The sequence below is a fragment of the Balaenoptera physalus genome (assembly GCF_965194825.1).
Source record: "Balaenoptera physalus genome assembly, chromosome: 21".
NCBI lineage: Eukaryota > Metazoa > Chordata > Mammalia > Artiodactyla > Balaenopteridae > Balaenoptera > Balaenoptera physalus.
The window spans coordinates 21,603,731-21,747,909 of NC_138902.1; the positions used below are offsets into that span (position 1 = coordinate 21,603,731).

Below are 144,179 nucleotides of genomic sequence, written 5' to 3' on the forward strand. Positions count from 1 at the left end.
TCCTGGTTGTTGCCTTGAGAATGCTTCTTGAGCCTGTGAAGCAACTAAAACAGAGGGGCTTACATCAGGGGCAACCTGGGATTTGCTTTGACCAAATGAAAAGCTCCCAGAACTGGAAGGAACCTGATAATTCACCAATTCAAGTTCTTCCCCCATTTTTTAACATGGAAAAACTCAGACCTAGTGAAGGAACATTTTCAAGTTCACAAAGCAGGTCATTAGAAAGTTAAGAAAACCAAGGCCCTCTGATCCTCAGGGCGGTTTTCATAGCACCCCAAATGCAAACAAGGACTTAGCCAGGTAATTAGGGTTTATTTTTACTTTTTTGGGGGGGCGCATGCTGTGTGGCTTGCAGGACCTCAGTCCCCTGACCAGGGATTGAACCCAGGCCACGGCTGTGAAAGCCTGGAATCCTAACCACTAGGCCACCAGGGAACTCCCATAGGGTTTATTTTTAAAAGAAGCAAACATATGGTCATCTGTATTGAAACTGAAACAAAAGGGTAGAAATTCACTTACACACATAAGGGAACTACTTCCCTTAAAGGATTATGATCTCAAACACTGACTGGCTCTATGCAAACCCTATAGCTTTGAAGCCAGGTTGTACTGGACCAGGGTCTTGAGCAATGGGATATGGTGAACGGGATCTGGAAGGACAGTAGGTTTGCTTTCATTAGAATGACGAATTGTGTGGGCTGAGGTGAGCGTGCGTGCACACGCAGACACAGACACACACACACACGCAAATGGTTCATTGGTAAACTGTGGAGGTCCCTTTATGTCTAGGCCAATGAGAGCATTAGACATGAGAGCATAGTAGTTAAAGAGAGAGGTAAATGTGTATATGGGAGGCTGAGTACTAGTAATGAAAAGGGTTTTAATCTTATAAACCCAGAGACCAAAAGGAAGCCACTTACGGTGGCCTAGGGATTGAAGCTGGTTAGAAACAAGTGCATGGTGAGTGTGTAGGGGGAGCTACAAGAAGGTGTGCTGAGGAGAACAAGTGTCTCAGCGAGCTGGGGAAGAAAGCATTTTTGAATCAGTCAGGCGGGGTAAGCTTGGACGGGACATTGGTTGGACTTTTTCCCTAGGATGGAAGAATCCAAACTATAAAATCTCAGTTGGCTTTTTCCTCAAAGCTGGATAAAATGGGATTCTCTCTTCCTCTGTAGAGACATGTACTTGATAGTCAATACATAGTGTGTATCTCAGTCTGTATATATTGATCACCTGTGATAAACTGGGTTGGTTACACACAGGCCACGTCTGGAAGTCTGCTGCTGTTATGATGGCTTTTTAAAACAGATGTATTATTGTGGTAAAATAAACGTATCATAAGGTTTAACCATTTTTAAGTGTACAATTCAGTGGCATTAAGTACATTCACAGTGTTGTGCAACTGTCACCATAATCTCTTTCCAGAGCTTCTTTATCATCCCAAATAGAAATTCTGTACTCATTAAACAAAACACCCCATTTCCTCCTCTCTCCAGCCCCTGGTAAAATGTAATCTACTTCGTGTCTTTATGAGTTTGTCTATTCTAGATATTTCTCATAAGTGGGATCATATGATATTTGTCATTTCGTGGCTGGCTTATCTCACATAGCATAACGTTTTAAAGGTTCACCCATATTGTAGGATGTATCAGAACGGCTTTCCTTTTTATGACTGAATAATATTCCATTGTGTGTATATACAACATTTTGTTTGTCCATTCATCTATGATGGACATCTGAGTTGTTTCCACTTTTTGGCCATTGTGGATAATGCTGCAGTGAACATCAGTGTACAAGTGTCTGTTTTCAGTTCTTTGTGGTATACATCTAGAAGCAGAGTTCCTGGATCATATGGTAATTCTTTGTTTAACTTTTTGAGGAACTGCCAAACCATTTTTCACAGTAGTGGCACCATTTTACATTCCCACCAGCAATGCACGAGGGTATGATGGCTTATTTTTATTATATACATATATGTACCAGACAGGAGTTAGTTAGAAAAACAGAAGCAGCTCTATATGTTCTGGAGATAAAGGGTTTAAAATAGATTTGGAATCTTGCTCATAAATTGGAAGATTTAGGTGGTGGAGGTCAGAGAAATTGGTGCCAAAGATTTGGGAGAGCTGTCCCGGAAAGTTAAAGGAGTTGACCGAGGATGTCAGCCTGAGGCTCCAAGCTGGCTCTTAAAGGCTTCCCTGGAATTCGTGAGACTCTCCAAGAAGCTCCCACCAGGTGTCTCAGTCTGCATTGGTGAAGAATTTACCAGGAACCTGTGGGAAATCTCTTATCTCTCCACACGTCTGGCTGTAACTATTTCTGCAGAGAGATGGCTCCCAAATCTCATGAGAGTTCCTCTCGATGGAAAGTGAACCCAGAACCGTCCAGAGAGAGGGATCTTGGAGAGTACTGTTGCCATTCTCAGGAGGAAGAGATGGTGTGCCGGCTGACGACAGATAGCACAGCTCAATTGACAGTCTTTTTAATGCAGAAAGGAATACAGGTAATTTATAAAGATGCATGAAATTTGACCAGTTGACATACATTCAGATTTGAGCAAATGAAGGCAGGTGGCAGGAGTGAAAATGGAGGCAGAAACAGGACTAAGCATGTCTGCCACAATCATCTCACACTCAGCATGGGTGAGCCTCGTCCTGAGCTTTCCACCGCAGAATTCACACTCCCCACAGGATAAACGCTGCTCTGGAGACTGAAAAATGTGCTTACGTGTTAAAGTCAGACGAAAACCTCTCTCAAGGGTTGGGAAGTCTTACCCTGAGAAGATCAGGTGGAGGCCATGGGGTGGCTCTTGGGTAGTAGCAATTGGCTGAGCCTAGAAGTTCATCACAGGAGTTGTGAAGCGCTGCTAATTTGCCTCCTGTTATGGACTGAATTGTGTCCCCCTTGCTCCCAAATACATATGTTGAAGTCCTAACACCCAGTGCCTCAGAATGGGACTGTATTTGGAGACAGGGTCTTTACCGAGGTAATTAAGTCAAAATGAGGTCATTGGGATGGGCCCTAATCCAAGATGACTCGTGTCCTTATTATGACATAGATTAATACAAAGGAAGACCATGTGAAGACACAGGGAGAAGATGGCTGTCTACAAGCTAAGGAGAGAGGCCTCAGAAGAAACCAACCCTGCAGGTACCTTGATCTCAAACTTCCAACCTCTAGAATTGTGAGAAAATAAATTTCTGTTGTTCAAATCACCAATTCTATGATACTTTGTTTTGGCAGCCCTAGCAAACTCATACACCCCCATATCTTAAATTGGCATCATTTATCCAGGGGGGTTATATCCAGGATTCCTTGGGGAGACATTGTCTCTAGTTTCTAACTAGACAAACGTTTACTGTGTGTAGAATTATGCAGGTCTCTCTGCAAGGCCCGCAAGGGATGTAAGCGTGAAAAAGACAGAAGTCTCAGGGCTCAGGGAGTTTACAAACCAGGCCAGATAACTCTAGGCAGCAAGTGTAGGTGTAAAGGAAGTGCTGTGGGAGCAGAGATGAGAAAGAGACTCACTGCAGCCTGGGGACAGGAGAGGGAGGGCTTCTGAGGGGCGCTGGTCATGTGACTGGGATCTCAAAGGAGAATGAGAAGAAGGGCTTTCCTAAGTGTGTGTGTGTGTGTGTGTGTGTGTGTGTGTGTGTGTGTGTAGTCTGTACATGTGGTATATGTGTGTGGTGTATTTCTGTGTGTGTGTGTGTGTGTGTGTGTGTGTGCAGGCACGAATAGTATGTATGTGTGGAATATGTGTGTGGCATGTTTATGTGTGTGGTGTGTATGTGGGGTGTGTGTGTATGTGGGGGGTATGTGTGTGTGTGGTGTGTGTAGTCTGTACATGTGGTATATGTGTGTGTTGTATTTCTGTGTGGGGTTTGTGTGTGGGGTGTGCATGTGTGTTGTGAAGCAGCGAGTATCCCTGGGGATAAACCTCTACGTCTCTTGGGGCTCACACTCCAGAGGGGCTGGGGGCAGGCAGTGTGGAAGGTTGGCTGGCCTGTAAATGGTGGGAGTGGCTTGAGGATCAGAAACGTGTACTTGTTTCAAGCTTAATGTGAAATTTCTGTCTTGCTTTGGGTGACAGGATTATGTCCTCTGTGTCCTGAAACAGGAATGGAGGTGGAAACGGGGGAAGTGGCAGGTGGGGAAAGCATTTAGTCACGTCCCTCATTCAGGAACCCTCCCTCTGCTCCTCAGTGACTGTGGGAATTCCTCTGGCCTCTCTTGCCAAAACGCAGCGATGAACAAAAGCGTCTGTCTGGGAGTTTATGGGCTGAGCTGAAATAGACTGTCGTGCACAGCAGCTAAGAACCTCTTTGAGCAGTTCAAGTGACTGTGTGGACACCGGGCTGTGTGGACACCGGGCTCTGTGGGCCCCGGGCTGAGTGGGCCCCGGGCTGAGTGGGCCCCGGGCTGTGTGGACACCGGGCTGAGTGGGCCCCGGGCTGAGTGGGCCCCGGGCTGTGTGGACACCGGGCTGAGTGGGCCCCGGGCTGAGTGGGCCCCGGGCTGTGTGGACACCGGGCTGAGTGGGCCCCGGGCTGTGTGGACACCGGGCTGTGTGGACACCGGGCTGTGTGGGCCCCGGGCTGTGTGGACACCGGGCTGTGTGGACACCGGGCTGGGGCTGGCCTGAGACTAAGCCAGCCTCTCTACTTCACGATTCCAGGTCAGAGCAAGGCAGCAGGCTAGCACAGGCATTTGGGGTCCGGGTGTCCAGCCCAGCCCCAGCCCCTGGCTTCTGGCAGCCCCTCAGGGCCTCCTCCCTGAGTCTCACCCCTCCTGGTACTGCCACCAACTCTCCCTTTGATCAGGCGCCTCTCGTGAACAGACACCACTTTAGAAACCAGCGAGTGGGAGGTGGCCGAGGACACGGTCGGGGTGGGTTTGGGTTGGCTGTAGTCCCTTTGGAAAAAAAGAAAGCAAAGACCAGTTCCCCTACATCCAAAAGCATCTCTGTGGTGCTGGTCCTTGTCACATCCCCTGTCGGATGAAGGACTCAATCCAGAACATTCCGATGGAGCGTCTTGAGCACCAGGAAGGGCAGAGCTAAGGGGTTACTGATGCAGCGGGGACGGGGGGTGATTTCTGGCTCTCATCGCCGTGCCCCAGAGAAGAGGGGCCAGGCGGTCATCCCACCTCCACTCCCGACACCTGGCAGCAGGACAGGTGGCTTCAGCTCCATGGGAGAGTGGAAATGAGACCTTCCAGCAGAAGAGCCTCTGAGGCCCCTCCCAGCCCTGAGGAATCTGAGTCCGTGAATTACACTCACTTTTCTTTTGAGCAACTGACTCTTGGTTCACTCTGATTGGTCTCCTGAGGGATGATCGGGATTATTCAGAACTATAAAGGCACTATCCTTCTGTTAGGGGAAATGGAAGGGGGTCTAAGGGTATGCCAAAGAGAGGGGAAGGGGAAGGGAGGGGAGGGGAGCGGGAGGAAAAAAGAGAGGAAGAAGAGCATCCAGTGTCCCTGATGGGGTTTGTCTGGGGTGGGCTGTTTGATTGATGAAGCCCTGGGCTGATCAATATGAGGTGCTTTGTGCAATCTCTATCAATTGCTGATTTTCTCTGATCTGAGAAACTTTGCACATAGCACCATGGATCCCAGGGAGACCCCAAGGAGAGAGCTCAGATGGCTCTCTATAAATTTATTCCCAGCACTGGAGAAGCAGCTGCAAGTACATTCCTGCATAGTCCTGAGTCCGTGGCACTATCTTAGTAGGAGTGAGCGTTTCTATTTATTGAACAGTCACAATGAGCAAGACCCTGTCTTCAGCTCTTTCACAGGTATTACCTCATTTAATCCTCACAACAACCCTATAAGGTAGGTACAGTTGTGACCCCCGTTGTAGACCTGGCTTGGGCAAGTTAACTTATCTGAAGTCACTTAGCTAGTAAGTAGTGACACCTGGATCCAGAGCCCACGCTAGTATCTATTATACAATACTCGGTGGGCTCCCTAAACAAGAATCATTGTCTTCCCAGGGCCAAGCCCAAGCCTGACACAGCCTAAGTGCTTATTGAATGAATGAATGAATGAATGATGGAAGGGCAGTGAAGTCAGTGATTACAGGGCTGGTAAGAAAATTTATATCCTGTCCCAAGAATCGAATTTCCCTAATAGATTTCCAAGGCAAGCCTTAAAAACAGAGAGGGTCTGTTTTCAGCAATGCCCATGAATCAGTGCAATTTTTTATTTTTATTTTTGTAACCACAAAGGGCCCTGGCTGACGCAAGGTTCCCTGGTGACTGAGTTCAGCATCCTGAAGTTTCCAAGAGCAACCAACCCTGAGACGCCTTGGATGACCGTGGTCCTCTTCCCAGCCCACACTTGTTGTGCCCTGCCCCCCCTGAGGTGTCCTCAATTACTCTCTAGGGAAACACATTTTGGAAGGAGGGATGTGACAGAGCCCAGGGCCCAATTCTGCACTTGGTGGGGCCCCAAGGATGCTATATATAGTCAGAAATATGATTTCCAGCTGACTCCATGGGATCCTGGTTTCAAAAGAGTTGTCATTCTTGTCTGTTTACCATGTATCTCTGAAATAGCCTCTTCTTTTCTAGAGTTTTTGTATTTCCCCAGCATTTTGTCTTTTGGTAATTGGCTTAGAAGGATAGTTCTATAACATAAATCAACCATGAAAAACAAATTACCCCTGCCCACATCCTCCCATTTCTCTTTTCTCTCTAATGATATTTTCTGTATGGTGACTAACCCAGCCTGACGTAATTTATCAACTGATCTCCATGATGTACATTAGAAAATGCGTTCCACAGGCCCCAGTATGCAGCCTTCCATGCATGCCAACTCGCGTTAGAAAACCGAAAACCTCTCAGTGCAACAGAAATAGCTAAAGCTTGGCCTTTTTGCTGAGGATATTAGAACCGATGCTAATTACTTTATTAATCATCAGGTGAAACAGCAGTGCTTATGTCACGGCAGCTGTAAAATAAGTGCTTTTGTGGCAAATGTAGTTAAAAAGAAATGACAGATTGGATTTATGGTACCCAGCAGTTACAAAAAAAAGAAATCATGCGTACCAGCAATTTTCTTTCTTTGGTTAAATGTTCATTAAATGTGTACCACTAAGAGCCATTTGTAACTAATTCCCTAGTGGTCCATGTCCTAGGAGAACTTATTTTAAAATACAAATTAAAGCTTAAATTTGCCTTTATTAAAAACATATATAGTGAGTCAACATTTCACCTCCTGAGAGAGGAGAGAGAGATGCAAATGCGCTGAAGGGAGGGATCTGGTGGTTGGAGCCCAGCGATGTTTGCATGGGGGATTCCGGTGAGCCTGTTGGCACTGCTGTTGGTGAGGGCAGCAGGGCTTGGAGGCTATGGTCCAGACTGAAGCGCTCCACCCCCCGCCAGCCGGTGCAGCCACTGTCCGAAGGCAGGGAAACCACAATGACCAAGATCATCATTTAAGGAGATGTTTGCATATCCATTGTTAAAGTGAGTCTTTGACTTTTATGTTTGCTATTTTTGTTTCCTTAAGTCACTTTTGTCTGTGAGCACGAAAAATAATCTTGAGTTTCCACAAGTATGTTTGGCTTTCATATCCTAGCAATTGAAAAAAAAAAAAAGAATTAGGATTAGTCAACATTTCACTTTCCATTTCTGATTAAAGCCGTGTGTGTGTGTGTGTGTGTGTGTGTGTGTGTGTGTGTGTGTGTGTGTGTGTGTGTGTGTTATGGAAGGAAGTTAACATTTGTTGGGTTACTGACTACATTCCACACACTTTATAAAGTCTCTCTCTCTCAATACTTGAAACAGTTCTGGGTTTTAGGATAGTATCAGCCTGCATTTGCATGACAAAACCTAGGCTCTCTTTGAACATATTACCTCTCTGAAAGTAACACTGTGAGTGGCAGGTCTGGAATTCTGATGCAGAACTGCTAGATTCCAAAATCCACACTTTTGGCCTTACACCAGGATGTTTGCAATTGAAATATGACACGAAATTATTGAGTACTGTGTGCTGGATAATTTCAGAAAGGTGAGGTATGTACAGTTATTCCCATTTTACAGGTGGACACTCAAAGAAAAGGCAACTTGTTAATAAAGTAAGTTAGCCCAAGGTCACACAGCTAGTGTCTTTCTCTATTATGCCGGTTTTTTAATCTGCCATTTAATATAGCACTCCCTTGGGCATGAGGGTACTTGCTTGCAAGGTCAGTATAAACTCTCCCGAGTGCCTGGGGACCCTGTTACTCAGCTGTGTGGCCAACCAGTGTTACTCAGCTGTTACTCAGCAGTGTGGCCAGTCTTCTCCCACCGGCCGCCGCAGGGTCATGGGAGCCAATCTCCTCTTCCTTTCAGGCGCAAAGCCCCAGCTCACTGAGGACTGGTGTCCCCAAAGCGATTGCAACCTCCATGCTGCGAAGTGTTTGGTACCTGGAGCGGAGGTAGGCGTGGACGCCTGCCAGGTTGTCTGCGGCCAGGATGGGGACAGCTGCCACCATGCTCTGCCTTACGACACAGCCCTGAGCCTCCCAGTGTCCCCGCTTGTGCACCCTGCCCCCATCCCGCGAGCAGAGAGAGACGACACCGCTGTCCGCCAGCCTAAGTGACGTGGTTGCTAAGCCTAGGCAGACGGCGGGGGGAGGGGGGTAAGGGTGGGTGGAGTCAGGGCACCAGGACCTGGAAGCAGCTGAGACCCACCCTGGGAGCTGGTGGGAGGACGGACCAGTGTGTCAGGCTCCAAGGTGCCCACGCGTGCTCCACTCTCCCATCGAACTTCAATTACGCAGCAGGAATTAAAGACAAAATTAAGAATTTCAAGACGGTGACCTTCGAGCCTTAAGCCACAAGCCCAGGGACTTGGACAACTGCACCAGTCACATGCCCGTGAAGCCCTGATGTAAGGTGTGGTCTCAGGGGTCCCAGCACAGGTTTTAGAAAATGACAGGGCAGGAACGCCAGACAGGTCATAGCAGTTCGAATTTTAATTAAACATTTCTAATGATATGTACCTTTCATAAGTGTTCCATGGCCTTTTACGAATTCGGTGTGTCATACTTCTCCAAGTTTTCTTTCTCTATTAATACTGGTTTGTCACTATTTAGTTATCTGGCTCCGGAAAGGTATTAATATCTCTGGTTCTTAGTTTCCTCTTCCCTTCAGAGTTTTTTAAAACCTCATATTGGATATTGAGGCAAATGGCATCAGTTTGGGTAGTTCTCCCCTTCTGTCGGTCTGTCTGTCCTCCTTCTGTGTTTAAACAAAAGGGGTTGCCAGTGTTGCCAAGCCTTTCACTCACCATCTGGGAAACTGCTTTTTAGATGACATTTCAGGAAAGTGAGACCCATTTCCTCGTGTTTATGTTTAACCTTCTAACCAATGGTAGAAGGTTATTTGTAGTGGGTTTTGCTCTTTCCTGAATGACTATTAAGAAAACATAAACATGTTTATGTTTCCTCCTTTATTGATTAATAAAGGAGGAAAACAGTGGGCTCGACCCATCTCTTGTTAGGAATTAGCTTATCTTTCTGGTGAGCAGCAGGGTACTTCAAGGGGCTGTGAGATATTCAACACCCTGGGCACATAAAGCCCAGGCCTGAGGGGTGTGAGGGTGTGTGTGTGTGTTCAGGGAGCAACAGAGAACAGAGCATCCAATGGGTCTGCCACCCCCAGGCTGTGTGACCACAGGCCAGTCACTTTCTGTCTCTGGGCCCCAGTTTCCTCATCTTTAAAATAAAGAGATTGGAGTAGGTCATCTCCAGGGCTCCTGATGGCTCAAAAGCGTAAGGTTCTGTGACTGTGAATCTTCCATCTCCTCCGTGGCCTCCAGTTAAGTCGTTCTGGGGATCACAGGCGTCCAAAGTGTCCCGAGCTTCTTTCCTCAAAGCAGCTGAGAGCACTTTTATAGGCTGGTTAGGAAGAGGATCGGTGTTGAGGCGCGCTTCAGGTTCTGAGCGTCTTTCCTCTGCTGTAAGGTCTGGGCACGTGGGACACCCAAGGGCTGCGTGCTCAGCATCTCTGCCTAAACTGACGACTGCCTGTGGTAAGAAGTCACCGGTTAGGTCTCATCATCATAAAGGCGTGCGAGTGAGGAACGTCCCGGCTGACTCAGAGTCGGCCTGGAACCCCACCGTGAGCAATCCTCCCAGGAGACTGGCACCGCTTTTCTTGCCCCTGCGGGCAAGGTTGTCCTGCAGATCGCCGCTGAGTGTATTACTGGAACAATACAAAGAAGCCGGCAGTTAATTACATACTGAAGAAGCGCCTTCACATCGGCCTCTACTCAGCTCTCTTTTTCATACCCTCTGAAAAGACGTAATCATCCATTATAGTCATCACCAGCTTTGTTACTTTTTGTGCTTCTAATTGGCACTTTTCTTTTAGACAATGAGGTATGGCAGAAAATGTGCTCATTGAGGAGCCAGCATCCTGGTGCTATAGTTCTGGGTCTATTAATACTTCAATGTGTAACCCTGAGTGAGTGCCTTTACCTCTCTGGGTCTCAGCTGTCCAATCAACCAAGGGAGTTGGGGTAGACCTAGTTAAGCCCTGCTCCTGTTGGATATCCTGGTGTGGTCTCCCATGATGGGTCCAGCAGTATGCTGGTTACCATGGGAGATCTGGAAAAGTAAGCATGTGCTCTAGTCTTGGCTCTGAGAAAGCTCTCAGACCTGGGGAGGCCAGATGGAAACAGAGGAGTACCTCATTGGAAACAGTGGCACTCCAAGGGAGATGGCAGTGGGGGGAAAGTTGGTTTGTGAGTTGGGGCAAGAGGGCAGAGGCCATCCTGATGAGAGCACAGGGTCTCATACTGGGCACAGAAGGCTGAAAGGAAGGGAGAAGTCAGACTAACAAGGATCTCAAATAAGACTAACAAGGATCTCAAATAACAAGGATCTCAAGGGAGTTTGGATTTCATTAGCGATAAGGGATTGATGCACACGTTGATTAGTGGAATTACAGCACAAGATAGATGCCTTTGAAGATGTATCAGTTAGGAATGCATTTGGCTGAACTAGCCACAGTGGTCTAAACACATCGGGTGGATTTTTCTATTCAACAAGACATCAGGAGGTGGCAGGTGCTGGTGTTGGTTTAGCCATTAGGTGATGTCAGAGTTATTTCTGCGATTCTCTTGGCCTTTCCCTCATGGTTGCAAAATAGCTGCTGCAGCTCATGTCTCCATATATGACAAAAAAAGAGCGAATGTAGGAAGGGTTGTAGCAGTTGAGTCTTTTCCTTTATATGACAAAATACTTTCCAATATGCCCCCAAGCTCACCACTCCCCCTCAAATAAAACTAGACTCCTGTTTCTGTCTTAAGGGGTATAGTTTGATCACATGACTATCCTAACTGCAAGGAAGCTTTCCAACCTCTGTAGAAGTCATTCCCAGCCCCACTTTCCCTTGCAGCCTCTTACTATACATTCATCCTGCCTGGATATTTTGGGGGGATTTTTTGTAGTTAACTGTGAGCAACTTAAGAAACTTCTCACCTTTGTATCTTGAGTATTTGGCACTGTGCTGGGTTCACAGTGGTGCTTCCTTCATGACTGTGAGAGTGGATTGGGCTCGGATGGCTGTGCAGGTGGGCCTCCTGCCTCTGTGAGTTTTCTCAACCAACCAGATGTCTGATGATGTGTTGGCCAGAATTTGTTTTATTATTCTGGCCCTATTCCAGCATATTTCACAGACACCATTAAGAGATATATTCTTAGGTTTGTACTTATAAAACTTTATAGTCTTAATCCATTTATTATCACCCATCTGAAGCTTAAGCCCTGAAGTGCATTCTCAGCTGCAGTGCTGCATCTCCCTGCTCTTGGCGAGCCCCGAAGGACAGATTCAATGATTTTACCGGCCCGTACAGCCTCTGCCAATGGTAGAAGGTTATTTGTAGTGGGTTTTGCTCTTTCCTGAATGACTATAACAAAAGTCTTAGTTTGAGCGAATAACTTATTTTGCTTCATCCATAAATTTGCTTTATCTTATCTGAGCTTATGCTGTTAAAGAGCAGGAAGCCTTGGATTTCTGCTTCTGGACAAGTTTATTTATGAGCCTCGCCCCACCCCTGCTGCTTTGTTCCCCTTTATGTTTACAAGTTTCTGTGGTGTAAATCTGGTCATTTTTACTGACCATTACTGCAGGCTGAATACTTCCCTATAAACCCAGAATTTTGTGACCTGGGGGCAAAACACATTGCTGGTGTAATTCTTACTCCTTCTTCCCTTCTTGGTCTATAAGAATAGTCTTTCTTGTTGTGGAGTTATGATGAGTTCTTGCATTCAACACATTATTGCAGATGCTTTTTCTAAGGCTTTAACGGACCATTTGCAGCCTTGATGTTTTACCTGTTTCCCAGTAAATTGAATAGTTTCTTCATGTGTGAACTGAATCTTTACTTCCGATTTTTCCCATTGATCTAGTACTAAAATACATATTTCCTTATGCCTAGGGCCTTATGGATGGTTACTGCAGTATGCAAAGATCATTCACACATTTTAATATGCATATTAATCTCATTGTGATACAGAACTGGTCCCTGCAGAGTTGTGCCTCATTAAGGAACATTTTAACCTCATATGCTTTCTAAATTGATGGCTCAAATGTGGCAACTGCCCTGCCACTGCTGACTGTCTCCATGCTGGAAGTGTCAGCAAATATTGTACAGTTGTGGATTTCTGAGTGGGGGGCATGTAAAAAAATAAAACTCACCCTTGTGAGATTGGGTTGTTTACAGAACAGATTTCATGGTCTAAGCCTCTAGATGCCCTGGAGAGGAGGGGCTGTCATGGAAGCCTGCTGTGTCGCTGACTGTGGTGCTTAGAGATGGCAGGCGAAGAAGGGAGAGGTCCGGGGAGAAACACACCTCCCCACTCATTCATGTATATCCTCTCTCAATGGAGGCTGGGTATCTTTCTGCCTAGCAACGGAGCCGTTCCGACACACGACCCCAGCACCGGATTCCAAGTTCCTCTGTGCTCAGAGAACAAAGATTTGGGTTAGCTGGGATGTATCCACCGCTGCACTGTGGCCACCGCAGCTCCGTGTCTCTCAATGAATGGAGGGAACACTTACAGTTTCATGAATGGGAGTCATTTGCCTGATGCGCGGAGCTGTGCTGTCAGGCGGCGTGGAAGGGCAGGCGGGAGAATCCCGGTGTCTGGCGTCCCCGGTGTGCTTTCTTGGTGTTGGCACTCTGCAGGGGCCGTGGGTGGAGACTGGACAGGGACCCCTCCTCTTCCCATCCTGCTCACAGACCACACAGGCAGAGACACCCCTTGGTGGCTGGCCCTCCAGATGGAACCATCTTAATTTCACAGTGTCCTTACGCAAAGAGCCCAGAACCTGCATGTTTTAATCCCTGAGTGGCAGTCTAGTTTTGCAAGTTGGAGCCGGACGTTCACATCTGTAAAAAATAGTATCTGCTGGACTTAGGGGAATATGCATAAAATCATTAAGATAGGTTGTAAAGATTTTGATACACTCCATCTAGAAATGTTACGCTTTAAATTTTTTCTTTTTTTTTTGCGGGAAGGGGGGAAGGGGGGAGAATGGAGAACCATGCATCTAAAACAATTAGTCCTTTTTTTTGGAAATTTGTAAGTGGGCAACTCTGGGTCCAAATAGGTCTCATTTAGTGTGCGCGCCTCTCATTTCTCAGACTGTAACACTTTAGTCTCCCAGGTTGGCCCCCACTACACTAGCCAAGCTGAATAGCGCTTAGTAGGTTTTTGTTATTCTTTGTGTCTCTTCACTGTTCTTAGGGCTGCAAGAGTGTGGATGCCCATATAACAAGTTCAGGGGGGAAAGGAGGTAAGGAGGAGAGGAGTAATGTTTAGTGAACGCCTGTGATGTGCTAGGCTTCACACGTCATCTTACTTAATCTGCCCACAGTTAAGATGTGGTGGTATCATGCCCACTTTAGAGCTGAAGACACGGCAGTTCAGACAGATCCAGCAATGGTCCCCATTAGAGACACAAACCCTACACACTACACAGAACCCCCATGTTGCCTGAAAAAAATAAAGCATTTGATTCAGAGATTTAGTTCATTTGTATATATCAACTTGTATATGTCTATTGCTTAAACCTTAGATAATGACATTTTATTGGGATTGTTTCTAAACTGCATCCCACCAATACTAAAAAAGAAATCCAAATACTCAAACTTGGACAGTTTATTCAGAGTCCTTAGATTCTAGGACCTTTCTGGGACTTCTAGCCCATTCCCTTTCTTAATGTAACAGGGAGCTTCTACCAGATACAGGGACATCCCAGGCCCTATTGGTTTCAGGACATACAACCTGTCCCTGATTCCTCAGAGGAATAGGCTTAAGAACAAGAAAACTCCCTGGATTTACCTAATGGTGGCACTCAGGGTACAGGAAAGGGGGTGGGAGTAAGATCCCTGGGCTCTTTGTAGGGACAAAGCTAAGGTGTGAGAATGGGGAAGGATTGGGTGGCACCTGTGTTCACCTTTGGCTCCCTCCCCAGACTTTGTTCTCTCTCTCCTCTGTCTCTGTCTGGTGCATGTACCCATTTGCCGAGGCTTACCCTCTCCCATGCTGCAGCACGTAAGGAGAGTGTATCTAGATCAAATTACATCACTGACTCTGCCGCCACTGTGGGTTGATGCAATCAGCAATTAATTAGGCATCCACAGTCTGGTTAATGATAACATGAGGTTCACATTTAGAAGAGACCTTTCTCCTGTACTATTTTAGTCCTCAATTATCCGTCTGGGCCAATCTGTAGAGGGGCCGACCCCAGCCGTTAAGCTGTAGTTCCTCCTCCATCCGTATGTGTACTCTCCATGGAGTACCCTTGGAGGCACAGGCCAATGGAAGGAGTGCTCTTGGTGCAGAGTTTGACTGCCGGAGTGTGGGGTAAATACTATTAGCATGAGCTTGATGCTGCCTGATGGAGCTGAGCGAGTGGTGCCATATGGCAAGGCTGCCATCCTTCATAACAGCAGCTGTGTTAGGAATAAAAAGGTATCTCTATGTGCAGCGATATGGGGGTGGGGAATCGGAACGACGTCATGGAACCCACTGGGGAAAAGAACATCAGAAAAGGAGTCACAATGTGGCTTAACCGTTTCTTCCTGACACTTGGCTCTGCTGAGGGCAGAAGTGGACTCCTGGCGGTCATAACATGGCTGGCTTTCCCTCTTCTTTATGATTGTTGCCACTCTGCTTTGTCGGAAAATAGATATGGCCCCCATGCTTTTTGCGTCGACTTTGGTGGGTGACACAGGTTGGAGGGTAGGTTGTCAGGCCCGTGTTTGGAGGAAGAGCAACAAAGGTCTGAAGACGTGACTCTGAATGAGGGCATGGAAGCAGAGGAGAGGCTGCGGTCCACGCCTTGAAGTGTCAGCATCTCGGAGTTTCTGAGGACCTAGGCTTGAGGCAGGTTCATCTCCAAGGGGAGGTCAGGGCTCAGGGCAGCTCGTACTGTGGGCCCTTCCACATTCCTCTGAATATTTTCGCCTGGCTGGAATCTGGCTAAAATGAGTTGCCTTATACGGGAAAAGAAGTAGCTGAAGTTGAGCTGTCGTGAAACCCCACGCGCAGCCAGGAAAATGTCTGTGGAGGGAGGAGGTGGGGTTTTCTTGCCTGAGAGCCTGCTCCAGGCCCACCTGCATTGCCTTGGCAACGGTGATGGGGGTAGAATTTATAGGCTCATTCTTATGCGAGCACCGTAGGTCTTTTTGAATACCTGCTGGCTCCTCTGCCCACCCACTGCTTCCCTGAATCACTGCATGGGGCTCCGGGGCTCCAGGAGATTCTCCCCACAGCCTGAGCCTTGACACAGGCTCGGGGAATTCGGAGTGGGGTGTAGGGGATGGAGAACAGCTTTCTCCATGTTTCGCTTTGGTCCCTAGAACGTCACATCAAGGGTCTAGATGGAAAAGTAATACTTTGAAATGTTGCTGTTCGAATCCCCTTTATTCCCCTAAAGCATGGCCGTCTGAAGGGGTTTTCTAAATAGCTCAGGGAGGCATCATGGAATCAGGAAGTCACACTGACAACCGTCCACTCTGCCCTGTTCATGGTGCCACTTTGGGTGAGTTTCCTGTAAGTGGTCAGCTCCCCTCTACGTGCAGGCATTGGGCTGCCTGTCCACAGAGGGCCCTTCCAGCTCCCGCGTTTTGTGGCCCCATCGGGCTTCTCCTTGGCTAACCACAGCCAGTTTAAAAGCACAGCAGCTGTCCCACCCTCCACTGCCAAGAACTTGGGGAACCAAGCTAAGCAAGCTGCCTTGTCAGCGCCAGCCAGGACTCAAACCAAATTGGGCGCCAAAACCCAGAATAAACTGAACCCAGAGCTCAGCTCCCAAATTACATGAAAAAAAACTGAACTTAGAAACCAAGAACCAAATGTGTATTTTTAAAAATAAAGCAAGCCGCTTTTTGAACTACTAGTTAGAACTAGACCGGTTCTTTATATTTTTGAAAAGTATTTAATTTGAACACCAAAATATCCTCTGGAGTGAATCAAACAGATATTTCCATCAGTTTTGGTCTCTGGTTAAAAACAGACAAGCGAGCGAGCAAGCGTATAGATCGAAAAAAGCTCTCTGACATTTAGAAAGAGATTGTGCTTGGAAAAAAATCAGAAAAAGGAGTTGCTAGTACATTTTCATCGAGCCAACCTTCTATAAGCAATTGGGAAAATATTGGCGACCTCCACTACCCAAATTACCATGGATCTACCATGGATTACCTCTGTTACTGGACCACAGTTTCCAGTTGCTTCTATAGCTCTTCCTTCTCTGCTCAGACTGTTATTTTTAGAGGATTTAGATAACCACCAACTACACAATGAATGCACTCATGGGGAATAACCAAGGTTTTCTGAGGAACTTGGTTTGTCCAAAGCTCAGATGACCTTTTCTTGGGAAGCTGGTCCCTGCGACTTGCAGCGCAGTAGGGGGGCTGTAGTGCATGTGGGCTGGATGCTCACATCTGATGCACTGGGGTATTTTACCAGCGAGATGGATTTATGCATTGACCTTTTCCTAAATGATGACATGAGGGCCATTTTGCTGGAAGTGGGCAAATCCCTGGAGAAATAAGTCACGTCAATTCAGTGCTGAATGGGCTGATTGGTTTGTGTGGTGCTTCTGAATGTCAGGGAAACTTTCGTGTCCAGAGTCTCCTTGTTTGAACGTTTCTTCTGGTCAGGGAACCTTTTGTGTCCAGAGTTTCCTTGTTTGAACGTTGGTTTTATTGGACTTTCATCTCCAGTCTGTCCCTGGTAAGGGCATTTGATCTTGGAACTTGGTAAACTCCTTAAGTGGGGGAGACGTTCTTTGAGGATAAAATCACCTTCTGTTTTACACCTTGTCACAGTGCCTGCCTAAGAGGTGGGCGTGTAGCCTTGATGAAAAGAAAAGTGGATGTAATTGCTGGGCTTGGTCTCCAAAGTGACCTCCTTTCCCTGGGAAGCCTTCTTTGACCGACCCCAAGTCTAAGTAGGGACCTTTCCTCTTTTACGCCTGGTCCTTTCCCCAGCGTAGCATCAAATGTAGGTAACTCTTAACTCCTCCATCTTCTCCACTAGCCTGAACCCCGTGAAGAAAAGAGCTGGGTCTGGCTTGTTAGCTGCTGTGTTTTCAGGGCCTCCTGTGGGGCGTGGCAGAGAGAAGGTTCTCTCAGAAGAGTTGGGCTCTTTCGAGAGCTTTCTCATGAGGTTGTCACAGTTGAAGTCATGGAGTCTCTTGTTATTGGTTCCATTTTAAAGCTGTTTAACATTCCCCTGGGTAAGAAGAATAGTTCACACGTATTGAGCTCTAAATTGTGTATAGCACCATCATGTATGAATGATTTTTTTAAGTTAGTTTCTTCTTCCATCAAAGTTATAAGTGCACATAGTTTAAAAAGTCAAATTATTCTCCAAGGTTTGTTAGGAAAAACATCATACCGCATTCTTCTCAGATATTCCATTCTCCAGAGGCAGCCATTTTCAACTCTCTTAGTGAATGTTTTTGGGTATTAGCTTCCATATCTTATCTCGTATGCTTATCTTATATCTTATATATCTTATATGCTTATCTTGCTGCATAATTTATCAGGACTTCTTACTTTGCAAAGTGATTTGCCCTCAAGACACACACACACAGAAACATAGACACAAGATACACACTTTCCTGGACCTCCCATACTTTCAATATGGTTATATTGTAATTTTGACTGGTATAATAGTTGTTGTCTTCACTTTATGAATATGTTAATGCTCTGAGCAACTCAGCCACGTAGTAAACTATGATTACTTCCCTTTGCTGCACAATTTTTCTGCTTTCCTGGAGTTAATAATTAGCTTGGGTTCTGTGTGTGTGTGTGTGTGCACTTGACGTTCTGTGACATATTGCTTAGTCAACCTCAGACTCCCCTCCAGCTGCAAATCTCTCAGAACTTTCAAACACGTTATTTATTCCATTAATTTCACCTTAAAAAAACTTAAATCTCTTTCCTTGGTCTTCTTTTGTAAGCTGGGGGATAAGAAGAATTTTAGCTTTTTTCTGAGCGTTCCATGAGGCCAAACCAGTTTGTAAGACACGCAGACCTATATTTCTAAGGGAGAATCGGCCTAAGTTCAGATATTATTCTTTCAGTGGTGAAATACGTTTTTTTGGTTCACCAGCCTCTAACAGCTGCTAGAACTTTCCCAGTGTAAGATCCATCTGCAAAAACAGAAAAATAAGTCTTACAAGCTATAAGGATAAAAACAGATGCATCCTGCCCGCCAGCCTCGTATCAGCCCACATACACCTCATCTTTTCATTCTATATAAGTCAGAGCTAAACTGAGAATTAAAATCCTTTGATATACATATCATATTTGAGGTATCTGCTGCTATTGTCCAGGACTGATATTCTATGGCTTGTGCCTTAGTGCTATTTTCTATCTAAAATGTAAAAGATCACTCTGGGAACCATAGTGTTCAGTACCTTTCCTGCAGTCCTCTCCAAAGTGAGGATTAAATGGACTTCAGCTTAGAATTTCAGGAGGCAAAGTGGCATCCCTGGTGAGCCTTAACCCAATGGGATCCTAAAGGCTAGGATAGGAGATCTGGGTCTGTAAGGCCTGTCTTTGATACCCAGGTTTTTATTTTTCATTTCCAAACCACCCATGCCAATAAGGAGCCAGATACCTCCTCCTTGCTTCTGAATTAGCCAGATCATTGTCTCACTAAGATAAATAATTTAGATTTCAAGATGGCATCTGGCCCCAATTCCATCCTACCCTTATTTTTCCATCTATCCCTCCTTTTATTTACTTATTTATTTATTTATTTATTTATTTATTTATGGCCACACCACGCGGCATGTGGGATCTTAGTTCACCGAACAGGGATCGAACCCGAGCCCTGTGCAGTGGAAGCTTGGAGTCTTAACTGCTGGACCTCCAGGGAAGGTCCCCCTCCTTCCTTTTAATCCCTCTTCCTTCCTCTTCTTCCCCTTCCCCTCTCCCCTCCTCCTCTTCCTCCTTCTCCTTGTCTCTCTGTCTCTCTCTTCCTTTCACCTAAGAGGGGATGGGTATAAGGGTAAAATGATAATCATGGGTTCACATCCCTGCCTGGCTGGCTATAGGACCTGGAGAAATCAACATAGGCTCTCCAACCATTTCTCATCTATAATATGGAGATACTCAAGCTACCTAGTTGGTTATGAGGGTTAAACAAAATTATGCATGAGAAATGCTTAGTGCAGGGCCTGGGACATACTCATTGCAGAATAAATACAGTTATAATAATGACAATAATGTCTTAACATTTTCACATCCCCCATCCCCCAATTCAATGCTGCTGACAAGAGGCTCTGCCACTCTAGGAAATTTTGGCAGTATTTATACTATGGGTCCATCTTTCAGGTCTTTGGAATATTTGAACGGAATAAACTATTAGTTTGGTTCAGAGAATATTTTCATCCAGTTTATTCTGGCTTCATTATTGTAGTAAATACACAGGTTTTATTTGGGTTCATCTTGTGGATTTCTAAGAAATGTAAGATTGGGGTTTGGTCTAGGCTTTTTATCCTAGTGTTTTAGTTGTAATCTTGGATTCAAAGCTTGGGGTGTACAGGTGGCTCTGATGGGAGTCTTCGCCTTCTGTCTTGGACTAGAACAGAACATCCAAGACTTGTGATATAACAGCTCTCTGCCTAGTCTGGCAAGATACTGCCCAGGTGAGGTGGCACAGAAATCACACAATGTCTTCTAATCAGATAATCACACAATGTCTTCATTACCTGGAAAAAAACAGTCCCTGGGCCCATTGGAAAAGAGCCTCTTAATGTGGTTTCTCTTTGCGGGACTGCATCTCATGCGTACTGGCCAGTGTGAGGGGCTACAGGAGCTGGAACGCAGGGTGATGGGGAGGAAGCATTTCATAGCCTTTTATTCTGCTGCGGCACAGCTCAGGTTAGCCTCTCAGCTACTGTGCATTGTCTGAGGTCATGAATCCTGGTGCTCTGGAGGCTTTTATCTCAAGGAAGCATTGGAGGCTGTTCAGGGTGCTTAATTAGAGAGAGGTGAGTGTTGTCAAGGCAACCTCCTTTTGATTCATTCATGGAATGGTTGGAGAATATAAGAAAGAACCAGAAATAATGGTTGAACTGGAACTACCCACATCTAGCTACTTCAGAAAATCTGGGCCCTTATTTAAAAAAAGGAAACCAGGAAGAGAATATATACAACCAGGCGTAGCTGGTGTCTGCATTTTCTTCTGTGAGTTTGATCTGAAGAAACAGTTTGGCTAAGAGAATATTTTAATATTCCCAGTTCACTCAACAATGTCACAAATTGCCACTGTTGCTATGACAGTTTGCAGAAAGCACTCCATCTAAATCTCTTCTATGTAAAATCCTGAACATGTGATAGGTGACTTTCCCCAGAAGATTTTCATGGCCTCTGCTGGGTGCAGTACCCAATGTGGTCTGTACCTACATTTTTAAAAGTCGAAGTATAATTGACATACAATGTTATAGTAGTTTCAGCTGTACAACATAGTGACATTCATATACACTATGAGATTATCACCACGATAAGTTTAATTACCATCCGTCACCATTTAAAGTTTTTACTATCTGTGCCTACATATTGCTGACTTATTCATTTATTTATTCAGCCATTTATTCAACAGATACTTACTGAGCATTTACTGTGTGCCAGGCTCTGTGTCCACATGAAGCTCCTGTTTAACAAATATTTGTTGTTGGACATAGTTTCGGCATCATGTGCTCAAAGTACAAGCAGAAAGGGTGAATGGGTACCTGAGGAGCCCCACACAGCACATGTGAGGGAGGCCACCTCCCAAGAGAGAAGCTTCTGAGGCATCTGGGACTCTTCCCTGCACAGCCCACCAGAGACCAAGCCCTCTGATTCTCCCGTGAAACCCCTCTCACACGACCCCTTCTCTGTAGGCAGAGCTTCTGCCTCGGGCAGATCTTTTACCAGCTTATGGACAGATTGTTGAAAGAGCCTCCTAATGGGTCTCCTTGGCTCCCAACTCTAACCCGCCTAATTCATCCTGTGTGGTCCTGACCAGCAAGTTGTCCTTAAACACTATTTCCCTGAGAACCTACAGGAGCTCCAATCCAAACCCCTCTGCTTGACTTTCAAAGTCCATTGTCTCTCTGACTGCATTGAACATATCTGATTTTCTCTTCCTACTTCACTTGCCATTCCCGACAGGTTCATTTCCTCCTTGCGTCCAGAATGCACCTCTCAGATCTGCCTGCTCAGGATGCCCTGTTTCTCCCGTTGACCCACCTGCACTGTTGGCCCTGTACCACCATCCCCATGCCTACCCATTCCCCAAGCCCCAGGGGCTCCTCTGCTCACGGTGGAGACTGCTAGTTGTTCTCCAGCCTTCATTCTCTCCCCCTCCGCGGTAACAGGAGTTTAACTGGGGACATGGCTGCCCACGTCAAAGACCACATGTTCCAGTCTCGCTTGTAGCGGCACTGAGTCAAATGGGCAAGGTCATTCACGAGCAAGTTTGTGTGAGCTGTGGGTCATTTTCTTAAAGGGAGGGGGCGTGCTCTTCCCTTGCTCTTTCTGTGGCTGGGATGTGGACAGGGTGTGAGCTTTCTGGAGGATGGATGTACACTAAGATGGCAGAGCCACAAGGAGGGAAGGAGTCTCCATCCCCAACAGCTTGGAGCTGTCCTACGGGCTCTGTGACCTGTCAGCCCCGGATGCTGACACTTAGACCCATGGGGGAGAAATAACTTCTGGCTTGCTTAAGCTTTTTGAAATTGGGGTTTCTGTTTCAGGAGCAGAACCTCCTCCAAGAAGCCTTCCTGGCTCCTCCCTTCTTAAACTCTCACCATAACCACAAAGTCTGGTGCATATTTGTTTTCACTTTATTTCCTTATTCATTTTCTCTTACCAGCCAGGCTGCTTGAGGACAAGGACCATAAATTAGACCTGCACGCAGTTTGGCACAGGTGAAAGAACTCTGAGCTAGAATTTAGAAGACCTAGGTTCTAGCCTTTCATAATTAACAGTGTATATTTGGGTGCACCTCTTAATCAATCTGAGCCTCAGTGTTCTTGACTGCTTAAGGGGAATAAAAATTGTATCTCTCATGAGACAGGAGATGTGAAAATATGCTTTTAAGCCACAAAGTAATGTACAATACTAAGGTGGTAGCATTGTTCTTTTTCAACATCGATTACTATGCTGCACACACAAGGGTGATTCAAGGTGATGATGGAATTTAGTGTCAGTTCCACCAATGATGTCAATATTCAGCTGTCTGCTAATCCCCAGTGGTCAATGGTAAAAATGACCTATTGATAAATTACCAATTGTTCAAACAATAATGGAATACTTCATAATAGGAATACATTTTAAACAATTCATGGGAAACCTTGGCAATACAGAACAAGTTGAGTTATCTCAGCACCTGCTGTATGGATTGGGGGTCAAATTAGAGACCCATCATTTTCTGTGTAGATTCCTTTTGGCGAGTCCCATACATGGATACATGGATTCCGGGTGGGAGAGGGGTGTGATTTACAGAGAACAAATGTGCGTGTGTACTCAAACATTTCTCCTCATGGAGAGGACTCAGTACCTCCAACATTTCTCCTCCATGGAAAAGCAAACATCCCCCTGAGTTGCAGCTACCCAAGGGTTATATTCTTTCAAGCCCCTCCAGAGCAGTTATCCCTAGTGAACTAGGCTTTTTTAATGGCCTTTCACAATAATTAGAAATTTAATTAACCTCTCTGCTTTGATCAGAGCCCGTGCTTCTCATTACCTTTCCCTATGCCTGTTTCTCAGTCCAGAGCTATTTCGGGGCCTTCCCTTTCCAATTATACAGCACTGTTTATGCTTAATTTAGCCTGGCACAGCTGTAAGGAAAGCAACTCTCCTGCTCAACAGCCTCCAATGACTCCCTGCTGACCACTGAATTAAGCACGAGCTCCGTGGCCTGGCATTTGGGCTTTCCACAGCCTGGCCCCAGAACACCCTCCTAATCGCATCTCTGCCCTGCCCGTACTTGAACTTTATGACTTGATGTTTCTCAGCAGGCCTTCGTCTTCCTGCCTTGGGCCTCTTGCTGCCGCCGCTCCTTGTGCCTGAACACTCGGCCACGTACATCAGACACCTGCCCCTTCTGAATCCTCCCTCTTCCGGAAAGCCTTTCCTGCTCAATCCCTCCCCACCCCAGTCACCAAGGGTTGTGATCTTTCCCCTTCTGGATTTGCACAGAAATTTACACCTTTCTCATAAACCTGTCTTGTGTGATAGTTGTTGTGCATCCATCTTACTCTTTCTCTTTGGATTTTAGATTTTATTTATTTATTTTTTAAATTGCAGTATAGTTGATGTACCATATTATATAAGTTTCAGGTGTACAACACAGTGATTCACAATCTTTAAAGGTTATATTCCATTGATAATTATTGTAAAATGTTGGCTATATTCCCCATGTTGTACAATATATCCTTGTAGCTTATTTATTTTATACTTCGCATTATAGATTTTAAAAGAAGGAAATATCTTACCCATATTTGTACCCTTAAGCACTTAAAACAGCACCTTAATGACAACAACAGCCATTTCTGAGTTTCTATTTTGTGCTAGACGCCTTAAATAAACTCTAATTCTCAGATTTACCAGATGAGATTACGAAGCGAATCTCAGACAGATTAAGTGACTCTCCCAAATCCACAGCCAGGAAGCTCATGTTGGATTGTGCTATGTGGGGAGCTGGGCACACCAACACCACACTTGTCAAGGACAGATGTCTGCTGTTACCACTGATCATCATTTTGAGAATGTGGGCCACCATTTACAGTGGAGAACGACGGCAAATGTGTTTCTGAACCTCTGGTTGAGTGTCAGGTCCGATCCTCAGTAATAACCGTGACCTGTGATGTTTTGACCAGGTCTCCCCTGTTGGTGATGGTTTGCCAAGCAGTGCCCAGTGAGGAGTTGGGACCCGCTCACCTAATAGAGTGTCCCGGGGTCTTTGAGCTCTCTCACGTCATTGGTCATCTTGCCCCAGTTCTTTGGCAGATTTTGAAACTCTTTCAGCAGCTTATGCTTGGAAATTGAGGCCTCTCCCTTGAGCTCTCTTAAATCTCTGGGGTGACTTCTTTACCCTCTATCCCGGGAAAGAGAGAAGATGCTTACCGTCCCAAGTCAGAATCCCATGGTCCTAACCCCCTGAAAAGCTGCTGGAAGGGAGTAGGAAGAGTGTTGAGCTCGACTCGGGGTTTCCTGCTCAGGGAATGTCCACACGTGTTGGGGGAACTGGGGAAGAGAACTGTGAAGCACATGCAGGCCGGGCTTGGTCACCTAGCAGCCAGAGGAGGGGTGGCGGCCATGGGCGCCTGTGGAGGTGTTGAGGCAGGAAATGATGCAGCACGCCTGCTTGACCGACAGCCGCATTTCTTTGCTCCACGCCACACCCTCGTTCTGGGTAAAAATGTGCCTTCTTTGCACCAAGGGGAACAGAGAAGTTGAGATTGCCCTTTGGGGTGACCTACTTTTGCAACTTCTTATGCCCCTACTTTATCATTTATAGTCTCTCACCACCCATTTATCTACTCCCCCTACCTTTCTTAACCAGAGTGGGACCATAATGGGCCTTGGATGCTGCAAGTGAGCGCAAGTAAGCCTTTGGTGTCTCTGTGTTTTTCCAAATTATCCGGTGGCTGGTGAGTCACTCAGTGCTGGGTGTGATCCAGCTGCCGAGCAGACTTGGCTGCAAGGTCAAGGACTCCCGCAGTGGCTGGTTGTGATCTTCTCAGGAATCATCTGGGGCTGATGCAAAACCAGTGAGAACTTCCCCTTTGGGGTCAACTCTAGATTGCATTAGCCCAGAGCCTTCCTAGAGGATGGGCTAGAATGCGGTCATCACAGAGCATCGTGTCGGCACTTGTCTTCACCCCACTCCTCACCTGATCTTCTCTCCCTCCATTCTCTTAGGCCCCTTCTTCCTTTGTATTATATCTTCTATTTCTATTTCTCTGTGGCCTGACTCCCATCTTTCTGTATGTTCCATGCCTCCAATTTGCTGACCCCCAGTAGAGTTTCTCTGTTTCCTCGCCTGCATTTCAGTCCCCTTCTGTGTTCCTCATGCAGTGTGCCAAGCCTAGGTTGGATCTGCAGGGCACTAAAAGAGAAAGTATGTCTCTGTCTTGAAGGAACTACAAACTAGTGCTGTATGAAACATATGAAAATGGAAGCCAACAGAGACTTTATCTCTTCTTCTCTCTCCATCTTCTTCCCTTGCACCATCTTTGGATTCAAATATTTTCCTTCCCAAATATGGGCAAGAAAGGCTCTGGCATTCTGCAGCATCATTTCCTGATGCTGTGGGTGTACTTTCTGTTACCAGAGAGGTTGGTCTCAAATTTGCATCTCATTTCCTTTTATGTTAAAAGAAATATATTTGTAATAGCAGTATGTGATCATCCTAGAAAGTCTTGAAAATGCAGGAAAGTATGTAAAAAAGTAAAAAATCATTCATAATTCCATGTCATAGAGATTACCACTATTGACATTTTCATGTACTGATTTCCTTCTAGACTTTCCACTTTCACATATATTTTTACGTAATTGGGATATACTATGTATGCAATTTTGTGTTCTGCCTTTTTTACTTAATATAATGTGTGAGCAATTTCTCATATCATTAAATAATATTTGCAAACGTCGTAAACTATGAACATACTATGATTCATTTAACTGTTCTCCCATTGTGGATTGCTTAAGTTGTTTCTAAATTTGTATCACTACAAATAATGCTATAAGGAATTTTTTGGTATGTAATTCCTTGCCTCAAGCACTAATTTCTTCTTTGGGAAATATTCCTAGATGGGAAATTACTGAACCACAAATGTGAACTTTAAAGATATTTGGTTGCTTTCCCCAAAAGATGAATCCCTACATATTTCCACCTTCAGTGTAAGAGAATACCTGGGCCAGCAAAAGAGAATTCTTGCCAACAAGAATATTACAATTCTTTAAGACATTTGCTTATTTGAAAGGAGAAAGAGTAGTTTTCTGTAATATTAATTCTTAATCCTTTAATTTCAAATGAGGGTCATCCGTATTTCTTTTCCTAATCATCTAGACTTCTTCTTTCATTAAATATCATCTATACATTTTTATTTATATAATGAAAATTTAATATTTATTTTACTAAGTAATAATATTTTATTTGTGTATTTTTATTTTGAGATTTTAATACATTAATTTATCTGTTTGTTCATTTATGAATAATTATGAAATGCCTACTATGTGTCAGACAGTGCTCTAGCTAGACTCTGGGAGTGCTACAGTGCATAAAACAGAGAGGTGGCAGGAAGAGGACAGATAGATGATGATAAGTGCTACGTAGAAAAGTAAAGCAAGGAAGGGGTGAAGGAGTACTGGGGAATGCAGTTTAAAATCAGAAATCAGATGGTCAGATAAGTCTGCCTGGAGATGAATTTCTTACAGATCTGAGGGAAATTAACAAATGAGCCAGGCAGGAATTTGGAGAAAGAGTTCCAGGCAGGAGGAACAGCAGGCACAAAGTCCTAACAGAGAAACAAGTCTGGCATGTTAGAGGAAAAACAGAGAGTCTGGCGTATCTGGAGCAGAGTAAGAAAGGAGGTAAGTAGTTGAAGATGAAGTCAGAAATGTAAAAGGGTCCAGAATATGAGGATTCTTTTAAATCACTTGGATGACTTTGACATTTTACTCAGAGTGAGCTGGAAAGCCATTGGAAGTGTATTGGTCAGCTATCACTGCCTATTGCTGCATAACAAGCAATCCCAACTTTTCAATGGTTTATAAGAATAAATTTTAGTTTTCACTCGTGTATCTGTGGGTCTGTTGTGGAGGCTCTGCTTCAAGCTGCAGATTGGATTCTTGACTGCTTCAACTGCTTCTTCATTTTGAGACAGTAGCCGCCAGAGCATGGTCTTATGACAGACAGCAGGAAGGCAAGAGGAAAAGCCAAACCAGCAAGCATGCTGAAAACCTCTGCTTGTATCATATCTGCTCACATCCCACTGGCCAAAGCAAGGCATTTGACCCAGCCCAATATCAATGGGCAAGGAAGTAATACAACCAACCACAGGAGGGTTTTTTTATTATTATTATTAATTTTTATTGGAATATGGTTGCTTTACAATGTTGTGTTAGCCTCCACTGCACAACAAAATGAATCAGCCATACACATACAGATATCCCCTCCCTTTTGGACTTCCCTCCCATTTAGGTTACCACAGTGCATTAAGTAGAGTTCCCTGTGCTGTACAGATGTTCCCATCAGTTGTCTATTTTATACATAGTATCAATAATGTATATGTGTAAATCCCAGTCTCCCAATTCCTCCCACCCCACCCCCTTCCCCCTTAGTATCCATACATTTGTTCTCTACGTCTGTGTCTCTATTTCTGCTTTGCAAATAAGATCATCTATACCATTTTTCTAGATTCCACATATATGCATTATTATACGATATTTGCTTTTCTCTTTCTGACTTCACTCTGTATGACACTCTCTAGGTCCATCCACATCTCTACAAATGACCCAATTCCATTCCTTTTTATGGCTGAGTAATATTCCATTGTATATATGTACCACATCTTCTTTATCCACTCCTCTGTTGATGGACATTTAGGTTGTTTCCATGTCCTGGCTATTGTAAATAGTGCTGCTATGGACATTGGGGTGCATGTGTTTTTTGGAATTATGGTTTTCTCTGGGTATATGACCAGTAGTGGGATTGTTAGGGCATATGGTAGTTCTAATTTTAGTTTTTTAAGGAACCTCCATACTGTTTTCCATAGTGGCTGTATCAATTTACATTCCCACCCGCAGTGTATGAGGGTTCCCTTTTTTCCACACCCTCTCCAGCATTTATTGTTGGTAGATTTTTTGATGTTGGCCATACTGACCAGTGTGAAGTAATACCTCATTGTAGTTTTGATTTGCATTTCTCAAATAACTAGTGATGTTGAGCATCTTTTCATGAGTTTGTTGGCCATCTGTATGTCTTCTTTGGAGAAATGTCTGTTTAGGTCTTCCGCCCATTTTTTGATCGGGTTGTTTGTTTTTTTGACACAGGAGGTTTTTGAGTAGAGGAGTGAACTGGTTTATATGTTAAAAAGATCACTTTTAGAATAGACAGATCATCACTAGTCTAAACTATGGTTACTTAATAGTCTTTATTTAGATGCAATATCTTGCATTCTTTGTTCTTAAATATTTTAAAATCAATTTTTAATGGCTTAGAAATTGCATAATAAATCCTACCACAATTAACACCCTTTCCTACTACTCCCTGTCTATAAGGTAGAACCCTGGGGAGGAGGAAGAGGAGAGAATCATTGCAGTCATGAGTTCTGACTTAGTGGGAAGTGCTGTGTAGAGAGAAAATGCTTTTACACTTAAAAATCATATTAAAAAATTAGAGGCCCCTGCATCCCAGTTGGACATTTGTTTATGGAGTAGGATGGCCGATCTATCTCTTGTGCCTGTTTGGGGAGTAGAGAAGTTTATCAATCGACATTATGTTTGGCTGGAAGTAACAACCCAACTATCAGGGGCTTACGCAAATAAGGGATTTATTTGTTTCAGGCAAAACACATTTGGAGACAGGCAATCTAGGGTCCACAATGACATCAATATCCCAACCTCGTTCTCTCTTTTCACTCTGCTATCCTTGGCTTATGGCTTTCATCCTCAGAGTCACAAGACAGCTGCATTAGACGTATGTCCACATTCCAGGCATGCTGAATGGAAAAAGGGGAATAGGCTGAAGGTGGTGTACCAGCTCAGTCTGCTGCCTTTAAAAGCATTCCCAGAATCCCCTCCCTACAGCTTCTTAATACAGCAAGTGGGAGGGGGTTGTGAGTGGTTCTTGGGTACAATCCACAGTGTCCACACAAGAACAGAGGAGAAGTAAAGAGAGATGATAGGACAGAGGGGACCTGCATGGAACAGCCGACACTCCCATTGTTTGGCATGGCAAAGATGACCGAGTCTCCCAGGGATCAACTGGGTGCCATAGCTGGTAACCTAACTGTAAACTTCTTGCCTATGAAGGGCCCAGGAATGGTCCTGCTGCCTGTGACATAAGGAGTTATTCAATTTCACATTTCCTTTTTAATTAAAAATTTTTAAGAGACTTTATTTTTTGAACAGTTTTTGATTCCCAGCAGAACTGAGCAGAAAGTACAGCTAGTTCCCATATACTCTCTGTTCCCACACATGCACAAAATTCCGCACTATCACCATCCCACACCACGGTGGTACATTTGTTACAGTTGATGAATTCACATTGACACATCATTATCACCCAAAGTCCATAGTTTACATCAGGGTTCACTCTTGGTGTTGCACTGACAGAGACTCTCTCCTTGACCAAACTTTAGTTTAGCTCAGAGGAGCCCCCTTCTTGACGAGGCTTTGACCTTGGCCCTTGTCCTGTCCTTGCCGAGCCTCTGTCACTCAGTCTTAGTAAGAATCCTGATAAATTAGTTTAGCAAGAATCCCCCACTCTTGATATCTGATTGCCCTTGATATTTAATCAGATTCCTCATATCCTACCCTAGATGTCCATCTGATCACCTTGGCCTGCCTTCATCAAGAATCTTGTTAAGCCAGATCAATAAGAATCTCTACCTTTGATGTCTCCTCTTAGTAATTTTCCATCCACTGACCCCCTCCCTCTGCTCATTGACTATAAATCCCCAGCTGTCTTTTTTGTATTTGGAGTTGAGCCTGATCTCTCTCCCCTGTTGTGGTAGTCTTGACACTTGTTGTAATAATCCTGAATAAAGTCTTCCTTACCATTTTAACAAGTGCTAGAATAATTTTTTCTTTAACAGTACATTCTATGGGTTTTGACAAATGTATGGCATGTATCCACCATTATAGCATCATACAGAATAGTTTCACTGCCCTAAAAATCCCTGTTCATCCCTCTCTCCCCTGTCAACCACTGAAGATTTCTTTATTATTAACTTCAAATCTTTAAACATGTCCTGGTCCTGGATGTGCTGTGGGAGTTAAGGAGCGCTGTGATCAGACTTTGGCCTAAGAAGTGAATGGGAGGGGGGAGTGGTCCTCACCCCTGTGAGTGGAACCAGGAGTGGAGGATATTGATGCCCATTGGAACTGTGATCTCAGGGAGGTCACATGCAGCAGAGACAATAGTGGGAGACTGGGATGAGAGGACCAGAATGGAAGAAAGCAAGATGACAGTCCCCAAGCCCTGGTGACATAATCCTGGAAACTCAGAACTGGGGAGATTTGAGGAAAGAAGACTTAGAGCAAGTTTTTATGAAAACTTAACCAGTTGCATCAAAACCATGTGTTGAGCAATCCTACCTTTCCCTACAGATTTTTGATACCATGTTTTAAATTAATTAAATTTTATACATTAAAATTTACATCTAGTGTGTCTCTTCTCTTCAACTGACTTGTCAGTTCTAGAGTCAGTGCCACACTGTTTTACATCTTATAACTTTAAAATATATCTTAATGTCTGATAGGACTAGCGTCCCCTCATTGCTTTTATTTTGTCAAAATTTTCTTCAGTATACTTACACATTTATTTTATTTATTTTTAAAATATTTATTTATTTTGGCTGCACTGGGTCTTAGTTGCGGCACGCAGGATCTTCGCTGCGGCACGCGGACTTCATAGTTGTGGCATGCGAACTCTTAGTTGCGGCATGCAAACTCTTAGTTGCGGCATGCAAACTCTTAGTTGTGGCATGCATGTGGGATGTAGTTCCCCGACCAGGGATCGAACCCGGGACCCCTGCATTTGGAGCATGGAGTCCTACCCCCTGGACCACCAGGAAAGTCCCTTACACATTTATTTTTGCAGATGAACTTTAGAACTGCTTTGTTAAGTTCTAAAAGAATGCCACTTGATATTTTAATTATAATTGGGGATGAATTGGTGTCTTTAAAATATTTAGTTTTCCTTTTTACAAACCACTGGACCAGTTTGTCAATTGAATATGAGCAGTTTTGAAACTAAGGTTCTAACTGGAGGATTTTGAAACTAAGGTTCTAACTCTTGGAAGTCTACGTGACAAGGAAGGGTAAGCAAATGGAAAAATTTAGAAGAAACAGTTTTCTCTCTACCATATTTTTCTTGTATAGCACTGAATTCTCAGATAGCATGCCCTCCTCTGCTTAATGCTTTTCCCACAGCCATCCTCTCCTCCCTCCCTATCAGATCCCCCAACACACATGATGGGGAAATGAAAGGAAACCTAAATAAAGATAGCTCTTGTTAATTACAAAAAACATCACTGAGTTCAATGAGGCAAGTAAAGGCTAAACACTTCGTTCTTCATGGTATGCAGCATTATGTCCCCCAGACTGATGCCTTTCTCTGAAGGCAGAAGCTTGTCATGAAGCTGTCAGGTCTCTTGGGTCTGTCATGGTCATGATCACAGATGTTGAGAATCATCCTATTGTTGGTGGGAGTCTGGAATGTAGCCCTGCCTGTATCTGCTATGGCTATCGTTCTGCCATGGAGAATGGAAGCTCCACTCCAGAGTTGGAGGATGAGAATTATTGCTGGTACAACTGTTAGCATCCAGACTTAGATTTCTTCTTTCCTTTGAGATAGATGGTGACAAACGGTGTTCTGTGAGATAGTGTAGCTTTGTGGGTTACTCCATTATCGTGAAACACGTGCCTTCTTTATACCTGTCTTCTCTCCATTTTTCCTTATCTTTTCTCCGTAGGATTCTAATGAATATTAATGGTTCCTAGTTACATTTTTTTTTTTTTTTGATCATAGACTTCCTGGCTCTTAAGGAACGCTAGATTGCCCAGTGTTACTAAGGAACCTCTAGCCTCTTTGCTAGCAGTTGATGAGACTTTGGTTATTGTATGAAGTTTCAGTTGCCTTGATCAAGGACACAGACAGAGGGATACACACTCCCTCTGTAGAAGAGGTAGGGTGGTACCCTAACAAGGAAGAGACTTCTGGAAAAGGGGCATAAACCTGATTCTGCCCACCCAGGAAAGGAGACAAGTACATAAGTTATCTCGGTGTTGGGCATGAGACATAGAACGTGAAAGAAGAGTCCAGTGAAGCTCGAATCAAGGTGGCATGTGGTACCTGCCACACCATGAGAGGAGGACAGAGAATAGCTAGGAAGAGCTAGTCAGCTCCAGCTCCTGTAACTTGAGCCCGGCTAGCTTAGATGCAGCTTTGTTTCCATCACTTAGGGAAACTGACAAGGAAAAAGCACACTCCACCATCTCTGATTTGAAAATCATTGACCCTTTCTGCCTGCCAAGAAACTTTGTTCTTGGAGGGGCATTACAGGTAGAAGTCAGGAAGCAGCTTGGGAGAGGGTTTCAGGCTAATATTCACATGACTCTGCCTAGAAAGTTATAAGCAAATCGTATACATAGACACAATATACGCTTATGCATACACAATATACCCCCAAAGCAATCTTTTCTTCTGTTTGCTCAGTACTGTGACTCTTAGTTATAGCTTTGGATTTTTACTGTGTTCTTTGATAATAATAGTTGACATCAATTAATACTTCAAAATCTTCACAGCCATCCAGTAAGTTAGGTTCTGTAGTAGGATATTCTCTGTCCATATAGAGAAAGAAATGCACAATGAGGTGAGTCAGCTTGTGGTCTCATGGGGTGTGAGTGGTAGAGAGTGAGGATTTGCAGCCAGTTTCTTTGACCCCAGAGCCCTCACTCTTAACCTCCCCAGTCCTACCTTTCTTAATCTGTCCCATTTGAACCTGCGTGTTTTGTAGATCTCTCTTGGGGCAAGGCAGAGGGAAACGGCCATTATTGAAGTTCTTAGTGGTCACATTCTTGCTTCTCTCCCTGAACTGTCTGTCCACCCCCCCAGCTCCAAAAGAATGTCCTTTAGACTGAACAGGCTGCAGATTCCAGCCTTATTCAACGCATTGCATCCATTCTCTGCTTTGCTGTTTGATGTGCAGATCTGGACGATGACTGCAGGCTGAGGTGACATCTCATTCACCTGGAGATGTGAGGGTGCTGAGGCTTGACGTCTTTTTTGCCACCCTGAAAAGTATTTGAAAGGGGGGAAGAAGAAGGCTGACTGATTGCTGAGAACCTTAGATTGATGAGTGTGAGCGAGGGCTGCAGGGGGCACAGGGAAATTCAGGCGCGGGCGCTTTTCCATCAATTTTGCCTTCTCCTCCTGGGTTTTAAGACCCTTAGGTAAATAGAACATACCCACTATCTATAAAAAATGACAGAAGAACAATTTTCCATGATGTCAGGGACCTCCATTCCATTTTTTTTCTAGTTGTGGTAAAATATACATAATATTTACCATTTTAAACATTTTTTAAGTGTACAATTTGGTGGTATTAAGTGCATTCGCAATGTTCTGCAGCCATCACCAATATCCATCTCTAGAGCTTTTCATCATCCCAAACAAGCGCTGCACCCAGAAACAATAAGTTCCCATTCCCTCCTCCCACCCAGACACTGATAATCTCTGTTCTACTTTATGTCTTTTTGAATTTGCCCATTCTAGGTTCTGAGATAAGTGGATTTACCTAATATTTGTCCTTCTGTACCTGACGTTTAACTTAATGTCTTCAGTGTTCACCCGTGTTGTAGCATGTGTCACAATGTCATTCCTTTTTAAGGCTGAATAACATTCCATTGTATATATCACATTTTGTTTATCCATTCATCTGTTGATGGACATTTGGGTTGTTTCTACCTTTTGGCTGTGGTGAATAATGCTGCTGTGAACACTGCTGTCTGTTTGAGTCCCTTCTTTCAATTCTTTTAGGTACATACCTGCAAGTGGAATTGCTGGATCACGTAGTAATTCTGTGTTTAATTTTCCGAGTAACAGCCAAAGTGTTTTCCATAGTGCCTGCACCATTTTATACTCCTATCAGCAATGTGTAAGGGGTCCAATTTCTCCACATCCTCACCAACACTTGTTATTTCCACTTTTTACTTTATTTTTATTAATTTTAATTAATTTATTTTGGTTTGTTAAATTTTTTTACTGAAGTATCATTGATTTACAATGTTTGTTTTGTTTTGTTTTTATAATGGCCATCCTAATAGGTGTGAAGTGGTATCTCATTGCGGTTTTGATTTGCATTTCCCTAATGGCTGGTGATGTTGAGCACATGTTCATGTCCTTTTCATTGGCCCTTTGTATACCTTTCTGAAGAAATGTCTAGTCAAGTCCTTTGTTCATTTTTAAATTGGGGTTTTTTGTTTTTGTTTTTGAGCTGCAGGAATTCTTTGTATATTCTGGATATTAATTACGTATCTGATATATGATTTGCAAATATTTTTCCCATTCTGTGGGTTTCCTTTTCACTTTCTTGATAGTGATACACAAAAGTTTTTAATTTTGATGAAGTCTAATTCATCTATTTTTGTTTTCTTATTTTGCTTCCTGTGCTTCCGGTATCATATCCAATAAATCATTGCCAAATGCAATGTCGAGAAACTTTTATCCCATGTTTGCTTCTAAGAGTTTTATTGTTTTAGTTCTTTGTTCCATTTTGAGTTAATTTTTGTATATGGTTTAGGGTAAGAACCCAAATTCATTCTTTTACATGTGGATATCCAGTTTTCCTAGCACTATTTGTTGAAAAGGCTGATCTTTCCCCATTGAATGGTCTTGACACCTTGGTGGAAAATCAGCTAACCACATATACAAGGCTTTCCATTCTATTTTTGAGCATCAGTTGGCTTGGAAGAATTAGTCTCTGATAGTGCTGAAAAAATTATTACCTGGAGCAGCAAGCATATTTTCTTGGGTAAATATTATTTTTTCAGTCTATTTACTCTGAATGAGAATATCTCTAACATACTTTTATCCATTTGTTATTGATATTTATTTGTTGATGGTATTATCATTTTCCGTTTAAATCCTTCATCACCCGGCAAGGTGAACTGTGACTTCTTCGCTAAATAATCCTGAAATTTTCAGATGAGCACTTGGGAAGGTCTAGGATTTTTGGAAGGCTGTGACCTTGGACTGTGGCAGAGAAGGAGGCATTAAGCAGCTAACATCTTGGTCTGTTGGGAGTTGGTAGCAAGTGGCGCTGCTGGAAGTGTAATATCTATGACATTACACCAATATATGCCTTTATTCCTTGGGGGCATATTTTGGGCATCTGAAAACCGATGTTTATTGTACTTTAAAGTTTTCAAATTGTTTACACAACCGATGTCTTATATGGTTTTCATGGTCAGCCTGTGAAGTAAGCCAGTTAGATCTATCTATCCATTTATAGCTCTACATGTATGTATGTATGTATGCATGTATCTATCTATCTATCTATTAAATCACGCCCAAAGCTCACAGCCAGTCAGTGGAGGACCTGGAACATGAGTTCTGACCTCTGACCCTGAGGTGCACGGCCAGAATATGGCACCTGCTCTTCTAAATTAAATTGTTTCTAGAAATGAATTAGACAGTCTTCTCCCTCCTGGTTATGGAAAAATGAGTGTCAGGCAGAATGATAAAGATGTACCCTAAGTGTGATATTTCTCAGTACATTCCCTTTACAAGTGGCAGGTCAAGAGCTACCTGAAAAAAACTTTAGCCAGAGAGAAGGAAAGACCTCTGGCTCTGACCTCCTCCTCACGAGGAGAATTCTGGTTTTACAGGGAGATGGCAGGAAGTGGGACGATCATTCTCATGAATCATATCACATGCTGAAGGCAGAAGGTTCCCCACTGAGAACAACTCTCTCATCTCCCAGATGAATAAACCAGGGTCCAGGGAAGAAAATGACTTCCTCCTGGGCAAGCTGCTGGATAAAGGCAGAGCTGGCACTAGTGCCTGCCCTCCTGGTCCTAATCCAGAGCCCTCCCTGGGGTACACTCCTGTTTCATAGTTACCTTCTCTGGCTCCTCATTTCTGCCAATGGGCTGTCACTATTTTTAGATACAAGTATGACTCCCCAGTCATCTTGAATAAAAAATATGAACCTGGACTAGTTCACAAAATTGTCCTGAATCTTATTTTCCATAAAGGGAAATGATTTAAATCTTGGGCAGAGTAAGTTTAACGCAAATAGAAGAAAGAAACTGCCTTATATGACAGGTTATCTACTGAGATTAATACAATAATTAATTATTAAATAAATAACTAATAAAATAATATAATATGAAAATCAGAAGGAACCCAAGAAAACATAATTTACTGACTAATCACCTAATTGATACATTTATTTTTATTATTCCTTGGACAATTTTTTGAGTGTTAGTATGTGCCAAGCATGGTGATTGGTGCTGTGGATACACAGTGACGAGCAAAACTTTGTCCATGTCCTCTGCTTCCACCAAAAGCCCTTTAAAATGCAGACATCCACACGAGGCCAATGGAATGAGCTGCTGCTTCATGAGTGAAGCCAGAACCAACATGGGTATTGAGCATACGGGTCAAGTTTCCTCAGGATTCTGAGACCTGAGGTTGATTTATCTATTGGTCAACTGGCTCTACTGGTCAGACGTTTCCTACTCCCTATGGTGGGAGGGACTGCTTTTCTGGAAGCTTCTGTTTGCTGTTCATCTGAGGGCACCTTTAAGGATGGTTCACACAGTTAGGGAGGGTGGGTGATATAGACACCTTGAATGAGGAACCAGGGCCACGGAGCCTCAGTTACCAGACAGCAGTCAGTTCAGCCTCTGGAAGAGATTCAGCCACATTTGTTCATAGCATCCGGACTCTTCCCGTTAAGCCTCACCTACCCTTAATGAGGGTAGGGGTTGGTAGTGAAGTGGGATGGTAGTGAGGACTGGATGGGAAAGAGCCAAGTTACAGTTGGCTAAACTGTGGGCCTCTTCAGGCAATTATAGGGGCAGAGGGATCGTGTCATCAGTCTGGGCCTGGAAGGGACACTGAGATTTCATCAAATCTATTCCAAGGCCTCTAAACAGGATCGCATTACCAACCATACACCCATCCCCAGGAGGAAGCTGTCTGCTCTTTCTAAAAGTATCTTGAGATTTCATTAACACATTGTCCCTTTTAATATACACCACTGTCTTACTACCACCCGAGGGAAGGTTGTTGTTTTTGTTTTTGTTTTCCTTTTGTCTAATCTAATTCCTTACAGCTGCAGTTTATTCTGTTTTTCCGTGTAGTTCAGCGGCTCTAAAGAGACACTCCCCGGCCACCCATGCAGCATTCCTTTGTGGCAGACAGTGGCACCTGTGAAATGCCACGTGCGTTAGAAGCAGGCGCGGATTGTCTGAGGATCCTGTGCAGTGGAAACTCCAACTGAAATCGCACATAATCACTAACATCCTATCTACTCCAAGGGCCTGGAAGAGGGGGGAGTAAGAAAAAGCCTGAGCGTCATTTTCCGACAGGCACAGGGAGCTATAAACACGCGCGCGGCCACAGTGACAGCGCACGTGGACGGGAGCAGCGTGGCTGCAGGCGAGCTCGGCCTGGGCCAGCCCCCGGCTCATCGTCGGCAGAACTGGGTGTTGGAGTGTTGACTTTGTACCAGAGGAGTCTGAGGTCCCTGTTTCCATTCTGCACCCTCAGTTCCTGGAAGGGACAGTAGTCTCCGCCAAGACAACAGCGACTGGGGCTGATCACGTGGCTGTTCATGTGGCCGATGTGGCTTGGTTCTGGGCTTGGATCTGGCTAGTTGGGGGAAGTCAGAGGGGTCTCCGTGACTTGATCCTGCTTTGCTTTGCAGCAGCCTTTCCTATAATCAGAGGGCTGGGAAAGGAACTTTGAAATACATGTGCTGGCTGCGACATTTTACAGACGAGGAAACAGAGGCATCAAGAGATAGAGTAACACAAAGTCACCGAGAGATAAGGGTTATCAAGGATTATTTGATTGTTCGAAAGAGAAACCCACTGGGACAAGGTTAGCGTTAAGGCAAGGCCAAGGCCTCAGGGCAGGAAGTGCAAAAGTGCTTCAGAAGAGACTGGAGCCTGGATCTTAAAACCTTTAGAAACTGAGATTTCCCATTCTTATTCTCTCTCTTTCTCTGCCCAGCCTGGGCCAGCCTTCCTCCCTCATCCAATTAACTGTTACTAGCGGAGCAGATATACAACCAGGGTCAGATCTGGGCTTTGTGGGCCTGAGGTTTGTGTTATTTGGGGAACCTAATTTAAGAATTGATATTAAACCACCAATACAAAATGAGGTACAAAAGTGATTATTTATTGAAAGTGAGAAACCCCCCAAAGTTACTGGAATCTTGAAAATGTCCATCCCTTTCTTCTGAGATATGCTTCAGCAGTGGAAGAGAAATGCTTGCACAGAAATGCATTTCACCTTGAACTCTACAATCTCCAGCACTTGTAGGGGCACAGACAAGTGAGGGGCTCTGAAGTTTAAGCTTCTCCAGCTCCCTGGAAAGTTCACTTCATTTAGTGGTGATCGTGGAGCCAATGTCTGAGAAGTGAGAGTGGGTAGGACAGGGATATTGGCGAATGTGTCAGTTACTGTAAGACAGCTGGGCCTGGAACAGGTTTCGACTCCTTTTCCGGTGCTTTTTCACTACACTGGGCTGTGCACTGAGCACTCACGTGCAAACTGAAATAGAAATTTGGGTGTGGGTTTGGGACGAGAGATGATAATTCTGTCTCCTCTCATCTGATGCTCCTGTTTGTTTCTCAAATTGTTTCAAGGGGTGAGGGACCTGTTTATTGAGCTCACCTGAGATTCCAGTGGTTGGATTGGCATTATTCTAGAAGCCTGGCTTCATGAAATAAATAATAATGAAAATGATTTTGCTGTGGATGGCAATTCAGCCATCCTCTCAAACCAATCTGTTTCATAGAATCAAAAGATTTAGAGCTGAAATGGAAAAGACATATTTGTCTAACCTTCCCCTCCCCCATTTTATACATGGGGAAACTGAGACCCAACCCCCCGCCCCAAGAGGTGAAAAGACTAGTCCAAGCTATCCTAAAAGCTGGTGGCAGCCAGGGGCTAATGGAGACCATTCCTGATCCACTGCTGCCTTTAATGACTGTTCACAGCAGCTTTTTCCGTGGGTCTGGACCAGCTGTGAGGACATCTGGGGAATGAGAATCCACTTGAAATGCCAACAAGTGGCCAGGCCTTCACTGCATGTTTCTAAGGGGCTCAGAGAGTCGCGGCCTTCCTCAGAGGCAGTCAAAGGAGTTGGCCCAGCTCACAGAGCTGCCTGCGGAAGCTAGGTCTCTCAGGCTTTCGTCCCTGGCTCAGCTCACCCACCCCAGATGGGAGCAGCTGAGAAATCTTCCTCTGGCCCTCGTACGCGTCCTTGGGGCAGGAGCACGCAGCCATCCTCGCTGCTCGCAGTCAGGCCCTGCCAGCAGAAGAGCAGCGCTCGTGGCTCCCTCGTGAGACACAAATCCCAGCATGCACCGATTTCATTTTCCTAATGACAGCATTTCCGGTCTTCCCACAGCACTGATCAGTTGCCTCTCGAGTATCACGTGCTTCAAAATAGTGCCCCTCTCCTTTGTTTCTGGGGGGAGCAGGCAGTTCAGGAATCTTATCCAAGTTGATGCTAACCCTCTCCTTTGGCTTCTCTGGGGTAGACCAGATTTTTGTTTGTTTGTTGCTTTTTTGTTTTTGTCTTTTCTTTTTTTTTGAGGAAGCCTTCTTATCTGTCCTTACTTCTTCGCAGAATCCTGTGTACGTGTTTGAGTTATTTACCAGCTGTTAGCGGAGCCTGTAGTGCAGGAGCCTGTAGCGTAGGACCCGGGGCAGAATCAATTGCAGTGGGTTTTCCAGAGGGTAGAGGTGTCCTTTGTAGGTCAGTCCTGACTCTTCTCCACAACCAGTGGCCTTGGGGTCACTTTGTCTCTCCACCAGTTTAGGGGTCTCACTTGTAAAAGTGGAATAGAAATGGCAGGGCCAGAGTATACAGTTGGCAGTCTGTCTACTGTGCGGTTTCTTGAGTGGGAGCGGCAGTGACCTAAACTGTGATGTGTACAAAGTTGTGTAATGCACACCTGCACACTCATACAAAATGGCCCTGGCAGTGGCCCACTTGGTATCAGAATTCTTTCTTTTTTTAAACATCTTTTTTTTTTAACATCTTTATTGGAGTATAATTGCTTTACAATGGTGTGTTAGTTTCTGCTTTATAACAAAGTGAATCAGCTATTCATGTACATATATCCGCATATCTCTTCCCTCTTACGTCTCTCTCCCACCCTCCCTATCCCACCCCTCTAGGTGGTCACAAAGCACCAAGCTGATCTCCCTGTGCTATGCGGTTGCTTAGTGGTTGCTTCCCACTACCTATCTGTTTTACATTTGGTAGTATATATAAGTCCATGCCGGTATTAGAATTCTAAATGCAAAATTTTGCCAAGAGCTCTCACTCCAGCCAAGGAAACCCAGGATCCCACTCTCCAGGCCAGTGGAGTAAAGGTTAAGAGCCAGGGATCTGGATCAGAGACTCCAGGTTTGAATTGAAGCTCTGCCATTTCTCAGCAATGGGTCTTCGGACAAATAAGATATAGTAGATGTTCAATAAATGTTAGCTAGTTCATCATTACTGCTCTTACCGCTCTAGTAATCTCGTCTTCATCAGGAGCTGACCCCACCTTTGTGGCTCTGGTTCTCCCTCTGGATGCAGTTGCACGTTTCTGGCTCTGAGATGCATCTCCTGACTTTAGTCCCCTTCCACCTCAGCTTGTCCTTAGTTATCTGACACGGGACATCTGAATTCCTTTTCATAAAACTCATCACCAACCTTCTCTATAGCTGCCTACTGTCTTTTCATGGAAAAGTCTTTTAACAGCATTTTGAACGATAAATCCAGACATGAACCAGCCATTGAGTCTTCATGAAGAAATGGACCAAATCCAAAATATCTCACAAGGAATCCACTCATTGGTACAACCAGCCAAGGTGTCTGAGGGGTGAAACTCAGCCAAAGGTCCACTGGGAATTTTTTGCTTGTCTTTTGGTGAGGTTGGCAGATAGGGCCTCCTCCAAATATTTCTGAGTCTGTTGTTTGATGCTATTTTGAGTTCTGTCACATGTGGGAATTTATACCTATTCTTAGCTCTTGCATGAGCACCCAGGGGTATTTGAAAATGTTTTCACTGGACCAACTGTAGTGTATTAACAAATCCTTGCACGTGCTTTCCAAAGTACTTAGATCCGGCTGACTCTCCAGCTCAGTTCCCATTCCCTGCATAACCTCCAGCCTAGGCTGTGCCGACCACACCTTTTTGGAAAACTTTGACCGAAGAACAAATCCCGTTCAGCATCACCAGATCCCACAGACAGCAGCAGGCCTCTATTCGTGGGTAAACCTCACAAATAAAAGGTGGATGCCAGAAAGGGGGCTCTCAGAAAAGTTTTAACTGGAGGAATAGAGCAGAAATGGACATGATTAAAAACATTGCCTAGAGTTTCTGAGCAATGTAGAATTTTTTTTTACCCAAAACCTTGTCCTTCTGTGCTGATTAAAGGATATCTCTTATCAAGCAGCACAGTGGCAGTGGGTCTGACAGCCTTATGCCTGGGCACGAACAAAAAAACCTGAGGCTCAGACCCCACTCGCTCTTCTTTTCCAACTGATCAAACAAAACCTTCTGACTCAGCATGATCCCAGGTTCAGGAAGGGAGAAACAGTTGCCCACCCGGGGGACAGGGAGGGTGGGCACTGTCTTGCAGTTATGCTGTCCTTGCTACAAGAATGCTCTCTGGCGCTCCAGAACCCTAGAAGTTTCAGCCCAAATTAAGGGCTTTGTCAGCAACAGGTTGCCAAAGCTTTCCCTCCTTTTATTTCTTCTGTCGACTTGCAGCAAGCTACACAAAAGGAAACTTTTTCTCCTTCTGCCCACAGATTCCTGTCTCAAAAAGCCTTTCCAAGAAATAATCCAATTCTGTCTCAAGTGTAAGGGCTTTCATTCTCAGTCCTTTGTATTGTTTATCTTGGTAATTTCTTTCCATTTTTAGGGTTTTTGGGTTTTTTTCTACCCAAAGTTAAGCACATGGTTGCAACGAGAGGAAGGTTTTACCGTCTCGGTACTGTGACCAAGCTAAATGGGTTCTGGGTTGCGCTCTTTGTAAGCATACTCAACAGAGGAAAAGGTGTTTATTTTAGGTTAAGGGCAAATTGTCCATAGTTGGAGTGATTAATCACCTCTCAGTTGTGAAAAAATAATGGGGCTAGGATGCAGACTTTGTAGGGAGCTAAAAGGTTGAATTATATATGGTAGCAGGTAAAGTGGGAGCCTGTGAAACACGAATACATCTCCATGGTGAGTCTGTGTGTGGCCCTTTAGAGTCTGTGTCTAAAGACACAGCTACCTCTGCAAAAACACATCAGGAAAGCCTTATCCTATCTGTGGCTACATTAAGTTCTCTGATATTAGTTTCTTTAACGAAGAGTCCAGGCAAATTAAGGTTTTCTTAGTTTCTCTTAAAATGTTTTATATACTTGAAATGTCACCCAATAGTATTTTGCTAACGAATCATAGAAACAAATGGTGAAATTCTTAAACAGGGCTCCAAAAAAGTAAGTTCCATTGATGCAACACATACAGAATAATAGCTCTACCTGTGACTACTTCCCAACTGAAGGTGGTGGCTTGTTATACAGATAAAGTCAGTTTTGAGTTGGTTCTACTGAAAACAACAAACAGGCCAATAGTAAGCTTTGCACACCTTCAAGCTGGCTCAGATACATTTTGTCAGAATGGAGGCTATCTTGGCATGGCTGATCACACAGAGGCCAGTGGTCCTGAAGTGTAGAGAAGGAAAGTGGAGAGAGATTTCAAATCCGTCTGTTCTGGTCTATGAAAGGAGCATCCACCTACGAATTTGATCAAAAACCAACATCCTGGAGCGAACTGTTCCTCTTCCTTTTCCCTTCCTAGGGAGCCATTCTGGATACTTCCATAAGTCTCTGTCTTTACATCTAATTGGCCCTCAGAGCCTGTAGAACCCACTTCTCAGTAGCCCTGGACTTTGCCCCCTCCCCTGCCGTGGCCTTTGACCTGGCTTATGGCCTCTGTGTCTTAGCTTGCTCTGCCAGCTCTCACCTCCTCTCTGCAGTCCCTGCTCTAACATTGCTGCATTTACCTCTTCTCCTTGCCCCAGCCAAACAAAGCTTTCTGGAATAGAAAGCTATGTGCCGTTTGCTTAAAAACCTTCAGTGGGTTCCAATTCTTGCAAAGATGGATTAAGTACACACCACCTCCATGTCTCCCACTGATGGCAGTTTAAAAAACTCCCTGGAGAAAATGCATTGAGTAGCTCCTGGAGGACACGGAAAAGTAAAATGATAGCAAGCAGATTGGGGGGAAAAAATAACAGAATTGCAAGTACCATAGAACTGGTAACATAGGCAGTCACAGGAAGAATATGACAGAACAGGGAGATGAAAACTCTGGATTTCTAGCCAGTGGACCAGAAAGGGTGGTGCCTGGGATCTGGAAAGTTCCAGGGAGATCAAGGTAGCAAGCCTATAAAGTTGTGGATGAACTCCTGGCTCAGCCCCGAGCTGCACACACATAGATTTGACCCCGACCGCTGGACGTGAGAACTTAACAAGAATTTGGGGGCTGAAGAGATTAGAAGGACCTGCCATGAAAGTTGCCCAGTAAGAAATTCTTGGACAGACAAAGGATTGTTAAGAATATATCAAGGGCTTTCCTGGTGGCGCAGTGGTTGAGAATCCGCCTGCCAATGCAGGGGACACGGGTTCGAGCCCTGGTCTGGGAAGATCCCCCATGCCGCGGAGCAACTGGGCCCGTGAGCCACAACTACTGAGCCTGCGCGTCTGGAGCCTGTGCTCCGCAACAAGAGAGGCCGTGACAGTGAGAGGCCCACGCACAGCGATGAAGAGTGGCCCCCGCTTGCCACAACTAGAGAAAGCCCTCGCACAGAAACAAAGACCCAACACAGCCATAAATAAATAAATAAATAAATTTATAAAAAAAAAAAAAAAGAATATATCAAAAATTTAATTTGAAGCTGTTTTGCCATTTTTAATGGGACACATTCAAAATAGGTTTTATCTGCATAACTAACCACCACCCTCTTTAACATCCGCTAACCTTGTGTAAAAGCTTCTGTCACTCGCCATCCTTCTGTGACGGGGGAAATCAAGGAAAAGTCGTGATGTTTTTGTGGCAAAGATGGCAAACTGCCCAATACAACTCCTGCTCACCCTTCCACAGCACAGAGCTATTGCTGGGAATCAGTTGCTCGACCAAGAGTCCATTTCTCAGCTCCTGTTGCTTCTAGGTGGGACCATATGGTTGACTGGTTGTCACCAAGGGAAGCTGAGCAAAAGTGATGCGTGTCAGTTCCCAGAAGGCAGCTAAAAAGCAGGTGTACTTTCTCTGTTCCACTCCCCCATCTGCCAACTGGATGTAGAAGTCTCCTTGAACCTGGGAGAGGGGAAGAGTCCTTGGCTTATCACAGGGAGGAAAGCTGCCTGCCAGCTGGGAACATTCACATTTGACTATTACTTGAGAGAAAAATAAATCCTAATCTATAGACTTTTTTCCATAGCAGCTAGTGTGACCCTGACCATAACACTTGTGTACTTGGGTGGGTCGGTGCCACTGCTGGCAGAGAAGAGCTTGAGGGTGGGGAAGTGGAAAGCATGTGAGGCTAAGGGTTCCATTTAAGCCAGAAGGAGCCTTTAAGACAGAGAGCCTCAGAAACACGCAGAAACTTTGATGTGGGTGTAGGGCTGCCTACTAGACATGGCCTAGGGAGTTGCAGCTAATTTTGTGTAAATCTCCATGGACAGGGTCACCTCAGCTGATATCTGGCTTTCCTCTGCTGCTTTTTGACAGCAGGATGCACTACTTTGCATTCCAAAGCTGGCTTAATACCTGGGGTACAGAAGGACTCACTCAGGCCATGTTTGGTGTCAAAGATATTTTGCTGTAAATGCTTGTGCAGAATAAAAGATCCTTTCAGAAGGTGAATAAGTATTGCCTAATGTGTCCATTTTGCTAAGCTTAGATTTCTATGTGCCACTTTCTTAAAGTGGACTCACCAAAAATGGGCAAAAGTCCCATTTTAAGAGCATGCTTTCCTCTCAAACTTCTATCCTAAGAACTCAGGACAGGGATGGATCCAGGGAGATCCACGGTCTTCTCTTTTGCAGCTTGCTTTTTTGATGGGCTCTTTCAAGAATTCCTTCTCTTTGCCCTTGTCGACTGATTCGCACTTAGGAAATTAATTTTACAGTGGGAGCGGTAGCCCAGCCCACTCTCCCACGATCACCCGAGAAGGCACTAAATGTCGGTTCTAGGGGTTTAGAGAGAAAACGGACGTCACGTGCCTTGGAGCTAGAGAACAGGCACTGACCTGGGAGCAGAGAAGGGTAGCAGGGCCAGGCTGGGATCTGAGCCTGTGTCAGAATCTCCCCAACGCAGGGGGGACGCACGCTGGCCGCCCAGGAGCGGGGCTGATGCAGCCTCACGGCCGGCCGCAGGGCTCCTGGCTCCCTCAGGGGCCTGTGCTCCGACTGGGTGACACCTGGTGGTGGGACATACCCAGGGACAGTATAACCTCTGAGTTCTTCCTTCAGCTTCTGGATGTGTTCTCCATGTTAATGGGAGAGTCTCTGTTTCCGTAGCTGACCTCTAACTGCCCCCAGACAGCATCACCTGAGTAATCACCTCACATCTCTGCACCCGAGAACCCGTGGCCCTCCATTTCTAAAGAGGCTCTTGGGCATCAGAGAGGCACATTTCTTGCCACGTGTTGGAACAGGGCGTTCCTCTCTCCCCTCCTCCTCCTCCACCTTCTCTTCCTTCTCCTCCTCTTCCTCCGTGAACCTTTACGTGAGCCTGTTCCTTCAGCCTCTCATTTTCTTTTCTACCTTGTTTTCCCATCTGGAGCGTCTGCCTGGCCCCTCGAGCCCCCTCAGGCCCTGGTGTCCTTCTTGTTTATGCTGCTCCCCTGCCCACCCCATCCCAACTTGACGCTCCTAATTTTTCCAGTGTTTAGTGGATGACCATCTCACGTGGTCCACAAACTAAGATGAGAGCCTTGATGAGCAGGGCTTACTACTGATAAATATATATTTGTAATGATAGGAACTAATGGATTTTCAGAATTGTTTTTGTGCATATTATGTTTTATCGTAAGTGGCTCAAAACCTGCGGCGCTGATAAGTTTCCCTTTCCCAGCCGGCCATACGTGTGTGGTGTCAGAAGGTCCTGGAAGGGCAGGAGTTATGCTTCCTGCTCCCCAGTGGTGTGGAAGGCAGGGGCTCGCCTCTGGTCTCCCCCTCCCACTGGCCTCCCGCCTGCAGCGCGCGGGCCCCAGCCCTCTGCTCTGACCTTGGGAGTGGCGGCTGCATGTTCCCTCGTGAGCCACGCTGAGCCCCGGGCCCTGGGGGTACTGTGTCCGACTCAGTCCATTGGCTAGGAGAGCCAACGACTCTACTCAGGAGCCTGGGACACCTGTGTGTGCCTGTCCCGCTCCGAGGGCAGCCTGTGAATCATAAGGCAGCTTCCGGAGGCTGTGGCTTCGGCATCCAATAGACTAGGGTTTGAACCCCTGTTCTGCTGCTTTCTCTCCTGTCTCGTGGTGTAACCTTGGAGAGCCGGTCACCTTCTCTGGGCTCCGGTTTCTATAACCTTTGCAAACCACCCACCCCAGTGCTTTGTGCACTGCTGGTGGAGAAGGTGTTTTTTTGTGTGCTGTCTCTTTGCCTCTACTGTAACCAGAGCCCCTTCTCCTGCCAAAACCCCCGCCCTGCCCTAGATGCTCAGCCTGGCCACAAACATTCCTTTCCCTTTCCTCTCTGGGGCTGGAGTGGGTTGACTGTTATGATCACACAGTTTGTTAGCAGACAAATGGACAGGTGATACTTCCCTCTGGAGAAATAAGCAGCTCGGGGGCAGGCAAATGTAAGGGCTTAATGCCAGGGTGAGGCAGCCAAGGGGCCTGGGGGGAGGAAACTGCAGTTAATATAACCTAAAGCAAAGAGATGTGCTTGACATAACCGCCGTCTGACAGCTTTCCCAGCACTGAGACCAAGGGAGGTTTGATGGGGATGCGGGTGAAGGAGAAGGCATTTTGCAACATGGGGACCTTCCAGACAGTGCACGCCTGGGCTCGGGAGGGAACTTAGGGACTGGGTGTGAACAGGCACAAGGTGGTATAAAAAGGGAGCGTGGATCCCAGAAAGCAGATTTAAGGAGGGATGTTGCACAACCTTCTCTTGACTTGCTTGTGGCTTTTTCACCCGCCCTCCTCTCAAAAGCAAGAGTGACTCCGCCCCACCCCTGCAGGGGTGATAAGCCAACCCAGGGTGCCAGTTCTGCCCACTGTGACGTTGGTGAGACCAGGTCCAGCTGGGAGCCCCTCTCCTCTGGAGCTGAGACCCAGATCCCGCTCCCTCTCTCTGCCCCGGGCCCCATCTTCCTGGACCCACATCACTGGCTCTGCATATCTGGCCACCTGCTCCCTGACTGCCCACCACGGAGGTGGCCTTGTTCTGTTTCGCGAGACAAACAGAGGAACAGATGGATGGGGCCCGCCAACAGGCCAGGGACAGCTGTCCCAGCTACCTTTTCCCGTGTGTGTCGCACCACCTGACACTCGTCTGTGAGCTTTAAGCGGGGTGGGGGCGGAAGACCCCGCAGTAGCAGTGACCAGACTGAATGTCTTGCCAACTCCCTCTCTTGGATTCAGCTGTGGAGACTGACTTCCTCATCTGCTGAACCAGGAAGTGGGAGTTCAAGGCCATGGGACAAGGCATGAGATAAGGGACAATCTTAGACAAACAGAAAGTCTACTGTCCCGACGCGTCAACAGCTTGGCTTGGCCATTTGTTTTCCTCGCCGTGATGCTGTCAGGAATGTCCCAGGTTATCTGGATGTGTGGATATCACACAGGACACCCAAACCCCCAGAGTTCAGTAACTGCAGCTTTATGGGCAGTGCAGGCGTCGGGGAGCCAGGGACTGTGGAAATAAATCATTGGCTCTGCCCAGCTCTGTCTCCCCTAAATCCTCCCAGGCTCAGGCAGTTCCTTGCTGGTCACGGTCACCGTTGTCCACAAGTGCTTCCTCAAGCACCACTGACCTAGGGCAGCCATCAGGGAATCCAAGTAGAATGCACAGAAACACTGCACTGGAGTCTGGCTTAGCTCCCAGCAGCAAAATCTCTGGAGTTTCACTGTGGTTGGAGAGGCCCTGAGTGGTGTCTTGGGGCCTCATGGTTACAGTGGCAGTTTTCCTGGGCCACAAAATCGAATGCCTGGGAGGTAGTGCTCTCTCATTAGAGCTCTTTCTGGCCTTTATCCCACCTCTCCTCTCCTCCTTCCTTCTTTCTGCAGAGGTTTCTAGCACCAGCCTCTGAGTAGATGGCCCAAGGAGGACTTATGTGACCCTGGGCTTTGTTCCCTCACCATTTGCCCTCCCTCAGACTCACGGCAGTGTCCCAGGACCAACCTCAGGCTCCTTGACTCTCACTGCCTGCAGGTCAAGTGTCCTTTTGTTGGTCCTTTACCCCAGAGGTTGAGGGACAGCTATAGCTTCCTGGCAACCAGAGGTTATTTAAATCCTGTGGAAATAAACCCATGACTGATCGATTCCAGTGGACCAAGTTCTCAATGCCTATAGAAAGAAACCTGTCTGTACAGGCAGACCTTGTTTTATTATGCTTTGCTTCCCTGTGCTTCGCAGATACTGTGTTTTTTTTACAAATTGAAGGTTTGTGGCACCCTTGCCTCGAGCAAGTCTATTGGTGCCATTTTTCCAACGGCATTGGCTCGCTTTTTGTCTCTGTGTTACATTTTGGTAATTCTCGTGATATTTCAAACTTTTTCATTATTATTTTGTTTGTTATGTGATCTGTGATCAGTGATCTTTGATGTTACTGCTGTGACTTTCTGAAGGCTCAGACGATGGTTAATATTTTTTAGCACTATTTTAAAATGAAGATATGTACATTTTTTAGACATAATGCTATTGCACACTTAATAGACTACAGTATAGTGTAAACATAAGTTTTATATGAAATGGGAAACCAAAAAATTCATGTGACTTGCTTTACTGCGATATTCTTTTTCTTGTGTTGGTCTGGAACCAAACCTGAAATATCTCCAAGGTATGCCGGTAGATTCTTCTTGTTTAGAGAGGTTTCTTGATTCCTTTAGACAGTGAAAAATGTTTCCCATCTGAATGAAAAAAGTCATTACTAAATTTAGGGTTGTGTTTTTGTACAACTTTTCTTCTTTCTCTCTGCCTCTGTTATGTGAAGAGGGTAGCAGGTAGGATAAGCAAAACAAGCAGAAGAAGATGCCCCTTTATTAGCGCTATCAGTCGACAGGACATGCAGGACCGCAGTGTACATAAACCATGTTTCCAAAAGATGGAGGGCAGCGGGCTGGATATTCGAGTCATCCTTGAAACCTTGGATGCCATAAGTGTTCAGGTGAGTTAGAAAGGGACAAACTAATCAGATCAGATGAAAGATAAGATTAAAGAGACTAAGTGTAAGGGTTGGTAAGATAGGTACAAAATTGTTCTTGTGTGCTTATTTTTAAAATCTTATTCTACTTATGTTGTTTCGATATTCTTTAGTGGATCTATTAATTCCACTGTTCTTATGATCTGTTGTTTAAATATCTTAATTTTGTCTATAAAAGGATAATTGGATAGAGAAACGAGTGATTATTTTCTTCTCTTCACTACGCCAAAGCTCCATGATCATCAGCAAGACACCACTTACGTAGTGCAGGCAGGTCTGAAACGCAGACAAAATACCTGAGAGGAAATTGCCAGTTTTGCCAACAGATGCAAGCTACATGACTCATCTCCAGTTAACAGCGTCAGTGTTATTTGATTTTGCATTATCAGTATAATTGGTGAAATGAAAATGATTTTCCTCTCCTGCTTGGCTGGCTCTATCTCCAAGCAATTAATATCTTATGAGAACAAAATAAGCCCAATGATAGCTAGCATTTGTTGACTACCTGGAACTGTATTAGTCATTTTTGTGTAGAATCTCATTTAACTGATCACTTGGCACTGTGAAGCAGGCATTATCATCTCTATTTTGCAAGAGAAGAAAGTGAGTTTAAGAAAACATGAAATCATTGCTCAAGGTCACAGAGCAGGCAAGTGGTGGGCTGGGATTCTGTCCAGACTCAAGAACCCGGACACTCCTACAGGTGAAGGGGTTTTTCAGGTTGTGCTTACATCAAAAGTTGTCCCTTGTCTGCCAGAGTTTCTAATCGCTCTGTCTTAATCGACAATGTACTGTTTCCCACCATTTGATAAGGTGATTACATTTCCTCCACATTTAAAAGGTTATTGAAATAAGTTGGACCCATTTCTGTCCCGGGAATATTCACGATGTTAAACAGTTTGGTCGTCTTCCCAGTGATTTCCTGCTCCTATAAGAAATGTTTTACCTGATGCCATCCTTTTGGTGGGGATTACTGTTAAGCCTATTACCATCTTGGAGCGTAAACAGTGTCATTCCAAAGTAGCATCTCAAAGTACAACAATAAGAGTTCTAAACCTCCCAGGTTAGTGGGAGACCCATCTTACCCCACCCCATTCTTAGAACTCCCTCCAATGGCATATTCTAGAATTCTTAGATTATGCACCATGTCCAAAGATGAGTTCGAACTGTTCTCACTTCTTGGCTGGCGCCAGAACTCTATTTTGCCTTTAGAAAGTGCTGCTGCCCTGTTACTGGAAGAGGTGTGGCTTGTTCTGCTCTCTCCCCTCTGGCAGCCATCCTGAGCAGGCTCCAGATGTGTGTAATGCTGCCGCCAGCGTTATACACACCTATACGTGCTACAGCGTCCTGGGTGAAGCTCAGCCCAGGGTGAGCCTCACAAGGGTTAGGGCTCTCAGGGTTACACCTCTTACGGTTGCAGCTCTTGCCTTTCACTCACTTGGCCAACTCCTTGGGGTGCAAGCCTGTCTCCATGATGACTGCACCAGTGGGGACGGATTCTGGTGCTGGGGCTCTTAAACCCCAGAACCACTCTTCCCCCTCAATGCTTGGCCCTCACTGTTCATAGATCCTGTCTGGCATTTATTTATTGCTCTTAAGTCTGCAGATCGACTGTGGTTTGACTGATGCAGGCTGGATCAGCTGAGCTTGGCTTCAGGCTGCAGGTTGGTTTCAGGTCTGCTCCATGTGTCTGTCATTCTCTTGGGGTCAGTAATCATCTAGGGCATGGTAATCTCATGCAGAGGTCAAGAAGCAAGCCCAGGAGGGCAAGCATACCTCCAGCCTCTGCTAAACATTCCACTGACTGAAGAGAGTCACCTGGCCATGCCCAGCACTTTATGGTGTGAGGGGTAACTAGTGAATCCTTGCTGAACAAAATTCAAACCAGCTCATCATCTAAGTGACTTCACGCAGCCCTTTCCGAATTTCTACCTTGGTGAATGTTACCCCAGGGTATCTGGCAGTCTCGGTAATTTTGAATCCCAAAAGAAAGTGTTGGGGATCTCAGAAAGAGTCTGCTCTTCTCCTAGGAATGACTGTCTAACCACTCTTCAGCAAATTCTAAGCTCCTTAATACCAACACCCCTGTTGGATACCAGCTGTGAATCACCAGCTGTCTGCCACGTTAAAACTCAGGCTTGGTTCAGGCAAAAAGCCATCACAAAGGAGTATAGCTCAAAAGAAGTGTTATTGTGATGGGTCTGAGCTCTTTAGTCCTCTTTATTTGAGCAGAATCTCAAAATATCTGTGATTATTCTGCCACTTTGCTGCTCACCCACCCAAAGTATCTTTATTTGTTTGCCAGTTAATTAATATGGAGTTGAGTTAATTACAGAGGAATAAAAATGATGGCAACTTAACCATGTTCATTATCTGACTATTCGCCAGCCACGATGTTTGGAGAGTTGACCAATGTAATAGATGATATTTAAACTGTATAACATGATTGTATTTAATTATCTGTGATCAAGTTAGAGATTAACGAGTATATGTTTATTCCCTTTGGTTGTCAAGAGTCTATCATTGATTTAATTTAAATTTGGAAAGACTGAGCAGAGTAGGACATTACTTAGATGCATGACTACAACAATTCATTTGGTTTAGCTAATTTTGAAGATAGATATTTGCTAGTAAATAATTAGATCATTTATACAAGTCTGGTTTTTTCATATGGTAAGTTTGATAAGTAACTTGTCAGGTCATCAGCCAGTAGTTAATCATGTGTGCTACATTACCAATTCCAATCCTTTACAATTTGAGATGATTTCTCCCCATAACTGTGGGTGGTTCTACCGAGAAAAGCCAAAGAAGATTGAAGAGCAGGAAGTGGTTGGGAGAGGGGGGCATCCCTAACCTATTTCTCTCCTAACTGTCAAATCAAGATTCGAGTGCTCAGGTTTTTGGGCTTTCACCCCGACACAGGGCAGGTGGCACATGACACAGTTGTAAAATCATAGCCCTGGTGTCAGAGACTAAGATGTCTGTCCTCACAACACTATTTCTTATTTCTGTGCCTTAAGCGAGTCACATGACCTAGCCAATCCTTGATTTTGTCTCTATAATATATTTGAAATGAGGTAATACATCTGAAAGTATTTCCAAAAAGGTAAGGTGCTATACAAATATTTATTTTTGTCATTCTCAAGATTATTAACATCCACGGCAAGTTTTTCATCAATTACAGTTTTCAAAGGAATGAATGCACTTACCTTATTTTGTTTCTTTTGTATTCGATTGCAATATTAAAATGGGAAACATAGGAAATTTATGGTAGTTTATTCATATCAAAGCTTTTTTTCCCCCACACTCCCTGCCTGTTTGTGTTAAATATATTTCAGTCATGGTTTATTCTTACTTTAGTCTTGGATGACATAATTTAGTTTCTTTGATGCTACGAACATAAACAATTTCACGTCTTAATGGAAGGGTGCTATGGGTTGGCCCCACTCACTTCTTCCATCTTGGTTTCTCCAGCTCCCACGATGGGTGGCCCATTGTCAGGCTCAAGTTCCCAGACCAGCCCTGACTCAACTTGAGCAGGGGCTGGCCTCAGTGCCATGTCACCCTTGGTTCATCTGGCCAGAACAAGGCTTTTATACTGACCATGGACCTCTCATGTGGTTTGACAGTTGCATCTTCCATTCTCCCCCAGCAATACTTTGCAGGAATTGGGCCTCACCTATGCCTTGGTTTTCCAATGTAAGCCTGTGATTAGGCTTCTGCTTTGGTCTGAGACCTAAGTTAATAGCTCCTCTCAATGCCCCTCCCTGGAGCCTGAAGTTCTGTCCATGGGCTGCTCTAGGTCACCTGTGAGTTGACCTGTTAAGTATTATGTCTGCTTTTTCACACTTCTAAGGGTTTTATTATTTTAAGAGGTGGCACTAGGTTTTCTCTTAGGGAAAGAAATATCGTTGTTTAGGAGAATTCCTTGATAAATCACTTGGAATCAAAGGTCCAGACTGGGAAGAAAAAAATGTCACCAGGAGCCCAAGATGCAAAACATTGTAGGTAAGCTGGTCCCTATGAGAAACTGGTAGGGTGGGGGAAGAAAGGAGAGAAGGGGAGGAGAAAGGAGCCACTGCTAACTGTCTGGACATGTGTGCATGGATCAGGAACCCCAGAGGCAAGTGACTTTGTGTTTTATTTGTGTGGCGTATGAGGTCACCCTCAAGTCAGCTGACTACAAGTCAGTTTACTGCATGGATAACTGCTTTGTGTGAGTGCATTTTTCTTATAAAAATCAAGGAAGGACAGAGTTTTACAAATAGAGTCAATACTGCATGTATCTTTAAGGTTCTGAAAGCAAACAGATGACTCACTCAAACTAGGTAATGAAGGAGAGTTTAACAAAGGGAATATTTTCAAGGAGGTGGGCAGAGTTAAGGGAAACCAACAGAGGATGGTGAAGTACGTTGGAACCAGTAACAGTGGAGAGTTTTTGCACCCCAAGGCCTGAAGGGGCAAGGGGAGGGAGCACTTCCTAGGACCAGAAAGTTGTAGTGGTAGCTGTAGGTTAGCAGCCAAAGGGGGAGGGGGAATAACTGCCCTCACCTCATCCTTCTTTCACCCTCTGATCTCTTGCTCATCCCTCCCATTGGCCAGACCCAACTGGAAGCCAAAAGACAAGGCTTTGATGTAGCCCATGCATATCAGACACCCAGGATGTGGGACTGAGTGGGGAAAGGTGGGGCACTGATCTGGAGGGCCAAAGAATATACAGTATGCCATGGAAACAGGGGTCCTTAGGCAGATGTGACCTGAGAAAATGACCCTCCTAGGCATTCCCCCAAATATTTGAGATGGCTTTGATATTCCACAGGATAGTGTTCAAAGCAAACTTGTTTAGTTTTAGTGGAGTTGGAGAACCCCTGGTGAGCCTGAGTTATGAAAGTGTCAGAATTCTAATTTCCCATCTATTGACTCTGCTTAAAAATACACCATTTCCTCTGGAAATCTCTGCTTCGAAAGGTTTCTTGAGCTGTGGCTGGAGTTTTCTCTACCTCTTTGTCTTCATGCCAGATTGGGCTTTTATTGTCTGTGGGGGCCACCTTCCAATACTGATCCTTGAAAGTTGGTACATGTAATGCCCTATCCTGGCCCCTAGCCTCTGTACCTTGTCATGGCTGAACAGTCAAATGTTTCTGATACGTCCTAAGATATGACTTCTGGGTCCCTCATAAGCTTTCAGCAGTCTTACCTGCCCATGGAGCATGTCCATATAGGTCATCCATCGAGATGCCTCAAGATTTCCTTCTAGTTCTTTGGCCTGTATTTGTATACTGAATACATATGTCCACATCTGTTCAATCCATATCCATGAGAAGTACAGGTAAAACATCATATCTGGCGGTAACCTTCAGAAGCTTGCAGACCTTCCCATGCAAGTGGGTATTTTAAAGTTGATTTTGTTGATTTCAGAGTCGCTGTTGATGTTTTCAAAGAACCTGACATTCTTGTTATATGGCCAGTTTGCTTTGTAGGAAACCTAAGAGGAGATAATTTCCTATTTTCATGAGAAATGTGTTGTTTCGAATGAGAATTTAATTGTCATCCAAAATTTGCTCTTTGGGGTTAATTATTGAAGTTGCACATTTCCCCCTGCCCACAAAAATCCTGTTCTAATCTTTTTCACTTCTGTCTGAGCAAACTGAATGCTGTTGATTTCACCTTGGCATTGCTGAGCAGAACCACAATGGTATTTTGTTTGAAGCTGTCTGTTCCGGCATCAGCTTACGTAAGCAGAAACACCTCCATTTCAAAGACAGTACAAAGGCAAATGGCGAGCACCTGCTTCTGACGGGTGCAGTGGAAGGCTCTGGAGCTTGGAGTCTTGACTATGGAAGCACCTAGCTCCACTACTTACTGTCTGGGTGACTGGAGGAAAGTCAGCTGTAAAATGGGGTGGTGGGTAATATCTGTTTTTGCAGGTTTGTTGCAGGGTCTAAATGGTCCAGTATACGTGTGTGACACATTGTAAGTGGCTCTCACGTGGTGGCTGTGTAATATATATTTGTCTGTTTTCTACAAATATGTGGTGCACTTCGGCTGTTTCTCCTCAATGGGCATCTTTAGGCAAGATTAGGAGAGATTGGGGTTGCCTTTAACCCTTGTTTTGCAGTAAGAGAGAATTCGCTCACTGTTGCAATATATATGTATAGAGAGCCTACTCCAGGTGCTGTGTTACATATCCAGGAACAAAGATGAGAAAGGAATAAGTCCTGCCACTGAGGAGCTTGCTTTGTCCCTGGGAGGCAGGGCAGTGACCTGGCACTTGCTGTGCTGAAGCGCAGTGTGCTAACTGCTACGATGGGGACGGAAGGGGTGGTATGAGAGGGTGAGGGAGGGCTTCTAATTTAAGTGCAGAAATGAGTGGATATTAGCCAAGTGGAGGGATGGGAGGGTTGGAGGAGAGCGATCCGGGCAGAGAGAGTAGCATAAACACCAGCCGGGAGGAGAGAGAGAGACTGGCATGTTCTGAAGATTGTAAGTGGGTCAGAATGGTGGGAGTAGAGTATGCAGTGAGGACGGCAAGAGAGGAGTCTGGAGAGGTGGCAGCGGCATCAGGTGGAGGTGACCTTGTCCACCGTGGTGCAGTATCTTGACTCCCCATCCAGGTGATTTGATGGGAAACTGGTCCACTTGGGCTCCCGTCGTGGTTCTGCCCGGGGGGTGTGGGTAAGTCCCTGACTTCACTGGGTCTTCGTCCCTCACCCGTGATGGGAGGCTGTTGCACTGTGGTCTCACGTTTGCTTTTGTTTTCACTTTGTGGGGTCCAGATCCCTTCCCCGCTCATCTCCTAGAGGGTGTGTGTAAGTCCTTGTGGGGCACCATCTGCAAGGTTCTCACGGGTGCCATCAGTCATGGCCACCTGTGTGCTGGGATTTGGGGATAACTGCTGAGCTGGTAGTAGATTTACTTCAGGATTTTCCTTCTGGTCATCGTCAACTTTCAATTTCATGTTACCATAAATGTGAAAAGTCTATTTGAAGTCCCCTCGAGGTGGTATATTTTGCCCACTGTTTCTTGAGGAGATTAACACTGTTGACCATTTCCGGGAAATGAATCTGGAAGCCGCTTGTCGTTCATTCCTGCAAACGCATGGAACGTTCCCTATGTATTTCCATGCTTCACTGATTTTCCGCAGGGGGTCCTGACCCTCTGAAACGAAGCCGCTTGTCGTTCATTCCTGCAAACGCGTGGAATGTTCCCTATGTATTTCCATGCTTCACTCATTTTCCTCAGGGGCTCCTGACCCTCTGAAATGCCCTTTTCCAAACCTGTGTGCTTGGCCAGCTCCAACTTTGACGTCCATGATTAGCTTCCAAGTCTCTATCGGAGCTTTCCCGACCGCCTGCAGGAAGGATTCAGTGCACCTCCCTTTTCGACGATCCCTCCCCACACCTCTGCCGGAGCACCTGACACACCCTCCTGCCCTGGTGAAGGTGCACATCTCCCCCGGCTGCCTGGGAGCTCCTCAGGAGTGGTGACCACACCTGCTCCGCCTTTGCATCGCCGGCGCTTGACCCACGTCTGGCAAATGTTAAGTCCCCACTAGATGTGAACTGAATTAATGAGTGAGTGAGCAAGTAGGCAAATGAATGAATTAACAATTCTTTCCTTGAGATGGATATGAAATGAGGTCTGGTTTGCAACTAGGAGAGGGAAATGCATAGTCGAGGAAAATCCATGTGGATTTCTGGTGCCCAAGGGTCTAAATAAGAGAATGTATACGGAAGTGCATAGAATGCACACAGCAATCGTTAGCTCCATTTGCTTCCTATCATTACACCCCAGGCCTAAGTATTATACTGTAGAGATGATATCAGTTCTCAGCCAGAGACAGAGGTACTTCAGTTAAATTTGGGAGGAGTTGGATGGGAAGGACAAACAAATTTTCCCAGGTTCAAGGCTTAGGATCCCAATTGAGAAATTATTCCAAAAATAGGAAGAGACAGCAGAGTGTGAGTCTATACGGTCTTAGAAACATGCTCTCTCTGTCCTGGAGGGGAAGGGACTATTGTGGCATGCTCACTGTGTCTTAGGTAGTGTTACTGTTATCTCGTGTTCGCAGCAGCCTCGTGAGATGGGGATTACAATGCCAACTTCACGTAAATCCCAGAGCTGGGCTGCTAAGCCCACGTTCTCTTCAGGCCACCATGTTGCCTCCAGGACACATGGGGCCCCCATGAGTGTGCTGGGAGAGGTGGGGTGGCTTTGGTCGGGTAGCTCCTTTTAGAGTAGCTACATCTCCACAAAACATGAGGAAGACATAATCTCCCTCCTTTAGTGACTAAGGGCATCATGGTGTCTGGTCACCCTGTCACCATTCCCCGTCGCTCAGTGAAAAGGTAGTTCTGGGTGGGGAGGGGCCCGAGGATGGAAGGTCATCTGGTCTAGCAGCTGTTAGGGGAGCAGCACGGAATCACAGTAAATGGCTGGGCGTATTATTTCAGAAACTCTCAACCCCTTCTGGTCCCTGCCGCCTTTCCACCTGCCAGCCTCCCCTCCCAAAGCGTGTGCACGCGCGCGCGCACACACACACACACACACACACACACACACACAGTGCCCCCGTGTCTGGCCGCTGTCTGTCTGTGAATGCCCCTGAAGCCTGTTTAAAACGAATCAGGGTTTATCTCTGCCATTCACCTGAGCCTGAAGCAGCTCACTTGGGGGCACTTTTCTCCCTTGACATAGAGAGGGAGAGAGTTAGCGGTCTGTGAATTGGCCGAGAAGCACTGGGCCATTCAAGAAATCAGGTAATGGGATTTTGGAAATAGGTCTGTACACAGAGAATAGATGTCTTTTAGAAGTTAAGTGATGGACTTAAATAAAATGTGAGAATTGAGCAATTAATTTTCTTCCTACTTGGATCCTCGACCTGTAAACTCTCCTTCCAGCTAATCTATGAATTTTCCCTTCAGCCAGCATGAATCCATTACTGCGTGTATAAGGTTTCAGTGCCCCTTGCAAAAGCCAAACCCTGCCAGGCACAGAATGTAAGAGGAACAGGGACCCTGGCCTGCCTTTTGACTCGGGGGACTCCTGTAGCCCCCCGCGTCTGGTAACTGGACAATTCCTCCCAACATTCCTCATCTAAATCCCAAGTCCAGAAGGGAACTGGGAAGGGAATAGATAGGGGTGGTTACAGTTGTTGAGTTTCTTGAGCCCTGTACCCATGACAATTCATGATAACTCTTTCTCTTTGGGGCAGCCCAAGGAGACTCATAAAACCAGAAGCCCACTGAGGAAATACAGGCATATCCTTGAAGGGCCCACCATGACCCAGCAGCTGCCTGGGAAACTCCTCCTGCCACCTGGTGACCCATCCACACTTGGGCCCTTTCCCCTTGGCCTACTGCCCCACACAAGGCCACACAGGTTGGGCACACAGCAGCACCCCTGCAGTTGTGCACTCTGGTGGCCCTCTGCAGGCCTCTGGTTGCCCAGCCCTGAGGGACTGAGAACTCCAGGCCAGCATGAACCTCCCCTCTGCTGGGGCCACTTTCTGTACCCCCTACCCCCAACATTGAGACCACAGTGCTAAGCGAAGTAGCCCCCTCCTGGTCTTTCCCCCTGTGACCCGGTCCATGGGGCCCTATGAAGCATCCAGAATGGAAACACAAAGCTGGCAGGCACAGAAGAATCACAAGTCAAGATCAGATTATCAAGCCAGTTAGGAAATTTTGTGACTGGGGCTCAGGGAAGGGAAGAGAAAGGAGATCAGAGTAAGTTAGGCAGTTTGAGTCGGGGGCACATGAAGTCAAAGGGAGAGTTAGGCGGACTGCCTGGTGGAATGAAAACCTGTCAGTGAGCTGACACATCATTGTAGGGTCTTAATTATGTGGTGGCCCTTCTTCATCTGACCTTGGACCTGAAGACTTGGACCTATAGCTTTTCCATGAGGTTCTGGCGAAGGAAACCAGAATAGGCCTTCATATGTCTGTGGGAGCACCTCTTCTTAGCATGATGTTGCCTTTTTAAAGAAGAATGATGTGCACCCTTGGGTGTAATCACAGATCACAGGCTTAGAAGATGACACCTTAAAGATCATCTGCTCCAACTATCTGTCTGAATGTTGAATGTTTAGCTTGCTAAGTGGTCATTCAGTCTGGGGTTGAAGGCATTCCTTCCTGAGGTCAACTATTTCACTTCACTCAACTCTGTCACTTAACTGTTCTTTATATTGAGTTGTAATCTTGTCTTGCCACAGCTTCTAGCTATTGGTCATAGTGCTACCTACCTCTAGGAGCCAGACATAAGTCTAATTCCTCTACTTCCTGGTCCAAACCAACATTATTGAGAATCTACTATGTGCTGAGGAGACAAAGAAACTACGACACAGTCTCTGTCCTCACAGAGCTTACAGTCTTGTGGGAGGAAATTAACACGAAGATGAATTTCTACCATATTAGAAATAGGCACACAGTGCTACAAAAGCCCAGAGGACGGGACCCTGACCACTCTGGATGGGGATCCTTCTGTGTTCTTCTAAACTTGGGAGACAGTCCATGCCCTCCCACTCACTCCCAAGTCATTCTTTCTTTAGGCACAACATCCCTTTCCTCCTCCGCTGAGCCTTAAGACCCGTCAGCCTTCCCTCACTCTCTTCTGAACCCAGTCCTGTTGGTCTATAACCCCTTGAAAGATGGTACCCAGAGAACCAGAAACAGCCCTCTGGGGGTGCTGTGACCAGGGAAGAGAGTATGCCAACCTCTTCATTCTAAATTCTATAAGTCCATTTATAGAGCTTAGAACGGAATTTCTGGTTGGCATCCAGAGTGGTGCCTGAGACCCCTCGCGCTTTTCACAAGAACCACTACTTAGGTAGATCACCTCTCCCTGCGCTTTTGCCATTGATTTTCAGCCCCAAGGTCAGAGCCTAACTTTTATCCCTATTAAATATCTTCTTGTTACATTCATCTTTTCATTTCATCCTGTCAAGATCAGTTTATAGCATGATTCTGTCATCAAAACACTAGCTGTTAATTGACTCACAGGTTGGCTGAGCTTGCCTTTTCTATTTTTATCAATATCAGCAGGTTTTAACCTTTTTTCTACCCCAACATCTGAGGGGTATGATTCTCTCCCATCTAGAACATGGGTGACTCAACGTGTAGGCATAAAGTGAGGTGAGGAGCAGGAGTACCTAATATTAGGGTGCAGGGCACGTGTCAGTTGAAGCTTCACCACCTTCCTCTCTGACCTCTACTCATAATTCTGATCAGCCATTTAGAATCGCTAATTCAAACTACATTAATGATTATGTTGAAAATACAATCGTATATGACTCACCACTTCACTCCAGAGTGGCCTCCATCGCCGATCACTTGGAGAACACGTATTTATATGTGTGTGTGTGTATATGTATATTCACCAAGTAACTAACCTTCTTGTCTACAGGGTTATCGTAAGGCAACTTGTTAAATGCCTCATTAATCCACTTAGACACACTCACACACAACCTGTCCTCCACAGTTCTTTCATGCAGAAATCAGAATTCAGTACTGATAACTGCTTTTGAAATGTGGAATTTAAAATACCCAGAGGACAGACAAATTTGTTAAGAGACCCGAGCCCCCCTCATGGTGTTCCATGTTACAGCACCACACCCAGCTCTTTTCACAGCCAAAAGCAGCATGTGGAGGTAATTATATAACTTCAACATCCTAGAATAGATTTTCATATTAGAGTTATTTTGCCTTATATACATGTTTCCTCAAGACTTCTGGCTTGGTTTATTCTATTTCTTTTAGTCAGTTATATGTTAGCCTTTTTCATTTCCTCTGCAAAGTCAATAAAAACGTAATTACAAAAAAGTTCTGGGAGAAAAGGCTATCATCCATTTCATTGTCTGGGTTGCTTAAGAAATGTTTATTTCTGGACCGGGAATTTCATATTTGCATTGGTTCTGCCTTTGTGTATATATCCACTGCAAAGCAAAAATCCTTTTTCCTGAGTTGGTGAGCCTCTGAGGTGAACGCCATGTGGCAGATGCTGAACAGGTGGCCGGAAGTGAAATTAACCCTTTCAGGCAATGAGTTTGCTCTCTGCTAGGACAGAGCAGGAAGCAGTATTTATCACATGCCCACGTGAAAAGCAGGTTTTAGACGATGATCCTGTATTTTAAAAATATGCCATATAGTCTTTTTAAAAGGAATACAAAAAAACCCAAGAAGAAAGTTCGTTTATCAGATAAAGATATCTTTATTACCCACTACATTTAAAATAACATCCTGGGCCTGAACCCTGCAGGAGTTAACGATGGTGTGTTCAGTAAAAAAATGCCCTTGAAGAACTTAAAATCTGGTTAAGAAAATCATTATGTTAAAAAGATGTTTTCTGTTTATAAAGATGACATGTTTATTATAGAAAATTTGGAAAACATGTAAAAATATAAGGAAGAAAATTTAAATCACCCATATGCCACCACCCAGAGATAATCACCATTAACATGTGGTATAGTTTTTAAAAATGTGTACATGTTTAAATTTCTTTTTACAAAGTTGAGATCATATTATACACATTTAAATGAGCCTTTTTCACCTACTAGAGTGATACCATTTCTCAAAGTCATTAAGTATTATTTAAAATAATCTATGAGATATTATGAGATATTCCATATTTGGTTATGAGATATTCCATCATTTGGATGCACAATAATTAATTTAACAAATCCTTTTTGGGCACTGTGTTGATTAAAGCCATTGGCTATTACAAATAATATTGCAGTATACGTTTTTGTTACATCTGTAAATAGTCCCCTAGGAAAATTTCCTAAATATAAATTTAATGGACTGAAAAACATAAATATATTAAAGGATTTAAAACATATACATGCAAAGTTTGGGCCAGTATGGTTTTTCTCATCAAAAAAGCTGTAGGAATTTACACACACTGCAGCAATGAATAAGGGTACTCTGGATGTTATCATTTTTAAAATGTTTTGCCAATTTGGTGGTTAAAAATGATATCTTATTTTGATTACTGTTTCTTTGCTTACTAGAGAAACTGAACGTGATTTCTTGCTTATTGGTCATTTTTTTTCTTTTTTGTAAATTGTGATTTTATGTTTTTAGTGCCATGTTTTTGCGGAGTGTTCATAGTTATTGATTTTTAAAGGTCTTTGTATACTAATACTATTACTCTTTTCTGTCCCATATATTGTAAATATTTTACTTGCTTTGTCTACGTTTTTTATTTTTTTAAACTTTCAGAAATTTTCCATTTTTATGTAATCAGTGCTATCAAGTCATTTCCTTTGGCGTTCCTTCTCCTCTTTTGTGTTACTAATGCCTTTGCCACCCCCAAGATTGGCTACATTTTAATGTATATTTTTATCTTCTGTCATATTATTCATTGTCTCTTAAAGATTTAACTCTTTAGTTTATTTGGAATGTGTTCTAATATATCAATCATACAGAGTAAAGTTTGGTTTTTATCTTCATTCCAAATGATTCACCCCATTTGCCATCATCATCCTTAAATTTTCCCTCAGCCAGATTGACGTAGTATCTTAATCACATATTAAATTCATGCATATATATACTTAGGTCTGTGTTGTGTTTTTCTTTTCTGTTCCACTGATCATTCTGTTTTATTTTTCATAACCAAATACTCTAGTATCAGTCGTATGATCCCGTTCTCCCATAATTCTTGTCTTTCAGAATTTTCTTGTTTGGTCTACCATATAGCCTTCCAAATAAACTTTAAATTATTTTGTTAAAATATTCCACTTGTAATTAGATTGAAATTTCATTAAATGTATAAAATATCTTGGGAAGAACTGAGTAAAACTTTGAGAGCCTTTCAGGTGAAATTGACAGCTTGAACACACACGTCTATCTGTTTTCGCTTGTGATGCCCCAATAAGTGATAGCAAAGCAATAGAAAAGTTAGAGCCTATAGCAATTCAGATAATGGAAAGAGAACTCCAAGGACATGAAATTGCACCACACTCTTGGAGGATGGGAAGCAGAAGGAAGCTGCAGCCTGCACCGTGTGTCAAGGATGGAGCCAACCTGCCCCAGAGAATCTCTGGACCAGGAGAGGGCAAGTGTGTGGGATGGAGTGGGAACTAGGGCTGAAAACCGGGGATTAGATGAAGTTACATATGTACAACAGCTAACTCCTGTGTCCTTTCCAAAACTCCACTGGGAGAAGCGCCCAAGGCCAGACACTGATGCCCCGGAAAAATAGAAGGTTCTTTCCTATACAATTGCACACACTGTTGGGAGAAACCGATGTGTCTACGGGGGTGCTAGCGGATTCTTTCTAAAATTTAGTTTTGTTTCTCAAGGCAAATATTTTCCAAAGGTTATCATTTTGATGTCTCTCTTGAGGGTTATATTCTACTTCTCCTTTGTTGCCTAAACCCTTCCTTGACTAAATATTGGTTTTGTTTTTTCCCCATGAAGAAGGTGGGTAAATCCTCTTCATCTGCTTATACTTAGAACCTTTCTCTCATTTCTTACTAATGAATGATGGTTGATGTAAACTTATATTGTTACCAGCTCTTGCTCTTTCTAATAAGGGTTTCTACTGATGTATCCTCCACTTACTTTTCCAAGGCTCCTCTATGACTTATGACGGGCAAGGTGTGAACCCGTTTTTCTTCAGTCTGGCTCTGTACCTATACCATGTCTGATGGATCTGCCAATGACATAGTAATCAATATAGTTTCTGGCATGTAAATAACATCTATCCCTAGGTTCCAGTCTCAGTGGAAATTTCTTCCTGTTTTTAATATTCCTGTTGTCACTTTCCTTAGAATATATAAAGCAGACCGTCGCACATCTGTGTTCATCTCTTCTTAGGTGCAGTGTGAGATTATTTTTGTTTATGCATATATTCAAATTATGTGAGGATTTCCAAATGAGTGGGAAAGGTCACTGTGACTTGGAGTCACAGGGACTTACCGGATAAGTAATATCTGAATGAAGACTTAAAGGATGGCTGGGATTCAAGTTGATAGAGCAGATTATGGAGGAGACTCCTGAATTGGGCAAGAGCATCGAGATACAATGACATCAGTTGAGTCCTAGCACAATGAAGAGAAGGTTTTTTGCTCCTGGGGAGGATTCGTAGAGGGCACTCATGGTAGATTAGTTTGGAAAGACAGGTAGGGACCAGATGATCGTGAGTCCTGAATACCAAGAAAGGGAGTTTTATGTTTTAGAAATCACATCAACCAGAAGTTTCACATGTTGAAAGACGTGTTCCAGAAGGATTGGGAGCAACCCCCAAAGGGAAGAAGCTGTCTTACAAGTTCTAGGGAGAGCCAGGTCAGGGCACCTGTGGGAGGGCTGGTCCCTGCACATGGTGGTGTCTGTCAACTCCCTAAATAAGCATCCAAGCCAGTGCACAAACACAGAGAGCCTGACCAAGAAAAACAAAGACCTTTCGACAAAAGATGAAGTACTTAGGGAATATCGGGGGATGAAGGAGACATCAAATTCCTGGATTTCAGGAATTCACTCACTGGTGTGGGGAGAGAAGTGGACATTGCTTATGGAAACAGCATGGAACTTGTTACCCTTGTGTTCAGAGCAAAGGAAGAAGGAGTCAGGAAAAGGGGCAGATGGCAAACACAGACACCCCCGCTGGAGGAGAGAGGAGAGGAAGCCACAAAGGTAAATGCAGCTGCTCCAAGGCAGGCATCCAGTGTGATGAGAGTTCTAAGACTCCACAGCTCCAGCTTTGACGTCACAAACAATTTCTTAAGGAAGTGATGGAGGAGACTGTCATCCTTAATCTGCCATGCCCACGTTAGCCTGGGGCTTGGCTTACGTTCAGGGTAAATGGAAACATGAGAACCCAGTACTGCTAGTTTAGTTTGCCTTTATTTAGTTTATTAAGTCAGATGTAAAAGCTAAAATCACAAGGTAAAAGGAATGGCCACACATCAAGGGGATCCTTTTGGTGTCTTCTTGTACCAGAAAACTGACCTTTAGCAATAAGCACGTGCCCAAGTAATGCAAGTACCTTTACTTTAAAAAATAGGAAAATGTACTGGTATTTTTCTTATCATAGTCATAATATATGCTCATTGAGGGGAACACAGTTAAATAAAAATCATATTATTTTCACCACCATCAAGTATTAGCATACTGGTATATTTTCCCACTCTTTATAAATATGTATATATAAACGTATAAAATATATAAACATAAAATATAAAAATATACAAACATTAAGCATATATAACTATATATATACACATACATATAAACACTATAAAAATAGGATTCCAGTGCACATTCTGTTTGGTAACCTTAAATAGTACAAATTCAAAGATGCCAAGATATTCTCTCTCTTTGGCAAAAATAATAAAAGCAAACAAAATGTAATTTTAAAGAAGCCCTTTTTTAGCAGAGCTAATAAGAGCTACGTGTATAGGGTGAGAGGGGGAAGTGGATACTACTCCTCTGTAAGGAAGGTCGTTTTACATTTCACGATCACCGACCTGCAGAGCCTGCAGAAAGCCATGCAAATGTTTCGCGTGGTCACAGCTGCCAGTTGGAAAACACTCCTCTGATGCCTGAGAAAGAAGCATGAGACCCGATACAGACACAAGAAGAACCATCCATCGTAGGAGAGGGCAACAAACGTATGGTCACTTTAAAATACTTAAAATAAAATGAGACCCTGAGGAAAGAATGCTTGAGTCCACTCCCATAAGTCCTATACCATCGTGGGTTTAGTTTTCCAGTTAATGAGATGTACTTTGAGTTCACTCATTCATTTAACAATGGCAGATACTGTTCTAGGTGCTGGTGTCACTGTAACAGAGCAGAAAAACTTCCTGCCCTCTTTGAGTTTACCTTCTTGTCACAAGAGGCAAAGAATAAATAAAATATTTGATACGTCAGTTGGTAAAGAGCACAATGGACAACATTAAGTATAGAAGGGGATTGGGGGTGCCAGTGATGAGGGGGTGAAGCTTTAAATAGTGGGGGTCAGAATGGGCCTCACTGAGAATGTGGATTTGAGCAAAGTCCCAAGGGAGGTGATGGAGGGAGTCATGAGGCTACTTTGCAAGAGGTGTTTTGGGAAGAGGGAACGGCAGGTGCAAAGGGCTTGAGGTGGGAGTAGGCCTGGAGTGTCCAAGGCACAGAAACCAAAGAGAACACAGGGAAGGCAGACCGGGCAAGGTCTAGTGAGCTCCTGAGCAGTTTGGGAAAGCTCAGGAAGATTTTGGACGGGGGAGTACAGGCTCTGACTTAGGGTGAGCCTGGGGGCTGTGTGAAGACCACGGTGCATGTAAACGTAGAAGCAGGGGCACCAGAAGGGAGGGCAGGGCTGGTAGCGGCAGAGGAGCCACTGGGGAAGTAGAATCTCCAGGGATGAGGGTGGGAGCTGCGGGGTCCAGTCTTCTCTGCCCACGTGGAAACTCCCTCACTGCCAACCTTGGAGGATGGGGCTTGAGCTCTTTACAGCCATGCGCAGAGTGGTCCCTCAGTAAGGCTTGTGGATGAATGGAGAACCAAAAAAGGGAACAAGGAGCATCCTGGTGATGGAGGCCGCTGGTCAGGGCAGCGTCGGGCAGGCACGGGAAGGGGCAGCTGGTGTCCTCACCCCAGGAGAGAGAGCAGGAGGGGACAGACAGCAAACACAGGCACCGGCTCCCTGTGCAGGAGGGAGGGCAGCCTGCAGAGCTGGCATCTCAGTAGAAAGGAGCCCTTGACCCCTCAGGGGCCCCCATGCCTCTTCTGATCATCTTCCCAATTCGCTTGCTTCTTTCTGTCATCTGTACCCCTGGGGACAGTCTGTTTGATGCTCATTATAGTTTTACTTCTCTTTAATTCAGCTTCAGAACTGGTATAACTCAGGCACGGTATAATTCATCAGTTGGGCTCTCAGTTTAGGTCCCAGCTGCCAAGGCTATGTAGGCAAAGATGTTGCACAATTTTTTTCTATTGCTCAATGTTGGCTTTTCCCTCAAATTCTCCCCTACTTTCCAAATATCTATATACTTATGTATATGCCTTAAGCAAGTAGGGATGAGGAGAGAGAGGGGGCAAAGATCAGCCAAGGCACATTGTAGATGGAAAATGTGCAGTTGTGATTCCATTCTAAACTGACTACTGATTCCTTGTATAATCCGAGTCACCGATCTGTAAAATGGAAAAATAATATCTGCTCCTCATCTAACACAGAGAGAGCTCATAAATATCCAGAGAGCAGCCCCTGCTTTACTGTTAGGGAAGTCTCTGTTTTCTACCCTATGGGTAATTTATTTCTGAGGGTCTCTGGTGGGCCCATGAAGCTGTCCAAGAAACAAGGATGGCCCCCCAAACAGTTTCCCCTCTATGGGCAAATCACTCCCTTACTGGTGAGGCTATAAGTTCCACACCACGAATAGCGGTCTGTGGTATAATTACTACTTTTATATGTTCTTAAGTAGGTCTGTATTAGTTTGCTAGGGCTGCCATAACAAAATTGCACAGACTGGGTAGCTTAAACAACCGACATTAATTTTCGCACAGTTTCAGAGGCTGGAAGTCTGAGATCAAGGCTTTGGCAGGTTTGGTGTCTTCTGAGGCCTTTCTCCTTGGCTTATAGACAGTCCTCACGTGGTCTTACCTCTGTGCAAGCACGCATGTCCTGCACTATTAAATCTCCTCTTCTTATAAGGACACCAGTCATATTGGATTAGGGCCCACTGTGAAGATCTCATTTTAACTTAATTAGCCCTTTAAAGACCTTATCTCCAAATATGATTATATTATGAGGTACTGGGGGTTAGGACTTGAACATGCACATTTGCGAGGGGGGCATAATTCAGCCCATAACAAGGTCTAATCATTCATTTGACAAGTATTTACTGAGCCCTTACTGTGTGCTGGGCAGTTAGCTCAGCTGACCAGGGCACAGTCAAGGTCACATTGTCATGTTAATGGGTCAGTTCATTTAGACTCCATGCATATCCCTGACCAAGGAGAGACAAGAACATGGAAGAAATTGGGCAGTGCTTCCACCATTATTGTTGAAACAGCCCTAAGCATGTGCAGTAGGTTCACCAGGAGACCATATTCAGGAATAAAGACAGATATGCTCCAGCTAGAAGAAAGATGCTGGGCCCAGGGGGAGAACCCAGGACTGTGGTGTCAGAGATGAAGCCTTTCCCCTTTAGGTGCGTTCCACTGGCCTTGGGCTCAGAGGAGACTTGAGGAATATGGGCTTATGGGCCTTGAAGTGAAGGGGCCATTTGAATACTTTGATGGTGTCAGTGATGACATGGGTCAGGGCCTGGAATGACTCAGCTATGGCACATGATTAGCAGCTGTTGATGGAGTCATGTGGGATGGTAAGTGGAGGGCAGTGTCAAGACAGTGGGTGGGCACCCGAGACCCTCAGCCGTGGGTGAGGAGAATACTAACCTAGAAGCAGAAGCAAATGAACACGGTGAAACAACACTGGACACAGTCATGGGCTTTACTTTTACTTATCTTAAACCTTTCATATTTATTATGACTTGATCTTCCCAACAAACTTGTTGAGTGAGTAGGGCAGGTACCATTGATGCAGTAAGTTAAATGAGGCAGTGAGGTCCAGAGTGGTCAGGTGACAGGCTGAGGCCACACACCTGATTAATCAAAGAACTGTTTCCTGAGCTCATTCCCTGTCAGCACTGAGACTAGCTGTGATGTTTGTCAGCAGTGATTTGAAAAGGAGCCCATCCTGTCCTTTTAGGCTTTGCGGGGGAAAGTATTTCTGCTGGGCCTGAACCTTGCCCATCATATGTCAAGAGAAATGCTGCAGGGGGTGAACCAAAGGTACCTCTTATCCCTGAACATGACTGGCTCATGGCAAAGCAAAGGAAGCCTAGCCCCCCTTCCTTCCTTAATGCCTAGAGGGTAAAGATAGTCTCCACTCTCTTTCCCCTGGGCCACACTCTTGGCCTTTCTTGGCTCCCTAGACTCAGAGTCTCTCCCAAGCAAAGGACAGTCTTTCCAGTGTAACTCCAAAGAACAGAGCCCTGGGACTGCTTCCTCTGGGAAACCCTCCTTGACCCCCCAGACCTGAGGCAGGTGTCCATCCCTTCTGCTCCATTGCTCCCAACACTCTTGTGGTACCAACAGCCTTGACTGGCAATTGCCCATTGACGTTTCTGAAATCCCTACTGGACTGTATGCTTCTCACAGGCAGGGGACAGTCCCTCTTGATCACCAGATCTGCCCCCAAGGTGATCACATTGCTCAGGAATACTTATGGAAGGAACGGGAAGAGGAAACAAAAGAGGTAGTGAGAGTTTACAAGACCTTTACACCTGTTTCCCCAAAGTTCCACTCTAGTCGTAGAGGTTGGGAGTGGAACAGATCACTCATTACTGGAGCTGGTCCATGGTGGGTGGCTCCACTGTGACTACAGTGAGCCTGAGGAAGATGGACCAAAAGCCTGGGTGGTGAGAGGCAAACAAGGACCACCCCCAGGATCACTTACTTGGAAGGAAGGGAGGGATGGAGACAAGAAGGATAGTTTCTGTGACCTTAGAGGGTAAGTCATGGGAAGAATGAAATGGAGTTCCAGTGGAAGTAGGGTAAGAGCTATTGATCATGATGAAGGCTAAGAGGGTTGGGTCAGGCCTGCCATGGCTCATCTTGGCAGCTGCACGCGATGTCACCTGTGCAGTGCAGACTTTGAGATTTGAAACTGAACTGTTGTAAAAAGACAGGGTGAAACAAATCTAAACATGCAGAATGCAAATTCCAAGAAATTAAAAAATGTGATGACCTTTTTTCAAACCCCGAGGCAAATAGCATTCAAAGAGGACATTGATATATGTGGTGATTGCTGCCGTTTCCTAACTCTGAAATAGAGGCTGTTCCGGCCCATCTCACACATGGCTATTATGTAGAACAAGCCATAAACTATGACAGTAAAGCACTTTGCACACATAAAATGCTACACGACTGATACTTACTACTACTTCCCATCATTTAATGTCTGAAAATAAATGTCTACCATTTATAGTAATTTTATGTAACTTTGATGGCTATTGGCTCTTACCAGACATGGAAAGGAGAAAACTGGTCAATTGTAGAAGCCACCGATTGCCTTGTAGGTGAAACTGCCTTATTATAATAAATTTGTTTGGGTTTCTCACATTGAAAAAAAAATGTTTTCGTGTCTGGAAGGTTTTGAAGGTAGATAAAATGTTTTACTCACACTTTCCCCCCTAGACTCTGTCACATAGTAGGTAGTTAATATGTTTTTATCAAATGAATTAATGATTGCGTATGGTTCAAGATGAGCTAAGGCTACAAGCTTCCAGGTAGAAGGGGAGCCATCAACATTGTCCCAACCCTGACACATTGCTCTATGACTGGAGTAAGGTCATTGGCATTGTTAGGTAGTCAATACCTAACTTGTTAGGTATTGAATCCAAGTTATTTCAATACCATGCATCTCTCTAAATATTAGAACTGTCAGGTTTGAATCTTTCTCCCTCATGCACTATGAAAATTCTTCTTATTTTATGTTCACAATTCAATTAGACATTTTCTTGGGAAATGTCAGCACTATTTCGTTGGTCAGATTAGATCCTTTTCATGCCATTCCCCCCCCCTCCCCCAGTGCCCCCACTGCCACCACCAAAAAAACCACACTGCCCTACATACTCTGGATATCAGATCCCTTATCTCTAAAGAGTAGGGGCTGGTCCACATGACCCCTTCCAAGTTAATACTTCATGATTCTGTTAGGAAACATTCAGTCTAAAGCCTACCAATGGAATAGATGCAGCCCCAGCCGTTTAATACCATGCTTGGCAATGCAATTCACCTCGTGCTCTCTCCTGAATCATAGCCTCAATATGCTGTGTACCCCTGACAGCTGGGGCACCATTTGCTGAGTTGAGGCAAGGTACACATTTTGCAGTCACTCTGCCTCACCCACGCAGGAAGCCATTCACCTTCTGCTGACCTAGCAACCAAATCATAAACTCAACCGAAAAACCGGGGGTGGTGAGGAAAGAGAGAAGGGAAAAGAACAAGATTGCTTTAGGCAGGGCCATCATCCAGAGCTATTCGTGGCCCCTAAGGTAGACCCCCACCTACTGTTGCCTAAGAAAGAGAGCCCTGATATTTAGCAGCGGGGTGATTTATTTTAGTCCTTGAAATTAGTACATGTTTCCAAAATTTAACTTGCAATGACTTGACAAGATCAGAGGACTGTTCAAATGCTGTGTTGCCAGTAACTAGATGGGTGCGGAGGAGGGGGCAGTACGTGAAAATGCCTCTTGCTCTTACTGGGATTAGAGCCAGCGATAGCTCTTCATTTTGAGTTTAAAATAAAAAAGAAGATTGACAACGTGAAATATTAATATCAAGCACCAGCCAACAGCCACTGGGTCATAAAAATTAAGTACTCCTTCTTCCCTCTGTCTTCTCTGAGTGGCTTCTCTTTTTGGAATCAAACCAATCTCCTTGTCATTATCCAATCGATACAGCCTGTGGCAATCATGGACGCTTGGAAATGGCTCTGATAACCATATATTTGTTCTGTGTGTGTGCCAGAATTTGAATCCAGTTTAGCCTGACTCTGAGGCCTGCCCGTTTTAGTGTATGCTCCATGGCCTTCTATTTGCTCAAAAGTTGAATTTATGATATCTTTAAAAAAAAATCATAGATAATTCGTAAAGTTACATTTGCGTAGTCTGATATCAGTACGAAGGCATTCTTTTTGGAGTGCAGGCTGCAGGTGGATACAAACCCTGGCTGCTAGAGAACTTCCTAGAAGCAGGAGCTGAGTAGCAGAGTGGAGCCTGTAATGCCAGGTCATCAGCAAGCATGTAAACACTGAGAGAGTGACACCACAATTATTTCTCAACTCAGCACCCAGTCCTGCCTTCCTTCCAGAACTAATGAGCTTCATTCAACCTTTCCCCTTAGGCTCTGCCAAGCACTGGAGGCTCCCCTCTGCTCCCCCAAACCCCCAGGAATGCTTAAACATCCTTACTCTTCTGCCTGGGCTTTGAGAGAGAGGCATTCAAAAAGGGCCCCCCAGCCAAGCTGCCTTTTGGGGAAGAATCACTTAGCAGCATGCTAATGGACACAGTTGAAAAAGAAATAGGTAACTCCAGAAAGAGCCTGAAGGCAGTTTTAGCATGAGAAAAGGCTCTTTAAAGTATAGAACAGAAAAACAGTTAGAAGTTACAGGAATCCACCAAAGTGAGATAAGTCATGTAAAGTGGGATGAGCCAATTGTGTTTAGGGCCTGGGGCAAAGCTGAGAATATCTGTGCCAGGTACAGATTCTGAGCATCATACTTAGAGATTTGGAGCAGGCAGGCTAGGGAGAAAGGCAGGGAAAGGAAATCACATCCACTGCAATGAGAAGCAAGTTTCCCAACCAGGGAACCTTCCTGCTGGAATTATCGCAGCTACACCAATGTCGAGGGCATTGCCAGTGAGTTCAGAAATTTAGTAGCCAAGACAACTTGGCCTTAGAAAACTGATGTTCTATATTAGTGGAGTGATAGTGTAACAGGGAAGAGCAAAATCTGACTCCATGTTGGATCTGTTTCTTTTACTTTAACCTTTGCTTTTCATTGCTTTTGTTATTATAATCTTATGTAATGGCCTGCCTCAGGGAATTCTGCCCCTCTTCCTGAATGTTAAACTAAAATGCCTTTGTTCAGCTCACAGGGAGGCAATCTGACCTTGCCCACCTGTGGACGGCTGCAGAAAAGAAGAAATTAACACATCACTTCCCCGATGCTGGCCAAGCCAGGAGATATTTTGCAAAACTAATGGCCTTTTTACTTTACTTCCTCACCTCCTCCCCCTCTCTGTTCTGTAAAAGAAACTGGCATCCAGACCCCAATAAGATGGTTTTGGGGGACACTAGTCAGCCATCTTCTCGGTCTGCTGGCTTTCCAAATAAAGTTGCTATTCCTTGCCTCAACACCTCCTCTCCTGATTTATTGGCCTGTCGTGTGGCAAGCAGAGCGAGCTTGGACTCAGTAACAATAGCACCTCAGCTCCGATTCTGACATGGATGGGAAGGGATGAGAATGTATTGTTGACGTTGTTTTGTGACTTAGTGGGCTTTTTGCAGAGCAAAATAGTTTCAAATGATTCCACAAGATGGAATGATTCCTATCCTGAAAATTGAATCTGATAATAACCACAAAAATCCATCTATTCCAGCCTTCAGATGATTCGGCTGAGATTAATCAAAATTTTTCACCATGTTAGCATAAGCATAAGTTAGCGTTCTTATTTTTGATTCAGAGGTAGTTATAGAGACCTTTTCAAAGAGGTAGGAAATGAGGCTGGTGAGAACAGCTGTGAATGGGAAACGTCAGGACACTGGGAGCTAGTGTGAATGAAACAGAACTAAGCCAAGAGCAACAGCAGGTAATTTCAAGTGGCTGCGGTCATCTAATTTCCCTCTGTGCGGGTGTGACAGAGCTCTTCAGCAGACCAGAGGCTCCGCAGCTCACACTTCCTGAGAGGCAGTCCAAGGTCATACTGATCAACTGGAGGCAAAACAAAGACTGATCACTCAATCTCCTTGCTGATGAGGAGCTGGATCTATGGACGTGATCTAGCCTCGAGTTCTGGATGTTTTCCACCACTCCCATTATTCAGAGTGGGGAAGCTAGCTATGATGTTAGTGATATTTGTCTTCAGGGATCTTTGCCCTTTCTTTTTGGGCTCCTTATGGGACCCACTGCTGTCTCTGGACCCTGGACTCTCACTATACAGGGGCCTCCATTCTCTTAAGATCTATTGATTTATACTGAAGTTTTAGGGGTGTAAAATATTGCTTTCCTATCCCCAGATGTATCTTTGTTGTTGTTGTTAATAATAATCAGGTAGATTATTAAATTAATAAATATTGTTAAATCAGAAGGGGGAGGGGCAATTTAGGGGGAGGGGACAAACTATTATGTATAAAATAAGCTACAAGGATATATTGTACAACCTAGGGAATATAGCCAATATTATATAAGAACTATAAATGGAATATAACTTTAAAAATTATGAATTACTGTTTTGTACACCTGTAACTTATATAATATTGTACATAAATTATAATTCAACAAAAAAAAGACAGAGAAAAAATAATCAGGTAGAGAAGACCACAGGAAGGGATTTGAGGAAGGCTTCTCTCTCCCTTCACACCTCACAAAGGTAGAGTGCTAAGAACTCTGGATTTGAAGCCAAGAAGCTCTAGTCTCTGCCACCCGGGTGCTGTGTGACATTGGGCAAGTCACTTCACCATTCAAGGTCTCGTTTTCCTCATCTGAGTTGAGGGGGATGGCTTGATCTCTAAAAGTCCCTTTTAAAAATCTTCCAAATGCTACCTATGAGTAAAGCTAGGTCAGTTAGCATGGCTTTGGTCCAGCTCCACAGAACAGCCCAAGGGTTGAGCAGTTACTTTGCTATTGGGTCTGAGGGAGACCTAGGGCAGGGCTGGTGAGAACGGGCAGGGGAAGCCTATGAGAAAGGCTTCAGAGCTCACCACTCCGGCCCAGGTTGCATGGGAATGTGGTTGTAGAAGTCATGGATATTAATGTAAGCAAAGCTTTTGCCTTCTCTCATCACACAACCTGGGGGGCAGCTCTGCTCAGTGTGGACCCAGAGGAATATTTGCTGGCCCATGATACACTTAGAAGCTAGGGTTAAAATGTTATAAAAATGAAAACTATTTCAAATATTCTCTATTTGAAATAGAGAGGGGTAAAACAAAGCTTACCCCTCGCCCCAGCCCTATGGAAATAAAACTTTGCTGCTCTAGTGCCTACAGATTCCACATCAGGAATCCCTGCTCGACAAGTACTTTTCCTGGTCTCTATTAGGACTTTTGTAACAGTTGATGATGGAAAGTCTTGACAACTGCTGTCTACATCATAGGTGGGGAGAGGTGAGCTGAAATGGAACTGTCTGAGCTTCTTTTGTCTTGCCATCAAATAGCAGTTACCTTCAGTTGAACATTACCATGTCAGGGACCTCTGCTTTAACAAAACCTAACTCAGGCCCTGAATTAAGACCCAGGTGGAAGGAAGGACCAGGGGAACTTTGAGCTAAGGAGGAAGGGAGGGCAAAGATGAGTTTACTGACATTTTGGCTGCCATCTTTCTTCCTTCATTGGGTTCAAAGCCCTTGCTTTTGCCTGGAAATTACTCATTGGGTAATTTGAACCATAGCTGTGCCTACTGGGGAAAAGGCTTATACAGGGAAAGCCAGTAACGGGTGCCTGTCTTTCCCACTCGGCAAAGGGCCCACCTCCAGGTCAGTCATAGGCTGCCTCTCCGGGGTGCGCTGAGTGGATCCGGCAGAACCTCAGGCCAGGAGAGAGGATGTATTCTCCTATGTCGTGCTTTGCCCTCGTGACTTATCTCATTTTCTCCGCTGACTTATTTCTGCTCTTAGTAAAGTCCTCCAGGGTGTGGCCCTGGAAAGACCTTCCTGTTCAGCAAGCACAGCCAATGAACTGTGCAGACTTTCAGGGCCCAAAATAGAAAGTCTGCAGGCATGCTGTGCCCCGAGGGGCCATTTTGTGCCCAGGAAGCGCCTCTTGCTCAGATGCTAGGAGGCTGGGCTTCTCCGAGAAGGCCAGATGCCTTGTGGGCCTCCAGGGGAGTAATGCTGACCCTCAGAGCAGAGAGGATACAGTTTCTAAGTCACCACCCTAATAGTTCCAATAATCATTTCAAATCTGCCAATTGCAGCATTATTACTAAGCCCTGGCTTCCCCACCCTGACCCAATATGAAAAAAAATGTTGATTGCTTTCTAAGATTAAACAAGCTCAGCACACTGACTTTAGGATTTCTGAGAGTAAGAGAGGTACTCGGACATTATCAAGATCAGACCAAGCTATTAAGAGGGAAGAAGGGGAAAGCTTTAAACAAACAAAAGCCTCTTTCCTGCTCTGCTAAGCCACCTTGAGATTTGATGACGCATGTTGGGTTGCCTTGGTAACCATGACATAAGAAGAATGTGTGTGGTGTGGTTGTGTGTGTGTGTGGTGTGTGTGTGTGTGGTGTGTGTGTGTGTGTCTGTGTGGTGTGTGTGTGGTGTGTGTGTGTGTGTCTGTGTGGTGTGTGTGTGGTGTGTGTGTGTGTGGTGTGTGTGTGTGTGGTGTGTGTGTGTGTGGTGTGTGTGTGTGTGGTGTGTGTGTGGTGTGTGTGTGTGTGGTGTGTGTGTGGTGTGTGTGTGTGTGTGGTGTGTGTGTGGTGTGTGTGTGTGTGTGGTGTGTGTGTGTGGTGTGTGTGTGTGTGGTGTGTGTGTGGTGTGTGTGTCTGTGTGGTGTGTGTGTGGTGTGTGTGGTGTGTGTGTGTGTGGTGTGTGTGTGTGTGTCTGTGTGGTGTGTGTGTGGTGTGTGTGTGTGTGTCTGTGTGGTGTGTGTGTGGTGTGTGTGTGTGTGGTGTGTGTGTGTGTGGTGTGTGTGTGTGTGGTGTGTGTGTGGTGTGTGTGTGTGTGGTGTGTGTGTGGTGTGTGTGTGTGTCTGTGTGGTGTGTGTGGTGTGTGTGTGTGTGGTGTGTGTGTGTGGTGTGTGTGTGTGTGTGTGTGTGTGTGTGTGTGTGTGTGTGTGTATTGGTGGGGAATCCTTTGGCACCTCCACCCTGTGCCTCATCTCGTGGTGCTGAGCGCCGACCCTGCTTGCACAGCCATCACCCTTTTTGTACCTGGAATTATTTTGCTGTTACATGGTCGGACCATGGACTGCTTGTCATTGATCATTTTCTCTGGGTGAGCAGTTTTGATGGATGGGGTGTCTGGAAGTTTGCCCAAGGACATCTAGAGTGTGATTAGAGGCTCTGTGAGCCCTTCTCAATCCCTTCCCCAGCTCTCCTAATGGGGACTGTAGTTGTCCCATCAAACCTGGCTGCTGCAGCCCCAGGGTGATTTTAGTTCCTGGAAAGTCTGGTCTGTCCTTCCACGCTGTGACTCTGGCCCTGTGTTATGACAGCCAGGTGGGCACATGTGACCAGGAATCATAGAGGCTGCCTGTCTGACCACAGCATCACCCGCTGGGGAAGGGTGGGTAGATTGACGTCTGGGTCCCTAGCCTGCCTTCTCTATCTCTAAATCCAAAGAGCAGCTCCTCAGCTGCAGAGAAGCAGCTACAATAGCAGCTTGTTAAGATAGACCCTCTCTTTGAAGCAGAATTTGCAGTAATGGCTAAATATTCAGGTGAAGTCACATTACAGCAAATCCTTTCACGCAGAAGTGCCTCAGCAAAGCTATTCTGTATCCTGGGAAGACCTCTGGATTCAGCAAGTCCTCTGTGATTAATGATCCTGTGTGGTGACCATTTGATGTGATTCTAGTCCAGTAACTGTGAGCGATACTGTGAAAAGCTCTGTACAATGAGATTTGTCAGAGAATGACTTATATTCAAGAATAAGTGATGTTATTAAGAGGCAACGTGGAGCAGTCAAAAAATTGACCACTTACAAGGAGGGTGACCTTGGGCAGGTTCCTAACCCTATGAACTTCGGTTTATTTATTTATTTTATTTTTTATTGTATTGAAGTATAGTTGATTTACAATGTCATGCTAGTTTCAGGTGTACAGCACAGTGATTCAGTTATACATGTATATATATTCTTATTCAGATTCTTTTCCTTATAGGTTATTACAAAATATTGAGTATAGTTCCCTGTACTATTACTCAGCCATAAAAAAGAATGCAATAATGCCATTTTCAGCAACATGGATGGACCTAGAGATTATCATACTAAGTGAAGTAAGCCAGAGAGAAAAAGAGAAATATCATATGATATCGTTTACATGCGGAATCTTAAAAAAAGATGTTTACAAATGAGCTTATTTACAAAACAGAGACTCACAGATGTAGAAAACAGACTTAAGGTTACCAAAGGGGAAAGGTGTGGGGGGGTATAAATTAGGAGGTTGGGATTAACATATACGCACTACTATATATAAAACAGTTTATTTTTAACGATAAGGATGGTAATACCTTTCCAGGTCACGGTGAGAGTTCAGGGAGAGAGTGTGGGAAAGTGCTTTGTGATCTGAGGGGTGGCACTGCATGGCTTCAGCGTAGATTTGCATCCCTGCCAGTACAAGTACATCCAAACACTAGACCTTGGCACTGTCCTGTCGTGAGACTTACAATGTCTTCTGTAAACACTATCAAAACAAAAATTGGAATTTTATTTTATTTTTTAATAAATTTATTTATTTACTTATTTATTTTTGGCTGCATTGGGTCTTAGTTGCTGTGCACGGTCTTTTCTCTAGTTGCAGCGCGCAGGGGCTACTCTTCGTTGTGGTGCACGGGCTTCTCATTGCTGTGGCTTCTCTTGTTGTGGAGCACGGGCTCTAGGTGCGCAGGCTTCAGTAGTTATGGCACGTGGGCTCAGTAGTTGTGGCTTGCGGGTTCAGTAGTTGTGGCTTGCGGGTTCAGTAGTTGTGGCTCGCGGGCTCTGGAGCGCAGGCTCAGTAGTTGTGGTGCACGGGCTTAGTTGCTCTGCGGCATGTGGGATCTTCCTGGACCAGGGCTCGAACCCGTGTCCCCTGCATTGGCAGGCGGATTCTTAACCACTGCACCACCAGGGAAGTCCCCAAAATTGGAACTTTAAATAAGAATCCCATGCTTTATATTTAAGGTATATGATTTCTAGTCCCTTTTCTTCGTGCAAACAGGAGAATGAAGTTGTAGGGGACAAGGAGATGGAGTCATGCTCCCTGGCGCCTCTTGCAGGCTGTGACTAATAAGGCAGTAGAGTGTAAAGAGTAAGTGTAGGGGCTTAAAAATTGGACCCATCTGAGTTCCTGTTCAGCTTTGCAACCTCTGAGTCTCTGACATTAGACAAGTCATTAACCTCTTTCGTCTTCAGTTTTGTCTTTTGTAAATGAGCCATAATAATGACTCAGGGGTTTCTTGTGACATTTAAGTAAGCCAACGCTTGTAAACACTTACCCCAGTGACGGGCACGTGGCAAGTGCTCAAGAATGTTAGATATGAATAATTCCCATAATTGGTTTGTTTCCTAATCGTTTAGTATTTCTTTTTTTTTTTTAACATCTTTATTGGCGTATAATTGCTTTACAATGGTGTGTTAGTTTCTGCTTTATAACAAAGTGAATCAGCTATACATATACATATATATCCCCATATCTCCTCCCTCTTGCATCTCCCTCCCACCCTCCCTATCCCACCACTTTAGAAAATTCACTTAGTTCTAGTTTTATTTTGCTGTAGGTTGAAAATATGAGAACACACATACTCACACATTACCATTTCTATTTATGACTTCGAAGTCGTGGGACTTAGTATACTTGTAATAATGTGAAAGCATATAGCACTGTGCCTAGCACAGAGTGAGTGTTCTAGAAACCTATCACAGTTTAATGAGGACACGTTCCAAAATGTCTGTAACGATGGTTGTGATAGATTATGTGTCAACTTGACTGGGCCATGAAGTGCCCAGATATTTGGTCAAATGTTTAGAGTGTTTCTGTGAGGATGTTTGGGGATGAGATTAACATTTAAATTGGAAGACTGTATAAAGCAGATTGACCTTCCTGACATGCGTGAGCCTCATCCAGTCAGTTGAAGGCCTGAATAGAACAAAAGGCTGACCCTCCCTTGAGTAAGAGAGAATCTCCTCCTGCCTGACTGCCTTTGAACTGGGACACTGGCTTTTCTCCTGCCTTTAGACTTGAACTGAAACATCGACTGTTCCTGGGGCTTGAGCCTGATAACGTTCTGATGGGAACTACACCATCAGCTCTCCTAGTTTGCAGGTCTTCAGACTCAGACTGGAACTAAACTATCTGCTCTCCTGGGCCTCTGACTTGCCAGCTCACCCTGCAGATCTGGGGACTTGTCAGGCTCCATAATCACGTGAGCCAATTCCTTATAATAAATCTCTTTCTCTCTCTCTCTCTCTAAATGTATATATATATACTATATATATGTATATATGTATGCATATATACACATATACATATATACACATATATGTAGTATATATATACCATTGATTCTGTTTCTCTGTAGAACCCTGACTAATACAACCATGCTCAGGAATTTTTATTGACTCTGGTGAACACTGTGAAGCCATTGAAGATTACTGAGCAATAAAGTTCCTGATCGTATCTGGGTTTTAAGGAAGACAATTTTAGAAAAGTCTGCAAAATAGATTGAGTGGGAGAATGTCTGGATGCAGGAAGATTAGGGCTATCATACCAGAAATAGAATTGTGGCAGCAAGAATAGAAAGAGTGGGATACTTTGAGAAGCACGACAATGGTAGGACCTACAGGAAGGATTCTGAAGCTATTTGGAGCAGGGGCCGAAATAGAAGAAGGAGTGAAGACAAGTGTCAGGTTTCTAGGTCAGGTACGTGAAAAGGCGACGCTGGTGTGGAAATGGGAAGTCAGGGACGGAAGGAGGTGGGAATGGAAGACCACACGTTCATTTGGACCGTTGGGTTTGGAGGGTGGGGTTGGCACACGGATATTAATGTGGAAGTGCTTATTTAGAGCTCAGAAGAGAGGGCAGAGCTTGAATGAAAATAAAGGAATTCTCTGACTGAGGATTATTGCTGAAGCCTGGGATTCTCTGTCTATATCCAGGGTGGGAGGGAGAAGGGGCTCCAGGGAAAGAGTGGTTGTAACGGTGCAGGAAAGGGGAGGGTGGAGCATTTAGACAAGAATGAATTGGCCAAGCAGTCACGTGCTGCACATCCTGGAGGAGAACAGGGTCAAGGCTGCTGGGTTTGTAATGAGAAGGCCCCTGGGAACTTTGCACTTTGCAACATCTGCTAAAGAAATGCAAGGATGGGAAATCAAGGAGGGGGAGGAGGCCTGGGTCCAGAAGTTAGTCACTTGCCCAGATGTGACTAAACGTATAACAGCTACAGGTACCAACAGCTTTAGAGCAGGTCTGCATCTTGCCAAGGACAATACCGTCCCTTCTGGAAGTCACATGTAAAGGTGGTTGTTTAATGAGACAGTCGGGAATCAGGAGTCTTGCTCCTGACCCACCGTGTGACGTGGGGCAAATTTTGATTTTACTTTCATCTCTAAAGTGAAAGAGTTGATCCAGGTCATCTCTAAGATGCTTGAATAGAGTATGACTATTTTAAACTTAAATTTCTCCCTATTGTAGGAATAAAATTCAATTGATTGTATTAAAAAAAAAAAAAAGATATCAAGAACCCAAATCCCACCAAGTCAACTGGTTTTCCTCTCTGGTTTCCTAGCCCAGCCTAAGTCAATGTCTGGCTTTGCCCAAGTCACCATGCTGCTTTGTTTCAAAATCTTTAAGATGGAGGAGGGAGAGGGGAGAGGAATGACAGCGTGCCTCTTTCCTTTCCTGCTTGTGCGTTTATTTGGAGGAAAGGTTGTCTGGGTGTATTTGTATGTAGGAGGGGAGGAAGGATAAATTTTATTTGATCCTCATCTCACAATAATTCTGCGGGGCATATAGACCGTATTATTGTGCATATTTTATAGTTGATAAAACTGAGACCAGAGAGATGAAGACACCTCTGTAAACTCACACAGATAATTCATTAAACATTTACTGAGCACCTTCTATGCTCAAGTTCCAGGGAAACAAAGAGGAATAAGACATTGACTAGCTGCGTAATCTAAAGTAAATGACTTCACTGTGGCTTCCTTTTTTCGTAATGTCTTTATCATGATTATGTAGGAGAGTTCTATTCCCTCATGAAACTGATTGGAAAATATCTCCTCTTCCTCACTTTTCTGAAGAATATTGTTTATTAGAAAGTGTCTTCCTTGAACCTACTGTATAGCACAGGGAACTCTATGCAATGCTCTGTGGTGACCTAAATGGGAAGGAAATCCTAAAAAGAGGGGATATATGTATATGTATAGCTGATTCACTTTGCTGTGCAGTAGAAACTAACACAACATTGTAAAGCAACTATACTCCAATAAAAATAAAAATAAAAAAAAGAAAATGTCTTCCTTAAAGTTTGAATAAGTTCAAAAGTGAAACTATCTGGGACTAGAATATTCTTTATGAGAAAGTTTTATGATTGGAAATTTAATTACTTTAATAAATAAAAGGCTTAGCAATGTGTAAAAAAAAAAATAAAGTGAATGACTTCACCAACCTGGCTTCAATTTTATCCCCTTTAAAAAGAAGGGGACCTCATTCTGTACCTCACTAGATCCTTGCATTTCACACATGCTAGGATTCTGTGCCTAGGTTTCTGCATCCTCCTGTTCTGTTACAGGAGAACATTGGAGTCTTTGCCTGGGCTCAACTGGGTCAAGGACGTGTGAGCCTCTAGATGCAGAGGTCTTGGGCAAGAGATGCCAGTTTTCTCTGGCAGATATAGTTAGAGAGTTGGCTGTGGAAGATGATTTTGCCGCTGTTTCCAAACTCATGAGGAGGTGGGGTCACAAAGGGGAAGATATTAGGATTTCCACCAGATTGCTTTTTGGGGGGATTATTTTAAAGCAAGTACCACCTTCTGCCCAGCAAGCTTGCTGTTAGGGACATTCTTCAGCATCTTTTCAGCCTACGTCTTGCATGGGAGGCAGCAAGTCACTATTAGTCAGTTTCCCCAATCTGTCCTTGCTATTTTAATCTTTATGCTTGTGAATAATCAGTAGTGGAGGATAAGCTTAAAGATTAAAAAGATTAAAAAGATAAAATGATCAATGTCAATATAAACGTACCCATTTGTGTGCAAGTTGATGCGCTTGATTCACTGTGAACCCACTAGAGTATCCTGCAGGACCACTTTGCCAGGGTGATCGAGGACTTGGGAGCGTGGATTGTAGAGCCAGATATCAGGGTGTACAGTCTGGCGCTGACACTCCTTAGATATGTGTCATGGTGATGTCTTAGCCTCTTTGTGCCTCTCTTTCCCAGCTATAGAATAGGGATAATTATAGTACCTGCCTCATAGGGTTATTTTGAGGACAAAATGTCCTAATTCATGTGAAGTGCTTAGAGCTGTGCCTTTCACACAGTAAAAACTTAAAATATGAACTGTTAATCCATTCTTATTATTATAGGCAATTAGCTCAATCTCGCACAATGTCTCCACACTGGCTCTTCGAGGGTCAGTGATTGTGATTGTAAGTCAGCCTTCCTTCTCAGAGTAACTTGAGAGCCTGACATCAATTTCCTTAGACGTTTCAGAGACCACCAGGTAAGAAGTTGTTATTATCTCTTTTTATCAATGAAAAACTTGGAATGAAAAATTAAGTATCGGATTATCCCAAACTCCCTTGTATAAGCAGACCTCATTTTATGACGCTTTGCAGATATTGTGTTGTTTTTTTTTTTTTTAACAAATTGAAGGTTTGTGGTAACCTTGCATCGAGCAAGTCTATCCGAGCCATTTTTCCTACAGCATTTGCTCACTTTGTGTCTCTGTCATATTTTGGTAATTCTCACACTATTTCAAACTTTTTCATTATTATTATATTTGTTATGGTGTCCTGTGATCAGTGATCTTTGCTGTTACTACTATGACTTGCTGAAGGCTCAGATGATGGTTAGCATTTTTTAGTAATAAAGTATTTTTTGACTAAGGCATGTACATTGTTTTTTTAGACATAACGCTATTGCACACTTCATAGGCTACAGTATAGTGCAAACGTAACTTTAATATGCACTAGGAAACCTAAAAAATTCATGTGATTCACTTTATTCTATTATTTGCTTTATTGTGGTAGTCCTGAACCAAACCTGCAATATTTCTGAGGTAAGCCTGTATATCCATAACTCTGGTGGTGGTAGAATGCAGCACCTTTACTGACCTAGCTCATCTTATTGTCAACCCATGGTGACTGGCCAGTGCACAGTGGGTTTCTTATCATGTTCAGAGGTCCTGTCCTACCCCTGAAACACAGCCGGCCTTTTCAGCTAAAGGACCACACCTGAAGACTCCAACTGGCCTTCCCTGAAAGTCTCCTTAAACTTGGAGTCCTCACAACACTTTCCTGTGTCCAGGTGGCCCTTTTCCCACAGTCCCCAAGTTCACAGTCAACCGGACCAGTGCTGATTCTCAGGAGGCCCAAGGCAAAGGAAGTGACTGTGGTCCTTCCTCTCTACAGCCAGGAGAGGCCCCTACACATTCAACCAGCCAAATCGCTGCTGTTCTTCAAGGCTTGGGGGAGGGAGATTGTTAGGACCTGTATTATTTTTTTTCTTCAAGCAAAATACATCTTCCTTATAAAGAAATAAGTTTACATTATTCAAATAAACAAAAAGAAGAAACCGAAGTTTACCTATAACCCTACATATTTATTTATTTAGTACTCATAAAAGCCCATCAGGTTAAAAAAGACACACAGAAATGAAAAATCCAAAAATTCTATATTGTGAGGAAGAATTACTGGTCCTAGAGGTGACTAAAGAAACAAAAAATTTTCACTGTTCAGTTATCTTTTTCATTTTTAACTCCCAACAAAGGGAATTTGAATTGGAATAGACATAGGCAGACTTTCTGGCTATTTTCAAAGTAAAAACCACTTCACTTAAAATAAGAATTAGATTTGCTGTATTTAGAACAGAAGGGTGGATGTTATAGGGGAAAAAAGCTTGCAGTCAGTGACTATGTCATACAGGAAACTGTGATCACGTGACTGCATCACAGGAAGCTGTGATTCCAACCGAATTCACTGGGGTTGTCAGGTGAAAGCCATAGCCCAAGGTCTGGAAGTTGGTAGAGCAGATATATCAACAGAGTGGGGGAAGTAGTGTGTCTGTATTGTAGCAAAGCATTTGATAAACTTTCTCATGTCAAGTTAGGTGGATTCTTAATTCATTAAATGATCATGAATCAAAGGCTCTAATTCATGGATAAAGGCAAACAACTGCTTCTTTTAAATTCCTTCTTTTTGAATTAGTCCCTTCATTCAGATTAAGATATTTTTGGATCCTGATTTTGTTATTCAGTCTGTTTAGTGTCCTTCTGGGCTTCAAGTCACATGCAAATCTGACCACTGGCCTTTCATTTCTTCTTTTAAATCATGGGTGAATGTGTTAAAGACAGGGCCAAACTCCAACACCACAAAGGGTCAGCAGATACGTCCCAGGAATTTATATCATGCAAAATTCTTACTAATGAAGTGTAAAGACAAGGGGTTACTAGGCAAATGAGAAATAGCATACCATGCTTTTAATCAGGAATTTATATCATGCAAAATTCAAAGGTAAATTTAAAAAAAAAAGGAAAACTGTTTTGGAAAACGTGGCATAAGGTTGGAATTCAGAATGTTTTGAATTTTAGGAAGGTGCACATACCCCAGTGGGTTAGAGGGCACATGCTGTAATCAAATACATTAATATTTCTGTAGCCATAATGCCTGGATAGTCACACTTAGTGGGATAAATGAAGACTACTACTGAATAGCTTCCTGGCAGCTCACATCAAGTTTCCCTGCCAAATGAGTGTGTTTCAATCTTACGGCAAACTCAGTTTTCAAAGCCGTTTTGATTTCAAAATTGAAGATATGACTTGTGGACCTGTAGGGTCCCCACAACCACACATTTCAGGCATGAAGAGGAGGAGAGAGAAAGAGGGAAAGAAGGGGAGTGAGGAGGAGACTGTGTGTGAGAGAAAAAGAGACAGAGAAAGGAAGCGATTGAGAGCATGGAGGTTGGAGATAGGTCTACAAAGCAAAGTCCAAGTCCAGGTACCCAACCACCTGCAGGGCTGAGGACCAGTTCCTAAAAGAACAGGCCAGGCATGGCTGATGTGCTGCCCTTCCAAAGCCCTACCCGAACTCCTTCCCATGGAGGCAGGTACCATGGGGCACTCAGCTTGCAGGAGGTGCAGAGAGCAGGCAAGTGTCCCCTGGCTCCCGAGCAGGGAAAGAGGAGCCTCCCAGCCCGCGACCTGCCTTGGAAGTTCAGTAATCAGGCCCACAAGGAAATGACACCCAATAAGCATCAGGGGCTCACCAATACGCTTATCTACGAGAGAGGAGCGAAAGCTCCTTTTCTGAGTAAAATGAGATGAAGGGGAGAAGGGACCCCTCCCACATCCTATATTATAATCTCAATATGGGAAGGGCTGTAGTGTAGAAGAAGAATCAGCTTGTCTGAAATGTTCCAAAGGAGTGCAGTAATACCGATGGAAGAGTCCTATGGAAATACATTTCAGCCCTTGATAAAGCAGAAATTTCTAGTGGCATGAAAGTCAGAAGAAAAGGTGAGCTGCCTCTTGATGGAATACGTTCCCAGTCCCTGAAGAAGTTTCACCAAATGCAGGGTAACCGCTTCCCATAGAGGAGGTTCAGTTTTTATGGACATCTAAGAATTAAAAGTAAGAATTTTGGAATAATGGAAGAGGCTCCTTTCAAAATAATGAGCATTCCCTCTGTGGTGTCTTCAGTCAAAATATCTGCCATACGAGAATGTGGAGAAAAGGGAACCCTTGTGCACTGTTGGTGGGAATATAAATTGGTGCAGCCATTATGGAAAACAGTGTGGAGGTTCTTCAAAAAATTGAAAATAGAACTACCCCATGATCCAGCAGTCCCACTTCTGGGTGTATATCCAAAGGAAATGAAAGCAGGATATCTAAGAGATATCTGTCCTAATGTTCACTGTAGCATTATTCATAATAGCCAAGATATGGAAACAACCTAAGTGTCTGTCAATGGATGAATGGATAAGGAAGATGTGGTTATATATATATTATTATTCAGTCATGACAAAGAAGGAAATCCTGCCATTTGTGACAACATGGATGGACCCCGAGGGCAATATGCTAAGTGAAATAGGTCAGACAGTAAAAGACAAATACTGCATGATATCAGTTATTTGTGGAATCTAAAAACAAGTCAAACTCATAGAAACAGAGAGTAAAAAAGTGGTTGCCAGGGCCTAGGGTGGGTGGGGGAAATCGGGAGAGGTTGGTAAAAGGATGCAAACTTTCAGCTATAAGATTAATAAGGTCTGATGATCTAATGTATAACATGGTGACTATAGTTGATAATACTTACATAACTGAAATTTGCTGAGAGAGTAGAACTTAAATGTTCTCATACACACACAAAAGATAAATATGTGAGGTGAAGGGTGTGTTAATTAACTAGATGGGGGAAACCTTTCACAATATATATGTATATCAAATCACGAAGACATACACTTTAAATATCTTACAATTTTTATTTGTCAATTATACCTCAATAAAGCTGAAAAAAATCTGCCATAAAATTTTTCTTTTTTTAAAAAAATTTTTTAAAATTAATTTTTATTGGACTATAGTTGATTTACAATATTGTGTTAGTTCCTGCTGTACAGCAAAGTGAATCCGTTATACACATACATATATCCACTCTTTTTTAGATTCTATTCCCATGTAGGTCATTACAGAGTATTGAGTAGAGTTTCCTGTGCTATACAGTAGGTGCTTATTAGTTATGTATGTTATATATATAGCCATAAAAAGCTGCCCCAAACACCTAGTTCATGACAGTGATCACTGGGATTCCTTAAAGGAGGGAAGGGTTGGTTTTAGCATCGAGTTAATCATCTATTAGGGGATCAAATCAAAAGATCTTTATCAAGCATTCATAGTATGTTCCAAGTACGTGGCTGGATGCTGAGGGAAATTGAGTGGTATAAGGTCCAGCTGGTACTCCCAAAGGAGCTTATGGCTGGTGGGGACATAAGGAATTGAGAGGTCAAACCTCTCAATGCTGAGGTGACAGCTCAAGAGATCCGACGTTAAAGAAGAGGCAGAGGACAGAACGCAGACAAAGGAAGAACGATGACATGAAAATGCATTTTACTTCTGCCTATTTTTCTTCCTTAATTTTATTGAACTTTATTCTTGACACAAAATGCTTAGATGGAGGGAAATGCCTTATTCTAGAATAATCTCCACCAGAGACCCTGTTTGAAGAGGGGCACCTTGTATGACATTAGACGGGCAATGACTCCATTCCTAATAGTAAAGCAAACCACCACCACCCAACGCCTGATCTAGCAGAGGCAGTTTGTTCCCTTTTAATCAGAATCTAGAAAAGGCAACAACACCTCCGTGTGAGCATGAGTAACGTTACTACCAAATCGCTGAACTCCTCTGCATTCCTCCCACAGGGTTAAGGGCTCCGGAGAACCTGTTTGAGCCAACATTTTCAGGTGGGTCGTCTCGTGTTGAGCTTTGCTTTCTATCTCTTGGATCTTTTCTACACATCAGTTCTGTGGACAAGACCCATCTTTCAGCAAAGGTATGGTTAAGGCAGTGTTATGGAGGAAGGGTCGGGCGTGGACCCACAGTGCCTCGATTTCACCAGCAAAGATCCATTCAACTGGATACCTCTCACTGATCCATTCCAAAGGTTCTTTTTAAAAAACAAAGTTTTAGAAAGGGCCACACAGGTTCAGATGCCGCTGTGGCAAGGCTGTGTCCCTCCACGTCAGAGGTTTGGGGGTCAGGAAGCTCAGGGAGCCATGAGATCCTAGAGTTTGAGACAAGAAAGATGCAGAATCTAGGAACTCTGTGTGTGACTACAAAAGCTGCAGTCCCCAAAGTGCCTGCAGTCTGGCTCGTACTTCTTATTGTCCTTGGGGCACTCTTTTCCCTCATGGAGCGCTGGTGTCCGGCATTAGGATGGGTGCTTAGGCAGTGTGTGTTAAAACTCAATTCCCTTGTCTTCCATCGAAAAGAACTCATCATCTCTGTGGCCAGCTGCAGACCCCCAGATCACATTTGAACATAAAATCCCAGGTCCCCAGAGATGCAGGAGGTAATAATCAGATTCTGTATAGGCTGAGTATGAATCTCCTTCTTAAGGGGCCCCCAGAGCAGGCAGCCACCTGCCTTGAAGGAAGTGGATCATGGCTGGAACCCCTTGCTTGGAACTGTTTCTAAATGCACAGCGTGACTTCCACTATTCATGTGACCTCTTTCAAACCCCAGCCTTCTGTTGCCCTGCAATCAGCCTAGCCCCTTGCATCATCCTCACGCCCATGGACTCAGGTATGCTGGTGTCCTCTCACTGATTCCTGCCAGGGACAGTCCCCAGGGACAGAAGAGCAGGTTTTCATGTTGACCCTGAGATGCACTCACTTAGAGGTAAGTCCACAGACAGGGTCAGCTTTGGGCATAAATAGTGATTAAGCTTGTCTATGGCAATCCCTGCCCCACTGCCCCATATGCACCTTTGCTTCTTTTGCACTTTTCCTGTCTTTTCTCTCCTGCACTTAACTGCATTTATTCTCCTAGGTCAAAGATGGCAAATACATTTCATTTTGAGTGCCAACTCTGATTAATTAGTAGGTACTGCCTGGACCACTCGATCGAGATAGATAAAACAAACAAAAACAAACAAACAAACAAAAAACAAAAAAAAAAACACCTGCATGTGAACTCTGTGATTTTTTAACGTCTGCTCTGGGGACATTATTTGCCGTCTTCTCCTTTGTCCATGAGTTTTTAGAGGGCAGAGACTGTCTTATTCAGCTTTGGATCTCTAATTATCAGCCTTCAATAATTTTTATAGTTGAACTGTGCCTGTAGCAGCTGTGGAATCTTTAATCCCCATGTTGCTTGTTCCCAGCTCTGCCCAAATTTCAGCTATCACAGAGTGAGTGACATGGTGTAATAGAAACGTATCATTTCAGTTCCCCATGGCCTGAAGGTCCATACAGAATGAGAACCCACAGAGGAAGAATGTGAGGAGTGTTTTAAAAGGTGAGAAAGTGGGGAAGGAAAAGGAAGGATGCCGGGGAAGATGGGGGGTGTGTCAGACATCCTGGCACCAGCGAAGAGAATTAGAAGCACTCCCTAACACGCAGCACCGAGTGCTATTAAAGAACTCTGTAGCACATACACGTAAGAAGTACACGCAGTGCGATGACGCAGCAGGCTTGAACAGACTTGCAAGAGCTGACTGTTAAATTTCCAGGGATTTTGCCAATCAGTTAACATCATGCTGGTAGCTTGAAATTGGCTATGATGGCAGTGTTTACACCACAGAAATTGGCAAAGGCTACACACCAGGACTCTACCCCCCCATCTCCCAACACCCAGAACTGATTGTCAAACATTGACCAGTGCACCACTGAGTAGATGCCCCCAAACTCTGCGTGCAAAGAGGAATGAGAGCATTAAGTGCCAGTCTGTATGTTACCCCAAATGGGCTAATGTGTCCTCAATCTTGAGTCTTGTCCGTTCTGATGGGGAGGCAGGATTGGGAAGCTCTTCATGGCCAGTGGGTTGCTGACTGTTTCAGGGCTCTGGACTTCGACTGGTTGACTCATCAGAGGCTCTCCGGGGCATTAGAGTGGAAGAACAGCACCAATCAAAACACAGACTGCGGAAAAGTCAGCTGTGCACAAAGAGGGCTCTTACTGGTTCTGAGATACTCTAAGTTAGGTGGTGGGTTGCATTCCTGCAATGACGTCTTGAAGGGAAAAATGACTCAAGAACCCACTTTTCGGTCATCCCATAAATGAGGAATGCTTCTTAACTGAATTGGGATGAGCCCTGGAGGGCAGCCCCGGGCCCACACTGGCAAGGTGCTGGTGGGGGGAACGCCCGAGGTGGCTCAGACGGAAGGTTCTCTGTGCAGCCTTTTCCCCTCTGCCTATCCATGGTGTCGATGGCAGAGTCTTCTCGGGGATCCCGTGTGAGAAAAGGAGGCTTCAGGATTGCGGCAGCAGCTTTCTTCACGTCCTCAGGCAGGAGCCCATCTTCCCCACTGCTGGGGCTGTTGACCGTGTCATTGGCACGTGGCCCTTCTCTTGGGGGGAGGAGTGAGCTGGGGGATGCTGGAGGAGAGGGCAGGAAGGTCCAGGAGGATGCCCGATTTGGAGACAAGCTGCTGGGGATAGTCTAGTGATGCCCCCTGAGCTGGACCTCAGTTTTGGAACAACTGCTGGATAGGCCTGGAGAAGGAAGACTGTCCTCCACATCAACATCGTAATTGGTTCTGAGCAGCGGGAAACGTGTCAGGTAAAGACAGGAGCCAGGCGAACGAAAGAAGCAAAACAGGCAAAGTAAAACATGAGAGGAAATCAGTCTACTGTGTCACCAGAGAAAGGAGAGGAAAATACTTGAATATAGTATCTGCTACTTACAGCAGTGTTTTCCGAACCTCAGTGATTCTGAGCACTCGCTCATGATTTTCACCGCCCCCTCCTTTCCACCCATTTCATTATTTATTTAGTATTTGTCTTTAAAATAACTCACTTTGGAAAAAAATGCGGCCTCTTGTTAAAAATGGCATCCTTAAATTCATGGCTTTGATATGCCAGTTTAAGTTTTTTCCTAATACACATTATTATAAACACATGACTATTAAAAGAGAAACTCTTGATCCATCTACCCCAGAAGCCACTGGGAGACCACCGGGTGCCCCTCGATGGGAGCAGTGTCTCCCTGAGCGCAGAAGTCACTTAGAGTGAAGCCACAGGAGGCACCTGGCTTTGGATTTGTGTCATTTGTCAATGTCTCCCGCTCACCCACCCCACTCACACAGTTGCTAAAGCTCTCATCTGGCAACAGGCACATTTTTTCCCTTTTTAAAAGCCCTCAAGCACAACATGAACAAGACAAAGGATGTCTGTTCTGTTAGGTCTGGTGTTGGGTGGTGGTAGTTTGTTTCATTATTAGGAATGGAGTCATTGCCCGTCGAATGTCATACAAGGTGCCCCTCTTAAAACAGCGTCTCTGGTAGGGATTGTTTTAGAATAAGGCATCTCTCTTCATCTAAAGCATTTTGTGTCAAGAATGCAGTTCAATAAAATTAAGAAAAAATGTATTTTCATCTACTATGTATTTTCATGTCATCCTTCCTTTGTCTGTGTTCTGTCCTCTGCCCCTTTTTTCTTGTATGTTCCTAACTCTTGATCTTTTTCTTGTTCTATCTTCTCCTTATCCTGACCCCAAATTATGAATCTGGTTTCTGTCTTTTAAGGAAAACCATAAGAGGAACATTTTCCTGGTAGAAGCTTAAACCCAATGTACATTTTTTGGCAGCACAAATGACTTTTGGAAGGAGGTTGTAGGAACAAGTTTTCAAACATGAACACTATCCAACAGCTTTTAATGGTGGGCCTGGCTGCCTGATTGGATTATACTTCCACTAGGGGGCACTGTTCTCTTTATATGTCAAAATTTTTATGGCAATAGTAACAATAGAAACGCTTGTTTCCTTTTGGAAATAAGGGGAACTGAGCACAGCTTTGGCGGGGGCGGGGCGGGGGGGTGAACATTAAGGATATGAAGCCAGTTGCAAAGAAAACACTTGGTTTTAGCAGCAAATTCACCCAGTATTGTAGACATAAAGTCAATTAACAGTGGAGCTGGTGGGAGCTGTGACATTCCTGATGTAGCGACTTTCACGAAATCCTTTCTTATTCCAGTTGTCAGCTGGCAAATTTCTTTCCCTAAATTCAACCTGAAGCTAAGGGATCCTTCTCAATAATGTCAAGACCTAGGTCTGAGCCAGTCATCTTTGTAGGATTCATCCCAGGCTTGTTTTAATTTGTTTTAAAGCTAGGTGAGACCTCAGCCATTAGCTGGTCCTAACTCCACATGACAAGGACACAGGCTCAGAGAGATGGAGCAGTTTGTCCAGACCACACAGCGCTCATTGGGGCAACGTGAATATTCTCTGATACTGTGACTCCAATTTCTTCCGTCCTTACACACCTATGTCTTCCTTAAAAATGCCCTCTTCCAGCTTCCAGTGGTGTCTTGTGTCAGTGGGATTTTTAAAAAGTCTTTTCTGAACTGACAGTGTAACTCAGACCTTGTAATATTTTACTATAGACGCTGGATTACAGTAGCTTATCCATACCTGAGGTTATTGCAAATTTTTCTTTAATAATCTAAGATATTGAATTCTAATCAATGACTGTCTTGAGCCCCTGAACAATGAGCCATCATGAATAGGAGCTAATGTAGGAGAATGAAAGGGACTGTTCCAGCTTCCAGAGACTCAGGTTTTCATCTAAGCAACACCTTAAGGAGTGAGTTACTTTGGGCAAAATTGCTTAACCTTCTTCTGGCCTTTATTTCCTTTTCTGTAAGCTCTGGCTAGTGGCAGAGCAGCATTTAGTGAGCCAGAGACTTCGTGTGCATTATCTTACCCACGCTTCAAAATGGTCTGTAAGAGATTATCATCTGCAGATTATCATCTGCATTTGATGATAAAAGGAAACAGACTCAGAGAGGCCGAGTCATCTTCTCAAGATCCTACAGTGATAAGTAGCTGACCTAGGAGGTGGGCCTGAATCTTTTTGGTTTTGTAAACTTTCCTCTTAAGCATAAGATGAGGCCTTCAGTCAGGAAATATACAGAGAACCTTCTGTGCGCTCGGCAGGTCTTGCTGGCTCTCAAACCCGACATGCTCAACTCAAACCACAGAGAGAATGCGAAAAGGAAATGAAAAACGATACGACATTTGAGAGGCAGCGTGGTGTTGTCAGGGGACGCGAGTTCACGTCCCTTCTCCTCCACACATTGGGCGTGATTTGAAGCAGGTCACTTCACCTCTGACGGCTCGTTTCCTCATCTGAAAAGTGATGGGGTTGAGATGAACTCCAGGCGCTCGTCCTCACATGCCACATTCTCTGGAGGAAAGGCCTGAAATTGAAATTCCTTCTCGGCGCTCAGGCCGCCGCCATCCGATCTCCAGGTCTCAGGTGCCCACCCTGAATTTTTCCAGCCTGAGTTCTGGATTATTTTGTTCTTTCCTCCTGCCCCTCAGTTTCCGTCCTGGGGAAGCTCCATCCTGCTCTCTCCACCCCCCTGGAGCTCTGGTTCATCCAGTGGAGCCGGCCAGGCAGAGGAGACTCCATAGCTGCTTCTTTGTGGGGCTGCACTTGCTCAAGAATTTAATAGGACTTGCTTACTGCCTGTGATTCCCCGGCGGAACCAGGCACGGGAATATGGTTCTGAACCAGCTCGTCTGAATCAAGCCAAGACGATGGAGCTAACCGGCCGTGTCACGTTGAGTCTCTGAAGGTCCCACTGATACCCTCACTCTTTTCATCCAAATGATTGAAAATGTATTTCTAAACAGAATTGAGGGGCCCTGTCTAAATCAGACTGATGTATTGGCCTTAATGTCCCGGTTTGAAGAGCTCCACGCTCCACTCCACAGCTGCTTCTCAGTAGAGGTTCCTTATTATTGCTGATAACAACTGTATGAATAAACAGAAAAGAAGTTCCTATTCCATGAGAGAGAGAGAAAAAAAGTCTCATTCAAACCGAGAGAGAATGAAAATTGCTCTTGTTCAGCAGCTTTACAATTCCTGCTTTCCTTTTCTTCTAGAAATGAAGCCGAATTTAAGAGCTTATCTTGGTTTGACTTTTTTTTTTCCCCTCAAGCCAAAATAGAACAGCTATTTAGCTGGAAAATTCATAGGAGCTCATGTCAATTGGTTAACAAAACACATGCACACACATCTTAATGTCCTCATTATATAAAATCTCAATCATCAAAAATTGACAAGAAAAAAATGCTAAGACTCCAATAGGCAATTGAGTAGAGGATATAAACAGATGATTCATAAAGCAGGAAATGCAAATGGCAAAAAATCATATGAAAAAATATTCAACACGCATATAATAAAAGAAATCCAGACTAAAATAACAATGAGATAGGGTGGCCACTCATCAAATTAGTAAAGATTTTTAAAAATTAAAGGCAGCTTTTGCTTTTGGGTAATGGGTTCCTGGAAAATACATATGAAATCTAAATATATAAAAGCCTAACAATAGCCTTGTATGCTATAAGGGGCTGGTATTAGCTGAGGGTTAATATTCCTAAGAACAGAACCTTCCTTAGGTTTCTTACTCCCTCTCTGCCCGTTGTATTCTGGTCCCCCCGCCCTGCCCTTCCCCCCCCCCCCCCCATCTTCCATCAATATTACCATCTAGGAGGTGGATCAAGAGGCGTAGTCCCAGCCTTGGCTGTGAAGACTCCGCAAATCCATCATTCTCTTTATTTTTTAAGTTCTTCTTTCGTAAGAAACTTGTATTCAGATTTTTAAATTGCACAGTTCTCCCACGGTCTGTTTTTCTTTGCTCCAAACTTTTGTCTTCACTAACACGTATGCAGAAGCATGATGAGTACTAGACATGGCCTGTCCTTAAAGGCGTCCAATCCAGGTGGTGCTTTTTACAAGAGGAGAGTGGGATGAAGATCAATGTCCTCGTGGCACCTGCTTGCTGCCCTTGTTAAAAGACGTATGTACCCGACCACTAGGCTTTGCAGGTTAGAGCCATGGCCTCGCAAGTGTGTAACACAGAATGGTCCCCTTGGGTGAAAGAAAAACGTACTCGGATTTCTGCTCTTTACTTTGTCTTGTCCTTTTAAAATTTCCATTTTTAACATAGTTAGAATGTACAGGTTAGTACAGCAGTTTATTTATTGGGGATGCATGATCAAAATTGCTTTGCTGGTAGGCTATTGTTATTAAAAAGTTTGCAGACAACTGGATTAGAGAGAGGGTACAATTTAGGAAGAAAGAATTAGAATTAGAGTTAAGGGAGGAAGCAAGGCGGGCTGTGGTCGTAGGGAGTGACCAGCAGAGCTCACAGTAAAGGGCAGGGATCACCTCCTTGCCACAGAGGCCACAATGATATTCAAACAGCTGGAACATTCGGCTGAATCACAAGGACATGCTGGCACGCTGACAAAGAGGCCAATGTTTTTAAAGGCCACCTTGCCGGAAAAGGCCATCTGTGGTTGCTCAGGTCATGCCCAGGCACCATAGGCCAAGATTCCAAGAATCACCTCCCCGAGCATGCCAAGCTAAGGGTCTCATTGAGATGGTGCCCGTTGGGACTCAATGGTAGGGAGGCCAAAACCAGCTGAGGGGTGTGGAAATGAAAGCATCTGAGTAATCTAGTTGAAATCCAGGGACAGACAAGTGACCTAGAGGATTTAGCAGTCTTGTCAAAGTGAAAGCAGGTGTCACCAGGGGCCTGGAAGCAAATCCCTATGCTGGATAAGGTGCGTGTGGTGGAGGAGAAGGTGGAGCAGGGCCTGATATTTGGAATACCCTTGAGTAGTCTTGGCCCAACGGAGCTGGGCGTTAGGGAAGATCCAACAGCATGATTCTGAGCCTCATTTAGGTGTCACTTAAGCATCACAACCTCTGGACAATCTGATGACAAGTTCATGCCTTTATTCAAAGGGAGAACCATGAGGAAAAAGTATAGACATATCACCCAAATTTATAATCTCTGCTGGATAAGGAAACCCAAGGAGATTTCCCATTATTTCTGGGTGTCCCAACAGCTTCTCTCATGTGTGCAGTGTAAGTGCTCTCATGTGTTCTGGCCTCGTTGTGGGAGTTGAGTACCCCAAACCAGCTGGGGAGGTACCAGTGTTCCAACTTCAGTATCTCTTCATGGTGGTGAGGGGTGAGACTGGCAGAGCTCAACTTCAGCCTTCTTCTTAAGGATGGTGCACGCTCAGAAAACGTTGGGAGCCAAGTGGAAATCAAACTGTCAGCATTATTAATGGGTGGGCTAACTAACTCGCAAAGTATAGGGCTCTCTGGGAAGCTGGAACGGAGAAAGTGGCTTGAGCTTGAGGACAAAGCTGCTGCTTCTCTAATTGCAGATCTTGAACCTGCCTGTCTACCTAGACCTTAGCCCACCTGAGGACAGGGGTGGTGCCTGGGGCAGGTTCAATGCCCAGCTGTGGACATACAGACCCACTAGATGCTGACTGAATCACAACTCATTTCAGTTTAGAACTGAAGCTTTAACATCTGCTCTGCTCTAGAATTTGATGGAAGCAATGCATTGAATTTAGAGCTGATTTCCTTTAAAAATATTTATAGGAACTCTGAAATTTCCTAATTATCTGAAAATGTTATTTGTGTTTAGTTTTGCTTTCTTTTGCTTTGTTGTTATTAAATATTTTATTTTGAGATGATTGTAGATTCATATTCGAGTGTAAGAAATAATATAGAGAGATCTTGTACCTCTACCCAGTTTCCGCAGTGGTAGCGTCTTGCCAAACTATCACGCTGTTTCACTCCAGGACATTGACATCAAGATCCAGGACATTTCCATCACTATAAGGATCCCTCATGTTGCCCTTTGATTGCTACATCCACTTCCCTCCTGCCCCCACCCCTCCCTTAATCCCTGGCAACCACTCTTCTCCATCTCTATAATTTTGTGATTTCAAGAATGTTATATAACTTGCAGCTAGTAGATAAAAAAATCCTAGAGATCTAAGGCACAGTATAGAAATGTAGACAGTATTGAATTATAATCATTGAACTTCCTAAGAGACTAGATTTTAATTATTCCCAACACAGAAAAGAAATGATAATTATGTGACATGATAGAGGTGCTAAATATTGCTACAATGGTAATCATTCTATAATATATAAATGTATCAAATCAACATGTTGTACACCTTAAATTTATACAGTGTTATATGTCAAATATATTTCAATTAAAAATACAAAAGGGAACGTTATGTAAATGGAATTATATAGTATGCAACCTCTTGGGATTGCCTTTTTTCTAACAGCAGAATTCTCTGAAGATTCATCCAGGTTGTTGTGTGTCTCAATAGTTGGTTCATTTTTATTGCTGAAGGGTGTCACACAGAATGGATGGACCACAGTTCAACTATTCACATATTGAAGGACGTGTAGGACGTTTCCAGTTTGGGATTATTACAGAGATGCTATAAACATTAGGGTACCTGTCTTTGTATAAACATAAGCTTTTATTTCTCCAGGATAAATGGAGGACAATTATTGGGTCGTATGGTAATTGCATGTTTAGTTTTTAAAGAAACTAAACTTTAAAGAAACTAAACTACTAAGCCGTTTTCCAGAGTGGCTGTACCATTTTACATTCCCACCAGCATTGTATAAGTGATCCTCACCACCCATTGGTGGTGTCATTATTTTTGTTTTAGCTATTCTGATAGGTGTGTCATGATATTCCAATGTGTTTTGCATTTCCTTAATGGCTAATAATGTTGACCATCTTCTCATATGCTTACCTGCCATCTGTACACCCTTTTTAGTGAAATGTCTCTTTTTGTCTCTTGCCGGTTTTTTAGTTGGATTGTATGCTTTTTTAAATGTTGAATTTTGAGAGTTCTTTATATATTCTAGATGCTAGTTCTTTTTCAGATATATGATTTGGAAGTATTTTCTCCTGACCTATAGCTTGTCTTTTCCTTCTCTTCACAAGGTCTTTCACAGAGTAAAAGTTTTTAATTGTGACCAAATCCAATTTTTCAATTTTCCCTTTTATGGATCTCACTTTTGGTGTTAAGTCTATGAATTTTCTTTTTTTGCCTAGCCCTAGACTCTGAAGATTTTTTTTTCCCCATGTTTTCTTCTAAAAGTTTTATAGTTTTATATTTTACCATTAATTTGTGATCCATTTTGAGTTAATTTCTTTATAAGGATGACACTTAGGTCAAGGGTTTTTGGTGTTTGTTTCTTTCTTTCTTGTTTGTGTATGTGTGTGTGTGTGTGTGTGTGTGTGTGTTTTAACTTGTGGATGTCCAATTGCTCCAGCACAGTTTGCTGAAAAGGCTATTTTTCCCCCATTGAATTGCTTTCACTCCTTTGTCAAAAATCAGTTTGGCACATTTGTGTGGGTCCTTTACTGAGTTCTGTCTTCTGTTCCGTTGATCTATGTATCTATTCCTTTGCCAACACTAAGTAGTTTTTTTAAAAAATTAAATTTATTTATTTATTTATTTGGCTGTGTTGGGTCTTCGTTTCTGTGCGAGGGCTTTCTCTAGTTGTGGCGAGCGGGGGCCACTCTTCATCGTGGTGTGCGGGCTTCTCACTGTCACGGCCTCTCTTGTTGCGGAGCACAAGCCCCAGACGCGCAGGCTCAGTAGTTGTGGCTCACAGGCCCAGTTGCTCCACGGCATGTGGGATCCTCCCAGACCAGGGCTCGAACCCGTGTCCCCTGCATTGGCAGGCAGATTCTCAACCACTGCGCCACCAGGGAAGCCCAACACTAAGTAGTTTTGATTACTGTAGCTATATCATGACTTGTGAAGCCAGATGGACTAATTCCTCTCTTTTATTCTTTTTAAAAATTGTTGGGACTTCCCTGGTGGCGCAGTGGTTAAGAATCCTCCTGCCAATGCAGGGAACACGGGTTCTAGCCATGGTCCGGGAAGATCCCACATGTCACGGAACAACTAAGCCCATGTGCCACAACTACTGAGCCTGCGTGCCACAACTACTGAGGCCTGCACGCCTAGAGCCTGTGCTCCGCAACGAGAAGCCACTGCAATGAGAAGCCCGCACACTGCAATGAAGAGTAGCCCCTGCTCGCCACAACTAGAGAAAGGCTGTGCACAGCAACGAAAACCCAACGCAGCCATAAATAAATAAATAAATAAATAAATAAATAAATAAATTTTTTAAAAGTTTAAAGAATTATTTTAGCTATCTTAGTTCTTTTGCTTTTACATATAAATTTAGAATAATCTTGTTTATGTCTATGAAAAAAATCTTGCCTGGATTTTGATAGGAATTTCATTAAATCTCTATATCAATTTGGAGAGAAGACATTTTTATTATATTGAGTCTTCTAATACATTAACGTGGTGTGTCTCTCCATTTATTTAGAGCTTTAATTTCTTTCATGAGCTTTTTGTAGTTTATAACATGCAAGTTCTATACATATGTTATTAGACTTACACCTGTATTGGCTTGCTAATAGGGTAACTGAGTGGCTTAAACAAACAGCAACAAAATATTTCTCACAGTTCTGGAGACTAGAAATCTGAAATCAAGATGTTGGCTGGACTCTAAAAAATAAAACAAACTAGTGAATATAACGAAAAAGAAACAGACTCACAGATTACCAGTGGTTACCAGTGGGGAGAGAAAATAGGGAAGGAATTAAGGGGTACAAACTATTATGTATAAAATAAATAAGCTACAAGGATATATTGTACAATACAGGGAATATAGCCAATATTTTATAATAACTATAAATGGAGTATAATCTTTTAAAATTGTGAATCACTATGTTGTACACCTGTAACTTATATAATATTGTACGTTAACTATACCTCAATTTTTAAAAATTAAAATAAATAAATAAATAACTGAACCAAACCAAAGCAAAAAGATGTTGGTAGAGTTGTCCCCTTCTGAGGGCTGTGAGGGAAGGATCTGTTCCAGGCCTGTCTGCTCTCTATCTCTGTGTCCAAATTTCCCCCCTTTTATAAGAACACTAGTCATATTGGATTAGGGCACACCCTAATAACCTCATTTTAAGTTGATTACCTCTGTAAAGACCCATCTCCAAATAAGGTCACATTCTGAGGGACTTGGGGTTAGGACCCCAACATATCTTTTTTAAGGGGACACAATTCAACCCATAACACCACCTCTCTCCTAAGTGAGATTCTGGGTTGACAGTTCTTTATCTTCATTCTTTCCTTCTTGACTCCATGGCTTCTGTTGAGAAATGTACTTTTATTCAAATTGTTTTCACCATATAGGTTAGGTGTCATTTCTCTATAGCTGCTTTAAAGATATTTTCTTTGGTTTTAGTTTTCAGAAATTTGACTATGATGTGTTTTGGAATGGACTTCTTCAGGTTTATCCTGTTTGGGATTTGTTCAGCTTATTGAACCTATAGGTTTATATATTTTGCCAAATTTGGGAAGTTTTCAGGAGTTATTCTTTAAATGCTTTTTCAGCCCTGCCCTCCTTCTCCTCTCCTTCCAGGAATCTGATGACACAAATGTTACATCTTTTGTTATAGTCCCACAGATTCCTGAAGCTCTGTTTATTTGTTTTTCCAGTCTATTTTCTCTCTGTTGTTCAGATTGAGTAATTTCTATCATTTTATCTTTAAGTCCACTGATTCTTTCCTCCGTGTTCTCCATTCTGCTCTTGAGCCCACCTGTAGCATTTTAAACTTTGACGTATCACATTTTTCAGTTCTAAAATTTCCATTTGGTTCTTCTTTATATCTTCTATTTCTTTGCTGAGTCTTTTCGTTTCTTTATTGAAACTTTCTACATTTGCATTTGTTTTGAGTGTATTCATAATTGCTCATTGTCACTTTTTTATGATAGCTGCTTTAAAATCTTTACCAGATCAAGACTATTTATCAAATAATTGTAATAATTTTGTCATCTCAGTGTTGACATCTATTCATTGTCTTTTTTTCACTCAGTTTGAAATCTTCCTGGTTCTTTGTATGATGAATGATTTTCTATTGAAAACTAGACGTTTTTGACATTGTGTTTAGAGATTCTGGATCTTATTTAAACTTTCTGTTTTCACTGTCTGTCTATGACTCTTCTCAGGAAAGGAAGCAAGGAATGCTGCCTCATTTCTGCCAGGTGGGGGTAGAAGTCTAAGTTCCCCATTCAGTTTCCATTGACACCCATAAGAGAGGGCTCCTCTTTACTGCTGGCAGGGGTGGGAGCTCTGGGTCCCCACTAAGCCTCTACTGATACCCCTCTAGCTGGGAGAAGTAGGAACGCCTTATGTGAGCTCTGTTGGCACCTGCAGAGGGAAAGAGCCTCATTACTGCTAGGCAGTACTGAAAGTTCTGACCCTCCAGTAGGCCTCCTTTGACATCATTCCAGCAAGGAGAGGGAGGGATCTTTCATTATTCCAGGAGAAGGTGAAAGTCCAGGCTCCCCACATAGTCCGACTTGATACTGCTGTGGAAGGGGATGCCTTACTGTCTGGCAGAGATGAAAGTTCCAACCCCCTACTTGGTCTTCTCTGACAGCACCTGCTGGGGCTTTGGGATGCCTCATTACACCCTTGCCTGGGTGGAAGTCTAGGCTCCCCCATTGACCATTGCTGGCATGGATGTCGGTGAGGCCACAGTTCTCACGGAAGTGTTTGGCTGGAGTAGAGCGGTTATTGTCTAAGAGTTTTCTATCATGCTAGGCTGCCCCTTTCCTGGTCCTTTGCCTAGAGTAAGCAGACTTTTGTTGGAGGCTTTTTAATCTGCCCCAGGGGGCATTTCTGAGTTGCTGGCTATTTTAGCTCTGAGTTGGGATAAGAAGCAAGCAAACAAACAAACAAAAACCCCAGAGAACCCACCATCTTATTATTCCTTGGGTCCCAAGGTCCCTAGCTGATCTGCCTTCTCTTCAGCTTTCAGAGTCTTCTTATGTTTGTTTTATGTACAGTGTCCAAGGTTTATAATTGTTCACAGTGAGAGGAGTAGGGAAACATATGTCTGCTCCATTTTCCCAGAAACAGAAGTCCCTGGAGACATTACTTTAAGATAAATGTCTATCAGTGAAAAAGCAAAATGAAGATGTTGGTGGGGCTAAGATGTAGGGCAAAGAAAAGGTGATCCCAAAGAGGGTACAAACAACCAGCTATATTTTGAGTCTACTGAAAGGAATCAGGACAAGTTCACGAAGGTGTAGCCCACCTAAAGGCACCTGTGGCCACTTCGAATCTGGTAGGCACAGAAAATCTGGTGACTGGTTTCATTTATGAGAGTTATCTTCCTCTTTCACATTTTTTTAAATATCTTTCTCCCACTGGACAGAAAGCACCATTGTACTAGGTACAATGCCTAGTGCGTTAACCACTGTAGCTGAGCTAGTATAGGTTCTCCCTCTGTTTATCTGTCTGTGTTGAATTGAAATTAAATTGAAGAGTTTATAATCTTGTAGTATATGCTTTAAAAAATACTTTAAGATACCATTCTTTAATAATTATCATTCACATAAGGATTCTTAATCTTCCTACATTTTCTCTTCAGTCTCAAAGGGAAAATCCTCAACTCTTTTCTCACTTACCTTAGGCTTGTACACAGCTGTCTTCACCTTGCTCAGAACTCAAATCTCTTTTTAAAATTTTATTTATTTTTTTATTTTTGAAGTATAATTGATGTACAATATTATATAAGTTACAGGTGTACAATATAGTAATTCACAACTTTAAAGGTTATACTCCATTTATATCTATTATAAAATATTGGCTATATTCCCCATGTTGTACAATATATCCTTGTAGCTTATTTTATATCTAATAGTTCGTACCTCTTACTCTCCTACCCCTATATTACCCCTCCCCTCTTCCCTCTCCCCACTGGTAACCACTAGTTTGTTCTCTATATCTATGAATCTGCTTCTTTTTTGTTATATTCACTGGTTTGTTGTATTTTTTAGATTTCAAATATAAGTGATATCATACAGTATTTGTCTTTCTCTGTCTGACTTATTTCACTTAGCATAACACCCTCCAAGTCTATCCATGAGCATGTTGAGAAAAAGGAACCTTTGTACACTGTTGGTGGGAATGTACATTGGTGCAGCCACTGTGGAAAACAGTATGGAGGCTTCTCAAAAAACTAAAAATAGAACTACAATGGGACCCAGCAATTCCACTCCTGGTTATATATCCAAAAAATAATAATAATAAAAACACTAATTCAAAAAGATACTTGCATCCCAACGTTCATAGCAGCATTATTTACAATTGCCAAGATATGAAAGCAACCCAAGTGTCCATCAACAGATGAATGGATAAAGAAGATGTGGTGTGTACAGCTAGCTAGCTAGCTATCTATCTACCTACCTATCTATCTATCTATCTATCTATCTATCTATCTATCTACCTATCTATCTAGTGAAATACTACTTAGCCATAGAAAATAATGAAATTTTGCCATTTGTAGAACTCAAAACTCTTAACTTCCTTCATAGCTCTGGACTACCTTCACCAACTTGAGTTCGTTTTAGTTCTATAGCCTAAGCAATCACTGGACTTTGTATTGGAGGGAGACCTGCAGCCCCACTCCAGTCTTTTCCTCCTACTTTTGTGGATCTTCTAACTATATGGCCAAAAGAGACTGTATATGGCTGTAGATTTGAGGTTTCATGCTAATATTTATTTCTCTGGATTTTTCCCATTTAGAAAGATAACACATGTTTGCTCCTCTTAAAGAGTGAATAGTTTCCCTCTAACAGGGTGTCTTCAGCTGTTATCTGCCCATGGAAACCTAAATGTGATAATATTCTCCTATCATTTTTAGTTGTCTCCGGTTTCTGCAAATTTCATAATGGTTTACTGGTAGACAATCTTCTTCTTCCAGTTAGAGTCCTATCTTATATCAGAGCCTAGCTTTTAAAATAACATTTAAGCTGTGTGCGTTACTTACCTTGACTCTTAGCTTGCCAGCTAAGACCTCATTCTAGCAGGATTGCCACTAATCAGGGCATGCCTCATTTTTCATTGGCTGATTTAGAAGGGCAGCCCAGATGGCATCAAAATGTGTTGTAAGCCTGAAAAATCCTGATAGCTAATAAAGTATCACTTTAAACGTTGGTTTCATTTTAGGGAAATTCAATATACTGAAACTCTAACTCATTGGAAAGATGTTTTTAAAGAGTGACTATTCATTAAGACTTTGGGCTGGGATTGTTGACTATTCTAATCCATCACACTGATTTCCATCATACCTTCCTCTTCTTGCACAATTTCTGTCCAAACTGTAGCACAACAGCAAGCACTTATGAATAGTTGGTAAATGTAAAGTCAACAAATAAATGGAATGAACATATGAATGAATAAGTAACTGACTAACTGAATGAATGAATGCATATGTGAAGTAATGTCCAAATGAGTGAATCACACACTATATGCATCTGTCTGTTGTAGCTTCCAGTTTCTATGTTTAAGGACGAATCATTTCAGGCCCACAGGATGCTTGTTAGATTACACTAGATGAAATTATTAAATAAGCAATTGCTAAATTGGTCATCTGTTCCTTGCTGGGCACTGTGCACAGCATTTTTACAATTGGCTTCTTTATGAACCCTTCACTGAGAATTTCCTTTAAAGAATAGGTCTATATCCTGAATAAAAAATAACAACAAGACAACAGTATGTTCTAGATAGTCTATTTCCAGGTCATATTTTATACATGACATATTCTAGGTGAGGCAGAGCCTGGTACATGCCAGGCCTGTTACCAGGCACAGGACATGGAGTGATGAACAAGATAAACAATGGCTCTGCCCTCATGGAACTTATATTCTAAGGAGGGAGACAAACCAGACAGTAGATAGTAGTCGGTTGTGATGAATGCTAGGAAAGAACCAAGCAGGGTGCTGGGATCCAGAATAACAGGGGACTTCCTTTAGATTAAGTGGTCTCTGAGGAGGAGACATTTAAGCCAAAAATCTCCATTTTCAAGTGGGTCACAGGGGCCATCATGTCTAACTTTTCAAATTTCCACCTCAACGGCACTTGCTAGACTTAACATTGCATATCTTCTTCACATGGACAATGGTCCCACGGGACACCAGTCAACACTCTGCAGAGGGTGTTGACTTTCCAAAATATGTCTACTCTGCTTTATTGTATTTTCTGCCCTTTTCTCTTGAGAAACAGTCCATGAGCTTTACATGCGCTTTCCTGGAGGGATAATTCTGCTTCTCATTAATGGAAAGCTTCATTTGAAATCTTGGTAGTTGTTGAGTAACTGCCACCTCTTGATATCTTGTATAAAATGTTAATTATAAGTTCGTTTGGGGACAACTTTTCCATATAGTAAATACAAAGAAAAACACAAAGACTGTAGGCTATGTCCACTGAATGCAGCAATTTATTCATAATGTGAGCAGCAGGGCAGGTCAAAGGAACTGAGGTAGTGGGCCCAAGAAGTATTTGTTCCCCCTCTGAAAATGTGTTATTTCTTCCCTTTCTTAGATTTTGCCTTTGCCATGAGATTGAATGAACTGAATGTCTGGGCTCAGAAAGTTACTTGAACTGTCTCTGCCCATTTCATATGCATTAACAAAAAGAGATAACTGATATTAAAAGTGGAGGTGGGTAGCATAAGTGTAAAGCTAATGTAGAATTTTTCTGGTTAGATGAAGTTTTTAAAACAAATTGCAGTCTGTAAGTATCATAAAATTGTCTTTTTCCTGACAGTCTAGCTGATGGACATAAATGTACACACATATACAGATATTTATGCAAATAACCATGAAAATATATGTTCATATGCATACAGACCCATTTGTGTTAACATAGATGCTTGCCCTTGGGGCTAACAGCCAAAAACTATTCATTCTTTCCATGGGAAAAACAATTTTAAAGCTCATTAATTATGCCTAAAATTTACATTTTTATTTTTATTCCAAGCTTTGATTGCAGTCTATTAATAAATGAAAATGTGCTTGCATTTTTAAGTACTTCTGTATTTCACAAGCTTTGTTTCCAAAGAGGGCAAAGCTCAGTCAACACTTTAATTTACTAAGGGAACAATCAAGGGAAAAGTCTTTATTAAATAAAGAAATTGTCTTTGAAGAAGTAGTTGGAGTTGAATAAATGTACTTAATGCCTGCTGAGGCCTTTTTCTCTTTTTCTTTCTAATTTAATTTATATTTTTATCAAACTAAAATAGAGTTTTAAAAAAATCAAAAAAACACTACAAAGCTTATAAAGCAAAAAGCAGTACCTTACCCCAATACTCCCCACTCCCAAATCATTTAATGTCTTAATTTTTTTTGAGTTTATATCTGTATTTTTCAGTAATATACTTACAGTGTTTAAATTTTTTTTTCAATGTTATGAATTATCTATTGAATTCAAAATAAACACAGATTTACTTCTTCCTTTACAACTTTTACACCTTTTATCGCTTATTCCTGGCTTATTCCATTGGTTAGGACTTCCTGTGTGATGTTGAAGGGACTTTGCCTTGTTCTTGATCTTAGGGGTAAAATTACATTAATGCCTTCATTATGAAGTATGATGTTAATTGTAGGGTTTTGTAGATTCCCTTTGTCAAGTTGAGAAAGTTCCCCTCTAGTCTCAGTTTGCTGAATTGTGTTTGTTTGCTTGTTTTAATCATCAATGGGTATTGAGTTTTATCAGTTTTTTTCTGTATCTCTTGAGAAGATCATATGACTTTTCTATTTTGTTTTGCTGATACGGTGAATTACAATAGTTAATTTTAAAATGTTAAAGTAACCATTGGACCATGATGTATGATTCTTTTTAAATATTCTGGATTTGAGTTGTTAACATTCTGAAAGAATTTTTGTGTCTATGTTCACGCAATATCAGTTTTTAGTTTTCTTTTCATGTAATATCTTTACCAGGTTTTGGTATTAGGATTCTGCTGGCCTCATAAAGTATGTTGGGGAATATTCCTGTCTTCTCTAATTTCTGAAAGAATTTATGTAATATTGCTACTAGTTTTTTTTTAAATGTTTGATAGAATTCAATTTGAGGCCAGAGGTTTTCTGTTAGGAGGTATTTTATTATTAATCCAGTTTCTTTAATAGGTATAGGATTGTCTATAGTTTTTATTTCTTCTAGTGTCTCTTTTGGCACGCTGTGGTTTTAAAGAAATTTTTAATTTTCATCTAATTACTAAAATTATTGGTATAAAATTATTCCACATATCCTCTTATTAGCCTTTAAATATCCCTAAGAACTGTAGTGATTCTTATTTTTCATTCCTGATATTGGTTAATTTCTTTTCCCTATCGTTTTTTTTTGATTAGTCTAGCTAAGAGCTTATTAACTGATTAAATTCTTTAAAAACAAAAAATCCACCATTTACTTTGTTGATTTTTCTCTATTGTCTATTTTCTATCTCATTGATTTCTGCTTATTGTTTCCCCTCCTTACTTTGGACTTAATTTGTTCATCTTATTTAGTTGCTTATGGTGGGAACTCAGAACACTGAGTTTACATTTTTATAATATAAGCATCAAAAGCTACAAATTTTCTTTTAAACACTGCTTTAGGTGTTTCTATTATATTACAAAGTACTTTCCAATTTTCTTTTTAATTCTATCTTTGAACCACAGGGTATTTAGAAGTGTGTTATTTTGTTTTTAAGTAATTACGGATTTTTCCAGGCATTTTAAATTATTGATTTCTAATTTAATTCCACTGTGGTTAGAAAGCATATTGTCTGACTTGAATCTTTACACCTACTGAAATTTGTAAGGGTTCCATGTGTATTTGAAGATAATGTATATTCTGCTGTTGGGTGGAGTGTTTTGTAAATGGCAGTTAGGTCAAGTTGGTTGATATGGTTGTTCATGTTTTCTCAGTCCTTACTAATTTTCTGTGTACTTGCTCTATCGCTTTTTGAAAGATGAGGGTTGAAATCTCTGACTAAGGGTATGGATTTGTCTGTTCCTCCTTGCAGTTATATCAGTTTTTGCTTCAAGTGTACTGAAGCTCTGTTATTAAGCACATAAACATTTAGGAATGATATGCCCTCTTGATAAATTCACCCCTTAATCATTATAAAATGTACTTCTTTATCCCTACGTGGCAATTCTTTGCTCTGAAATCTATTTCATGTGATATTCATATAACCACCCCAGCTTTCTTTTGATTAGTTAGCATGGTATCTTTACCTTTAGCCTATATGAGTATATTTTAAATGGGTTTCCCATTCCCCATCCCCAGCTTTCAGCAGCTGCTGCCTGGCACTTGGTGAAGACTTGCATGCCTCAGAGGCCGTTTCTTTCTGTGCTCCTGCCGTGCCTTCAACCGGGATCTTCTGAATTCCAATCTATAATGGCAGCCCACTCATGACCATTAATTGTCAGCAGTTCAGCTGGCTTTTTCCTCCTCCTGATTCTGGTGGGTTACCTCTTCTGATGCTCTATCAGGAATGAAAGCAGGCATAAATCTCTTCACTGCTGCAAAGGGCTTTATTTCCTTCTGGATTTTAGCTCATTCAGGTTTCCTTGTATTCTCAGCTCGATAATGTGTTCAATAAAACTATGATTTTGTAGCTTATCCAACTTGTTTCATTGTTAGGTTGGCGCAGTGGTCTCTTATAGCTGTCTACATCCTAACCAGAAGTCAAAACTTGAATTTTTATTATGGAAGGAGGAAACCAAGTTCTCTTATTTCCCACTGCCCCTGGAATCCTCACTGCTCCTAACATACATAGCGCCTATCTTTCCTACATAGGTCTATCAAAATTTTGTAGTTGAATCAATATTTTTTCTCACATCATTTTAACTGTGTAACTGTTGTTTGTTACTGAACCACAATTTCTTTCTTCTAATGGACTTAATGATTTCTCCAGGACTTAATGATTAGTGATGAGAATACAGAAAGTTCAGTAAATGAAAAACAAGAGCTCAGATTCTCATAGGGTCTTATAAACTCTACCAAAATTACAAAAATTTGCTAAATCTTATTATTCTCTACATGCTCAAACACATCAAGAATCCTATTGATTCCATTTTCTCCTGGAGCCTTTCCTCCTGGGACCCTCTGTTCTGTTCTGTTCTGTTCTGGAACAGTTGTGCCATGCCCAGTGCACAGCTGACAACCTGGGATTCTAGTTCCCACGAGAGGAAAAGATTGTTGCCCCAATTCTTTGTCTTATTTTTTCTTGGTTTATTCTCCTGTTTTGGTGCAGGACAGACACAGTAGCTGCCTGACCAACAGAGCATGAGAGGTAAAAAAAAATTTAAGTCTTCATGTATTTGAAAATATTGTTGGTTGATAGCTTGGCTGACTACAGAACTCTATCAATAATTTAGAAATCGTTATCCCTCTGAATTTTGAAGAAATTTCTCCTTTGCTTTCTAGCATTGCTAGAAATGTTGCTGTGGAAAAGCCCCGTCCACAGCTTTTTCCTCTTTTGAAGCTTTTAAAGGATCCTGTCTATCTGTAAATGTCTGAAGTTTCATGATGAAATGCCTTGATGAACCTTTTTCATGGACAATTTTAATCTGGAAACCCATCTACTTCAGTCCTGGATTTTTTCTTTTATTCTTTTTTTCATACTTTCCTCTTTTAATTTTTTCTATTTTACCTTCTCTAACACTTGCTATTTGGTTATTGGAGCAGCTTTTCTCTTTTTGATTCCCTTCTTGCTCCTTCTGATCTACCTCCTAGATTTCATCAACTTTATTTTCCAAACCTTCTCTTTCTCTAAATTTTGAATTTTGCTATGTTATTTTTAATATAAAGATAAATGATCATTTAATAGTAGTTTCTCCTTGTTTAATGGATATCTTCTTTTAGTTCTCTAAGGATATTTTAGGGTCTTTTTTTTATTCCTTGGAAGTTTTACTCTGCTTTTTTGTTCTTTTTAAATTGCCTCATTTTATTCCAAGTTCTATCTTTCTGGTTTAAATATTTTGGTCTCTTTCTTTCAGGTAAGAGATTTCCTCAAATGTTTGGTTTGTTCTGAGCTGTTGATCATAATTAGAATAAGACATAAGAGCATTGTGTGGATGTGGCTTGCTGACTAGTCAGCTTTACTCTAGTGCATTCCTATCCATTTCTTAGAGAAACCTGGACTTGTCAGTATGTCTATGTATTTCTTCTCCAGTGTGTTAGTCCAGAGAGGAAATATCTAATCTCCTGTCTGGTATGGATATAGACCTGGCTGCCAGCATCTTGGAACTGATCAAGGAAGGTAGGTGGTGGAGGGACTTGGGGCTGAGTGTTTTACTATTCAGTATAGAGACTTTTGGCTAATTCTTTGCCTTACCCCTTTCCTAACTCTTCCCATCAGCTGTCTTGATGACTCAAAGTTCAGAGTCTCTAAGGATCAGTTACTCGGAAGGATCAACCTCCTATTACCTGCTGGGTTGGGGGAGAGGAAGCTAACTGAATACACACGGCGAGTGAGGGGATCTGGAGGCCTAATTTTAAGCCAGTCATATTCATATCCACCCCACTTCTCACCCTGCCTTTCAGAACCTACCAGTCAGTGCCTCTAGTTCTTAAGCTGTCTTCGGTTCTAGTCAGAATATTATCCAGCTTTACCTCAGCCTCTTTATCTGCTGACTATTAGATATTAGCTTCCTCTGTTCTGCTAAGTCGATTACCAATGGTCCATCCGCTTTCAGTCTCCCAAAATGTTTTCTGTCTCTCATCCGCAATTATCTCCATAGGATTTCAGGAAGGAACAATGATACACATCGATTCAATCCACCACGTTTAACAAAATTCCCTGACATGGTTTTTTAAATGCATTTTAAAAATCAGGTTTATTGAAATATACATACAGTAAAAGTTACGCTTTTTACGTGTATAATAGGTGAGTTTTGATAAATGCTCGTAGTGGTGCAACCACCACCGTAATCAAGATACAGAACATGTCCATCACTCGCCAAAAGTTTCCTCATGTACATTGGCAATCAATGCCCTCCCCTCTACCCTGAGTTTCAGGTAACCATTGAACCATTTTCTCTTCCTATAGTTTTGCCTTTTAGGATGTTATATAAATGGAATCCTCCAGTCATACAGTTATTAGCATGACTTTGGCTTCATGACTAAAGAACCAGATGAAGTGTGGGAGATATGTAGCATCCAGCCAAAGGACATGTGCCCAGTCAGATAAGATGGCTAAAATAAAATTTAAAAAAATAAGAAAGCAGAATTCAGGTAGAGAGTAAAGAGATTATTGAAAGAAGATAGATCCAAGGAGTGTAGATAAGTGTAGATGAAATAATTAGGTCATGGCATATGTTGCCTCCAGAAGACATTGGTAAAACCAAGTCTACTTGAAAAGTAAGGACTTTGAATCCTTTAGTATTGTAACCACAGAAATGAATCTATGTGTCTGTCAGTGGATGAGAAAATTTTCCTGCCTGTACAAAGCCCCGAGGTTTTGGATCTCTAGTCATTAAGCCCCTTTTACTTGCTTGAGATGATAACCTCAGTTCTCCTGGGACAGTTACTACAATTTGCCTGGGACTCTAGCTCATGAAGCCAAGAATCTTTTAACTCCAAGAAGGTTTAAAGTTGAGCTTAGAGGGGATGAAGTAAATAAAATCCATAGTAGTATTACCTTCATGTTAGATTTAAGAAAATTGAAATAATCTTTGTGTGTTTATTGCGTTTAATGTTTAAGACAACTTGAAATTCACTATAAGTTTCACTTATTAAATTTACAAGAATTGGGTTCTTAGAAGGACTTTGGCTAAAACGGAGACATTTGAAGAGCTTGAAAAGGAAATTGAATATATTAAGTTTATAAATAGAGTTTAAGGTGTTTAATTAAGTTGTAAATTGTTTGAAGGAGTTTCAATTGGAGTTGATCAAACATTAATCAAAGGCCATCTTAAACGTGATTGTTGAAATTTGTGGTATTTAGATATAAAATTACAAGAATTTTAAGTTGAATTCAAGGACTAAGAAAAACTAGGTTTTTGGATATGTATTGTAGATAAGTTAACTATTAATTAAAATTTCAAATAGCAAAAATAGTCTTTTCTGAACGTAGATAGTTGCCTTTATATTCAAAAACAAAAAAACAAACAAAACCCCTCACAATGACCCAGAAAAGGAAACTGAGACACAAGAGAAGATAAGCAGTTTGCTCAAGATCACAGAACTACTAGATGGTACATTTGCTTGCCTCCAAAGCCAAAGTGCTTAACCATTGGAATCATACTATACAACCTTAAAAACAAAAAACCAAAAAGAACACTTCTTGGATATGTATAGTTTAAAAATCCCTTTTCAGAGGGGTGCAATTTAGCATATCACTGCAGCTTGGTAAATCTCAATTGTGAAAAGAAAAGTACAGGCAATCCCAGGAGGAGACTTTTTGTGTGTTTTGCTCATATGGAACATTAGACACTCCTTAGGGGTAACATTAAACTATAGATTGAAAATTAGCTTATTATTGAAATTAGAAGGAACATATATAAAATATAATAATAGCCCTTGGGGAACCTGAGCCAGCTAAAAATTCAACGCAGGTTAATGCAGGAGGGGACAGAAGAGCAATTAGAATATTCATTAGCTGTTTCTATTTATGCTCCTACCCCTAAACCTTAATATTTAAGTAAAAGCCTCTTCTTTGATTATAAAAGCGAGAAATGAAAGTGTTTGCAATTCTCAACTAGGTTTAAATTTGTGAGTGTTGAATCTTATACCAGGGAGCCTGAGTCAACAGCCCTTTTTATGGATTAAAAGCACTGTGAAAGAAGGAAAAGAGGATGGGCTTTCAGTTCTCATAGACCTGGGTCCAGGATGGGCTTTTTGTTTTCTTTTTTAATTAAAACCATGTATTGATGGTTGTGGTATTAACCTCTCACACTCAGTATTTGTGAAATAAAAATAATTGTGCCTACCCTTTAGAACCACAAGGACTGGAGATGATCTGGTAAATCACTTAATCCAGGACTTGGAACAAGCAAGGGACACCATAAATGATAGCTATTGTTATCATCATTATAATCTTCAAGAATGAAGACCTTACCTAGGGCAAATAACTTGACAACCAGAAGAAAATACAAAACTGAAACAATGCGTTCATCTCTGCATTATAGTGTGTGTGAGTGTAAGTGTATGTGTATTTGTAGTATTGTTATAATTGATTAGAGGGAAAGAAATCTACCAGATCCATTAACTTTCAAAAGGAGCAAACATACCAGTGGGTGAAGGTGTAGGATCTGATAAATTTATGAGTGCAGACCTTCATTCATTTATTGTAGTTGACCACATGCTGTGTTCCAGACACTTTGCTAAGCACTTCAGCTATAAAGACGGTAAGACGCAAGTACTGTCCTCAGATCCTGACATGGAGAAATTCATAATCCAGTGGGGGGTACAGGCATATAAATCAGTAAATTGGATACCACATGCCATGTGCAATGATGAAAGTGGTGTGGAGCAGTTTCCTGGAGGAACTGACATCTGAACTGAGTGATAAAGAATGAATAGGAATGAATTGAGCAGAGATCGGTGGAGCCAGGTTCAGCAAGAGCGAAGAAAAGGCACAGAGTAAGGAAAACCATGGTGTATGTGCTGGACTCTTCAAGCAATTAGTGTTGCTGGAAAGTAGGGCAGAAAGCTGGAAGGGGTGAGAAATGGGGATGGTGGTGGTATCTGCCCTTTTAAGAAGCATGAAGTTTATCTTAAAAATACTGGGTAGTTTGGGAAAATGGGAGTAATTACTTCCCTTTTAGGACTCTATTCTACCAAAAATATATATTTCTACAACGGCATTATAGCATTCTCTGTAACAGCAAGACATTGAGAACAACCTACTTATTGGTTAGAAATAGTTAACTAAACCTTGGACCATTCAGACTATTAAATATCAGGCAGTCATTAAAAGAACAAAGTATCCTCATAAGGAATGAAATGGAAAGACCTCCAAGATATATTGTTAAATTAAAAAAAAAAAAGATGAAAGAACAACATGCATGGTTTGATCCATTTGTGTAAGAAAACAACAACAGCACAGGATTCTTTCTCTCCATTTTGCTTATCCCGGTTCTGTTGTCAAACAAGTCCATGTGCACAATGCACAGTGAGGCCAAACAAACTGAAACGCTGGAGTTTGGAGCAGAGAAAGGTGTATTGCAGGACTAAGCAAGGAGAATGAGTGACTCGTGCTCAAAAACCCAAAACTCCCCCGATGGTTTTCAGGGAGAAGTATTTATAGGCAAAATTTGGGGTGAGAGCTGCAGGGCGTGTGACTTTCTTCTGATTGGTTGGTGGTGAGGTAACAGAGTGGTGTTCCAGGAATCTCAACCATCAGCCTTCTGGTTTCAGCCAGTCCTGGGTCTCAGCTTGTAGTTACCATCTTCCACCTGGGTGGGGCCTTAGTTCCTGCAGAAGAGCTCAAAGATATTGTTATGTGCATCCCTTGTGGAGGAACCAGGACCTTGCCCCATCACTGCACTATTGTTTCTTGACTGTTCCTCCTTTGTTTCTGCATTCCCTCCCTTCCCTAATTAGCAACTGTTTGAATCTGCTAATTTGGAACTCAGGGAAGGTCAAGGAGGCTGGATGAAGCTTATTTCCTACAAACAAGAAATGGGGGACACAGAAAGGCTTTTGTGCCCAGGAGCCCCACAGGGCCCTGCTCAGTTTCAGTAGCAGACATGGGAGAAGGGGGGAGTCTGAGAAATACTCAGGAGGTAAAACTGATAGGTCAAGGTGGTTGACGTAGACAGGAGGTAAAAGAGAGATGAAAGTCAAGGATGACACCAAGATGACACCAAGGTTCTGGCCGAGATAACTGTATAATGAAGTACAGAAAATAAAAGAACAGGTTTGTGGGGAAGGTTTAATTTTTTTTGGACATGTTGAGGCTGAGATGTCTGAGACACCTGGGTAGAATTGCGTGCCCCTGATGGCAATTTGGGGGAGAAGTCTGGCTTGGAGAGCTGGAGTAGAGAGTAATGGACATGGAGTGGTACCTGGAATTCAGAACATGTTCATGTACCAAAGCAGAATATACGTGACTCCCAGAAACCCTCAGATCAGTGGCTGCCAGTGAGGGGAAATTAGAAACTACGCTGCCACCTTCTTCTCCTTCTTTTTCTCCTCCTCCTCCTTCTCCTTCTCCTTCTGTTACTGAGTCCAGGCTCATACTACTCACTGCACGACAGGCCAATAAGAGACAAGTTGTTGGGACAAGGAATAGTGACTTTATTCAGAAAGCCAGCAGACCAAGAAGATGGTGGATTAGTATCCCAAAGAACCATCTTACCTGAGTTAGAATTCAGGCTTCCTTTATACTAAAAGGGGAGGGGATGTAGTTGATTGTTACAAACTTCTTGGTGTCAGAATCCTTTGTTCTTGGCAGCTGTCCACATAGGTCAGTTCCTGATGTTCCTGTAAGTCTCCAACAAGACAAATGTCATCTGTGTTCTGCAACCGTTTTATCTCTATATGAATGGAAAAGTGTTATACCTTTAAAGGTCAGAGCCTTGAGAATGGGCTCTCCTGTATATTTCAGGCTATAGGCGACATTCTTAACTTTTGGCAAAAGCAATAGAATACAAAGGTTAAAGTAAAAGTAACAGATCCAATATGGAGTCAGATGTGTTCTTCCCTATTACACTTCCTCTTCTTTTTCATATATAAATAGACTAGAATATGATAGGGACAAACGCCCAATAGTCCTTCCCATTATAATTAGCAGCTAAAACTAATCCGCTCAGGACCATCCCAGGTCCTAGAGCTGTGTTGTGTATAAGTAGCCCCAAGCTAGAACACTGCCACCAGGCAGCCAGCAGTGGGCCTGGTGAGCAGACACACAGGTACTAGCCCAGGTTGTGTGGGTGGAGCCTAGCCCAGTGAAGCCTGAGCCCTTGGGTTCCCCATTTCTCCACGGAAGGTAGCACATCGGGGACTGAAAGAGCGCTTGCATTTCCTAGAACCACCCCTGGCAAAAACTGTCTTAGGTCAGGTTTCCTGGAAACAGACTCTAAGACAGAGATTTTTGTGCAGCAGTGTTCTTGAGTTGTTATATAAATTTGTCTGGTCTTTGTCTCAGGTTCCTGGCACAGAGCTTCAGAAACGCTTGTAATTTCCGAAGTGTTAGGAATGTCTTTGTTATGCTAACGAGGTGACTCAGGATGGGCCCCTAGAGCTTCAGGATGAGGGCTGGTTACCAGAAAGACCAACCATGTGATTAGAGGGCTGGGGTTTTGAGCCAGCCAGACTTCCAGGAGGGGAGGGGGGCTGGAGAATGAGTTTAATCAATCTCACCTATATAAGGAAACTTCCTAAAAACTCTGGACCAAAGCTCAGTGGAGCTTCCTGATTGGTCATTGCACATCATAAGTCAGACATCCATGTGCCAGGAGGGTGACGCACCCTCATTTCATGAGGAGAGGGCATAGAAACTCTGCGTTCCTTCCCAGACCTCACCCTATGCATCTCTTCATAAAAGATACACCTAAGTGTCTTGATCCTGAAGGGCATTTTGGGGTGGTAACCACAGCATTCAATATACCAGCTCAGTTATATACAACTGTCTATGTACTGAACATTCATGCTTGGATTATTAAGCATCTACACTCTACATCTTTTCCCCATAGTCTGAAATAAAGTCAGCACCTTTCCTTGCTCTCTCTCTCAAAGGATGCTGAGCCAAATTCTCCTCAGAAAGAATGTGAATGATTGCTGCAAGTTTTTCTCACTTATGAGCCAGCCATAATTGTGTTGATAAAAGAATGTCATTCTTCCTGTAGTCTTTTGAAACTTAACTTTCCAATTAGCTGCATCTTACTGTAGTTCATTTGTTTTTACTGCTACATAATATCTGTTTGTCTGACTATATTACAGTTTATTCATCTGTTTCCCTACTGATGGCATTTGGGATTGCTTTCATGTTTTTGCTAAGTCATGGTGCTATGAGCATTGTTTATACATGTCTCCTGTACGTGTGCAAGAATTTCTCAGTATAAGCTGAGGATGCATTGCTGCATAATAAATAGATTAACTTAGACAAAAATGCCAGTTTTCCAACTGACAGCCCCATCAGCAATGTAAAAGAAAGCCTATGGATTCACATCGCCTCTGACACTTGGTATTGTCGAACACGTTCTAATTTTTGACAATTGGATGGGTCACTGTGGTCCTGATTTTCATTTCCCTGATCTCTAATGATGTTGAATATCTTCTCAGACATTTATTGGCCACATTGCTTTTGAAAAATGTCTATGTGTCTTGCCGACATTTAATTCCTTCTTGCATCTTAAACCTTCCCATTAAGATCACTTTCTTTCACCCTGAAGTTCCTCCTTCAGTGTTTTCTTTAGAGAGGTACTGCTGGTGACAAACTCTTTCCACTTTGTTTCTGGAAATGTCTTTATCTTTGCCCTCATTCATGAAAGATAGTTTCATCTTGAATAGAATTCTAGATTGGCAGTTACTATCTTTCAGCTCACTGAAGATATCACTCCATTGTTTACAGACTTCTATTATTGCTGTTAAGAAGTTAGCTGTCAGTGTAATTGTTGTTCCTTCAAGAGCAATTGTTTTTTCCTCTGAGTGCTTTTAGTACGTAGATAGATAGATAGATAGAAATACAGACGGATGATCTATCTCTAGCTATATATGTTTTGTATCATATAAGACAATATTAATGTAGGTATTGACAGATGATTCATCTTGTAAACAGATGATGTAAACTAATGGTATTATTAAATACAGTACAGTACTGTAAGTGTATTTTCTCTTATGATTTTCTTAACAACATTTTCTTTTCTCTAGCTTGCTTTATTGTAAGAATACAGTATATAATACATATAACATACAAAAGATGTGTTAATCGACTCTTTATGTTATCAGTAAGACTTCTGATCAACAATAGGCTATTAGTAGTTAATTTGGGGGGAGTCAAAAGTTACGAGTTGAGGGCTTCCCTGGTAGCACAGTGGTTAAGAATCCGCGTGCCAATGCAGGGGACATGGGTTTGATCCCTGGTCCGGGAAGATCCCACATGCCATGGAGCAACTAAGCCCGTGAGCCACAACTACTGAGCCTGCGCTCTAGAGCCCGTGAGCCACAGCTACTGAGCCCGTGCGCCACAGCTACTGAGCCCGTTCACCACAACTACTGAAGCCCACGCGCCTAGAGCCCGTGCTCCACAACAAGAGAAGCCACCACACTGAGAAGCCTGTGCACCGCAACAAAGAGTAGCCCCGCTCACCATAACTAGAGAAAGCCCGCGCACAGCAATGAAGACACAACACAGCCAAAAAAAAAAAAGTTACGAGTCAATTTTCAACTGTGCAGGGGGTTGGTGCCGATAACCCTCACATTGTTCAAGGGTCAACCATATATCATATACAAAGAGATTTATTTTAAGGAATTGGCTCACCCAATTATGAAGACCAGTAAGTCAAAAATTTACAAGGTGGGCAGACTGGCTGGAGACCCAGGAAGAGTCTATGCTGCAATTCAAGTTGTCTGCTGCAGAATATTTTCTTACTTGGGGGCAGTCTGTCTTTTGTTCTTTCAGGTGTTCAACGGAGTGGATGAGGCCCACCCACATTATGGAGGGCAATCTTCTGTACTCAAAGTCCACCAATTTAAATGTTAATCTCATCCAGAAATACTCTCACTGAGACATCCAGCATAGTGTTTGAGCAAATATCTGGGCAAAGTGGCTCAGCCAATATGACATATAAAGTTAACCATCATAATAGTTGAAGAAAAGGGGGCTTGGAGGGGTTCAGTGATTTGCCCCCAGTTTCAACTCACACAACCACAGTCAGGGAGGGGGAAATTTCCCCTTCTACCCCTCTTGAGTTCTTATGGCTGGACTAATAATAAAATTGACACAAGACAGGTTAACAGGAGAAAAAGAAACAAATTTTAACTCATGTGCACGGGGGTCTTATGGAAATGGGACCTAAGAAGTGGCCAAGGCAGGCAGCTTTTATACTTTTTAGACCAAGAAACTATAATAAATTGGTGAGGAATCGACAGGACAAAGAAACTTAGGTTTTGGGTGCTCAATCAGTGAAGAGTCTAAACAGAGTTTGGGGTTGGGGTAGTAAATTGAGTCATAAGGTTTGTTTATACAGGCTTCTTGGCCCAAATTCCCTATTTCTGGTGATAAGGGTATCTTTCTACCTCCAGATTCAGGGAGTGCACCTTTCACATGAGATTTATTTCCTGCTTTCAGAGAGACAGAAAAGAGGGTCAGAGTATCCCTCCTACATTGGCCGTTTCTTAAATAACTTTAATTCGAAATAATCCATATGCCATGTGGCATATTTTGGGGCTGCCTGCCCTCGGACCCAACACCGTTGTAGTACTATAGCAATTGTTCTCCAGTGAGGGGTAGATAAGAGACTTTTACCGAGAGGAGAGGAGTCCATGAGGGCAGGACCGTGAGCCTGCAGTCAGCCGGCCTGGGTTCCACTTCTCACTTTGCCACATACCAGCTGTGTGACGGTAGGGAGGCCACTTTACCCCTTAGCTTCCATTCTCTAATCTACCCTCTAAGTGTACTCATATCTGCCCTCTATAAAATTGTGGAGATTAAATGAGATAACGTTAAGCAGAGTACTCGCCACTTTTAACACACTCAGTCATTGCTAACCAATGTATAGTTTCTAAGATAAGACACCTTGCAAGCAATAAATACTGCAATTCACAATGCAATAGATATGTCATCTCTAAGCATCTGTCTTGAGAAAGATGTGCAAACACTTGAAGAGTAAGTGAATTGGCCCTGAGGTGCTTGGCCACCATCTGCTTGACTGTATACATGGATTTTTTTTTTTTTTTCTTCAGAGCTGACTTTGCCTCTATGTATCCATGTGTAAATTTGACATCTCAACCTGCATGTCTCAGAGACATCTAACATCTAACACCTAATACGAGTTGTTGGTTTTCCCTTTGGGAATTGTACTCACAATTCTCAAAGCTGTTGTTCCTGCACATCTTCCCCATCTCAGGAAATGGCACCTGCCAGGTGCTCATCTGGGAGCCTAGAAGTCATTCTTGACTTTTCCTTTACCTGAAGCCCACATCTAACCTGAAGCAGACTTTGTCGATTCTATTTCCAAAACACATGTCAAGTTCATCCATGTGTCTCTGTCTTGCCTGCCACCATCTTGACCCTGGCCATCAATATTGCTTCTCTGGACAACTGCTACAGCATGCACATGGTCTCCCAGCACCCAGTCGACTCTGCTGCCATCAAGAGGAATATTCTCAAATGCAAATTGAAACCTAACATTCACTAGCTTAAAATTCTTCCTTGGCTCCCCATTACCCTTAGGGTGGACCCCAAGGTCCTGCACGATTTGCCGCTGGTCTATAGATCCACGCACGTCTTCCTCATGACAGCCCTTCCTCACTAAGCTCCAGGCATGCTGTTTTCTGTTTTCCTTTTCCTTCTTCAAACATGCTAGGCCTTTCTTCGACCTCAGGCCTTTGCACATGCTGCTCCTGCTGCCTGGAACTTTCCCCTGCATCACAAGGCTGGCTCCTTCCAGCAACCTTGTTTCAGCTGAAATGTTACCTCCGAGATTCCGTGTCAGCCACCTCATCTAAAGTAAACCCCTCCTCCAAACCCCCTCCCCAACAGACAATCTCCCCTTCCTGGCTGTTTCCTGCACAACACTTATCACAACTGACAACCTTTTAAATCACTTCTCTATTTATTCCTATTTCGTCTGGTCTTTCTTACTAGAATAACTTTTTTTTTTTTAAAGGAATTCCTTTATTTTTATTATTTATTTATTTATTTATTTATTTATTTATTTATGGCTGTGTTGGGTCTTCGTTTCTGTGCGAGGGCTTTCTCTAGTTGCGGCAAGCGGGGGCCACTCTTCATCACGGTGTGCGGGCCTCTCACTATCGCGGCCTCTCTTGTTGCGGAGCACAAGCTCCAGATGCGCAGGCTCAGCAGTTGTGGCTCACGGGCCTAGTCGCTCTGCGGCATGTGGGATCTTCCCAGACCAGGGCTCGAACCCGTGTCCCCTGCATTGGCAGGCAGATTCTCAACCACTGCGCCACCAGAGAAGCCCCCTAGAATCACATTTGATAAGAGTAAGGATCATTTCTGCCTTGTTCACCATTACATCTTCAGTGCCAAGCACGGTAGCTGGTGCTCAGTAAATACTGAATTAATGAAAAAATGAGGATCTTTTTTTAAAAAAAGTTAAGTCGTACTTCTGAATCACAGGCTTAGAATCAATGCTTCTCTAACTCCATGAGTTTCAATCATAGGCTTGTTTGATTTTATGAGAGTGGCTCGCCTCTTTTTCCCGGGCGTGTGGGAGGGGGTAATCGACGGCTATAGATGAGCTCCTAAGTCATTCCTGTCCTTATTACAGTTTTCCTAACTCCCAGCTTTTTTTAAATACAAGTGGGCAGCTTGAGCTATAAAAGAATCTTCTACTGTGAATCTTTTTTTTGGTAAATGGAATGACTTATTCCCTAATTTCTTCTGGGCTAGCGTACATTTGTGTTAGAAAAACTTAGAAATTCATTTGACTTTGTGCAGTGACTCGCAGCAGCCCTTAGCCGGGCCGACTTGATGGCCTTGGGTGCTCTGTTTCTTCCTTGATTTGCAGGGCTCAGCCAGACTTTCTCATCCAGTTCCCAAGACACACGATTAGCCCAGCCCAAGAATGACATTCGGTTTCTCCCCCAGAGAGTCATTTCTCTGCTAACTGACGTGCCACGAAAGGCAACGAGGCTTTGACACAAAGGAAAAATAAATATTCGTGACAATATGAGAAGACTTTGTGATCACTTACAGTGAATCGTCATCTGACTCACTCCGGATTCTTTATGCAAATCCATTAACCCACCCCGTTCCCCTGCACCCCCGCTAGCCCTCAGATGCCAGGCCCGTGCCAGCTGCAGGCCATCCCTTCCTGGCACCCCCGTTCCTCTGCCCTGCCGATGCTCAGCCTCACCCGCTCCCGCTGCACCCTGGACTCTTGGGCTGACTTTCCCACCAGGTTTGATGCGTCCCTTGGCTCTCCCATCAGCATTTTGGACCTTGGCTCCCTACGCAGCTCCTGGCCTCTGTCATTCTATTTGCTGGCATCTCCCACGGACAGGGATAAGTAGTGCCCACCCCAGCTTGCACCCCACCTCATACCACTCCTGCACACTCTGCTTGCTTAGCTGGGGCCCCTACTGCACAGGCTCCGCCCACTCTGCCTAGGCTGGGGAACTGGAGAAGACTTTATCAGAGCCGTTCTTAATGTGAGGGAAGAGATAAAAAGAACACGCTGTTTCCTGGTGCTTCAGAACTGCCCAGAGAAGAAAAGAAGGTAAACCTTAGTGCTGGGGAGCAAGATTTCTTACCTAACTGTAACTATGCGTGGCCCAGACCCATCAAATGTCCCACAGCTGTTGCAGGCCCTTCCATGCCAGGAGGGGGAGGAGTTTCAACATCAACGCCCCTAAGTGCCTGACGAGCAGCCAAACAGCGTAACACCCCCTACGGCAGTCGGCCCTGTGGTTCAACAGGCATTTACTGAATACCGACAAGGTGCCAGGCCCTGTGCTGGTGACAGCCACGTGAAAGACACAGTCTTTGCCCTCAAGGAGCTCATAGTCTGGTCAGGGACTCATATAACAAAGCAAACACATTATGACGAGACCAATTATGCAAAGAATTATCGGCACACGAAGGAAGAGGTCGTGCACTTTGCCTGGGGTAGGGTGGTGGGGATCAGGGAAGGCTTCACAGAGGAGGTGACATCTGAGCTGGCTCTTGAAGACCCAGAGTTTTTCAGAGAGAAGAAAACTGAGGGAATGGCATCACTGAGGCACGGAAGCAGGATGGTACCAGTGAGTTCCTGGGAAGGTGAATTGTTCAGTGTTGTTCAGTCCATGAGGAAAGGAGAGGACAGAAGTAGAAGAAGCTGATGGACAGGCTACAGTCAGAATAAGGGGCGTGTAAGGAGCTGGGACTTCATGTACGGGGAAGAGGGAGGAGGGGACTTCAGGATTTTAAGCAGGACAGTGACACAAGCAGGTCTGGGTTTTAGAAAAACCCCTCTGTCAGCAGCAGGGGAAGAGGTTAGGTGGTTGCGGGCAGAATGGGGCAGAGAAAGAGAAGCTGACACGGGAGCAGGAAGGGCAGCTTGGAGGCTGCTGCCTTGGTTCTGCTGCGTAGCGGTGAGCACCTAATGCAGGCGGTGATACTGAAAGTGATGCAGGGGACAGAGCCCAGAAACAGCCTGCAGATAGAAATGCAAGGACGTGATGATGGTTTCACACGGAACAAACAGCAGATGCAGAAACAGGACGACATCATCCCCACCTGCCTTTTGTAAATTGCTTGTGTCTCTCAGGACACATGGATGCGCGTCATTGTTTTGTTTTGGACTTTTTGGTTGTTGTCTGTTTGCTTTTTGAAACAATCTCAAAGTTACAGAAAAACTGCAAACACAGAAGAAAGAACTTTCCCCCCTAAACCACTTGAATAAGTTGTCAACATGATGTTCCATCAGCCCTGAACTCTAGTGTATTTCCTATAAACAAGATATTTTCCTCCAAAACCACAATATAACCACCAAAATCAGGAAATTAACATTAGTGCATTACCACCATCTAACCTTCAGACCTCATTCAGGTTTTTCTAATTTTCCCATCATGTCATTTAGGGCAAAAAGGACACAGTCCAGGGTCGCACATTGCATTTCATCATCATGTCTCGAGGCTCCTTCAGTCTGGAACAGTTCCTCAGGCTTTCCTTATCTTTCATGACCTTGACACTTTGGAGATTTTCTATTAGTTATGTTGTAGAATATCCTTGGGTGGGCTCTCACTGTTGGAGAAGGGAGTTAGTCCTTCACGGTGAGATTCAGGTCCTGCATCTCTGGCTGGGATAGCCCAGAAGTGATGCTGCGGTCTTCTCATTGACTACTGTTGGGTGGAGTCTCACGCCCAGTGCGGTGGTAGAGCTGAGGATCCCTCCTAGGCCCCTTGAGTCTAGTTCTCTGACCTCAACATCGCATAGCCTATGTCCTGATGGTCTCCCAGACGCATGTAGGTATTCCAGGAAGTGAAAATTATTACTCAGATTAAAAGTGTGTCTGCAAGGAATGTAATTGTAATAATAAAAATGCGCTTTGGCTACTGATTCCCAGAAGATCCTAATGGTCCCTGAGGGCTCCCTAAAAGAAATACATGGACTGCGTACCCGTGGGCATCACCAGGGTGCAGGCATCCTCCCTCCAGCTCTTCCTTACTCCCTCCATCAAGGGTTCAATCAGAGAGAAAAGAGGATGAGCCCTTTCGCTCTTCCAGCAGAGGATGCCTTTTCTTGAGATTTACCCTGGTAGGGGCCACCATTCAAGGCCTTTTCTGGAATGTCCTGGGTAATAGTTTGAGCTCTAAGAAGCTAGAGGAGCATTACTCAAAGATGGGGGTGACAGCGACATCCCCGGGAGCTTGTTAGACATGCCAGTTCTGGAGTCCCACCCAAACCACTTGAAGTAACATTCTGGGGGTGGAGCCCAGGCTTTCAGGTGATTCATGTGCTCACCTGTTCTAGAGCTCTGGTCTGGGGCCTGAGATCCTACATTCCTACCAAGCTCCCAGGTGGTTCTGAGGCTCCTGCTGTTGAGGGCGCAATTTGAGTGCCAACCCTGGGACCTCCGCAGTCAGAATCTGCATTTTAATCAGATCCAACAAGGCTCAAATGTCCACTAAATTTGGAGAAGCACTGCACAGAGCTCTCTCTTCTGAGTTGCACCGCCCAGAGCTCTCTCTTCTGAGTTGCACCCACAGCCTTTGAGGCAAGTCAGAGAACAAAATGTCTCTCTGAGTCACTTTGCTGCTGATTGAAGTGAAAATAAATAGGTACCTAAAGTAAATATCTTTTCTAGGTTGACCAAGTATCATAAATTAATTGGGGATTAAAATTTTAAGAATTTCATACCAAATTGGGACCTTTGCACATGCTCTTCTCTCTCTGGAATGATTTTCCCCTCCCTTCTTTTCCTGGATAATCATAAGATCTTGGCTCAACATGTCACTTTCTCAGGAAGGTATTCACTGACTGCTGATGAGGCCAAGTCCCATGGGATGTGCTGCCTTAGCACCATGAGTCTTAATTTTACATAAGTTCATGCCTGTTTCCTCTTTTGTAGGTGCATGGGAGTAGGTACCATGTCTCATTTTGCCCACTTTTATGTGTTTTACCCCCTAGCACCATGCCTGGCCAACAGTAGACTCTCAATATATATCTGTTGAGTGCAAGAGTATAGTAGGAGCCTCTAAGATAAGCCCTAATGATTCCCTCCTCCTGACAGTCATGCTGGTGTGTAAATTCTCTCCTTTTGAATGTGGGCTGGATATTGTGACAAGAGTAATGAGCTGTCGTTTCAAGACTACAGTAGACCATGGCTTTGTTTTGCATGCTTTCTCTCTCTCTCTTGCCTGTCATTCTGAGGGATAATGAGTTATGAGCTGCCGTGTTATAAGATACCCTGTAGAAAGGTCCACATGGCAAGGAACTCATGTCTCTGGCCAATAGCCCATGAGGAACTGAGATCTACCAACAATATGTGAATGAGTGTAAAAGCAGATCCTCCCTCAGTTGAGTCCTCAGATAAGACCCCAGCCCTAACCAACACCTTCACTGCCAACTTGGAGAGACCCTGAGCCAGAGGCACTCAGCTCAAGTGGACCCAGATTCCTAACCCATAGAAACTATGAGATAATACATGTTTGTTGTTTGAAGGCATTATGTTTTGGGTAATTTGTTACACAGAAATAGATGACTAATACAAAGTAAACTAATGAATATTACATTAGGTGTCAGACAGTTCGCGTCTACTTGCTTTAGCCCTTCCCCTAAAGATAATAGGTTATCCCTACTTTACAAATGAAGATACGGCTGATCAGTTGGACTGGTCACAGCTAGTAGTGGCACACGCGGGATGTGAACTCCTATCTGTCTACCTCCAAAGCTGAGCTCTTTTCAACAGCCACGCTGCCTCCACACTTAAGGCAGAGATTTCATTTTACACCGTCTTTACCAAGGCAGAAGAGGGGAAGGAAAACTTCCCAGTTCTTTACATTCATATGGTATGAATCATACTCAATTTTTCTATGTAGTATTAGTTCACCCTTCTTTATGAATCTTTCACAAAGATACTACAAATTGAATTTTGATTTTTTCCAACTCCCACCACCACCCACTGAGGATCCATTCTTCTGATTTCTCCAGCCTCATCTAGGGCTGGGCTGGAGTCATTTCTCAGACCCACAACCCATGACTCACTACAGAGAATGTGGCCCTTTGGGGAGTGGTATGATAATTGTGAGAATGGAAGGAGGAATGAGTCATGTACCACACACTTGATTTTATTGCTTTGTTTGATTAACTTTCTTTGATGACCAGCCGAGTCATAGGCCTGCAGAGTTGGCGAGAAGTGAGAAATCGTGAAAAAAAAAGTATGACAGGACTCAAGTAAGAATCCCTTTGAAATTCCACAGTAGAAGTGATAACTACAGAGGATGAGGATTGCAAAATAAATTCTTGACCGTGTATCAATACACAGGGCAGAGGAGTCTTGTCAATCTCTTTGCCAACAGGCTTAGTGACAGAGGGCCCCCCCCCCCCACCAGGATTTGGGAGAAAGGGGAAATCTGCTGATCTGAAGCAGCTGCTACTGGTGTGACAATTATTTGACGTCTCATGTTAATCTTTAAAATTCATGCAAAAAGATGCCATTATGTTACATGACAAATGCACATTTGTTCAATACAAAGAGATAATGTCTTCCCCAGATTTTCAAGTACAATTTATATTCAAAGAAATTCCCCATTCCCTTTGGCTTTATATACCACCCCCACTCTCCCACACACAGACACACATCCTGCATGTATGTATAGGAGGAAGTAAGAATATGCATTTTCCATAGCTCAGGTTGCTTCAGGGAAGAATTACTTTGTCAATAAAAAACAGTCTTTCAGGGACTCCCTGAACAAAATTATAAACAACCTGTTAAATTACCTAAAACAGAAAATCAATTATCAAGCTTCTGACAAAATTCCAGAGTTATGAAGTAACAGGGATTGTCCTAGAAGATTTGTTTTTTTCTTTTTTTCTCTCTAAGCTTGTTCTACTCCTGCAGATAGCTCTGCTATTTAATACCCTCTTGGCACTAGGTTTCTTTTCCTCCCTTGATTGCCTCCGAATGTACTGTAATCCTCTTTTCTGGTTACTGTTCCTTTTAGTACAGGTAAGTCAGCTGTATCTAGTGGTAGGACAGATGCCACATGGAAGAAGAAGGTTACAATTGCTTTATCTGAGGCTGTCACTCACCTCTGGGGTTGAGAGGCAGACATTTGTAAGAGTCCAAGGGCTCAGATACATGAAGGAAACAGATGGGAAACAAATGAAGCATTGAAGGGTTGACAAATTCCAGTTCTTTGATTTTTGTCTTCCTGGGAGTGGATAGGACAGAGAAATATAGAGGAATAATAGGGTTATGGGTGGGGAAAGTTTGCAATTTTTCACATTCTTCTTTGGATACCGACTAAAAGGCATTCATCTTTTGTTTTGTACTCTGACCTTTTTCTAAGTCGCTGTAGGCTTTCAAATATAAAAGTGTAATCAGGGGCCGCTAATGGATAACTCTGCAATTACACATCAGTTCATTTGACAAATACATATTAATACCTACTAAATTAGGCTTGAAAGGAACTTCATGCCAAAGTAACCGAAAAACATGACATTCCACTAGAGAAGCACTCTGTGCCTTTTTCCAGATCTAAATCCCCATAGTCAGCACGTCTGAGGGTTGGACTAGTTAAGCAAATTAACACAGGCCTGCAGGATGAAATCAGAGGGGTGAACACACAATAAATAGGCAATCCTATGGGCAGTAGACAAGACCTCTGTGTAATACTTCACAAGAAAAATTAAAAAACCCAACTCACTCATTTTTGCCTTTATTCACCAAGCATTTATTGAACACCTAGTGTGCCAGGCACTTCCCAGGCACTGGGAACACAGAGATGAATAGGGTGCAGCCCCTGCGTTCTAGTTGCTCCCTGTCAACTAAGGAGCAGGTGTGTGCTGTTGCTCCCTGCAGGGCTGGTGAAGAGATGTGAGGGAACTAGAAGCCAGCTCACCATCTCCCAGAATGCTCGGATTTCTGCTGAGGAGGAGTCCCACTCCATTCCTTTATCCCTTTTGAGCACAATGAAAATTCCAGGGAAGGCTGCCGTTGCACCTTTATTAAGAAGGATTCAGGACTTCGCTGGTGGCGCAGTGGATAAGAATCTGCCTGCCAATGCAGGAGACATGGGTTCGAGCCCTGGTCCGGGAAGATCCCACATGCCGCGGAGCAACTAAGCCCGTGAGCCACAACTACTGAGGCTGCGTGCCACAAATACTGAGGCCGCATGCCACAACTACTGAAGCCCACGCACCTAGAGCCCATACTCCGCAGCAAAAGAAGCCACCATAATGAGAGAAAGAATCCTGTGCTGTTGTTGTTTTCTTACACAAATGGATCAAATGGAGCACAGGCTCCAGATGCGCAGGCTCAGTAGTTGTGGCTCACGGGCCCAGTTGCTCCGTGGCATGTGGGATCTTCCCAGACCAGGGCTTGAACCCGTGTCCCCTGCATTGGCAGGCAGATTCTCAACCACTGCGCCACCAGGGAAGCCCCTAGAACTGCATTTTAAAAGACCACAGAGTGTGTGGAGGCAGGCTGGTGGCTGACCTCCTCTGAGGTTCCATTTCCTCATCCAGAGAATGGATGTAACGCACATAGGTTGCAGGAGTTGCGGAAGGAAGAAATTCGATAGAAATTTCCTGGGTTGGTGCCCAAGCATTTAGGAGGCACCAATGAATATCAGATGCCCTTTCCTGTTTTATTTTATGCCACTCACATTTGTTATTATTTAATAATAGAAATGCTGATGGAAGTAAAGAAGAGCACACTTCTCACATTTTCTATCAGGAGCCTGAATTACTTTTAACAGCAGCAGAAAAATGTAGTAAAAAATTAGAAATTTAAAGGAAAATGTACACAAAGTAATCACAAATCTATGTTAATAGGCACATTATATAAAGATTTAACTTATAGTGCTTCCCTGGTGGCGCAGTGGTTGAGAATCTGCCTGCCAATACAGGGGACATGGGTTCGAGCCCTGGTCTGGGAAGATCCCACATGCTGTGGAGCAACTGGGCCCGTGAGCCACAACTACTGAGCCTGCGCATCTGGAGCCTGTGCTCCACAACAAGAGAGGCCGCAACAGTGAGAGGCCCGCGTATCACGATGAAGAGTGGCCCCCGCTCGCCACAACTAGAGAAAGCCCTCGCACAGAAACGAAGACCCAACACAGCCAAAAATTAATTAATTAATTAATTAATTTTAAAAAAAAGATTTAACTTATAATAAGGTCATATATTTATACATACAATATACACCCATTATATGTACATATAATACGTATTCACATAACACATATATTTATATACTATATAAATAAATATATATAAACACATTATATAAAGATTTAATTTTTGAGAAATAACATAAAAGGGGCAGAGGTATAAAGGAATAGTGTTTTATTAGGATAGTCCTAGTCTGAAGGAAGCAATGGGTCTGTGGAGGTCACGTCACACAGCAGAATCTCGAATGAGAGATTTCCAGTCACACAGAAAGGTTGTTTTAACCCCACGTTAAACACCCTTCAGTTGCTAGTTAGACCCACTTAGGCTGAAGTAGATTCTAGAAACGCAATGCTGCGTTCACCAGCCAGTCACTTGCCAGAGGCGTGGTGAGGACTGGGGTTTTTGTCATCCACGATATGAGAGCTGCTGTCCCCACCGAGCACGGCTGTCATTGCTTTATGCAGTCACAGCCCTGCCGGAGACACAGCCTCATCCCAGAGCTTCTTTGCATCCTGGGCTGGAGACCTGGAATGGAGGAGGCCCTGCCTGGGGGCGTCTCCCTAGCAGTGTGTGCAGCCACGGGCTTGCCCCATCCAAAAGCACCACCTTGATTATCAAGGAAGAATAGGGAGAGGAACCAAGATGGCGGAGTAGAAGGACGTGCTCTCACTCCCTCTTGTGAGAACACCAGAATCACAACTAGCTGCTGGACAGTCATCGACAGGAAGACACTGGAACTCACCAAAAAAGATACCCCACATCCAAAGACAAAGGAGAAGCCACAATGAGACGGTAGGAGGGGCGCAATCACAGTAAAATCAAATCCCATAACTGCTGGGTGGGTGACTCACAGACTGGAGAACACTTATACCACATAAGTCCACCCACTGGAGTGAAGGTTCTGAGCCCCACGTCAGGCTTCCCAACCTGGGGGTCCGGCAACAGGGGGAGGAATTCCTAGAGAATCAGACTTTGAAGGCTAGTGGGATTTGATTGCAGGACTTCGACAGGACTGGGGGAAAGAGAGACTCCACTCTTGGAGGGCACACACAAAGTAGTGTGTGCATCGGGACCCAGGGGACGGAGCAGTGACCCCAGGGGAGACTGAACCAGACCTACCTGCTAGTGTTGGAGGGTCTGCTGCAGAGGCAGGGGGTGGCTGTGGCTCACCGTGGGGACAAGGACACTGGCAGCAGAAGTTCTGGGAAGTACTCCTTGGCGTGAGCCCTCCCAGAGTCGGCCATTAGCCCCACGAAAGAGCCCAGGTAGGCTCCAGTGTTGGGTCGCCTCAGGCCAAACAACCAACAGGGAGAGAACCCAGCCCCACCCAACAACAGTCAAGCGGATTAAAGTTTTACTGAGCTCTGCCCACCAGAGCAACACCCAGCTCTACCCACCACCAGTCCCTCCCATCAGGAAACTTGCACAAGCCTCTTAGCTAGCCTCATCCACCAGAGGGCAGACAGCAGAAGCAAGAAGAACTACAATCCTGCAGCCTGTGGAACAAAAACCACATTCACAGAAAGACAGACAACATGAAAAGGCAGAGGGCTATGTACCAGATGAAGGAACAAGGTAAAACCCCAGAAAAACAACTCAATGAAGTGGAGATAGGCAACCTTCCAGAAAAAGAGTTCAGAATAATGATAGTGAAGATGATCCAGGACCTCAGAAAAAGAATGGCAGCAAAGATCGAGAAGATGCAAGAAATGTTTAAAAAAGACCTAGAAGAATTAAAGAACAAACAAACAGAAATGAGCAATACAATAACTGAAGTGAAAACTACACTAGAAGGAATCAATAGCAGAATAACTGAGGCAGAAGAACGGATAAGTGACCTGGAAGACAGAATGGTGGAATTCACTGCTGCGGAACAGAATAAAGAAAAAAGAATGAAAAGAAATGAAGAGAGCCTAAGAGACCTCTGGGACAACATTAAATGCAACAACATTCGCATTATAGGGGTCCCAGAAGGAGAAGAGAGAAAGGACCAGAGAAAATATTTGAAGAGATTAGAGTCGAAAACTCCCCGAACATGGGAAAGGAAATAGCCACCCAAGTCCAGGAAGCTCAGCGAGTCCCATACAGGATAAACCCAAGGAGAAACATGCTGAGACACATGGTAATCGAATTGGCAAAAATTAAAGACAAAGAAAAAGTATTGAAAGCAGCAAGGGAAAAATGACAAATAACATACAAGGGAACTCCCATAAGGTTAACAACTGATTTCTCAGCAGAAACTGCAACCCAGAAGGGAGTGGCATGATATACTTAAAGTGATGAAAGGGGAGAATCTACAACCAAGATTACTCTACCTGGCAAGGCTCTCATTCAGATTCGATGGAGAAATCAAAAGCTTTACAGACAAGCAAGAACTAAGAGAACTCAGCACCACCAAACCAGCTCTACAACAAATGCTAAAGGAACTTCTCTAAGGGGAAAACACAAGAGAAGAAAAGGACCTACAAAAACAAACCCAAAACAATTAAGAAAATGGTCATAGGAACATACATATTGATAATTACCTTAAATGTGAATGGATTAAACGCTCCAACCAAAAGACACAGGCTCACTGAATGGATGCAAAAACAAGACCCATATATATGCTGTCTACAAGAGACCCACTTCAGACCTAGGGACACATACAGACTGAAAGTGAAGGGATGGAAAAAGATATTCCATGCAAATGGAAATCAAAAGAAAGCTGGAGTAGCAATACTCATATCAGATAAAATAGACTTTAAAATAAAGAATGTCACAAGAGACAAGGAAGGACACTACATAATGATCAAGGGATCAATCCAAGAAGAAGATATAACAATTAGAAATATATATGCACCCAACATAGGAGCACCTCAATACATAAGGCAACTGCTAACAGCTATGAAAGAGGAAATTGACAGTAACACAATAATAGTGGGGGACTTTAACACCTCACTTACACCAATGGAAATGAAAATAAATTCCAAAATGAAAATAAATAAGGAAACAGAAGCTTTAAATGACACAATAGACCAGATAGATTTAATTGATATTTATAGGACATTCCATCCAAAAGCAGCAGATTACACTTTCTTCTCAAGTGCACATGGAACATTCTCCAGGATAGATCATATCTTGGGTCACAAATCAGGCCTCAGTAAATTTAAGAAAATTGAAATCATATCAAGCATCTTTTCTGACCACAATGCTATGAGATTAGAAATCAATTACAGGGAAAAAAACGTAAAAAACACAAACACATGGAGGCTAAACAGTACATTACTAAATAACCAAGAGATTACTGAAGAAATCAAAGAGGACATCAAAAAGTACCTAGAGACAAATGACAATGAAAACACGACGATCCAAAACCTATGGGATGCAGCAAAAGCAGTTCTAAGAGGGACGTTTATAGCTATACAAGCCTACCTCAAAAAACAAGAAAAATCTCAAATAAACAATCTAACCTTACACCTAAAGGAACTAGAGAAAGAACAAACAAAACCAAAAGTTAGCAGAAGGAAAGAAATCATAAAGATCAGAGCAGAAATAAATGAAATAGAAACAAAGAAAACAGTAGCAAAGATCAATAAAACTAAAAGCTGGTTCTTTGAGAAGATAAACAAAATTGATAAACCATTAGCCAGACTCATCAGGAAAAAGAGCGAGAGGACTCAAATCAATAAAATTAGAAATGAGAAAGGAGAAGTTACAACAGACACCACAGAAATACAAAGCATCCTAAGAGACTACTACAAGCAACTCTATGCTAATAAAATGGGCAAGCTGGAAGAAAAGGACAAATTCTTAGAAAGGTATAACCTTCCAAGACTGAACCAGGAAGAAATAGAAAATATGAACAGACCAATCACAAGTAATGAAATTGAAACTGTGATTGAAAATCTTCCAACAAACAAAAGTCCCGGACCAGTTGGCTTCACAGGTGACTTCTATCAAACATTTAGAGAAGAGCTAACACCCATCCTTCTCAAACTCTTCCAAAAAATTGCAGAGGAAGGAACACTCCCAAACTCATTCTATGAGGCCACCATCACCCTGATACCAAAACCAGACAAAGATACTACAAAAAAGAAAATTACAGAACAATATCACTCACGAATATAGATGCAAAAATCCTCAACAAAATACTAGCAAACAGAATCCAACAACACAGTAAAAGGATCATAAACCGTGATCAAGTGGCATTTATCCCAGGGATGCAAGGATTCTTCAGTATACGCAAATCAATCAATGTGATACACCATATTAATAAACTGAAGAATAAAAACCATATGATCATCTCAATAGATGCAGAAAAAGCATTATGACAAAATTTAACACCCATTTATGATAAATACTCTCCAGAAAGTGGGCATAGAGGGAACCTACCTCAACATAATAAAGGCCATATACGACAAACCCACAGCAAACATCATTCTCAATGGTGAAAAACTGAAAGCATTTCCTCTAAGATCAGGAACAAGACAAGGATGTCCACTCTCACCACTATTATTCAACATAGTTTTGGAAGTCCTAGCCACGGCAATCAGAGAAGAAAAAGAAATGAATCCAAATTGGAAAAGAAGAAGTAAAACTGTCACTGTTTGCAGATGACATGATACTATACATAGAGAACCCTAAAAATGCCACCAGAAAACTACTAGAGCTAATCAATGAATTTGGTAATGTTGCAGGACACAAAATTAATGCCCAGAAATCTCTTGCATTCCTATACACTAATGATGAAAAATCTGAGAGAGAAATTAAGGAAACACTCCCATTTACCATTGCAACAAAAAGAATAAAATACCTAGGAATAAACCTACCTAGGGAGACAAAAGACCTGTATGCAGAAAACTATAAGACACTGATGAAAGAAATTAAAGATGATACAAACAGATGGAGAGATATACCATGTTCTTGGACTGGAAGAATCAACATTGTGAAAATGACTATACTATCCAAAGCAATCTACAAATTCAATGCAATCCCTATCAAACTACCACTGGCATTTTTCACAGAACTAGAACAAAAGATTTTGCAATTTGTATGGAAACACAAAAGACCCTGAACAGCCAAAGCAATCTTAAGAAAGAAAAACAGAGCTGGAGGAATCAGGCTCCCTGACTTCAGAGTATACTACAAAGCTGCAGTAATGAAGACAGTATGGTACTGGCACAAAAACAGAAATATAGATCAATGGAACAGGATAGAAAGCGCAGAGATAAACCCACGCACATATGGTCACCTTATCTTTGATAAAGGAGGCAAGTACATACAATGGAGAAAAGGCAGCCTCTTCAATAAGTGGTGCTAGGAAAACTGGACAGCTACATGTAAAAGAATGAAATTAGAACACTCCCTAACACCATACACAAAAATAAACTCAAAATGGATTCGAGACCTAAATGTAAGACTGGACACTATAAAACTCTTAGAGGAAAACATAGGAAGAACACTCTTTGATGTAAATCACAGCCAGATCTTTTTTGATCCACCTCCTAGAGTAATGGAAATAAAAACAAAAATAAACAAATGGGACCTAATGAAACTTAAAAGCTTTTGCACAGCAAAGGAAACCATAAAGAAGACGAAAAGACAACCCTCAGAATGGGAATGGGAGAAAATTTTTGGAAACGAATCAACGGACAAAGGATTAATCTCCAAAATATATAAACAGCTCATGCAGCTCAATATTAAAGAAACAAACAACCCAATCCAAAAATGGGCAGAAGACCTAAATAGACATTTCTCCAAAGAAGACATACAGATGGCCAAGAAGCACAAGAAAAAGCTGCTCAACATCACTAATTATTAGAGAAATGCAAATCAAAAGTACAATGAGGTATCACCTCACACCAGTTAGAATGGGCATCATCAGAAAATCTACAAACAACAAATGCTGGAGAGGGTGTGGAGAAAAGGGAACCCTCTTGCACTGTTGGTGGGAATGTAAATTGATATAGCCACTATGGAGAACAGTATGGAGGTTCCTTAAAAAACTAAAGCTAGAATTACCATATGATCCAGCAATCCCACTACTGGGCATATACCCAGAGAAAACCATCATTCAAAAAGACACATGCACCCCAATGTTCATTGCAGCACTATTTGCAATAGCCAGGTCATGGAAGCAACCTAAATGCCCATCGACAGACGAATGGATAAAGAAGATATGGTACATATATACAATGGAATATTACTCAGCCATAAAAAGGAACGAAATTGAGTCATTTGTTGAGACGTGGATGGATCTAGAGACTGTCATACAGAGTGAAGTAAGTCAGAAAGAGAAAAACAAATATCGTATATTAATGCATGTATATGGAACCTAGAAAAATGGTACAGATGAACCGGTTTGCAGGGCAGAAGTTGAGGCACAGATGTAGAGAACAAACATATGGACACCAAGGGGGGAATGCCTTGGGGGCTGGGGATGGTGGTGTGTTGAATTGGGCGATTGCGATTGACATATATACACTGATGTGTATAAAATTGATGACTAATAAGAACCTGCTGTATAAAAAAATAAAATAAAATTCAAAAATTCAAAAAAAAAACAAAAAAAGCACTGCCTTTCCTCAGGCTCAGAGAGAAGCAGTTAGCCTGCTGTTCCAGGGTTCTGTGAGGAAAAGCATGCTCAGCCCTCAGGTTTATTCTGCAGCCTGCACTGACCACTCTGGTAATAGCCAATACCATTCTTGGCTAAGAAATTCTCTTCATTTAGAGCTAAACCTACCACTGCAAGTTGTTATCACTGTGAGGGGAAATCTGCTTCCAGAGAATCTCCACTCACCCCAGACCTCTTAATTCCGCTGAGAAAATGTGGGCCCGAGGAAGCCACATGGCAACTCTAAGTTCCATCTCTTGTTCCGAGGTTTAGGTATTGTTATGGGTTGAATTGTGTCCCCGAAAAAGATGTATTGAAGTCCTAACCCCATTAGTCCCTCAGAATGTGATCTTATTTGGAAACCAGGTCTTTACAGAGCTAATCGAATTAAACTGAGGTCATTAGGGCAGGCCCTAATCCAATGTGACCAGTGTCCTTATAAAAAGGGGAAATTTGGACACAGAGAGACATGCACAGAGGGAAGATGATGTGAAGACAGCCATCTACCAGACACAGAACACTAACGTTTCCAGAGCTAGGAGTAGGCCTGGAACAGACCCTTCCCTAGAGCCTTCAGAAGGAGAATGGCCCTGCGAACACCTTGATTTTGGACTTCCGGCCTCCAGAACATGAGACAATGGATTTTTACTCTTCTAAGCCATCCACTTTGTGGTACTTTATGACACAAATACGTATAAAGTAGAACATTTTCTCACTAAAAGAGACTGAAATAATTGGAAAGACCCAGTTCAATCAGAACATCTAAGTTCCACCAGGCAATTACGGGGTTGCAAGAATCCCAGGAAGGGGAAAGGAACCAGAGAAACAGCGTGTTGGCAGTTGGTGCTCTTGGACTGAACGTGGCTGTGGGCACCGTTCAGTAGCCAGAACTCTTTCTTCGGCCTCCCCTGCATGTCCATCGTCCATTTTAACAGATAAATCTCAATTGTGCAGGGCCTTTCGGTCCATAATTTTCTCACTTTTCTGCAACTCAGCTCATCCTTAGGTCTGGAGAGAGGCCCATATTCCTGGGACACTGGGCATGCTGTCAGGGACAAGTGGGAAAGAGGGACCTTTCTCCGTCCTTCTCTGGCTCGTGTCAGACTCGGCCATTTCTTATCAGGCCCTCTTGGAAAAGGCAAAGAGTGATGATTTCTGAATTACCTTACTGGAACAGGGAGGGGCACAAAAAAAAAAAAATAGGAAAAGTGAATTCCAGTGAAGTTGCTGCATGTCAGGGGCTGTCCTGGGGTGAAATGACAAACTGTTATCTGAGTGGAGGTGGGATCATCAGGGCAGGCAGCGTGAGTCACCACAGGCAGGTAAGCCGGCTGATGGTCATATTTGGAATTCTAGCCGCACCTTTGCAACTGCAGTCCTGTGAAGTCGGAGAGTCTGTTGCGAGTCAAGAAAAATCTGCCCTGGACTCTTCAAAGAATGTGATATCTTGTATAAACAATCACTACACCTCCCATTAAAAAAAAAAATAAAAGTTCTTGCCTTAAAATTATTTTTAATAATAAGAATAACATCAAACCACACTAGAGCAAATAAAAAAATTAAAATGAAATAGAAACAAAATCACCCATAATTCCATAACCCTAATACAACTTCTCAAATATTGAAAAATAAGGGAATCTTTAAGTATATCCATATATACATATGGTATAACCATACAGTTGAAGTTTATGCATTTAAATGGAAATTATAACAAATTTTACCTAAATAGTTAACAAAACTGTTTACCTAAAAGAATCAGAATATTAAATTCTGTGTGCAGTACGATCTGGAAAAGGGGTGCTCAGGAGGAAATACACCAAAATATAGTGGGTCAATTTTACTTCCTTCTTGATAGGCTTTGCATTTCCTAAATGTTTTACAGTTTTTAGAAGTTACCTTCTACCCAGAATTTAGTAAATTTTCAGTTTTATTTCCTTCTGATTTTTCTACCATCTAAGTATTTACTTGTTTAATTCAGCTGAGATTTTTCAAGAATGCCATGGCCCTCCCCTAGCTTTTTAAAAAGTTGTCAACAGATAACCAGACAATGTTAAAACTAGAAGAGGATTTTGGAAATCAACTCTTTAACCCGCTGCAGCAGTGGAAACTGAAACCGAAACTGTTTACATCTGTTCACATGGCCAGTGGCAGGGCTGGGACAGCAGGATTTCCAGAATGTCTGCCTCAGCACTTCATCCTCAGCGTTAGCTATTCAACATGGTGAGTGGGCAACACATTCTGGCACTGTACCCAAGTTAATGTGAACTAGAGTATGTTGCACAGAGATTTAAAAATTGATACAAAAGACATATACACGACATTGACAACTATTGCTTGCATTCTGTCAATTCAATTTTTATTTTATTTTTTTCTCGTGTTGTAAATCCTCTGGGATCTACCCTCAGGTACCAAGTCATTGCCTGTTCCTGGCCTCATGCACTGTTTAATCATCACCCCAACAGTAGCTTTCTCGGTCATAGATGATTGTCTACAGCAAGATTTCCCTAGGTGTGGCCCAGATACCCATGGGAGTCCCTGAGATGCTTTTAGAGGATCCACAGGGTTAAAAAGATTTTCATAACATGAAGACATTGTTTGCTTTTGCACTCTTATTCTCTCATCAATTGCCATTGTTGTTTGCTGTATAATGTGTGAATCGAAACAGGCTGAATGCAGGAGAAGGTATGAGAACCCAGCTGTCTTCTATTAAGCCAGACAGAAAAGAGATTTGCCAGAAGTAGAACAATGCCACTCTTCTCACTACATTATTTTTTTTTTAGAAAATACAGCTATTTTTCATAAAATACATTAATTTGAAATTTTAGTATATGTTATTGGACTGGGTTTGCTATTTCATGTCTGATGTCAATATCAATAGGTGTAGCTCCCACAGAAACAAAAGCTCTCTGGGGTCCTCAGTAATTCCAAAGCGTGTAAACGAGTCCTGAGACCCCATTTAAAAAGCACGAGAGCTGCTACTCTGCTTCCCCCGCCTGAGGGACGCAGGTCCCACACAGCAGTGTCCCCTTACTCTTGATGCTGCTCCAAGACTGAGGGCCCTTGAGCATCCAGTGCCCAGCAGAATGGAGAGTTTGGAAGGAACTTTCTGGATCATGAGGTTGGGGTCCCTGGTGGAAGATCCCGCTATGACTTCCTTCTGGGTCACAGGGAGAGCAGGGAGCAGAATGTTGAGGGAATTTTCAGGGGAGGAGAGAGGCATCAATTAGAATGGACTCTGGTTCCCTGGCATTTGGGGGTCTTGGGGAAGAAAAATGGGAGGGGAAAAAAAGAATTAAAAGAAGAAAGCTAGAAAGAGAGTAGTAAGCTGCCCTGTGCCCTTCACTCCGCTTTCAGACCTAAAATATCCTAAATCAACCATAACCCATTTATCTTCACCAATATCTGATGCAGAAGTCTTCACAGCTCATGGAAAAATCTCTCCAAAGCATGAAATTCTTTAATTTAGGACAGAGCATGTCATTAGACTATTACAGATGCAAATTCCTATGGAGAGTTTATGCGTTGGCTGAGGGACACAATGCACAAGCTTGGTTCTTCATTGGAATCACCGGGGGAGCTTGTAAAAATCCAGATGCCCGGGCCCCAGGAGTAGAACTGGACATCAGGATGTCTTAATCGCTCCAGATGATTCCACGGTGCAGCCAAGTTTAAGGACCACAGAACTAGGGAGGTAGAAATCAAGAACACAATCAAGTGACACCTGGAAATGGATGGGGACCTTAGTGCCTGAAGGAAAAGGGGTGTGAAGGGGATCCCAGAGAAACAGCACCACCTTCACACCCTAGCACCAGGCTTGAGGGGGTCCTCTTCCCCCCTGGTACCTCCTGTTTGGAGATGCTGGGTATTCTCCGGGTTCTCTTTCCTTCCAGCCAGGCCTTTACCCAGCTGGTCCACAGAAGGCACGGCCCTTCGACAGGGAAAGGAGAGAGAACTTGGCAGTTTTCTCTCCAGCTCTTCAAATCAACAATTTTGGTCACAGATCAGACTGCTGAATCTTTTCACATCTGAAACTCAGAATTTGACGTGCTTGTTTTTCTTCCCCTGTCTGACTCACAGGATGAGTCAGAGCGAACCTTGTTAATCTCCACTGGACTAGGGGAAGCAAGGGCAGAGGGAGCGGGCTTCCTCTCCCTGTGAGGGTTGGGCTGAGGCTGAATTCCAAGCTGCCTTCTCAGCTCCCACCCCAGCTCTGCCCGCTGCCTCTGAGATTTATTCTTGGACTCCTGCCCCCGTCTCTGGCAGAATGATGGTCAGGGATCGATAAGCCCAAGGTTCCAGGGCTCTGTGGCTGAGGCACCCACCGATCTCTCCCTGGCCTCTCTGTTCCTTGAGGTACCTGAAACAAACACAACACTCAAAACTCTCAGGCTGAAGGACGCTTTGGGGTGAAGAGGATGGTCCAATAAGTGTCGTAGCAGCACAGAGTTCCTGGGCAGGGAGATATCTTGAAATAAAGAGAAATGTAGCCCTCTCTGCTAAGACACTTATCAGAGGCAGGGAAACAGGACAAACATCTAGGATGTTTATATTTATTCCTGTTTCCAGGAATGTGAAATTCTCTCCTTTCTGATGCTACCTGCCTCTCTTCCCGGCCGTCAGAGGTTGCCCAAGCTCTGAGGACCCTCCTCCATGGACAGATTTAGAATGGAGCCCAGAGGGGCGAGGTGATGGAGTGAAGGTCTCCTGCATCCTGGCCTGTGCTGTGTGGCACCCACCCCACGTGCTGGGGTCTGACATGGGGAAGGAGCAATTCACAGACCGCCCACCCATTCTTTCAACAGCCATCTACTGGGCAAGTGAGACAGGCACAAGGGGAGACTCAGGATGAGGCATGCTTCCCATCCCCAGCAGCTCACGGCCAAGCAGAGGAGCAAAACCTGCACAGGACAGTGTGGAGAGGGCGCAGCCAGGGATACCCCAGGGTGTGGTGGACGTGGAAGGGAGGGGGTTAAAGCGAGCTGTCTGGAGGCGGGGAGAGCTCCTGGGAGAGTGAGCTGGCAGGGGAGGGGGGAGCCAAATGGAAAAGCCAGGGGATGGGGGGATGGGAGAAGTCAGTGGTTACAAATGTCCGTGATATTAACCCTCTTCACCCATAATGATGAAGAGCAGGGCAAAGTCTAAAGGAGTGACGTTGTCACTATAATGGTAAATCTGCAAGGCTAGTCCCTGAGGTGTTGTGACACAGACTCTGGAAACTTGTCTTGCTCTTGCCCCTGCTCACTGGGCCCTGGGAAGGCTCTCACTTGTCTGGACCTCTCGCCGCTGGGCCCAGCTGCAGCTGCTTCATCCTGGTGCCACTCTTCATCTTGGCTCTTGGGTCCACACAGGACGCCCCATCCCTGCCGACTCTATCGAGTGGCTTCAAGGTCACTTTGCCATTGGACGACCCCTAAGAAAGGCTTTCACTTTTTTGCTCAGCAAAGAAGGAGTTCCTTGTGTATTCAGCAAACGTTTATTGAGGAGTTGCTGTGCACAAGGCACTGTGTCAGGCTGTGGAAAGAAGTGAATGAATTAGACATGGCCTCTCGTGAGCGTAAAGGCAGGTACACCAGCTACAGGCTGCAGTATAATAACAGAAATGCCGTGAGGACAGAGGGGAGCAACTGACTCTGCCCTGAGAGAATCAGGGAGGGCTTCCTGGAAGAGGGGGTAAGAGATCCAAGCCTGCGAGAATAATTGAAGCTGGCCAAGTAGAGAGGGGAGAAATGGCAACACTGGGCAGAGGGAATAGGATGTTGCAGAAGGCACCGCATGCATGTTTGAAGAACATCTTGTTTGAAGAAAGTGCTTACAATGTGTGGAAGAACAAGAAATCTGGTATAATCTGAAACGAGCTGAGTTAGCCTGTAGCCTTGAGTGAGGTTTCCCAAGTTTTATTTCATTCTGTTTTAGGCTATTTTGGCTTTCTATCCAAGGAATACATGTCCATAGTTTAAAGAGGACCTTTCTCAACCCTTCCTACCCAGTCAGCATCCATTCTCCGGAGATCACCACTTCAACTCTTCCCACCTAGTATTTGCCTCCATATTTCTAACTTGCATGCTCACATTGCTGTTCTTGATTTTTCAGTCTTAGTATCTATTGACTTCATACTATGAAAATTGAGGATTTCACTTGCTGGTACACCTGCCTAGCATCCTGGTACAGATATACATGTGCACACACACATATACATGCTCCCATTTTCCCAAAATGATTTCATGAATTATGGCTACATCAATACCCAGGGATTGCATTATTATAACTACGTGAACCTTCTCAGCTGAGCCATTTAATACTTTATGATTGCATTTGTTTTCTTGCTCATCTGTGGTGTTCCTAGAGTTAATAATTATTCGTATTATTCTTTTCTTGCCCAGTTTCTTATGTCCCTGTTGCAAATTTATCCCAAAACTCTGCCAGAAGTATAGATCTCCTTTCAAGACATCTGAATGTATTCACCATCAGTTTCATTTTTTTTCCTTGGAGACATCCTTCCAGAGCCCAATCTCCCTGCTGGACTTGTTACTTCTTACGGATGCTGCCCCATTATTGTCAGTATTACCACGTGGACATGTTTTGGGGGGACCCTGTTCTACCTACTGCAGTGAAATCCGTTCCGCTTTCAGAGACACTGGTAACTCAACCAGCCCTGCCCTCGTCCCGCCCCCTCCCTTTGTCAACCAACAACTTCTTGAATGTGTCGCTGTAAAAATGCAGCCTCGCAGCCTTGTCTTCTGGTTCACAAACTACTTCATCTCTCTTTTCAAGAGTCAGAAATCAGTGTTCCCATTTTACAAAGAGAAGAACCAAAGCCGAGAGAATATTAGCATTTTGTGTAAAATCCCAGAAGGCAAATTCCAGTCTCATTTCTAGGGCTGATCTCTGTCTTCCACACATGACATCCATGAAATTCATTTTCAGTTGATCCTGGATAAAGTGATAGACGAGGTGGGAGATCAGCATAAAGCATTTCCACCGGATCCCTCATCGGAGAAAAGTGCCACCTACGCTTGCTCTCAACACAGACGGCCATTCTCCATCCACCAGGTTGACTTCCACAATTTACTTTTTTTTTTTTTTTAAATTTCACGTCCATTATCTGACTGAACCATCACAGCATCTTTTTTTTTTTAATTTTATTTATTTATTTATTTATTTTTG

General features: G+C 43.3%; 1 long non-coding RNA gene across 1 annotated transcript; it reads left to right on the forward strand.

Moving 5' to 3' along the window:
- Positions 1 to 8,293: 8,293 nt before the first annotated feature.
- LOC309651763 lies at positions 8,294 to 92,609 on the forward strand. The gene is made up of 2 exons (XR_014258374.1): positions 8,294 to 8,422; positions 88,942 to 92,609. It is a non-coding gene; the product is annotated as an uncharacterized lncRNA (long non-coding RNA).
- The last annotated feature ends 51,570 nt before the right edge of the window (positions 92,610 to 144,179 follow it).